At 49.0% G+C, this 142,747-nt stretch overlaps 1 protein-coding gene, 1 long non-coding RNA gene and 1 pseudogene across 7 annotated transcripts; 1 reads left to right on the top strand and 2 right to left on the bottom strand.

Moving 5' to 3' along the window:
- Positions 1-27,120: 27,120 nt before the first annotated feature.
- On the bottom strand, positions 27,121-29,314 carry LOC128929390 (SAP domain-containing ribonucleoprotein pseudogene; annotated as a pseudogene).
- A 27,585-nt stretch (positions 29,315-56,899) lies between these two features.
- On the top strand, positions 56,900-141,105 carry GATA4 (GATA binding protein 4). Of its 6 annotated transcripts, none has more exons than XM_035269852.3 (8): positions 56,900-56,994; positions 80,763-80,983; positions 88,038-89,136; positions 129,984-130,153; positions 131,142-131,267; positions 136,028-136,115; positions 138,157-138,305; positions 139,461-141,105. In XM_035269852.3, the coding sequence occupies exons 3-8, from the start codon at positions 88,521-88,523 to the stop codon at positions 139,641-139,643; spliced, it is 1,332 nt and encodes a 443-aa protein (XP_035125743.1). In that variant the 5' UTR covers positions 56,900-56,994; positions 80,763-80,983; positions 88,038-88,520; the 3' UTR covers positions 139,644-141,105. The 6 variants fall into 6 exon arrangements, with proteins under 6 accessions (XP_035125743.1, XP_035125745.1, XP_035125742.1 ...); XM_035269854.3 differs by having other exon boundaries at positions 80,763-81,033; XM_035269851.3 differs by lacking the exon at positions 80,763-80,983.
- On the bottom strand, positions 86,476-89,786 carry LOC144578913 (uncharacterized). The gene is made up of 2 exons (XR_013525451.1): positions 89,442-89,786; positions 86,476-88,473 (listed from the first exon to the last, which is right to left on the bottom strand). It is a non-coding gene; the product is annotated as an uncharacterized LOC144578913 (long non-coding RNA).
- Positions 141,106-142,747: the final 1,642 nt, after the last annotated feature.

The raw sequence follows: 142,747 nt of genomic DNA, 5'->3' as shown, positions 1-142,747 counted from the left end.
ACATCAATATTATTTACTATGTGTATTTCCCATATTATTTACTAGGTGTCCTGGACAATCAGTAGGTTCTGTCAGTCTGGAAGCTTATCTCCCTCAATTTTAGGAAAAAAAAATCCATTTATTATTTCTTAGCTAATTTCTGCCTTTCCCCATCTCTTCTTTATCCCATTTCTAGCAATTCTATTAATTGGATATTAGATATCCTAAACTGATACTCTAAATGTTTCATCCTTTATTTTCTATAATTTGTCTTCTTGTTCTACTTTTGAAGAGATTTCTTGATCTTCACACTGTCCTGTAAAATCCTTTTTTTCTGCTTTATTTTTATTTCCAAGAGCTCTTTTTTGTTCTCCATTCATAGTTTTTTCATAATTTCCTAGTCTCGTTTTATTAAGGCAATATTTTAGCATTCAAGGTGTATTAATCACAGCTTTTAAAAAGTTTTTCCGCTTCTCCCATTGTTTTTACCTTCTGTCTCTCTGTGTGTCACTTCTATCCCTGCCTCTGTTTCCCCTTCTTCAACCATCGACAGATCCCAATCGGGCAAAGGAACCTCAGGAATTGCATCAATGAGAGCCTTGGATATTTTATTCATGTTTCTTTAAAGTGAAGAAATAGCGGAGAGTTTTTACATAAATAAACCTGTAAATTAAAGCCAGAGGCGCCTCACTGTCACATAGCCTACACCTTCACACCTAGACATTATAAACTCTCTCTCTCTTTTTGTTTTTTTGGTTTTTTCTCTCTCTCTCTCTTTTTTGAGATGGAATCTCACTCTGTCACCCAGGCTGGAGTGCGGTGGCAGGATCTCAGCTCACTGCAACCTCCGCTTCCCAGGTTCAAGCGATTCTCCTGCCTCAGCCTCCCAAGCAGCTGAAACTACAGGCACGCACCACCACATCCAGCTAATTTTTGTATTTTTAGTAGAGATGGGGTTTCACCATGTTAGCTAGGCTGGTCTTGAACTCCTGACCTCAAGTGATCTACCCACCTCGGCCTCCCTAAGTATTGGGATGACAGGTGTGAGCTGCCGTGCCCAGCCATGTGGCATTTCTTGAAATAAATTTTTGAGCTTTTGCGCAGCGGTGCTGCCTGGCTGCCAGCAGCTTCCCTCTGGCCCCGGCTCCCGCTGTCTCTGCCTGTCTATCAGGCTTATTGGCACAATTATTTCTATTACATTAGCACATTTTCTTTCACTATGTTATCCAGCTAAGCAGAAAACAAAAATACAAGTGCTGATACTATTGATGGGAAGGATTAGGTCTCAGAAGCTTAATTCAATAGAGACAAGAAGCCATGAGTGGCTGATCAGCTTCGAGCTGAAGTGTGTGAATCAGCTTGGCTGCTCCATCATGTTCAACTGTGAAGGAAAATCAGAGGACAGGCACTAAATCAGAGACCAGCACGATGAGAGGACAAGTACACAAGGATATCACTGAACATTAAGTGTGAAAGTCAGTTGTCATTGGAGCATTTATAAGATTGATTTTAGTTCTTAGAGAATAGAATCCCTTTATAATTCAGTAATCTATTGCCTGGCTTAGCTCATTTGAAACTTAGTGTGAGTGGTTTTTTTTTAACGTAACGATTTGGAGGGATGTGTGGGTAAGATGAGGAGATTGTCGGTCTCCTTGATGCTTGAAAGTGAGCCAGGATCAGCGTCCTGCCCATGCAGTGGCTGAGCCCATAAAAATCCACAGAGAAAGCCGATGCCATTCTGGCACGTTCTTAGGACCCTTATACGCCTGTGTGCAAAGCTCTGTTCCCTCCTCTCACTTCCTGGATCATCTGCTTCCCCAGAGGATGGCCCCCGGGGCTGCTTCAGGAGGGGGCTTCTCTTGCTGAAACCACTGTCCCGCGAGGGCGCCCACACTCCTGTGCCCAGTCCCGTGTCCCTGTTCCCCATGTGTGCCAGGAAATCGGGGAGTGGTGAGGTCCGACCAGGATAGGCAGGCTGGCTTTTCCTACTCTGCCTGGTCACCGTGCCCTTCCTCTCCTACTTTCTCCTCTCCGGGACTTCCTGAGGCTCGGGAGAAGACAGAGGGCTCGCATGCCTCCAGGGAAGTCAATGAAATGCTCACAACATTCCAACTGTGTAGCCCGAGTCACTGGAGCCGAAAGCCTGGGAGCCGTCCTCACTGCCCCGGATCCTCAGGTCTGACCTCTAGCCACCTCCTGTCCATTTTCCATCCAAGCCTCCCAATAAATCCCCGCAGCTATGCCCGGCTCAGGCCATCACTGCAGCTCCTCCCGGCTATTTCAACAGCCTCCTGCTGTCTCTCAGCCTCAACTTGCCTCTCTCTGCTTCATTCTCCCCACTGCTGCCTAAGGGATCTTTCCAGAATGCCACTCCATCACCTCAAATCCTGATGAAAACACTTCAGGTCCAGCCTCAGCAGGCACAGCCCACCTGCCTCTCTGCCTTACTTTCTCCTCTTCTCCCCACCAAGCCCAAGCAGAAGCCACAAGGGGCCACTGGAGCCTCTGCAAGTTTACCCACAGTGTCTGGAACCCCCTACCCCTTAGGGGTGCTCACTCCCTTACATGTCAGATCTGCCTTGCTGCTATTCCTCATCCCTTTCCCCAGGAGGAGCTAATTCTTCCTTCCTGTGCCTCTGCAACACTCAGAAAATACACATTCTCCTGTTAGCGCGCCCTGTGCTGTAGTCATCTCGCTCGTCTGTCTTCTTCATGGTCATGTCATCTTCTCAAGAAAATAGTTTTCCATCTCCAGCTGCGAGGCCTGGTCCGGCCTTGGCACAGAGTTGGCACTTAGGAAATATCTACGGAATCTGTCTAATTAGACTGAAAATATGTAGCCCCTGATTATGTATGATTTACTATCAAAAAGTGTCACACCTGTAATCCCAGCACTTTGGGAGGCTGAGGCAGGCGGATCACGAGGTCAGGAGTTTGAGATCAGCCTGGCAATTACGGTGAAAGCCTGTCTCTACTACATATACAAAAACTAGCTGTGCCTGGTGGCGCACACCTGTAATCCCAGCTACTGGGGAGGCTGAGGCAGGAGAATGGCTTGAATCCAGGAGGCGGAGGTTGCAGTGAGCTGAGATCGTGCCATTGCACTCCAGCCTGAGCGACAGAGCCAGACTCCATATCAAAGAAGAAAAAGTGGTTACAGAACCGTTTACAGAGAACCAAAGATATGCTTCTAAATACCAAGACAGAGTTTGCTTTTAAAACAATGTATCAGCAGCAAAGCTGGGTGCCACTTGATCAGTGAGTGTTCACCAAACATACGCAGAACCGGAGGGACTCTACCCTCAACAGGGGACCATCTGCTAATCCACGTTCCAGACACCTCAACCTTCTCAATCAGAACAGGAGACGAAATGATTGGCATGCGAAGGAGTGGGAATTAGCGTCCCTTCTCTGTGTAATTCAAAAACTATGGGTAGCAGCAGTAGCTATGGTTCCCCAAGTGTCTTCTGCATGTCAGACACATCTAATAATTCATATCTAATCCAGTATCTAGTAATGGCCACACACTGTGGCTATAGCGACCTCTCCTCACTTCTTTTTTTCCTTTGAGACAGAGTCTCACTCTGTCACCCAGACTGGAGTGCAATGGCGCGATCTCAGCTCACTGCAACCTCCGCCTCCTGGGTTCAAGCAATTCTCCTGCCTCAGCCTCCCGAGTAGCTGGGACTACAGGTGTGCATCACCACCCCCAACTAATTTTTGTATTTTTAGTAGAGACGAGGTTTCACCATGTTGGACAGCCTGTCTCAAACTCTTGACCTCAAGCAATCCACCCTCTTTGGCCTCCCAAAGTGCTGAAATTACAGGTGTGAGCCACCGCGTCTGGCCTCCTCACTTCTTCTTACAGGAGACAGATTAAAACATAGTTCCTACTTTCAAACATTGATACCCACATGACTTTAAATATCACTTCTTCAGCGAAGCCTCACTCAATGCCCTGACTGGGTGAGGTGCCCCTGTTGTCTGTGCCACACTGCCACAAACTTTCTCCGGAATCACTTCTTCAACATCTAACTTCTCTCCTAGACATGAATGGTAGGAGGGCTGGGGCAATGCTTTTGTCTTCAACTATGATAACCTTGGCAGATGGCATAGAGCCTGGCAAACAAAATGGATGGATAGAGGTTGGGGGAAGAGATGGAGAAGATCCTGGCATCCTGCCAGACTTCCCATGCCTGTCAAGGCTGTCTCCCACCCCTTTCAGCCCTCCCATGCTCCGCCATCTCTGCCCTGCCACCCCTCACAGCCAACGGCTGAGGCTGTCTTCACCACTATTCTCCAACCATGTTTTGCTTATGGTTGACTACAAGCTCCTAAGCAATTCTTGGCTTCCCCCAGGTGCTCTGTTTTTTAATTATCCTGAGATTATAGCAGACCACAGGAACTGCATCACACCAAGATTTTCCTGTTCTCCCCAAGATTTGCCAGAGAGTCCCTGTACTGCCAGGTGGGGTTCAAAGTAGGGTGCTCTCACTGATGACCCAAGACTCTTGGGTATGAGGATCAAAAACCTATTTCAAGCCAACCTAAGTGGGAAAAGGGAAACATCCCTGGTCCTGAAACTCGGCAGTCTGGGCTATGAGGACTCTGGGCAAGGCAGAAATGTCCAACAGCATCGAGTGTCGGCTTCCTTCTCCACACCCAGCCCTTGCTTACCTTATGTGACCATCTTGATTCTCATAAAAGGCTCAGGAACATAAGAAATAGGACCATGGCAGCCTCTGGGCCACGTGCCACGTCTTCACAGTTCGAGATCTAAAAGGAAGGCGGGCTTTTCTGAAGTCCATGAGCCAAATCTTGTGGGAGGATTCTGATTGGCTCTGCTCGGGTCACCTGCCCACATCTGAACCAATCAGTATGAGCTGGGGGCAAGGGGGGAGGGATAAGCAACTGGAACTCAACCAGTCCAGGTCGGAGGCCATCCCTGAGGCCTCCGTGCTCAGTGCCCCATTGGAACTACGTGAGGTTGGAATATGTTTCCCCCAGTGAAAGCTTATTGATGGACAAAACATGCCCCCTAGGGTCATGCATGCAACGGACAACTCATGAGCACCTTCTCGGAATAAGGCACTGTCCCAGGCTTAGTGGTGGAAAACAATGAGGAGTCAGACTCATCCCGGCCAAAAGGGGCTTAGAGTCAGCCGGAGATTTAGATGCGAACTCAGATGTCTATAGTAGGATGCAGTGGGCCCTAAAAACATAGTTTCAAAGGAGGGAGGGATTGGAAGGGTCACCCTTGGGACCCAGTGCAGAAGAATAATGGGGTGAACTTGGTGGTTACATGGCTGGAGGTTTGGAGTGAGGCACCAGCCCCGTCTACTCAAGCTAGCTGGATGCATGGACTGACTTTCCAAGGTTCTTCCGGACATCCATGATGCCGTTTGCTCTCAAGTCCATCCTTCCATGCACACCCAGCCCACGTCAGAGCCCTGATTCTTCCCTGTCTGGTCCATCCAGTGCCAGCTACTTCCTGCCTCCATCATCACAGACATTCCTATTAATACCGCCAGTGCCTGAGCCCCATGAGGGACCTGAGTGGTAATGCTCCCACGTCTAATCTGGCCCCAGGCTTTGTTCTCAGGGCCTCCTAACCAAATGCTGCAGCCTTTCAGCCCTGTCCTCCTAACTGTCCTCTGCCAGCCAACAGGCACTTTGTCTGCAGTCCCAGAGGCTCAGTGTCCTGGGACAGCCTCCTTCTCCTCCCACCACACCCCACCCTGTGACCCCAGCAGGAATGTGGCACAGCTGGGTGGAGAAGAGCAATGCTGCTTGGAGACAGGGCTGTATCTGGTTAGGAGGAAATTCTCAGCCAGCTAGACCAGCCTCCGAGGTTCAGCCGGTTCCTAACTTCTATTTACGCAGCACATGTTTTATGACTCTGCTTTGTTGAGAATCAGTTGGCCGTGGGTGTGTGGGTGTGTGCCTGGCTGATCCTGGTTTAGTTCCGTTCCACTGCTCTATATGCTTATCCTTACCCCAGTGCTGCAGTGTTGTTATGACAGCAGGTTTGGACTAGGTTTTAAAACTGGGAAGTGTGAATCCTCCAACTCGATTCTGCTGTTTAAAGATTGTTTTGATGAGTTAATTCAGTTTTTATTGCATGAGCAGCTCTGTCATTGGGGAGATTCACCCTTGCCATCCCAGGAGACAACTTGTTACAGAGCAAGGATCCTTGCGGGAGGAATCTAGAGACCAGGGTTCCAGTGCTGGCTTCACTGCTAACTCCCTAGGTATCTTTTGCAAACCACCTCTTCCTTTTTCTTTTCTTTTCTTTCTTGAGATGAAGTTTCACTCTCGCCCAGGCTGGAGTGCAGTGGCATGATCTTGACTCACTGCAACTTCCACCTCCCAGGTTCAAGTGATTCTCATGCCTCAGCCTTGTGAGTAGCTGGGATTACAGGTGTGTGCCACCACACCTGGCTGATTGTTGTATTTTTAGTAGAGATGGGGTTTCACCATGTTGGCCAGACTGGTCTTCAACTCCTGACCTCAGGTGATCCACCTGCCTTGGCCTCCTAAAGTGCTGGGATTACAGGCTTGGGCCACCACACCTGGCCACCTCTTCTCTGTAAGTCTTGCTTTGCTCGTCTGCAAAATGGAGCCAAGAGGGCTCCAGTTCCATTTCCTGCTTGGAGTGGGACCTGAAGCTTTTTAGTAAGCTCACCCTGAAACTTGGGATGCCCAGATGGAGGGCAAAGGTACCAGTGACATGGCTGTAGACAGCTCTGCTCCCACTGTCCTCATCTCTGCAGCTGCCCAGCTCTGCCCACTCCTTCCTAAGTCATTAGCAAAAGTATTGTTTTTAGCAAGACATAAATTAGCAGAGAGAAAAGATCACGGATTCAGTTCTAGGCAATTGTTTGAGGCATCTTTGTTGCATCCAAACGACATCAGAAAGGAGGTGAATGGAGCATACAGGAGAGCTCAGGGCTGGAGACACGTGGAGGGTGTGATAGAAGTCTGGGCCAAAGAGAAACTTAGAGATCAGGTCACCTTTAGTGCCTCTTCTGATTGTCTTTGAATCATGCTTGATGTGTCGGAGCACTTGACCCATGAGTCCCATATATTTTAGAAGGCACACATTCATCTTATTAAAAATACTTATAGGAAGCTGCTGTGTGCTATGCATTATGCTGGGCACTGTAGGCATTTTACAAATAGATGAGCTGTGTGGCCCCCCCCAACTGGTTATTATCAGCTTCACACTTGAATTGTTTCAGGGGGAATCGCATCATTTTGGAAGGGCCTGCTATTTTCCCCTTGACTTAGGTATGGCTTTTAATATTTTGAATTGCTCCTGCATATGTAAATGGCCTTACAGAAAAACAAAGCTCTGGAGACAAAAGGTCCACTCCTTCCGTGGCTGGATGCCACCTTCTGTACCAAGCAATGTGGTCCAGTCTGTGTCACATGGCTGGGGTAAGGACGCAATCGCTACCACATTTATTTTCTTAACTTGATTCAATTTCATAGGCACTTTCCTGCAGGGATATAGTCCAAATTCTAGATTGGGAGCTAGAAAGTCACCATCTCAGTCGTCAGCCTCCATCTGTTCCTGGTTCCATTTCCACTTTCACTACCTGCTATATCATGTGGTAACACTGGAGCATGGAGGTGATGGCAGCTCGCACAGGACGGGGGACCAGGGGACGGACTGCATCTGGCAGGGGGACAGAGGCAGAAGGAGGCATTGGGAATGACTCTGAGATTTCCAGCCTGCGGCCCTGTTTGGTTGGTCCTATTTGGTGGGTTCAGAAGTACCAAGGGGACCAGGTTTGGGGTAAAGAGCAGGCCCCACTTTGCTCCGTGATGCCCTGTGGAGTTCCGTAACATTGGAGTCTTCAGGAAGATCACGGATTCAGTTCTAGGCAATTGTTTGAGGCATCTTTGTTGCATCCAAACGACATCAGAAAGGAGGTGAATGGAGCATACAGGAGAGCTCAGGGCTGGAGACACGTGGAGGGTGTGATAGAAGCAGTGGGTCAGGACAAGCTTGTAAAGGAAGAAAGCTGAGAATGGGGAGAGAACCCATAGCTGAGCCTGGAGGAGCGCCAGCTTTCAATTGCTGGAAAAAGGACTTACAGCAAAGGAGAACTGGCCTGCATGGTCAGGAAAACAAGGAGGAGGACACACAGAAGCAGAGGGAGAGTGTGTTCCGAGAATCGATGTCCAATGTCTGATGCTGCCAAGAAGGCAAGATGAGGGGAGAGAGTGCCTCCGGGATTTAGGGACACTGTGCTCACCAGCAGCCCGAGTAAGAGCTGTGTCTGCAGCTTGGTGGGGGAGGCAAGGTTGGATGGACCTTGTCCAATGCTGCCAAGAAGGCAAGACAAGGAGACAAAATGTCACAGGATTTAGAGACACTGAGGTCCCCAGTGGCCTAAGAGCTGTGTCTGCAGGGTGGTAGAGGAGGCAAGGTTTGGTGACAACGGGGCAAGTGAGGAGATGGGGAGGGAAAGCTGGGGCAAGTCCTTCAGGCGGTCTGGCTTCCACGGTCTATTTGCAGCCCTTCCCCATCTTGGCAGACACTGTGGAACTTTAGCAAATTCTCTTCACCCCTCTGCATCCCAGTTATTCACCAATAAATAGCGGGGAGGGGACTGTACTCTATTCCAAGCACATTGATGATCAATTGCAAACCCAAATCAGCATTCACAATCTGCAAAAGAAAACTGGGCATGCAGAGGGACAGCGGATCAAGAGGGCTGGTGGGGCTGTTTCTCCAGCGCTTCCCTGTCTCTGAGTTGAGAGGAGGCACAGGGTACTTCAGCCTGGAGGACAGAAGGTACTGGAGCATCTGCAGGGGCAAGGGACATGGGCCTCCCTAAGGAAGACTCTGGAGGAAGCAGAGAGTCAGAGGTCACAGAGGGACAGATAGACTTGTCCCAAGAAGACGCAGAGAGCAACCAGTGCAGCAGGAGGGGAACCTGGTCTTGCTGAAGTGTTCGTTCCAGAAACTGCAGAGGTGAGGGAAGCCAGGCAGGACTGCATGTCTGTACCCAGCAGGCCTGGGGCAAGGCAGGGCTGAGGAAGGCAGAGGGGAGGGGCACAGGAGTAATGACCAGAGCTGGCAGCCAGCCTCAGCTGGAGAATGACCCCTGGGACCCAGGGTAGAAAAGAGCCGAAGGCTCCTTTAACGGCACAGGTGTTGGAGTAGAAAATTGTCCGTGAAAAGGGGGCTGTTCTACATGATTAAAGTAACCACTTGGGCCCTCTTGGCAAGCTCAGGCCCTGTTTTTTTCACACTTTACAGCGTGTCCTTCAACTCCTTTCAGAGGCTGTTCAGAGGATAAACTGCAAAAGAAATTCCTTTTCTTTTCATGCCGGCTAATAAGGAAGGAGTGGGAGAGAGTGGCCCCCCAGGGCAGGCTGGGGAGGCGAGGCAGGGGTAGGGTTTTGCTGAAGATGGTGAGGGAGGCTGGGGGAGGCAGATGAGGTGCGGCTGGCTGGGGTGAGGTGGGAGTTCATTCAGAGACGTCGCTGGGCGGAGGCTGCTTTGCAGGAAAAGTGACCCCAGAACCAACCGAACATAGGTGACCTCGCGCTGGGCACCCCCTGCCATCACATCCAGGCCTAGAGAGTCGTGGGGTGAGCTGAGCAGACCAGTGTGCTGTGAGGAAGCTGGGGGTCTCCTTGGTAGTAAGCAAATAAATCTCTATCCCTTGGGGTGGTTTGGAGGCTATGCCAAGAGGCAGCCTGAGAGCAGATGACACCATTCCTTACTGTCCGGACAGCTGTGGGATGCCTTGAGTGTCTGGCTTCCCACCTGCAGAATGGCGCCACTGTGAGCAAGCAACAGAGCATGCCTGGACAGCATGTGGCATGTGAGCCACAGAAAATGATGATGACATCGATCATTACTGATAATAATGATGATGATGATGATGATGATGGTGAGGCGATGGTCCATCAGTCCTCGTTCAGCCCAAGATCTCCAGGGTTTCCAACTATTCTCATCCCCACTGAAATCCTCATTGCACTGGGTTTTTAAAAATGTTTAATCCTGAACAAGGCATTAGACAAAAGTTCCTTCCTCTTCACCATAGAAAGTCCATTTAGTCCCTAGAAATGCATATGGAAGGGCACCCAATTCCACAGAGGCTAGGTGGGCAGGGCACTTTTTGGCTGTTGCATTTGTGACATCATGGTTACTGAGCAAAAGCTGACCATGGCCTTTTTCTGCTCACCTAGCTTCCTACAGGATGCCCTCCACCCTGGTGGTTGCCCCTCACCACCACAGGAAGACCCTGGAGCCTTTGCCCAGACCCCTACTGACCTGGGTCTCTCTCTCCTCACCCCACCACTCTTTCCCAGGGTTTTCCAGGCCCTGCTAGGGACGTGAGAGTGCCTGGCCTCGACCCTAGGTGGCCTACCCTACTGTCTCGGGTCTCACTGACCCTCTGTCCCTTTGACAACACCCTCCAGACAAGCGTTTTACAAGGTGTGCTCTGTGGATCACCTAAATCAGGCTGCCTTAAAGAACTTGTTGGAAAACTGGATTCCTGAGCTGCTCTCCTGCTCTGAATTAGAATCCCTTGGAAGGGGTCAAGGAATCTGTAATTGTAATAATTTCTAGATGGGAACTTTCATAGATACACTGGCTTGTCATAGTTTGACAAATAGTCATCTGCCATCCCTCGTCATCTGAGCCAGTAGGCAGGATTGAGAACATCGCAGCACCTGCTACAGTGTATTGTGCACAGCAGGGCTCAGTAAGTGATTGCTGCTCACTAGCTAGCTATAGATATAGATATGGATGGATGGATGGATGATGGATAGGTTAATAGATGATGGATGGATGGATAGATGGATTGATAAATGAATGGATGGATAGATGGATGATAGGTAAATGGATAGGTGGATAGATAGATGATGGATGGATGGATAGATGGATGGATAAATGAATGGATGGATAGATGGATGATAGGTAAATGGATAGGTGGATAGATAGATGATGGATGGATGGATAGGTGGATGGATAAATGAATGGATGGATAGATGGATGATAGGTAAATGGATAGGTGGATAGATGATGGATGGATGGATGGATGGATGGATAAATAGATTAGATGAATAGATAGATGGGTGGGTGAATAGATAGATAGACAGACAGACAGGCAAGTAAAACCTTGTCACAGATCTTCTGGTATCTGATGGAACTGAAGTGTGAGACATGGAGAAAGTTCTCATGAGAGACGAAAACCCAGATCTACAAAGCTGCTGGGAGCAAAGGTAGGAGAAAGGTTACACATGGACTCTGTCTCAGCAGGACAGGGTTCAAGTCTGCTTCTTACTGACTGTGTTTCAGTGAATTACTTAACTTCTCTAAGCCTAATTCTCCCCATCTATAAAAGATCTTAACAGTACCTACCTCTCAGGAGGGCAGTGAGGGTTGGCTCAGATGATATATGAAGCAAAAGCATCTGCGAGCTAGTCCGCGAGCTCCTGGTCTCAGCTCCTCTGCGCACCTCTGCCTCCTCCTCCTTCCATCTCACGGTCTGGCTCCCACTGCTCCTGGTGCAGACAGTCAGCCCACAGCTAGTTGCACACACCCAGAGATGGAGATGCATCTCTCTCGGTCCTAAGCCTGTCTCCAGAGAAGAGAATCTGGAGGGCCCTCCAGGGTCCATCCCAATCCAAACCATCTGTAGTCAAGAATAAGGAGCCAGTGGTGCAGACGCAGATGCAGTTCCATCTCTTGGGCCCCGCCAGGGAGAGAAGCAGTTCTCAGAGACTAGAGTAGAGCATGGAGACAGGCGGGGCTGACACCCCCATGCCCCTCAGGGACCTCCTGCAACTCCCCAGAAATAAGCATTTCCCCGGTCCTGACTCCACGGCTGTCTTTCATCTCCCAGAGCCTCCCCTCCACAGCTTACTGGGATTGAGGTCCCCAGGCTCAGAGCTGTTCTGCCTCTACCCCTGAATTTGTCCCCTATTTTTAAAAACCCACCCCTTGCCAATATTATCCTCCCAAAGTTACCAGTGTGACCCCCACTGGGGACCACCCCAAAGTTGCAGCCCTACCCTCAAGGTGCTTACAATGTAGTTAACAATACCGAACCAACACACAGGAACAGACTGAAGAAGTGTCTGGTGCCAAACCATAATCCAGGACTCCGGGGCAGTAGGGATGCAGGGGAGGGAGCGTCCCATCCCGTGGAGGCCAGTCAGGGAAAGCTTTCTGGGGGAGGGAGACTAGGTGAGGAGCCTGACCGCTGCAAAGTTGGGAAGTTGGGAAGCGTATTCTGGGCAGGCACTGGAGAAATAGAGAAGGCCCGATAAGCTGCCCGGTGGGAATGATTGCAGGAAGCAGCGGGAGACACTGCAGGCGCTGCAGTCATGGAGGGCCGAGCTGGCTGAGCTCAGGCCTTCAGACTCTATGCTGGAGGGCGGGTGAGCGTGGCCTCCCTCTGCCCCACTGAGGCAAGCTGGCCAGGCCTCCCAGAGGTCCCAGGGATGCTCATTGATTAGCCTGTGAAAGGCCACTTGGCTAGCTGGTTGCCGAGAGACGGCCCCAGAGGCCAGGGCTGGGATTAGTGAGTGGCCCTGTTTGCTCTTCTTGCCGGGAGGAAAGAGGACTTTGGTCCCAGCTTATCAAACTGCCTGGGTTTGAAAGCCGAGGAATGCAGCCTTGGGCAAATGTGCAGGTTCACAGGACACCCATTAATCAAACAGCTCCCTTCCCTCCACCCCTAATAACCTGACCCCCACTTCACACACACACTCCTATCACAATCATGTGGCCTTTTGGAGGTCCAGAAAAGAGCAGGTCCACCACGCGTCAAGCCAGCTGGCAGCTGCACGGGCCCAGGTGGAGGTGCTTCAGGAGAGCGGGCCAGGCAGCGTCTTTCCCTGAGTTTGCCCAGTGGGCCCCAAGAGGCAGCCCAAGGTCCCCCAGGGGCTTCCAGAAGGTGGCCCCTGTGGACAGAGGTGGCCCCAGCTGCCTCGCTGCTCCACACAGCTGGCAGCATTACCCACTCAAGATGAAATGAAAAATATCCCAGGCAGCAACTTCTAGGGAAAACTTTTGCAAAACGTAAAATCCTTTTTTCACACTTTTTGGAGGGGGAAAGGACATTATTTATTTTTTATATGCACTTGGAGCTCAGGTTGGAAGTCACCAATCAATCCAGAGGCCAAGCCTTAAGGCTTCTAAGCCAGGGCTCATGCTTTCAAGGGGAGAGCGGTGCAGGTGGGAGGCCTGGAGTCTCAGAAAACTGAATCTCATGGGATAATGTAAGTCATAATCGTGAATGTGAGTTCCTGTTAGCAAGCACTAGACACCAACCGCCCACTTCCCCGTGGGGCAGAGGGAGCTGGGCTGGAAACAGTGCAGGCGTCTTTTTGGTAGGATGGTGTATTTTCCTTTGGGCGTATACCTGGTAAGCTTGAGACCCACACATTCTGCACCCCCTGCAGGTCAGGACACGGTGCTCAGCCCAGCCTTTGTGAGTCCTGTCCCTCTGTCTAGAGCACCTTAAGGCCCCAGCTCCCCCGCTGAGTGGCTCCTGCTTGTCCTCCTGCTGGCTTGCTGTCCCCTCCCCCAGGCTCAGCACACTGACCAGGGTCTGCTGTCTGCCTCCTCCACTAGGCCAGGAACTACTTGTGGCAAGCCACGTGTCTGTCCCCAGCTCCCAGCAGCAGGCCTGGCACCAGAACAGCCTTAAACTTTCCCTAACTTGCAAACAGGGGCCAAAGAGAGGGAGCTGGCTGACCGGGGAGGGCTTTGAAGCTAGGTGTGGCTGGATGTATGAATGCACGTATCTGAAAGCCTTTCCCGTATCTGAAAGGCTGGCATGTGGAAGAAAGGTTAGTCTTCATCTGAGTGGCTTGAGAGGTACAATTATGGCTCGCAAGTGGAAGCGACAGTGAGGCAGAAACCTGGAGAGGTGACCCCATCCATAGGCTGCCCTTGCAGAGTGAGCTCCCCGAATGGGTCAGGATGACCTCTCTAAGGCAATGGTAACAGCGGGGATTGTGTTGGATGACATGACCTCCACAGCCCTCTAGCGCCGGGACTCTCAGGGTCAGCTCAACTTGTGGACACACACACACACACACACACACACACACACACCAATCAAGTTGCATCTGGGGCCCCTCCAGCCTGGGATGGGTCTTGGAAAATCTGTCACCATCCTGGAGAAGCTCCTTTGGGCCTGTGGAAAGGCAAGGAGGTTGGAGTGGGCCCCTCTGCCTGCAGCCCCTAGGGCACAGCTGGGCTGTCCTCCCCCTGGCCCTGCAGAGCAGTGCTGCCCCCACCTCCTCCCTGAGAGCTGGGCCTTGTGTTTCCCGCACAAAGAAGGCTGGGAACCCCCGCTGGGACAGGGGGGTCTTTGACATCAGAGCCAACCCAGGTGCAGCAGGGAGGAGAGGCAGCCTCAGCTCCCCCCGGGCAGCTCCCTGGCCTCAGCGGGCCATCCTCCCTCAACAGCAAGGTCACTGCTATCTGCTTTGCAAGTGGCTAGCAGGGCCTGGACGCTCTCCAAATATGCGGCGGGAGTTTTACCCTAACCTAAGACCAAAGGCCTCCCACGCCTGACATTTTCCAAGTGTGTAAACTCCAGGCAAGGACAAGAAAGAAAGGCCCTCAGAGGCCCTTCTACAGCCACAGGCTGTCGATGTTACCTTGTGTGTGTGTGTGTGTGTGTGTCAAGTGTGTATGTCAGAGCCTGTCAATGTATGTGCACACATGTGCATGTGTCTGTGAGTCCCTGTGTATGCATGTGTCACCATGTGTCTATGTACATCTTGTGCTAATGTGTGTGTCTGTGTGTGTCTGTGTGTCTGTGTGTCTGTGTGTGTCTGTGTGTCTGTGTGTCTGTGTGTGTCTGTGTGTCTGTGTGTGTCTGTGTGTGTCTGTGTGTGTCTGTGTGTGTCTGTGTGTCTGTGTGTCTGTGTGTGTCTGTGTGTCTGTGTGTGTCTGTGTGTGTCTGTGTGTAAACATGCAGAGACCTGGAGACTAAATTTATAGAGGTGTTTTCATCAGAACTTCTCTCCAAGGCCGGGAAGACGGCTAAATGGCTCCAAATCTCAAGCTCTAACTGCTTGTCTGATGTGGCCTCCTGAACCCCAGCAGCGCCTTTGATACCTTTAAACATGAGCCATGTCCATCCCCACAGTGGCCACCCTCCCTTTCCTGTTTCTATCAAAGCCACCGTCACTTTTTCGCTCTGAGAGCCTAATCCTTAAAGCCACCTGGAAAGAGTGGCACCTTCATATCGCAGTCCTGGATCCCAGCTGCCCATAACCAGCTGTAAGTTTGCTTCTCTGAGCTTTGGCTTCCTTCGCTGGCAAATCTGCAGATGTTCTGAGTTTGCCTTTTCCGCTGTGGCAGCAAAGCCCAGGCTGTGTGTGTCCGACTCTCCAGCAGCTGAGGCCAAGGCCTAGGCCTGCCCCATCCCTCCTGCCCTCTGATCTTGGTGCTGGGGAGGAGCGCAGAGATGTGCTGAGCTCAGGAGATGGAACTTTGTGTGTGAGGCCTTGGAAAGCAGCCCCAGGGCCTCACTGCCTAACTTTGAGATTTCCCTCCGTGGCCAACGAAGTCCCACCCTGGGACAGAGGCTAGGCAGTTTAAGGACTGCAAAAAAAAAAAAAAAGGAAAATAGAAAATTCAGTATCCGGCGGTAAAGAGGCTGTTCTGACTGAGGAGACACCTCAACTGTGCGGGGAAGGAAAAAGCGGACTGTGCTCGCCAGCACTGAGGGTGCGAGGGGTGAGATGGTTTTTGCTGGAGTCGATGGAGAAGACCTCCCAAAGGAAGCCAAGCAGAGGCTCAGCCTTGAAGGGTACACAGGATTTGAAGGCACAAAGAAGGCTGGGGAGGGGTTCCAGGATGAGGATCAGCAGAAGTATGGAGGCAGGGGAGTGGTCAGTGCTGAGGCCAGTCTGCCGGGATGGAGGCTTATGGGGAAGTAGAGCACCATCTCTCTCCAGAAATTTCCAACTGCAGACTTGGACCAGTTCCTGGGACCACCGCGACCTGGCCTGAGGAGCTTGAGTTTCAGTCCGGGAGGAGTTGGAGCTGGGTCTGAGGCTCACGTGGCTGGGTTTGAGCAGAGGGGATGCGTGAGCAGACCTCACCTATTTGACTCCATTGTTTTCACTCTGTCATTTTTGTCCCGTCTCCCTCCAGCCTCCTGGGGTCCAAATGTCCCACACCCACGTGTGGAAGACGACCCCCACCTCGTTCCTCTCCTCCTCCTACTCCACGAGGCTGCACCGGTAAGGGACACCGTGTCCGGCCTGCCTCTCAGTGCGCAGCACTCCTTCCTGGCCTTGTCTTCTGGACCAGGAGTGTGGAACGCTACACGTTTCTCTTTTGTTCTTTGAACCCTCCTGTGTCATGGTCCACATGCTCCTCGTTTCTCCTCCCCCTTCTCTGACCATTCGGCCACCTCACTACACTTTTCTGTCTATGACCTGGGTGGTGTCATCCATTCTCACCATGGAAGCTGCTGTGGATCTACTGACCCCACATCCACCGCCCACGTGTCTCCCCAGGGCTCAGACGACATGCCAGAGCAGCTGCTTAGCATTGCCGCCTGGGGTGGACCAACTCCTAATGAGCAGACCGTGATCGGGCCCTCCAGACACCTTAGCTCAACACTTCCCAGAATCCTCCAGCACCCGCCGTGTTTCCTCTTTAAACTGCTTCCCCTCCCTCTGTTACTGGGCGGTAACAACCAGGCCAGAAACCTGGCAGGGGCCTTTTCTCCCTCTGCCATCCCACACCTGTCAATCACAGGTGCCCTCAAACCTACCTTTCCATCTCTGCCCCTCCTCTCCCACTGCCCCCACCTGGGCCAAGGCCTGGGCCCTGCTCCCCAACCCTCCACTAGCCCCAACCTGGGTGCCTACCTCCATTCACCACCCTTGCCCTGGGGCACCCCACTTATATGAGCTCCTGACATGCAAACCTGACTGTGCCAGGTCCCTTATCAACACCTCTCAGTGAGCCCCTGTAACCCACAAAGTCAAGTCTCAGTTCCTTAATGGAACATATCTGCTCCTCCATGGCACAGCCCCTTCCCGACCCACACTCTGGGCCTGGGGGAACCCATGCTACTCCTTTCCCCAACACCTGCACCTGGGCTGTCCCCTCCTCCTGAAATGCCCTTCCCTCCCTCCGTTATGGCTGCATGAGTCTCATCTGTCCCTCAAGGCAACCTCAGGCGGCATCTCCTCTGGGAAAGGCTTTGGCCCCAGACTGGACTGAGCGACCATCCTAGGTGTTCTCAATGCACCCCATATGGAGACCCGTACACTGCACTGCGATGGCGTTACCTGATGACAGCCAGACCTTCCCACTAGCCTGTGGGCTGCTGGGCTGGGACCTGGAACTCATTCCTATACAACTTTGCAAGCCTGTCTCCTAGCTCCACGCCTGGCACACTGGGGCACTCAATACAGTTTGTCCAATGGAGCTAAGCAAACTGCAGGATGCTTTGGAAGGCGACCAGCCAGGGAGCAGGGAGGACAGAGTGGAGCCTGGTTCGGAAGCCAAGGTGTAGGTGAGGAAGTCCGGTCGTGAGCACTTTCCTTTTTTCTTCTGAAATCAGGAAGAATCCCTGCTGTAGGCCACTCAGAACTTTGGGGGACAGAGAATTTTCCCTCTGCTCCCTAGGGGGCTCCTTACCAGCATCCAATTGCCCTTCAAGGAGGTGTTGAGCTGTATGTCAGCACAGCCTGGGCCATGGGGAAGGATGGAGGCATCTGGAGGGTTGGGCTGCAGGACCTCCCAGCTATGGAAGAAACAGGGGACACAGCGACAGGCTGGGAGACACTGTCAGGGAAGCCACCAGAAAAACCCAGGGGGGAACAGCGCATAGAGCTCCACTGATTAAAAGTGACAGCCAGGTGCAATGCACAGTCATAGATTGGGTTCCAGTGGGGATGTCAGGAGAAAAGAACACAAAATCGGTGTTAGAGAATACTAATACATTATTATTAGTTTTTTGATATTATACAATTATTCTGACTGTGTGTTAGGTCATTCTTGTATCACTATAAAGAAATACCTGGCCTGGCACTGTAGCTCACCCCTGTAATCCCAACACTTTGGGAGGCTGAGGTTGGTGGATTACCTGAGGTCAGGAGTTCGAGACCAGCCTGACCAATATGGTGAAACCCTGTCTCTACTAAAAATACAAAAAAATTAGTTAGGCATGGTGGCAGACTCCTGTAATCCCAGCTACGCAGGAGGCTGAGGCAGGAGAATCACTTGAAACCAGAAGGCGGATGTTGCATGGAGCAGATATCACACCATTGCACTCTAGCCTGGGCAACAGAGCAAGGCTCTTTCTCAAAAACAAACAAAAAATAAATACCTGAGACTAGGTAATTTATAAAGAAAAGAGATCAAATTGGCACCCAGTTCTACAGGCTTTACAGGAAGCACGATGCAGGCTTCTGCTTACTTCTAGGGAGGGCTCGGGAAGCTGCTGATCATGGTGGAAAATGAAGAAGGAGCAGGCACATCACATGGTACATCACATTCTCCTGCCTCAGCCTCTGAGTAGCTGGGATTATAGGTGCTCCACCACGCCCAGCTAATTTTTGTATTTTTAGTAGAGACAGGGTTTCACCATGTTGGCCAGGCTGGTCTCGAACTCCTGACCTCAGGTGAGGGGGGGAGGGGGGAGGAAGAGGGAGGAGGTACACACAGTTTTAAATAACTGGATCTTGCCAGGCACAGTGGCTCACATGTATAATCCCAGCAGTTTGAGAGGCTGAAGCGGGTGGATCACATGAGGTCAGGAGTTCGAGACCAGCCTAACGGATATGGTGAAACCCAATCTCTCCTAAAATTACAAAAATTAACTGGGCACAGTGACGTGTGCCTGTAGTCCCAGCTACTCAGGAGGCTGAGGCAGGAGAATCTCTTGAACCCATGAGGTGGAGGTTGCAGTGAGCTGAGATTGTACCATTGCACTCCAGCTTGGGCCACAGAGCAAGACTCTGTCTCAAAAAAATAAATACATACATATATACATAACCAGATCTCACAGAACTCACTGTCACGAAGACAGCACCAAATCATGAGGGATTTAAATATCTCCCACTAGGCTCCACCTCCAGCCTTGGGGATGACAAGTCAACAAGAGACTTGGGCGGGGACACGTACCTAAACTCTATCAGACTGTGTAAGAAAATGGCCTAATTTTTAGAGAAACATTTGGAAATACTTAGAGGGGGTTACCTGAAATTCACTTTAAAATATTTCAGCTTAAAATATATAGTCATTTTATAAGGGAAATACAATTGTGAGAAACTGGGAGTTAGAGACACTGAGTTTAAGCAACTGTCTTGTAATTACAACCATTGCGTTCATGCCGACAATAGCCTTGTTTCATGTTATCTGTGTTATATGTAACAGGTCAAATTGTTCATAGCTTTGTCCTACAAAGGGCTGTAGAGGTGTGAGCGAAGTCAGTGTACCCAGTCAAGACGGTGTTCGTGACAAGGGGAGCCCCTTGGATGTCTAAGCCATGCAGGTGCAATTATTGGAGAGTTTGAGACTCATCCGAGGAACACAGGGTTCAAGTGCCTGAGAAGTGACTGTGAGAAGAAATGCAAACAGCAGTTGGCAAAGACCGAGACCATGTGCTGACAAAGCCAGCTTCCATGAAGAGCGACTCAAAGACCAGAACCAGGGTTCAAGCTATGCTAGAAATTTAGACTCCAGAACCAAGGGAAAGTGGGCAAGGCAAGCCCAGAGGGAGGACCCTGCAAAGATAAGGACCCAGAGGGAGGTCTCTAGGACAGGCTCCACACAGAGCCATGCTGCATGCAGGCTGTGGTCCTCCCTTCTCGGGGCCTGCGTGACACCCTTCCAGTTAGGATCACAGTTATAAAAACTGACTAGGCAGCCTAAGGGTGGCCACACTGCAGTGAAGCAGTGAGAGTGTGTGTGTGTGTGAGAGTGTGTGAGTGTGTGTGTGTGTGTGAGTGTGTGTGCTTGTCACAGGCTCTGGCCCACGGCACACTGTAGGGAGACTGTGGAGAGAAAGGAACACTCATATTAGTGAAAAACGAGAGCTGACAACCTAAAGATGAGATAGCAAACGTACCCTACGTGAAGCAAACAAGTATGCGCGTATCGTTTAGTGGTAGACAGCGTTTTACATCTCAGTGGTCATGGAGGCATCACTGTGTTACTCTTTGTCATCAAGAAAATAGGTTATAATAGGCCAGGCACCGTGGCTCATGCCTGTAATCTCTGTACTTTGGGAGGTTGAGGTGGGTAGAATATGGGAGATCAGGAGTTTGAGACCAACGTGGCCAACATGATGCGACCCCCGTCTCTACTGAAAATATAAAAATTAGCCGGCCATGGTGGCATGCACCTGTGATCCCAGCTCGGGAGGCTGAGGTAGGAGAATCACTTGAACCCAGGAGGCAGAAAGTGCAGTGAGCTGAGATTGTGCTACTGTACTCCAGCCTGAATGACAAAGTGAGACTCCATCTCAAAAAAAAAAAAAAAAAAAGAATATATCATAATAGGGAACCAGGGAACTACGTGCCAGTTTTTTGAGCCATCAAACATTAACATTCTTTGAAGTTTGTTTTCAGTGTCACTTATGAGACTATTAATGCTACAAACGTCTCATGTACAAACCAATGCCACATAACTGAAATTAACGATGGACAGATTTATTCCTAACACACACACGTTGGAAACCAGGACTCGCAGTGCGAGGGCTCTTAGAGACCGATTTTTTTCAAACATTCTACTATGATAGGAAGGAAACACGAGAAGCAGATATGGACAAAGATTTGCCATGTACACAAGTTAGATGTAAGATTAAACCAGGGGTGTTCACCGATTCCCTCTCCTCTGGCTCAAATCACATCCATGGGCTCGACTTCTGACAAAACTATGTGAATTTATACAGTCAAGTCGGATGCCTCAAGGTACGGGTCCTGGCTACACCGTCATGGGACAAACAAGCCTCATCTGCAACGTGGGGATAATGACCCTGCTTTCACAGGACAGCTGCAAGTGTAAAGAAAGGGTTTTGTGTTCTCATATGTGCTGTGATCAGTGAATGAATGGCCGTCATCATCACCATCTTTACTATCGCTCTTATATTTGACCAACTCCATAGAGTGGAAGAGTGCAGGGTCACAAGGCGACAGCACCATTCATTTATTCAAAAAGTCCCCGAGGGTGGCAGGGTGCAAATCAGAGACCCTGCCCACCTATTCTTCAGGGACTCCATCATATGTTCTCACAGCTCTGTGATGTTCCGTGTGGGACTTTTATTTTCTGGTCCTTTTCTCTGTGTTTCATTTTGAATCAATCCTTCCTTCCTTCCTTTCCTTCCTCTCTCTTTGTCTCTCTCTCTCTTTCTCTCTTTCTTTTCTTTCCTTTTCCTTCCTTTCTTTCTTCCTTCCTTCATCTCTCTATGTCTTTCTTTCCTTTCCTTTTCCTTCCTTCCTTCCTTCCTTTCCTCGTTCTTTCCTTCCTTCCTTCCTTCCTTCCTTCCTTCCTTCCTTCCTTTCCTCTTTCCTTCCTTCCTTCCTTCCTTCCTTCCTTCCTTCCTTCCTTCCTTCCTTCCTTCCTTCTTTCTTTCTTTCTTTCTTTCTTTCTTTCTTTCTTTCTTTCTTTCTTTCTTTCTTTCTTTCTTTCTTTCTTTCTTTCTTGTCTCACTCTATTGCCCGGGCTGGACAATCATGGTTGACTCTAGCCTTAATCTCCTCGGCTAAAATAATCCTCCTACCTCCAGCCTCCCAGGTAGCTGGGACTACAGGCACATGCCACCACACCCACCTAATTTTTCAACTTTTTATAGAGACAAGGTTTTACCATGTTGCTCAGGCTGGTCTCAAACTCCTGGGATCAAGCAATCCACCTGCCTCAGCTGCCCAAAGTGCTGGGATGACAGGCTTGATCCACCCTACCTGGACTCTCATCTTATTTTGTTCTTTTTTTTTGAGATGGAGTCTCACTCTGCTGCCCAGGCCAGAGTGCAGTGGTGCCATCTCAGCTCACTGCAACCTCTGCCTCCCAGATTCAAGCGATTCTCCTGCCTCAGCCTCCTGAGTAGCTGGGATTACAGGTGTGCTCCACCACGCCCAGCTAATTTTTGTATTTTTAGTAGAGACAGGGTTTCACCATGTTGGTCAGGCTGGGCTCGAACTCCTGACCTCAGGTGATCTGTTCACCTCGGCCTCCCAAAGTGCTGGGATTACAGGCATGAGCCACCACGCCCAGCCTGTCCGGCCTCTCATTTTGAATACTTTCTATTGCTATTAGGTTGCTGCAAAAGTAATTGTGGTTTTGCACCAACCTACTATTTCTTCAAGTTCAGTGGCGCTTTTTTCTACAATGTCAAAACTACTCATCCCGTCCTGTCCAGTTGTTACCTCAGACATCGAGATAACAACTAGGTTTGTTTTTCCATCTCTAGAAGGTATATTTGAGTCCTTTTCTATCTTTCATATCTCTATTTTAAATGTTTGTGTTTTTCTCTCCCTTTTCGAACATATGGAAAATCCTCGTAATCACCGTTTTCGTGTCCTTGTTTACTGACCCTATCCTCGGTATTGCTCCTAGCTCTAGTTCTGTTGGTTGCTAACTCTCCTCATTAAGGGTCGTATTTTCCTGATCCTCTGTGTTCTTGGTAATTTCCACTTGGCTGACAGACATTGTGAATTTTACCTTCTTGGGTGATGGATATTTTTACATGTTCTTCAAATGTTCTTGAGTTTTTATTCTGGGATCTCGTTCAGTCTCTTGGAAACAGTTTAGACCTTTCAAGACTTGCATGAGCTCTGTTACCACCAGAACAGCCTTAAGTCAAGGGCTCATTAGACTAATTGCCACTACTGAGGCGGCAGCTACTGAGGCAGCAGCTTTCTGAGTGCTCTGCCCCATGCCCCGTGTCTTACAAGCTTTCTCCACTCCAGCTGGTGGGAGCTGTTCCTGACGTGTGTGAGCTCTGGGAATTGGCACGCCCGTTCCTTCAAGGAGCTCTTTCCCCAGGATCCAGTAGGTTCCTTGTGTGAATGCAACGGTCTGATCCAATCCATTCTCTGCTGAATGCTCAGCGGGGACCCTCTGTGGGTCTCCAGAGTTCTCTTTGTGCAGCTGTCTCCTGGGACCTGCAGCTGCCTGTCCTCCTCCACTCAGGGAGACCACCAGTCTCCACCTGACCCTCCCGTCCCAGTGCTGCAGCCTAGAAACTCCCCAGGCAGTGAGCAGGGTCAGCGGGGGTCTAACTCATCCCTTTGCTTCTCTCAATGATCTGTGTCCCCCAATAACTGCTATTTCTTGTCTAAAAACTATTGCTTCATATAAAATATTTAAGGTGAGAGTGAATATGGCCTTTCACCCCATCTTTGCTGGAGCTGGAAGTCAATCCGGCTTAGACTTCTTTGTTTTTCTGCTTTTTGTTTTTTGTTTTTTTGTTTGGGGAAGGAGTCTCACTCTGTTGCCAGGCTGGAGTCCAGTGGCGGGATCTCGGCTCACTGTAACCTCCGCTTCCTGGGTTTAAGTGATTCTCCTGCCTCAGCCTCCAGAGTAGCTGGGGTTACAGGCACACGCCACCACAACCAGCTATTTTTTTTTTGTATGTTTAGTAGAGATGGGGTTTCACCATGTTGGCCAGGATAATCTCGATCTCCTGACCTTGTGATCCGCCTGCCTTGGCCTCCCAAAGTGCTGGGATTACAGGCATGAGCCACTGTGCCTGGCTTGGCTTAGACTTTTAGAGCCAAGAGCTCTTCTTCCCTGGGTCTGGACCTCAGAGGATGCCAGGGATTGGAGTGGCTGTTGCCATTTTACCTCAAGTTCAGGGAGGCTGCATCTAAAGCCAGCATAGCAAAAGGCAGACCCAAGAGGTGGAGAGCGACCTGCTGCTGGTGCCAGCCTCACAGCCCTGAAGCGAGCTCATTCACTAGATGCTTAATTACAAGAGACAGAGAGGAAAAATAAAATCCCTTGGCTCAGGGTTTTCTACCATTTTTGTGAGCGAACGTGTCTCCAGTGATTCACTCTACTATTTTAAAATGCATATGAATGAAGGCATGTGTGTACCGAGCTGGGGCAAAGGTTAGAGAAATGTTAAAATGCGTGTAACAGTGTGCGTCTACAGAGCTGAGCAAACGTTAGAGAAAAGCAATCTATGGAAAAGAGCCCAGAGGCCCGTACACAGTAGGTGCTCAGTAAAGGCTCTCCCTGTCCTGTCCTCAAATATCTGCTTCTTGATCTGGGCTTCAAAGCTAATCCCATTCTTTCTTGGCCACCGGTCAAACTCCTTCCTTTCGGTTAAGTAGCAGGTCTGGTCCTCGCTTCTCTCTGAGCAGAACACAGAGCTTTACAGTTAATATCCTGCCGCCCCTGATTGCAGCTTTAAGAGGTGTAGCATTTGATAAGCTCCATTTGGCTTGGCTGAGCTGCATTGTTTAAATTATTTGAAGACAGATTGCTCCCTCCCCCCACCCCAAGGATTTCTGCTCTATTGAGCTTGCCCACAGCAAGTTACCAGGAAATACAGCAGGGAAGTCAGCAGGGCAGTTTCTCACCGTGAGGCTAAAAATCAGTTCCAGGCGCTGTTCTGCACCCATCACACCCCATTATTCCCTGCTAATTGCAAGCCTGGTATGCAGGTTAACTCTTTGAGAACAATGCCAGCTTTGATTGCTAAAGGGGCTCAGTCCCCACTGCACTGCTCATCTCCCCCCGCCCCACCTTGCCCTCCCTTCTCTCTTCTCCCACCGTCCTCAGCTGACTCTGCCTATCTGGGATTCCAAGCATCTCACACTGGGAAAGAAGAGTCTGGGGTGGGAAGGAATCTGAAGTGAAGCCTGTTCCCCAGGCATTCTGACTGGGGGAGGGAAGGAGGGCACTGGGGGAAAGGCTGGGTGGGTCTCAGCCTCCTGAGACTGAGCAGCCTCCATTCTAAATGATGGAGAGCTGGCAACCCAGACACAGCTGCTCTGCAAGTTCATCTGCCACACGTGCTTTCTCTCACCCATGCTGAACCTCAGGCACGCTGACTCCTGGTCCAGACGAGGACAGGGAGCCTTGAGCCCGTGCTCATGGGCACTCTCAGAAGCACCACTGAAAACACGCCGGATACATGTGGATAGCTGTCAGACACTTTTAATGAGGAAATATTACTTCAGAGGCGGTTCTTGTTTAATCTATAGAATCTATTGAGCTAGATTTGCCAGAGATTCATTTAGAAACAATAAACATCATCATAAGGGAGACTGCATGGTCCGCAAAGCCTAAAACATTTCATATCTGGTCTTTTACAGAAAAGTGTGGCTAACCTGCCGCCCCCCAGCCGGCAGCATCTGGATTAAAAGAGAGTAAAGTGATGTGACACTGAGACACAATGTGTGAGCCTGTTTTGAACTGGATCCGAGACCAGAAAAAGGACATTTGAGGAAAAACTGGCAACATTTGAAGGAGACCTGCAGATTGGACAGCAGAGTGTCTCAAGGTCAGTTTCTTGATTTCGCTCGTTTCACTGTGGTTCTGCGAGCTGTTAACCTTTGGGAAATCTGGGGATGTGGTGATTCTTTGTTTTTGCAACTTTTTTGTAAGTTTGAAATTATTTCAGAAAAAAATCTTTAAAAAACGATTGTAAGGAGAGGCGACTCTTACTCCCTAGAATTCTTGGAGCCTGGGAAAGGTGGGTTTGGTGGGAGGGGTCTGGGACAGAAGCACTGAGAGCAGGTGCAGTTACTCCCAGAGAGCTGCAGCATCGAGGGGCATGGGGTGGCGGAGAACCCAGGGCTCCAGGGAACCTGGGATTTTCAAAAGGACGTGGAGTGAGGAGGGAAGTGAGGCAAGGTAGCAGAGGATGTGCCTGACGTGATCCTTGAAGCTGCAGCAAATTCACTAACCCGACGAAACACAAGTGTGGCGAGATTTCTGGTTGAAAAGGTGGACGGTCCAACATCGTGCCAGGTGGCAGGAGGCTGACTGCAGCTGACGGATTTGGATGTAGAGGCCAAGGCAAGGGCCATGAAGGAAGGGAGGCCGGCCCTTCACAGGAGTCCCAGGAGGTCTCGGGGCTCGCCCAGGCTATGCCACGGGATCAGAGCCAGGTGCACCTGAACTGCCAAGGGGCAGAGAGGGTCCGAGTGCAGGGCGAGCCTCTCATGTACTACAGAACACACAACATGCATTATTTCTCACAAGGGCGCTCACCCCTTCTGTTCCCTTGAAAGCACACAGACCAGACCAATATGGGAATTAAGGCGGGCCCCAGCAGTCACTCCATCGGAACTCAATCCACTCCCTGAGCTGTTTGATTTCTGCAGCTGTAGAACCTGCTTACCAAACTCTGGAGGAGGCACATTTGCTGTGCTGTAAGCAGCAAGATCGATCTGTGGATTCCCTATGAACAGTAACTAATAACAAAGCAGAGAAGGCTTGCACACTGCAGAAGTGTCTTTAAGCCAGCGTGGACGTAAACAGGCTAGAAGCTCCTGACAGGCAGGTAGGAAAATGGCCAGATTAGGCCGCGTGGCCTTAAGAGTGTTCCTCACAGACACCCTCCCTCCCCACCTGTCTGCTACAGAGGACCTAAATGACCAGGCCACAGCGCTGCTCTGAAATCCAGGGCAGCGTTTCTAGAAAGGTCTCCCTTCCCACCATGCACAGGCTGCTCCCAGCCCCAACGGAGTACAGCAGGGAGACCCGGCAGGCTCCTCCAGCGGCCAGCGTGGGGGCAAGGACTCCTTGACTGCTTTGCCAGACTTGCCTGTGGGGCATATTGGTGTCGAAACTTCCACCCAACTTTCTCTCCCTTTCTCCTTCTCCCAGTTTAAACTGGCTTTGCAGACAGACAGTTCTCCCAGCTTGCTCCTTCCTCATTTTCTCTCGCACATGCATTTCCCCTAATAAAATCTTTGCGTGTTTAAACTCATCTTAGCATCTGTTTCTGGGAGGATCAAGACCGACCCAGGTGGTTTTAAAGAGACTGCTCTGCCTCATGTGTGCTATTCCCGAGACGCCTCCCTCCTCAAAAGTCACCCTCCGAGATGCAGCAAGGATTTGGGAGGAAGAGACTTTCATAGTGCTTTTTAAATAGTGAAATTCCAGCAATACAACCTTTATAATGATTACGAGAAGAGGCGGTAAAGTGTTCACTCTGGGGAAGGGAGCCATCGTACTGTGGATTTCTGCTTAGACAGCTGCGATGACATCACTTTTGGTTTTTGGTTTTTTTTTCTTTTCTATTTTTTTTTTATTAACAAGCAACATAATCAAAAACAGAAACACAACAACCTTAAAGCCGAAACAGCAATAAGTTGAAGTGCTGCTGCGGTTCCGGGATGGAGCTGGGGCACGTGCTCCCTCATCGCGAGGCAGGACGGAGGCACACGACTGCATTTAGGTATATATGTGACCAGGAAGAAAGAGAGAAATGGAAAACACTGGAGAACAGAACGTAACGAGAACTTATCCTCAGGCAGTCCCAGAGCGCTCCGCTCTTTTCCTCCTCTTTGCCTCTGTACCCTCTGTGGTGCCACTTCCAGCTGAACTTGTGACAGTCCCAAATCGTTCCTTCCTCTTTTTCAGTTTCTCATCGTCTTCAGACTTTCTGGAGATTGAAGAGACGTTCAGACCAAATCTTTGAGCTCTTTCCTCCAGCTTATCCAAGTTAACCGTAGGTTTGTTATCCGATGGCAGACCTTCTGTTGGAACTGGAGAAATCCCCGCAGCTTTCTCCCTCTCCAAGCTCTCGGGCACATTGGCTGGCTCGGCCCTCGCTGCATTCTCAGTCTGCGGTTTTTCAGATGTAATTTTCACCACTTTCTTCTCTGCTGCCACGTCAACTGTTTTTCCGGGGGTTCTTCCTCCGTGACAGGGAGCTCCATGGGCTTTGTTTCCTCTCCCAGTACATCTTCTTCACTTGCCTCCTCCTCAGCATGTTCTTCAAGATATGCCTGGAGTCTGTGGATAAGATCTTGCTTTATTCCCTTGGTTTCCGAACGACGAGCAAGACATTCTTGCTTTAGCTGAGCAACCTTCAGCTTACGGAGTGCCACCTTCTCGGTCGCCATGTTGTTACCCCTCCCACTTTGGTACTGCTTAATGGCTACGTCTTTAAATGTTTCATTGAACAATCGCTGAAGGCAATTTATAAAGAAACAAACGTGATCCTCCATCCCCACCCCCCAAAAAGTGAGAAAGTATTTCAGATGAATAAGCCCCAGAGTTAGGGATAAAGTCGAAAGGCACAGGGGAAGATCATTAGATTGATTTACCCACTACCTCAGCAGGAGTCACGTCACACGTATGTACAATATGCAATTGTCAAAGCCACACAGTCTTTCACTGGCTTTACTTAATTTCTGCAAATGCTTTCTCCAAAATAAAAATATATGTATAGGTGCGTCTGTTTACAAACTCGGAAGCTACATCAGAAGTAGCACAATGTAGAGGGAAAGGGGGAACGATAAAATAAAGGGAAGAGCCAGGGAAGAAACACAGAAGGGAAGAATGAGGGAAGAGTGTCCACCCGTCTGCGAGTTGGCAAAGTCAAGTGACATGCGTTTGCGAAAGGGAACGATCATGAGTTCTGTGGCTAGAGATCCCTTTTGGAGGATGAAGCAGAGAGATGTATGGGTCCAGGAAGGCGTATGGGTTTGCCAATCCTGCTGCCGAAGTCCCAGCCAGAGGTGTCCAAGATGTGCCCACAGCAGCCTGATGGGTAAAAACGTGGAGGGGAAACCATTTCTCGGAGGAGCAGAAAGAAACATTTGGAAAACACTCCTATCTCCACACATGCCAAGGATGTTGGAAACACTCATTGTGTGGGAGCCCCAGGAGAAGGGACTGCAGATCAGTCAGAGCAGGGGTCCTGAGGAGGGAAGGGGAGACAGGCTCGGCACTGGGCTCAGCCCCTCCTCACACTGAGGGAACCAAAGTCAAGGAGGTAAAGAGACCTGGAGGTTAGCACTGAGCAAACCCAGCCCGCTTGCTGAGGGTTAGGAAATGGAGCTTGGAGAGGCTGAAAGCTTCTAAGTGAAGACCTGGGGTTAGACCTGCCTGAGGGCACTGTGTTGATGCCGTGACTCTGCCCTGTGACTCTAATCAAGAAGGCATTCCTGGGGCCGGGCGCGGTGGCTCACACCTGTAATCCCAGCACTTTGGGAGGCCGAGGCGGGTGGATCACGAGGTCAAGACATCGAGACCATCCTGGTCAACATGGTGAAACCCCGTCTCTACTAAAAATACAAAAAATTAGCTGGGCACGGTGGCGCGTGCCTGTAATCCCAGCTACTCGGGAGGCTGAGGCAGGAGAATTGCCTGAACCCAGGAGGTGGAGGTTGTGGTGAGCCGGGATTGTGCCATTGCACTCTAGCCTAGGTAACAAGAGCAAAACTCCGTCTCAAAAAAAAAAAAAAAGAGAAAAGAAAAGAGGGAGTTCAACCTAGGAAAAGAAAAGAAAGAAGGAAGGAAGGAAGGGAAGGAAAATGCTCAACCTAGCAAAATAAGTGACATAATTTTCTTGTTCAACAGAGGGTAAGTTTCTTCTGGTCATCTTATGACAGTTGTTGTCCCTCCAATAGGGGATTCAGCCCAAGTCCGCTCTGCAAAGCACGAGCAAACGCTCAGGGTCTGGAGACAGTGGTTTGCTCCAGGAGAAATATGAAGGAGTCACTGTGCTTCCATCTCTGCTGCGAACTCTGTTAAGCTGCTGAGGTCAGAAGAGATTTGCAAAGCCCTCCAAGAGACTTGACCGAAAGACCTCGTGTGCTGGGGGTTAATGTTTGTCTTAATTAGTTGTGTTTGCAGCTTCTAGAAAATATTGTATATGGACTGGCACCTGCCCCAGCCTCCATTCATCAGCCCAACTGCATCCCAGGGTGGACTCTCGGCTTCAGCTATCACACAAGCCACTGTCTGCAGACGTTCCGGGATTTGTTGTATTTGGGATTGAATGGGGGAGGAGGTAAAATTAACGGGTTTCTATAAATATCACTTCTCTGGTTCTTGTTAAAACTCCGGGGGTCACAGGAAATCTCTGGTTTCAAACAACTGTATGTGGCGTGATCGTGTTTACTTGAAATGTCTAGCTAAGACCTAGCTTTGCCACATTAATACTAAATAAATAATATCAGCAGAAGCTATTTTTTTGGTCCTCTTTGCCAAAAATCTTGAGGAAGGGGTCCAGCACAGAAGCCTTACATGCGTGTTTCATATAAAAGCTACAGGGTCAATGGAAACTAGGCTTCTTTATTTTTTTTAAAAAAAGCCATTTCATGACAGATAAAACTCAGCTGGTAAGTCAATCCATACAAAATGACCCATCAGGGCCACCATACTCGTTACCACCCGAGAGGTAGTTCCATGAGCTTCACATTCATTCTCTTTCTGTCTGAACTCCCTCTCTGAAAAGGATCCAATGGACCTACTTACCTGAGGTATAAATGGTTGGTATGTAGGGTCGCCAGATTTTGCACATAAAGTACAGGCTGCTCAGTTGAATTTGTATTTCAGACAAATGAATAATTTTAAGTGTAATATGTCCCATGCAATATTTGAAACATACGTAAGCTAATTTATTATCTGTTGTTTCTCTGAAATTCAAATTTCATTGGACATCTTGTATTTTATCTGGCAGCCCTACTGGTAAGGCCCAATGTGTTACCCTTAAAGGAATTTGGTGTCTAACAGGGAACGGTAATGGCCAATGTTGTGATTAGGAAGGAGGGCTTATGGGCCTGGGGGAGTTCTCCAGGTAAGAGGAGCTTCCTAACCTTAGAATTTGCTTTGCGTCAGAAGGGGCAGCTTATCTGGCCATCTGGTCCCTGAACAAGCTCTGTGCCTTGGCCTGTGAGGATGGTGGCATTGTCTGGTACCCAATGCTTTACAGTCATGATGAGGGGGGCATGATCATCCGCTTTTACAAAAGGGAAAATGAGCACAGGGCGGTCACCTGAGTGGTCCAGGACCAATGTGGGAGGGAGGGAGCTCTTTCTCAAGCTGCCACCCTGTGCGCGGGAGAGACATGGCTGGATGGCAGGGCTGCGGAGGGATGCTGGTGCCCCCGACACTTGGTGGATGGTCCCAGTGAAAGCAGGTGTGTGCAAAGTGTTTTACAATGCTTACTGCATCCGGGAAGCTTCGGGGACAAAGTGAATTTGGAGAAAATCCGTTAAAGGCTTTTAAAGGGAGATTTAATTGGAGGGAGGCAGAAGAGGTGCCAATGTGATTTCTGGAAATTGTAATTCCAACTGCTATCAGAGCCCCTGCATGGCAAGGAAAGTGTATCTTCTCCCACTGGCTTTGCACACATTTTAATAAGAAATTCAAGTCAATATCTCAGGGGGAACCAAAAGCCTCCTGGCCTTATTACTAGAAAAGACTCCTCCATCCCACCATTTCTAATAGAACCCAATTCAGGACAAGGCCTCCAAAATTGCTGCTTATCTCTTATTTATGCTCTAATAAAATCCGTGTCTGTGTCCTACTAAATGGGATGTACTGACAACGAATTTCCGGAGATTCCGAGCTCTCCGTGGGCCTGCATCAGCGGTTAACCAGGGCATTTTGTCCCCAGGGTACACTTGACAATCTCTGCAGATGTTTTGTGTTGTTACAACTTGGTGATGGGGACAGGAGTGCTACCTTCGTGTAACGGACAGAGGCCAGAGATGCCGCTAAACACCCTAGCACACGCAGGACAGACCCCTTCTCCCCATCAAAGGGTTCTCAGGCCAAAAAGTCTGGCCTAAACTATTCATTTATTTCCTTCATTTGAGAAGCATCTATTGAGCACCAACTATGCCCCCAGATGCTGGGCTGGATGCTTGGGATGTGAGGATAAATCAAGCATGGCCCCTGGTGACATCAGCCCACCCTCTGGCAGGGAGGAAGACACAGACAGGGTGTCGCCGAACGGCGAGCGTGTGGTACAGGCCACTACACAGCGCTGGGAGGAAAGACGGAAGAGCTTCCAGGAGGGAAACTGAAAGAGGCCTGTGAAGGATGAATAGGCATTTGATGGGCAGGAAAGGAAGGAAGGTCTCGGGCAATGGAGCCCATAGGCCCAGAGGCGTGAGGGTAGTATGGCATGTTCTGGAAACCGTGCGGGTCCTGATGCAGCCTGTGGTGGGGGAGAGACACGGCTGGCCATGGAGGGCTGGGTGTCCAGTCCAGCGACCTGGACTCGCCTGGAGACTAATGTATCAGGATTTGAACACAGCCCTGTGGTGTGCTCATGTGCAACGCTGACACACGTCTGTGGGGGCGGGTGGTGTGGAGCAGGCTGTGCTGATGACACAGAAGGAGGCCTGGGAGGCCGAGGGTTACAGTGGAGGAAAGGCTGGGAGCCTTTAGGCCTTGGTGACTGCTGTTCCTTGGGGGATGGGGGAGGGGAGAGATGAAGGATGAGAGTGAGTGCTGTTGTGGCTGATGTGCTCTAGGGCAGAAGCCAGGTTGAGGCGGGGAAGTGTATCTGTCAGTTAGGGCTGCCTAAAGTGCCGAACACGCAGAAGCTTTGACGACAGAGAGGTATTCCTCACGGCCTGGAGGCTGGAAGTCCAAAGTCAAGGTTGGCAGGATTGGTGTCCTTGAGGCCTCTGTCCTCACAGGGTCTTCTCTCTGTGCGTGACTATCTCCCCAGTCTCCTCTTTTTATAAGGACCCTGGCCGTATTGGATTCGGGCCCACCCTGAAGATCTCCTTCAACTTTAATTATCTCTTTAAAGACCCTCCAGATACAATCAGGTTCTGAGCTACAGGGGATCGGAACTGCAACATGTGAATTTTGGGCAGACATAATTCAGCCCCTACGCAGAAGGAAAGGAGTTCAGTCTCTTCCCACCATTCCCAGGAGCCATGGGATTGCCAGTGACTCCCGGCAAGACCGGGGCAGCTTCCCACAGACCAGGCAGCCTGTCAGTTCTCTCAACCAGAGAAAAGGAACGCCTGTTTATTGAGTGACTACTGTGTGACAGTGCTTTGTAGACCTGGTGCCATTTCATCCACACAGTAACACTGCAGGCAGCTGCTTCTATCTTTGTACTCACTGAGATGGAGATTCTGAGAGATTAGAAATCCTGCACAAGTTCTCAAAGCTCAAATGAACAAAATTCAGCGGAAGCTCACCTCCCAGGGCCTCTGCTGCCCACGGACATGCCTGTTGGAAAAGCCCAGTTCCCACTGGAGGGTCCTGGCATGGCATCCCTCAAGGGTACCCTTCCCCTCTGTGTGGCCCCTCCAGAGCCCCAGCCAGACAAATCTATCCCCCTGTGCCAGGGATGTGCCTGTGGTAACCACAGGTAGCTCCTGGGACACTGGAGCCTCTGGTCAATATTTACCCAGTAATTCAAGCAGGTAATAAACAGCTTACAGGTAGCCTCTCTCACACACACACCAGCTTCCTCAGCCCTCGGACTGGGAACAGCCCCTGCAAGTCTGGACTGGAGCCTCCTCTGTCTGGCCCAAGGAGCAGCAGCTCCCAACCTGGCTGCACAGTAAAACCCCAAGGGAGCTGTGCAATCCTGGGCCCAGGCCATCTCCAGATTAAGTAAATCAGGGCCTCCGTGTGGGCCTCAGGCACCCACACTCTTATAAAGTCTTCCAATGTGCAGAAAAGATGAACAAAACACTGTTGCCGACAAATACGGAAAGACTCTTCAATCTTCCTCAAATAAGGACCAGAATGAGGACTGTGACATTCAGCATGGCAGCCCCTCCCTCTGTGAGCACACAGCGAGGACATCCCACCTCCACGCAGATGACACACCCATGTGTGAACATACGTGCACTTAGTCATATATGCTCACATGTGCATACTCACCAGGACCATCAATTGCCAGAGTGAGGCTTCTCCAGTGGGACAGCACAGGTCACCTCTGTCTTTTTTTTTTTTTTAACCGCTTTTTTTACCCCTCCTTATCCAGAGCAGCAGAATAAAATCCGCAGCCCGCGCCCCCAGTAACCTTCGTTCCAGGTCCTGAGAAGGGTGAGGCCAGCATGTAGCCAGTGGAGGCCACCACTGTAGGGAAGGAGAGGGGCCTTGGCCTTGGTCCCACCACATCTGCTCTGTGTGGGGAAACTGAGACCCAGAGAGGTGAAGGGCTGTGTCCAGGGGCTGACCATCCTTGAGCATGGGCCAGCAGAAGGACAGGGAAGATCATCACACTCTTCGGTGGTGTCACTGATTATTGACTTTGGGCTGGATCATTTTCTGAGGGTGTTGGACATGTCACAAATTCAATCCTCGTCACTCTCAGAAGCAGGGGAGGCTTTTTCACCCAGTTTTAGAGATAAGGAAGTTGGAACTTTTTAAAAATCGTTGTAAAATACACAGACCGTTAAGCATTTTAAGTGTGCAGCTAAGTGGCATCACATGCATTCCCATTGTCATGGAACCAATGTTCCCAAACTGAAACTCGTCACCCATTAAACACTGACTCCCATTCCTGCTCCCCACCCCCGCCGGCAGTCCCCATGCTGCTTTCTGTCCCTGTGAACCTGACTCCTCCCGTGCCTCACGGAGTACTCGTCTTTTGTATCTCGCTTACTCCACTCAGCATAACGTCCTAAAGGTTCATCCAGGTTGTAGCATGCGTCAAATTTTCCTCCCTTTTTAAGGCTGAACAATATTCCATTTATGTACATTTTCCTTATCTGTTCACCCATAGATGGACACTTGGGTTGTTTGCACCTTTTGGCCACTGTGAATAATGCAGTTGTGAGCCTGGTATCCAAATACCTCTTCAAGACCCTGCTTTCAATTCTTATTGGTATATACCCAGAAGTGGGATTGCTGGATTATATGGTAATTCTATGTTTAATTTTTGGAGAAAACTCCATGCTGTTTCTCACAGTGGCTGCACCATGCTACACTCCCACCGACTGCATGAGGGCTCTGATTTCTCCACGCCCTCACCAACACATATTTTCTGTTGATAGTAGTCAAAGATGGGCATAAGGTGATACTGAATTGTGGTTTTGATGTACATTTCCCTAATGATTTGTGATTTTGAGCATCTTTTCAGGTGCTTGCTGGAGATTTGTGTATCTTCTTTGGAGAAATGTGAAACTTAGGGATTTTAAGTAAGTTGTCCAAGGCTGTTGAAGCAGCAGTGGCAGGACTAAATTCACACCTAAACATCTACCTGCAGGACTTACTCCTAACAACGCACACTGAGATGACACACGTAGAGCTCTTGAAACAGTGCCATGGATGGATTTCATAGTAAGTGCCCAGTAAATGTGAGCTGTTGATACTGTATTAGTTTGTTCTTGCTCTGCTTAAGAACTACCTGAGACTGTGTAATTTATAAAGAAAAGAGGTTTCATTCAGCTCACAGTTGTGCAAGTTGAATAGGAAGCATGGCTGGGGGCCTCAGGAAACTTACAATTATGGCAGAATGCAAAGGGGAAGCAAGCACATGTTACCGTGGTGGAAAAGGGAACTGTTGCACACTGTTAAACAGCTAGATCTCATGAGAGCTCACTCACTATCGCGAGAACGACAAGGGGAGGATCCGTCCCCACAATCCAGTCACCTCTCACCAGGTTCCACCCCCAACACTGGGGATTACAATTCAACATGAGATTTGGGTGGGAACACGGAGCCAGACAATATCAGCTACCACTAACGTGACTGCTATGGAAGTCCTAGCAGAGCAATCAAACAAGAGAAAGAAGTAAAAGGCATCCAAATTGGAAAGGAAGAAGTCAAATCATCCTTAATTACAGATGATATGATCTTATATTTAGAAAAACCTAAAGACTTCAGCAAAAAACTATTTTAACTGATCAACAAGTACAGTAAAGTTGCAGGATGTTAAAGCAACTTACACAATCAGTAGCATTTCTAGATGCCAACAGCAAACAATCTGAAAAAGACGGCAAGAAAGTAATTCCATTTGCAGTAGCTACAAATAAAATCAAGTACCTGGGAATTAACCGAAGATACCACAGAGACTGACAGTGGTTGAAATAACAACAGCAGCAACAACAAAACTTAACCAAAGAAGTGTAAGATCTCTGCAATGAAACAAAACATTAATGAAAGAAATTGAAGACGACACAAAATGTGGAAAGATATTCTGTTCATGGATTGGAAGGATCAATGTTGTTAAAATGTACATACTACTCGAAGCAATCTACAGATTCAATGCAATCCCTATCAAAACAGCAATGACATTTTTCACAGAAATAGAATCCTAAAATTTGTATGGAACCACAAAAGACCCAGAATAGCCAAAGTCATCCTGAACAAAAAGAACAAAACTGGAAGAATCACGTTATCTGACTTCAAATTATACTACAGAGATATATAACAAAAACAGCATGGTACTGGCATAAAAACAGACACACAGACCGATGAAATAGAATATAGCACCCAGAAGCAAACTCATACATCTACAGTGAACTCACTTTCAACAAAGGTGCCAATAACATACACTGGGGAAAGAAGAGTCTCCTCAATGAATGGTGCTTGGAAAACTCAATATTCATATGCTAAAGAACAAAATTAGACACCTATATCTCTTGCCATATACAAAAATCAAATCAAAATTAATTAAAAACTTAAATCTAAGACCTCAAACTATGAAACTACTAGAAGAAAACGTTGGAAAAACTCTCCAGGACATTGGACTGGGCAAAGACTTCTTGAATAATACCCCACAAGTACGGGCAGCTAAAGCCAAAACAGACAAATGAGGTCACATCAAGTTAAAATGCTTCTGCACAGCAAAGTAAACAATTAGCAAAGTGAAGAGACAACCCACAGAATGGGAGAAAATATTTGCAAACTATTTATCTAGCAAAGGATTAATAACCAGAATATATAAGGAGCTCAAACAACTCTGTAGGAGAAAAATCGAATAATGCAATTTTAAAATGAGCAAAAGATCTGAATAAACACTTCTCGAAAGAAGACATACAAATGGCAAACAGGTATATGAAAAGGTGCTCAACATCACTGATCATCAGAGAAATACAAAGCAAAACTACAAGATACCATTTCACTCCAGTTAAAATAGCTTGTATTCAAAAGATGGGCGATAACAAAGGCTGGCAAGAACGTGAAGAAAAGGGAACCCTTGTACCATCTTGGTGAGAATGTAAATTAGTACAGTCTTTATGGAAAACAGTTTTGAGTTCCTCAAAAAGCTAAAAATGGAACTACCATATGATCCAGCAATCCTACTGCTAGGCATATACTCAAAAAAATGGAAATCAGTATATTGAATAAATATCTGTGCTTCCATGGTTATTGCAGCACTATTCACAATAGCCAAGATCTGGAAACAACCTAATGTTCATCAGCAGACAAATGAACAAACCAAATGTGGTACATATAAACAGTGGAGTACTATTCAGCCATAAAAAAGAATGAGATCCTGTCATTTGCAGCAACTGGCTCAAACGGGAGATCATGATATTAGGTGAAATAAGCCAGGTGCGGAAAGACAAACTTCACATGTTCTTACTTATTTGTGGGAACTAAAAATCAAAACAATTGAACTCATAGAGATAGAGGCAGAATGATGAGATGACATAGAGAGTAGGGGCTGGGGTAGGAGGCGGGCAGTGGGGGGGCAACAATATAATCAGATAGAATGAATAAGATCTCGGGTGACTACAATCAACAACAAGGTAACTACAGTCAACAATAACTTACGTACGTCTAAAAATAACTGAAAGAGCGTAACTGGATTGTTTGTAACATAAAGATTAAATGCTTGAGTTGATGGTATGCCATTTACCCTGATGTGATTATTATGCCTTGGGTGCCTGTGTCAAAATATTGCATGTACCCCATAAATATAGACATTATATACCCCCAAAATTACAAAATTACTGCTCCTAGTACTACCATTAATATGACTACCACCACTACTATTAATAATTCTTTTTGTTGGGCCAGGCACGGTGGCTCAAGCCTGTAATCCCAGCACTTTGGGAGTCCGAGGCGGGTGGATCACGAGATCAAGAGATCGAGACCATCCTGGTCAACATGGTGAAACCCCGTCTCTACTAAGAATACAAAAAATTAGCTGGGCATGGTGGTGTGTGCCTGTAATCCCAGCTACTCAGGAGGCTGAGGCAGGAGAATTGCCTGAACCCAGAAGGCGGAGGTTGTGGTGAGCCAAGATCGCGCCATTGCACTCCAGCCTGGGTAACAAGAGCGAAACTCCTTCTCAATAAATAAATAAATAATTCTTTTTGTTTTTCCTGAGGTGGAATTTCACTCTTATTGCCCAGGCTGGAGTGCATTGGTGCAATATCAGCTCACTGCAACCTCCACCTCCAGGGTTCTAGCGATTCTCCTGCCTTAGCCTCCCTAGTAGCTGGGTTTACAGATACCTACCACCATGCCCAGCTAATTTTTTGTATTTTTCATAGAGATGGGATTTCACTGCTTTGGCCAGGCTGGTCTCGAACTCCTAACCTCAGGTGATCCACTCACCTCAGCCTCCCAAAGTAATGGAATTACAGGCATGAGCCACCATGCCCAGCTTACTATTTATAATTCTGCCAGTACTGCTGCTGTTACTACAAGGCTTCCCAAGACTAGAGTTAGAGAGTTCTATCTCAAGACACAGTGGCAACCCCACATCTGTAAACGGGAATTTTTAGCATGGTTATGGCCAAAGGAAAATACAAGGGATTTGTGATTCATTCCCTATTTCAGAATTTCTCAAAGAGTGGTGTAGACTGGCTGGAACAGAATAACATGAGTCACTGGATTTAAATCAGATTCTGGGTTTCCTTCTCAGACCTGCTGTACTGCAATCCCTGAGTGGGAGCAGCTGGACATTTTGCAGGGGACTCTGCTCAGTTCAATGAAGCGTCTTGGCCCACTGGAGCTGGGACTAGAGGCTTGTTTATCGGTGAGCCCTGAATGTCTTTTGTTATGGTAATAACAGTCCCCCCAACATACAAACAAATGAAATGAGTGATTTGTCTTAATTTTCCTGCTTTTCACAAATGTTCTAAATTTCTCTGATTATCCTGTATTAGTTTTGGGCTTTAAAAACGTACATTTTTTAAAGCAACTAAAAAGTTTAGGCATCTATATATTTTTAATAGCTTTATGGAAGTAAAGCTGACATACAATAAACTGCACCTATTTAAATGTGCAATTTGATAAGTTTTGTCACATGTAGAAACCCATGAAACCATCACCACGATCAAGGGTAAATACATTAACCACCCTAAAAGTTTCAACCTGTCCCTCTGTAGAGATGCTTGTATCTTGTGCCTTGCTGCCGCCTTTACCCATGTGCTCTCCACTCTTCCCCCAGGATCTTCAGTATTTGTGGATTATAAGCCTGTACCTTTTCCCAGTGAGCACTGCCACCAAAACAGCCCTGGTGGCGCTGCCTGGAACAAGACCAGGTGTCCGCCAGAGGGAATAGACTAAACCGGCTCTAGAGAATCGCCGGCTGCAGCAAACGTAGTGCAGTTGTACCGGGAACAGAAAGGACGGGACAGATCACCAAGTTCATGAGCAGGTGCTGGTCTCTGCCCAGAACGCCTTCCTCTGGCATCATCCAACTTTCAAACTCCTATTCATCCTTTAGAACACACTTCTTCCTCTAGGGAGCCTCCCTTTGCCCACATGCCATGAACAGCCTTTTCCAAAGTGGCATCCAATGGTGGCAGCATTTTCTGCCAAGCATTAAACAAAATCAGAGGACTTGGGGCATCCTCCCAGCCACCTCCCAGAAACTGTGATTTCTAAACCCATACTCAAAAGACAGATGTCTCTCTTCCTTTCTTTAAACCTTCCAAGGAAGAGTCATAAATGCCCACGGCAAGGAGCTGCGTAACAGGCTCCTCAGTAATGTCCAGCTCCTTGCCCACTACAGCCAGTCATCTGCTAGAGTCTTTCCAGCTGGTCCCACTTCCCCCCAACTCCTATTAATAGTGCTGCTGGAGCCAGGCCAAGCCAGCACCCTTTCAGCACCCTATATCTACCTCAGCTACCAGCAGGGAGAGGGTACAGGGGAGGGAAGGGAGGCAGGACTGAGGAGAGTGGAGTCAGACCTGTTTTCTGAGTATTCTCAGGATGAGGACAGAAGGACACAGTGAAGACCAACGGGCTCTTCTTTCTTAATGACATTACATATCTAGCTGTGCACTGCCTCTGAGTCCTCCAAGCCAGGGACCATCAGTATAATAGCAGCTAAGTTTTGTTGAGTACTCACTAGATAGCAAATTCATTTGCATAGAGCATCTCATTTAATTGTTGCAGCAAACCCATAAGGTGGGCCATTGTGACTGTTACTCTTTACAGGAGACACAGAGGGGCTAACTCCCCCAGGTCACCCAACTAAGATGAGACAGAGCCAGGAGCCATGTGCTGACATCTTGCCTGCTGGGTCTGGGCCCTGCACCCCAGCAGCATTCTGCCACCGGAACCAGCAGGTAACAAATGGAAAATCAACGTCTGTCTGTGCACTTGGCCTGGGAGCTCTCAGTCCATGGCTTCAGCCCCTGCACTGGGAGCACCGTACCCGAGGCTTTGAGAATGAGTCCAGTTCCTGTCCGGGAGCAGGGCTGAGGACAGACATGAGAATGTCCTGGGACATCTGGTCCCCAAGTCGCAGCTGTCCGGCCACAGCTCCAGGCCCGCGCAGCCCCGGGAGCAGCCCACAGACAGGGAAACATTAGGTGGCTCCCGTGTCCAAGCAGCGCTTGGCACCTTCTAGTCTTCACCGCATGACCTTCTTTCCCTCTCAGAAGATGCCTGCCTGGGTCCTCCAGGAAGAGAAAGGTATATGGTGCCTCCCACCCTCCCCAGATATGGCCTGCAGAGGCCAGGCTGCCGGACTTGGACTCGGAGCTGCCTTGTCATGCGTGATAAAGTGGAAGGAATGCCGGGCTTCCAGGCAGCCCCGACCAGGGAGGAGAGTGAGGAGAGGAGGACGGCCCGGCAGCCAGCGGGGGCCTGAGAGGAAAGGTTCTCTGGGCAAAATCCCCCCAGGAGGCAGCCAAGGAGCCCCAGGACAATCATGTCCAAGATTCCATTTAGATCCATGTGCTGTGTGGTCCTGAGAGGTGAGCTTCCCTCTGTCACCTCCCCAGACCTTAGTAAAGCTGGCCTCACTCAGAGCTGGAATGGCCCTGATGCTCTGCGATGTGAGGGAGAGGAACGGCGTTGGCGAAGGAGAGCAGAAGAGGGTGGCAGCCACACTGGCCGTGCAGGCACCTCATGGTGTGGGCAGGGCAAGGATGAGAGGGCACTTACAGGAAAGGCAGAGAAAACCTGGATCCACTGATGGGAACATAAGTCCCGGAGACCAGGACACATCAACTGCATCCCCCCCAAGTCCCCCTGAAGATTTTCGAGACAGGGGGTAGAGCCACATGCCAAAGGACAGGAAGACAGACGACCTGTGTGATGGGGATCATGGAGAGAACGATGTGCTACAGCCCCCATGCGCCAGGTGAGAAGACAGAGGCTTCTGCCCACTTGCTCCAGCCGCTCGGCTACAGCCCCTCCCATGTCTCCTAAACAAAGAGATGGAACCTGGGTCCTGCCTCCCCTGCTTCACTCCGGCTGCTCCAGTGACCTGTGGCCACCTGCATCACCCTGCTGCCGTGCCCTGGTGGCTGTGGGAGGAGACCCCTGTCTTGGTCATTCCTTGAGGGTAGAGCCATAGTCCCTCTCACACCCCTGGGCTGTCCTGGCTGCACCTTTAGACTGCAAGTGCCACATGGGCAAGGACTCTGCTATTCGCCCGGGCTCCACCTTCTTCACTAATTCCCTGCCGTCCTCATTTACAGCCCCATAAAATGACGGGATTCAAAAGAAATAAATAACCAAGTTGGCACGCCCTTGTCAGGAGAGGATGGGCAGGATCCTGCCTTCCAGTTCAGAAGTGGAAATGCCAACTTTCACCCACATAAGGAGTAGCCTCCAAGATGCCCTGCAGATCTCACCATGCTCTGAGCCCTGTCCTGCCTGCTTCCAGAGGACATCCTCCCAAAGAAAGGCACCTTCAGGGCCCTCTATTACCCCCACTCATCTAGCTCCACCCTCTGACTGCTGGCCTCCTCGTGGCTTGCCCTGTCCAGAGCTGCCCCAGACCCCCGGCTCCCTCCCATCCACTGCCCTCTCTGTTTTCCTTCCCTGGGATCCCAGACTGGTGATCCACCAAAACCCTTTTCCTGCTTTCCCGAGAATGCCCCTCTCTGGAGACCCTCTCACCTTCTTGGTAAGTGAAAGAGAATGAAACTAAGAGGCTTTTTCCGTTTCCCAGAAGCACCCTCCTCATCTCCCCCAAAGCCCCAGCTGGCACCATAGGCTGCCTGCCCTGCTGCTGCCCAGCAGAAAACACAGTGGACTTTCTCCCAGGGTACCTTTGGGGGAGAGGCAGGGTCAGCCTGCTCCTTGGTCCCCTTGGGAGCCTTCCAGACCGGAGGTCCCCACCCAGCTAACTTGGTCTGTTCAAAAAGAACCACGTGACTCCGCCCCACCACCTCTCTTAGAGTGAAATGTACCTTATGGAATGGGAGAAGAGGTTTGCAAACCATGTAACTTATAAGAGGTTACTATTCATAATAGATAAAGAATTCCAACAACTCAGCCACAAAAAAAAAAATTTTTTTTTAATGGGCGAAGAACTTGAATAGACATTTTCCCAAAGATATACAGATGGCCAGCACACTCATGAAAAGACGCTCAACACCACTAATCATTAGGGAAATGCAAATCAAAGCTAAGAAAGGGGAGTTTGGACTACATAACTGGAAGGAAGGCGTGGACAGGCCCGTGCAGTTCTGAAGAAGTTGCCCAGGGAGTGAGGCATCCATTTCATTGTGGGGTTGGGGGCTGAAGCATGAGATGAGACACTCCTCTGGGAGGACAGAGGTCACATGCCAGTTCGCTCAGTGTGTTCCACGGGGTCACTGAAAGACCAGTCCCAGGAGTCTCACTCTGACCAGCTTGTTATTCAACCAACAGCACCTCCGAGAGAGAGAAAAGGCAAACTCAAGGCTGACTAGCACCTTGTGCTCACCCAGGGTGGGTCCCAGGGACGTGCAGCTGCAGCAGGAGCAGAGCAGGAGTGTGTCGCTGCCTTCCTGCACCTCCAGGACCACACTCACAGAAGACCAGCTCTGAAGCCTAGGAGCGGGAAGGGTTTGGTCACGTTCTCTCAGCAGGTTAGGGCAGAGCCTGGCCCAGGTCTCTACTCCACCACGTGGTGTCCCTCATGACCCTCAGCGTGACACCAACTACCTCAGAGATTCTTCAATAAGTGGCCCCCGAATTTCAGCAGCTTCCTCATGTCTCATGTAAACTACGGTCCCTTCTTTGACCTTCGTCACCTGTCGCTTCCATCCCCATCCTCATTTCTTTATTATCCAGCTGAAGACTTCCTGCCCCTCCCCAGGCTCCCCATGTCACGCGCTTGTCACTGGCATTATTTTTTCTGTAGGTGTTGGCACCTGACCTGATGCAGGAACGACCTCCTCTAGGAGTCTGTGCTCTCTCTACACCACGTCCCTCAAACTGCAGGGAACTGGCGGACCAGTTTGTGAGATTCTGTGTCTTCAAGGTTTCTTCCATCCAGAGAGATGGTACCTGTTCTTTTCCCCTGGGGTAGTCTAAAACATCTTAAGAAGAAGACATTTCTTGCCCAAGACAATTGGAGATCAGGGAAGATCATCCGTCTGCCAAAATGGCTTGGGCTGGGCCTGAGCTGTGGCCTTGTCAGAGTGATTTTAGCACAGGCCCTGCTAGACATGAGCCTATTACAAATGCTAGATAAGGCCTTCACTTTCATATAGCTCAGAGGAGGCGAGGGGAGACGGGGAGTTAAGGGATAGTCGCCACTGTAGATAAGGAGAATATATATTTTGTTTAAGCGAAACTGTTGGCTACAGACTCCAATGCACTGGTATCCATCAAATCCTTTTCTGATTTACATGAATACCTGATTCTCCCGATAAGGAAAAGTGTAAGTCAACACTGCTCTGTTGTAACTGGGTGTTACCTGCCCTGATACTGAACGTTCTATCTGCAGCCTTTTGCAGGCCCCCTCCAGCTTTAGCTGCCTCTTAGGTGTGACCAAATTGTCATGTATGTGTGTGTGTGTGCATGTGTGTTGGCTCCAAAGGCTTATTTATGAATAGATCCCAAAGAAATGTCACAGAGAAATAGTGACTTGAAGTCCAAAGAGGAGGAAAAAGGAGCCGGCAGGCGGATGACGAATCTGTGAAATAGTCATACCTACGCCGCTCACGATGTCCACGCCACGAGACCCCATCTGCTATGCATCACCCGTAACACGGCAGCCGCACCCCCGGGCTGCCCTGATAAGAGGCGGAAACTAGTAAATCATCCCACACTTCTGGACTCAGTTTCTCCATCTCTGAAAGGGAAAATTCTGTCCACTGCCAGGTATTCATCATGAGATAAATGAACTGCACTGCGCCAAGTCATCTTGAAACAGGAAAGCTGGTGGATTAAATAAAGGCTTACAAAGAATTATGTTCAAATGATCCTTATTTATGACGTGCTTGGTGAAGGAAATAGATGAGAACTTGAAGAGACCCCTGGGAGAACCCACTTCCAGTGCCTCTTTTTCCAGATGGAAAAAAAAAAAGAAAGAAACAGCGAAATTCAGGCCTAGATAAAGTAACTCCTTCCCACCTCCACCTTCCTTGGCTGGGTAGAGCAGGGCTCGGGAGAGACAGGCTTGTGCTACACGCTATCCTCAAAGCCACCCTTCTAGCCCTGAAAAGCGTGGTCTCAGAAAGAATTTTTAGCAATGCAAATAAAAATTGTAGTAAAACGTCAGGGAACAGAGCAGAATAAAAAAAATAGCTCACAACCTATGAACTGCAGATAAAAGTGCTTCTCTACTCTCACTGCCCGACGCCCAATCTCATTCTCCGGGAGTCACGACTTCTACATCTGCAGGGTCTTTCCAGACCTTTCTTGGATACAAACTTGAACCTAAATGTTAGAATTTCTGTGTTTTCTAATTTAAAGAGGTGATGGTGGAAGTTCCCTGGTACTATTATTCAACAAACAAGGACTAACCGTTCTGTGACCCAAGCCTTCAAGGAAGGTGGACGCACTCGTAGAGCCACCAGGAAAACGTGGCTTGTGAGCTGGGTGAGAGCAGAGTTCATTCACCTCCCTCAGGAGAGACTACTCCCAGAAAGGCACTGACTCAGGCCGGCGGGTGGCCTGGCTCCTGCCCCCTCAAGCCATAAGGCCCCTGAGTTTATTGGCCTCATGGACTCAACTAGTACCATTGTAGTCAGAGGTCAGTTTAATGGGGGGTGGCTCTGAGCCAGCAGTGAATTGGTGACAAAAACGAATAACAAGACAAGAATGCTGAAGATAGTAGGTAGAGCTGGCATCGTGCCCAACACATTGTAATGTGTGTGGATGATATTCCTGGGAAATCCACCGCCCTTCAAACAGCCATCTTGGTAAAGCATTTACTTATTTTCCACCCTGGGTTGTCCTAGTGTGTTAATCCAAGCTTTGGAACAGGACACTTTCATGATCCCAGCAGCCCTGTGTAGGATCCCACCATTGACACAGCATCCCCATCAATATTGACTCCATCCCTTGATCCCAAAACACTTGGAGCAGGCTCTCCAGAGTCATGGTTTCCAACTTTAGCAAATAAAAATGCAGCATATCCAGTCACATGTGAATTTCAGACAAATGCCCAGTCATGTTTCTTAGCTAGTTAGTGTTGGTAGGAAAGTTAATTTTTTCAGATTCTTCTTTTATAAAAAGCTACCATATAGAGCTCGCTTATGAACTGGGGTACAAGCTAGGGACCAGTCAGGAGACAGAAACTACATCCATCTTTTTTAAAGATAATTTAATAAAAGGAATTGTTAACTAGCTATTGAAAAACTGAAAAAGCAGAAAGATAATCCTAACATACCATGAAGGTAGAGACTGCAGAGGCAGATGTTACTTGCAAAGTTGGGCAATCAGAATAAAAAAGTTGAATTATTACCATTTAAACACTTGGAGGAGGGGCCCATGAGGCTGGAAACACATGTCTGAGGAGGGGTTAGTAACCGACAGTACTGGCATCTCTGACAGGGTCTTGATGAGTTTGTTTCTGCAACAGTAACAACTGGCCTGGGCGCGGTGGCTCACGCCTGTAATCCTAGCACTTTGGGAGGCCGAGGTGGGTGGATCACTTGCACTCAGGAGTTCAAGAACAGCCTGGCCAACATGGCAAAACCCTATCTTTACTAAAAATAGAAAATTTAGCTGGGCGTAGTGGTACATGCCTGTAATCCCAACTACTCCGGAGGATGAGGCAGGAGAATCGCTTGAATCCAGGAGGCAGAGGTTGCAGTGAGCTGAGATGAAGCCACTACGCTCCAGCCTGGGCAACAGAGTGAGACTCCATCTCAAAAATTAAAAAAAAACAACTGGATTCAGCTGCTGCTACAAGAATTAACTGTTGCTACCAAGATAGAGAGGCTAGGGAAAGGCATTTATGACTAGGAAGCAAACAGAAGGTGCATTTACTTCACCTCCACAAGCCTCGTAGTCTCCCTCCATTGCTCTCTGTGGGCAGAACCCGACACGGAGCCAGCCAGAAAGGCAGAAAGTTAGTTTACAGAATCTCAACCCCAGGAGCCCAAGACAGAAAATAGAAAGGTGGGTTTGAGGCAGGGACTGTAGCTTAAACTTCCACAGTGTGTGGATCAAAATGATTTTGCTTCCTCCCTTCCAATTCTTATGTCTCGTATTTTTCTTATATTATTGCATTGGCTAGTATTTCCAGAATACTGTTATTGGGCATCTTGCTTTTGTTCCTAACAAGAATGAGAATACCTCTTCTGGTTTTTCACCATCAAATAATGCCAGTGGTTGGCTTGAGTCACATTTCAAACATTTTTTTCTTATTTCAATACCTTTTTGGGTACAAGTGTTTTTTTGGTTACATGGATGCATTATACAGTGCTGAAGTCAGATTTTTACACACCCGTCACCCAAGTAATATACATTGTGCCCAATATGTAATTTTTTATCCTTCACTTCCCTCCCTACCTCCCTCTTTCTTCTGAGTCTCCAAAGTCTATTATACCCCTCTGTCTGCCTTTGCATACCATAGATTAGCTCTCACTCATAAGTGAGAACATACAGTATTTGGTTTTCCACCCTTGAGTTATTTCACTTAGAATAATGGCCTTCAGCTCCATTCAGGTTGCTGCAAAAGACATTATTTCATTTTTCATGACTGAGTAGTATTCCATGGCATATATATTTTCTTTCTCCACTCATTAATCAGTGGGCACTTAGATCAGTTCCATATCTTTGCAATTTCTAATTGTAATAAACACATGCATGCGGGTGCCTTTTTCATATTACTTCTTTTCCTTTGGGTAGTTACCTGGTAGTGAGATTCCTGGATCAAATGATAGATCTACTTTTACTTCTTTGAGAAATCTCCACACTGTTTCCCACAGGGGTTGTACTCGTTTACATTTTCACCAGCAGTGTATCATGTTCCCCTTTCACTACATCCAGCCAACATCTATTGTTTTTTAATTTGTTGAAGAATGGCCATTTTTGCAGGGGTAAGGCGGTATCTCATTGTGATTTTAATTTGCATTTCCCTGATGATTAGCGATGCTGAGTGTTTTTCGTATGTGTGTTCGCCATTTGTATATCTTCTTTCCAGAATGTCTACTCATGTCATTTGCCCACTTTTTGATGGGATTATTTCTTTCTTGCTTGCTGATTTGTTTGAATTCCTCGTAGATTCTGGATATTAGTCCTTTGTAGAATGCATAGTTGCAAATATTTTCTCCTATTCTGTGTGTTGTCTGTTTACTCTGATGATGATGATTATTATTTTTTTTGCTGTACAGAAGCTTTTCCTTTAATAAGGTCCCACTTCTTTATTTTGTTTGAGTCAGATATTTTTATTATGTTATAGGAATGTTCTTCTGTTCTAATTTTTAGTAACTTTTATTTGTTCTAATCGAGAAAGGATGCTGTGTTTGGTTAAATACCTTTCCACTCCTATTGGTATAATTGTGGAGTTTTCCTTCCTTTGACCTAATCCTGTAACAAATTATATTAATTTGTTTCCTAATATTTTGTTTTGTTTTTTAGAGGTGAGGGTCTTACTCTGTCACCCAGGCTAGAGTGCACTTGTAGAATCACAGCTCACTGCAACCTTGAACCCCTGGGCTCAAGAAGTCCTCCTGCCTCAGTCTCCCAAGTAGCTGGGATTACAGGCATGAGCCACAGTGCTTGTCTGTTTCCTAATATTAATGACCTAGCTCCCTAAGGGAAAACCTATTGAGCGTTGGTATTTTCTTTTAATATACTGCTGGATTCAGCTTGCTAATATTTTGTTCATTTAGAATTGCTGCATCAATATTAAGAAGAATAATTTTATTAAAATGACTCCAAATTTATGCCAGTTTTATCCTTCCTTTATTCAGAAAAAAATCAGGCTGGGTGGAATGGCTCATGCCTATAATCCTAGCACTTTGGAGGCAAGGCAGGAGGATCATTTGAAACCAGAAGTTCGAGACCAACCTGGGCCAAATAGTGAGACTCTGTCTCCACAAAAATTTTAAAGAATTAGCCAGGCATGGTGCCACACATCTGTAGCCCCAGCTTCTCAGGAAGGGAAGTTGAGGTGGGAGGATCACTTGAGCCAGGGAAGTTGAGGTTGTAAGCCGTGATCACACCACTGCACTCCAGCCTGGGTGACAGAGTGAGACCCTGTCTCAATTAAAAAAAAAAAAAAAAAAAAAGAGGAAAATTTTCAAATCAGCTATCTAAGCTCTCACCTCAAGAAACTGGAAAAATAAGAGCAAAATAAATCCAAAGCAAATAAAAGGAAGGAAGCAATAAAGACAGGAGCAGATATCAATGAAATAGAAAATAGAAAAATAATAGAAAAAACAGTAAAACAGAAAGCTAAAAAGCCTGGGTGTGGAAGCTCATGCCTGTAATTCGAACACTTTGGGAGACCAAGGCAGGTGGATCACTTAAGGTCAGGAGTTCGAGACCAGCTTGACCAACATGGTGAATGAAATCCCATTTCTGCAAAAAATACCAAATTAGCCTGGAGTGATGGCACGTGCCTGTAATCCCAGCTACTCAGAAGGCTCAGGCAGGAGAATCGCTTGAACCCGGGAGGCAGAAGTTGCAGTGAGCCAAGATTGTGCCATTGCACTCCAGCCTGGGCAACAAGAATGAATCACACATACCCCCCCCCCGACACACACACGGCTAAAAAGATCAGTAAAACTGACAAAATTCTAGCAAAACTGAAAAATAAAAAAGGAGAGAAGATACAAATTACCAAAATTAGAAATAAAGTGAAATATCATTTCAGGCCCTGAAGACATCAGAGGACAATAGGGTAATACTGTGATCAACTCTACACACATAAATTTGGCAACTTAGATGAAATAGATCAATTCTTCAAAAAGTACAAAGTACCCCACTTACTTAATATGAAATAGACCACTTGAATAATATACCTGTATGCAATAATGTGTAATATATATTACATAATATACATTATTCTTCTTCTTCATGTAGTAATCCAATTTTTCCAGCACCACATCTTGAAGAAAATATCCTTTTCCCCATGTGTTTTCTTGGTGCCTTTGTCAAAAATCAGTTGACTACAGATGTGTGAATTCATTTCTGGCTCTCTATTCTGTTCCATCAGTCTATGTGTCTGTTTTTATGCCAGTACCATGCTGTTTTGGTTCCTATGCGTTTGTAGTGTATTTGGAAATCAAGTAGTGTGATGCCTTTACCTTCATTCTTTTTCCTTAAGATTGCATTGATTATTCAGGGTTTTTGTTGTTCTTCCATACAAATTTTAGAATTATTTTTGGACAGATGGCTTTTTCATCATTAGCATTGGCTGAAAAGTCTTAGGAAAATTCTGAGTGGATCTTCAAATTGGCCAAACTTGGGACACCTGTTGCACCTCAGTCACAGGGAGTAGATGTCCCATAGGAAAGAGGATCTGTCCCTTGAAGAAGGGATGAGAAAGGCCATATGATGGGACCAGCCTTCTGGAAAACCCTCTTGGCCCTTAAAAAGGAAATTATTAGGGCTGGGCACAGTGGCTCATGCCTGTAATCCCAGCACTTTGGGAGACTGAAGCAGTCGGATTACCTGAGGTCAAGAGTTCGAGACCAGCCTGACCAACATGGTGAAACCTCGTCTCTATGAAAAATACAAAAATAAGCCAGGGGTGGTGACGGAAGCCTGTAGTCCCAGCTACTTGAGAGGCTGAGGCAGGAGAATCACTTGAACCCAGGAGGCAGAGGTGTGGTGAGCCGAGATTGCACCATTGCACTCCAGTCTGGGCAACAAGAGCAAAACTCCTTCCCAAAAAATAAAAAGGAAGTTACCAGATGACCCTTGCCCCTGCAGACCTTATTTCCTTATGTCCAAAGAGGAGCAACAAGATGAATCCAAATACATAATTAATACATGACCCCAGAGATGGGAGGTTGCAAATATGCACACACTCAACTGAGGAAGCACTGACCTGACGAGGACATGAAAGGGTGAATAATGAATGTGGAGCTGGTCTTCCAAGTGCCTGGAGGGTCTGGGATCAGATGAACCTGGTGCCGAGACACTTCCAGGAGTGGGGTCGAAGGAGGGAAAGTTTGAAAACATTCCCCGCACACACTCAAGGTGGATGGGAGGATCAAGTGAGACAACAGAAGGGAAGGCTTTGTAAACTGTAGGCTGCCACACAGACTGCTGTTGGTATTACTTAGCAAGGAGTGTGAGCTTGAGGGCGAGTATAACAAGCAGGTCGAAATCATCCCGGCACAGCAAGAAGGATACATTTTTTTTTTTTTTTTTTGAGACAAGGTCTCACTCTGTCACCCAGGTTGGAGTGCAGTGGTGCGATTGCAGCTCACTGTAACCCCAAACTCTTGGGCTCAAGTGATCCTCCTGCCTCAGCCTTCTGAGTAGCTAGGTGTGTGACATTATGCCCAGCTAATTTTTCTATTTTTTTGTAGAGACAAGATCTCACTAGGTTGCCCAGGCTGGTCTTGAAGTCCTGGGATCAGGATACCCTTCCACGCTGGCCTCCCAAAGTGCCGGGATTGCAGGCTTGAGTCACAGTGCCCAGCCACAAGAACATGAGAGTAGAAGCCAGAAGACCTCAATTCTAAGCTTTCTTGTAAAATTAGATAATCAGAGATCATGCCCGCAGGGCTTGGCACAGCGCCTGGTATAGGTGAGAACTCAAGAAATGGTTGTCAATGATTAAGACAGTCCCCGTTCACCAATGTTGCCATTCACCAGTGTCAATGTAGAAGCCGGAGGTAGGGAGTGTGGCTCAGTGGCAGAGGTGGACCAGTGAAGCAGGCCGGCCTGGAGCGGGGCTAGCACAACTCCAGGGACCACTCTGACTACAGTCTCTGGGATTTTCCACCAGAAACTTCCGGTAAACATTTAACGAATCTGATCACAATGCAGCCTTGGGGTATGAAAACGTTCAGATTTCGATACCGATGATGATGGTTGCATAGCCTAAGAACCACGGATTTGTACTTTTTTTTTTTTTTTTTTTTTGAGATAGAGTCTTCCTCTGTAGTCCAGGCTGCAGTGCAGTGGCACGATCTTGGCTCACTGCAACCTCCACCTCCCGGGTCCTGGTTCAAGCAATTCTCCTGCCTCAGCCTCCCGAGTAGCTGGGATTACAGGCAAGTGCCACCATGCCCAAGTAATTTTTGTCTATTTAGAGATGGGGCTTCACCACGTTGGCCAGGCAGTCTTGAACTCCTGACCTCATGATCCGCCCACCTCGGCCTCCCGAAGTGCTGGGATTACAGGCGTGAGCCACTGCGCCCGGCCAACTCATATATTTTTAAAGGATAAATGTAGGGTATGCGGTTTCCGTCTCATTTTGTAACGGTGGAAGCCTGACCGGCTGGAACAGAGAACATAGCTCATTGCAGGGTGGAAATGCGGAGTCCAGTCAGAACCTGGTCCATCAGGTCACTTGTTTTCAAACTGTTCCCACTTCTGCCCGTGCTGTGGGGACTTCAGGTAACTCCAGGGTTTCTTAGCTCTTCTGGAGACTCAGGTGCGAATAAAGGGCCACCCACCAGCAGTGCATCGCTTAGGGCTTCCTAGTCCCAAGGGGACACTCTTTCCAGCAGTTCTGTCGCCTCGATGGGAGAAGCTGCCTGCTGAGCACCGCATAGCCCTGAGCTCCTGGGCCTGGAGAGTCACAGCTGGCAAACACTCACCAGGCAGCTGTCCACAGGTTTTCTGCCGTAAATACAGGTGGGTCTGGGTGGCTAGAGAAGTGTCACTGGCTGAATGCAAGACTCCTTTTCCCCACGGCTAATAATAACATTAGCAGCGGTGGTAATAGCTCATTGTTTTCAGTACCAGGCCTCACACAAAGTGATTCTCATGTGGTTATCTCATTTTAACCTTGGCAAGGACCCTATGAGATAAGTATTATCACTGCGCTCACTTTACAGATTTGAAAACTGAGGATTAAAGATGTTCATTCATTTGCTACACTAGAGGAAGAAATGTCACTTCTGGAGACTGTCTCTGAATCCCATGCTTAATGTCAAACAGCTCAGAAAAAGGGCAGTCCTCAGACGGGGAAGTCAGAAGAGCAGAGCTGGCTGGTGAGGGGGAAGGGCAGACGGTCAGAAGACTGTGGCTTTCCACCTTCTACAGGACTTTTGGGCAAGACACAACGGCTCATGCCTATAATCCCAGTGTTTGGGAGGCCAAGTGGGAGGACTGCTTGAGGCCGGGAGTTCAAGGCTTCAGTGAGCTGTGATTGTGCCACTGCACTCCACCCTGGACAACAGAGAGAGACTCTCTAAAAATAAAAAATAAAATACAGGACTTTAAATTTCAGCAATAAATATGTAATGCCCTGATTAAAAAAACTAATGAAAATATTGTGCACGTGCGCTCATGCGCATGTGTGTGTGTGTTTAAAAAACAGGTCCTCGTTAGCATAGTGGTTAGAAATTAAAATTTAAAAAGAAAGAAAGAAGGAAGATAGAACAGAGACAGCAGCCCTCAGAAACACTCAAAGGTGTTTGTTCCCCAGAAAGTGTTTCTCTGACTCTCTCCCAGGTCTGGATTCTGAGTGATTTTTGGAGTTCTGGCTGGTATTATCAGCAGTCACATCATTGTCACCATCTCTGGTGGCCCCTCTGACTCAACAGGACAAGCGTGGGAGTACAGAGGCAAACCAGCCTCTGCCTAGGACAGGGACACTCAGGAGTCACGGCAGGTGGCTTTGCTCATGACGCCTGGGTTCCCTGGGCCCCATTCTCCACTATCCTGGGCAGCAGGGGCCCTTAGGTGTTGTTAGACTTTTCCCAGGGAAAGAGTCAGGGCCTTGGCTGGATCCACAACACCCTGAGATAGGCCTCAGGACAGTGGAGTGTCAGGTTCCCCAAAATTTATAAAACCTCTGGAAAATCTGAAACCATGGGGGACAAAAATGGGCTTCCTTTCACCTCGCAAGAAACAATGCAGAAATGTGCGGAGAAGTAAAATTGCCTGAAGACCCATAACACTCCTGTGATGCCTTTTATGTTGTTGATTTTGGAACATGAAAGTGTGTTCTCTAGGACATGTGTACTTTCCTGGACATTGGTGGCCTCGACAATAATGCTGTGAGACCCCCAGATTCTTGTAGGCACATGTGAAGGACAGAGGCAAGAGGCAAAGGTCAAACACAGGCGCTCGTTACTTCTGTACCACAACGCTGGAAGTTTTGCTTCCAAATTTTTTAATGAAGAAATTTTAAAATGCCAGGCGCAGCGGCTCACATCTGTAATGCCAGCACTTTGGGAGGCTGAGGCGGGTGGATCCCGAGGTCAGGAGTTCAAGACCAGCCTCACCAACATGGTGAAACCCTGTCTCTACTAAAAATATAAAAATTAGCTGGGTGCGGTGGCAGGCACCTGTAATCCCCACTACTTGGGAGGCCGAAGCAGGAGAATTGCTTGAACTCAGGTGGCAGAGGTTACAGTAAGCCAAGATCAAGCCACTGTACTCCAGCCTGGGTGACAGAGTGATACTCTGTCTCAAAAAAAAAAAAAAAAGAAAGAAAGCAGCAACTAAAACAGACATTTGGACACCTATGTTCATGGTAGAATTTTTCACAATAACCAAAAGGTGAAAACCACCCAAATGCCTATCAACAGATGAATGGATGAGCGAAACGCAGTGTTTGTGTGCAGTGGAGGATGCAGTGGAGGATGCAGTGTACTTGGTTTTTGGTTTTTTTTTTTTTTGGGACAGAGTCTTGCTCTATAGTCCTGCCTGGAGTGCAATGGCACAATGTCGGCTCGCTGCAACCTCTGCCTCCCGGGTTCAAGTGATTCTTTTGCCTCAGCCTCCTGATTAGCTGGGACTACAGGGGTACACCACCATGCCCAGCTAATTTTTGTATTTTTAGTAGAGACGGGGTTTTGCCATGTTGGCCAGGGTAGTCTTGAACTCCTGACCTTGTGCCCACCTCAGCCTCCCAAAGTGCTGGGATCACAGGCATGAGCCACCATGCCCAGCTGGTCACTTGGTCTTTAAAAAAAAAAGAGAAATTCTGGGCCATGGTACAACATGGATGAAGCTTGAGGACATTGTGCTCAGTGAAATCAGCCACAAAGGCATAAGTGCAGTACGATTCCACTTACAGGGGTACCTAAGGGACTCACATTCATAGAGACGGGAAAGCAGAACGGGGTTGCCAGAGGTTAAGGGAAAGAGGGGAATGGAGAATTCGGGTCTAATAGGTACAGGTTTCTGTTTGGAAAGGTGAAAATCTTCTGGAGATGGAGGTGGTGTTGTACAACAGTGTGAATGTACCTCATACCATGGAACTGTATACTTAAAAACGGTTAACGTGTCGGGAGGCTGAGGCAGGAGAATTGCTTGAACCGGAGAGGCAGGGGTTGCAGTGAGTGGAGATCCAGCCACTGCACTCCAGCCTGGGCAACAAGAGAGAAACTGTATCTCAAAAAACAAAAACAAAAAAACAGTCCAAGCGGCAAATTTTGTGTTAAGTATATCTTGCCATAATAATAATAATAAGTAATAAAAACTAACTCCATAAGGGAAACCTACATGTGAACAAGGCTCCTCCCTGCTGAAACTGACAGGGCCCCGGAGAGACGAGGCCTGGCCCTGGCCTCTGCATCTGTGCCTTGTACTGCTGGGCTCATGCGTCAGGAATTTTAATGATCCGACGGCACAGGGAGTTTTACACTGAAATCTTCCTGAGGCATAGCTTCTTCCAGTCATTTGGCAGAGGAAGAGTCTAAAGACAGATAACAATAATGGACACTTTATTCATCACTTGCAAAAATATTCATAACCAAAAATTCTTGGAAAGGAAAAACATATTCATGTTTCCTTCATATTTTTCCTGTTTCTTCCCGGCCTGATTCACCTGTCTAGTTCTGTTCCCACCGTATGTCCATATGTTTACTCTTTGATTTCTGGCAGTTCGCTTACCTTTTCTGTTTCAGGTTCCTGGGCTATGTTTGTTTGTTTGTTTGTTTGTTCTGAGATGCGTCTCACTCTGTCACCCAGGCTGGAGAGCACTGACATGATCTCAATCTCCGCTCACTGCAACCTCTGCCTCCCAGGTTTAAGTGGTTCTCCTGCCTCAGCCCCCTGAATAGCTGGGATTACAGGCACCCACCACTACACTCAGCTAATTTTTGTGTTTTTAATTGAGACGAGGTTTCACCACATTGGCCAGGCTGGTCTCGAACTCCTGACCTCAAGTGATCCGCCTGCCTCAGCCTCCCAAAGTGCTGGGATTATAGGCGTGAGCCACCACGCTCAGCTTCTGGCTTACATTTGGAGAATAGTATTAACTTGCCTGGTTTCTCCCTACCTTGCAGAAATTGTAGTAAGGATCCGAGGAGACCTTGAACTGGGAAATATGTTAAAATAGAAAGGTATTGTGTTTCTTCCTTTCCTCCAAACTGCCTTAACTCCCAACAGGGACAATTACCCTAAATCAACCCCGGCCGGCCGGAGAGCAGGGAATTCCACAGCAGACCTGTCAAGGGAGATGTTTGCCTGGCTCCTCAAATCACATGACAGCTGCAGCTCCCTGCACCTTGCTGTGTTCCCAGCCCCCCAGTGCTGGGTCATTTGGGAAGCAGCAAAGTGTGGTGGTCAGCAGAGCTGCGTCCCATGGCACGTGGAGAATGAGCTCCCCATCACCAAGAGTATTCAAGTACAGTATGGATAATCGCCTTGCAGTGGATTCCCGATTTAAGTGGGAGACTGGAATTCTGAGGTCTCTTCCAATTCTAAGAAGCCATGCATTTCTTCCATTTGAAATTCAGTGCCAGTTCCATTGCTTTCTTGCTGTGTGACTTAACCGCAGGCACGTTCCTTACCTCTCTGAGCCGGTTACCTCGTCTGAGTTAACGATAGAGCGTATGCCTGCTTGACCCTATTGCAAGGAGCTCAGAAGTGCTGTAACAGCAGTGCTTGGGGAAAGGCGTTATTTGTCCTTGCCATGCTGGGAGGGTCGCTCTTCGGTTGCTATTATTTCCATGGTCAGAGAGCAATCACACAACCCAAGCCTGTGCCACAAAGCATCCTCCCACCTCAATCTACAGGCAGGAGGCCAGTCTGAGGGCGAGTGTTGGGGTGCAGGAAGCGCACACTGTGAGCTCAGCATTCCTCCCCAGGCTGGACGGTTCCCCGCGTCCTTCTGAGTGACCTTCCAGAAGCATCTCTGGAACCTTGTGAACGTTGACTTTTAAAAAAAATCTCCAGCCAGAATTTCATTCCCTACCAGGGTTTCCTTCCACTTTTACACATACCAAAAAAAAAAAAAAAAAAAAGGCTTGCTGAATTAATGAACCACTTCTCTTATCTATTTTTCCTGTTATCTAATTCTGAGAAGGAAGCTGGGAGCTCAGAGGGAGCTGGGAGACACAGCTCACAGTCTCCCTCCCGCCTGGCTGAGAGCAGCCTGGAATCCCTGGGCCGCAGGGACGCCGCTCCCACTGTGGGTGAGTCCCCTCCTGGCCCTCCTGGTGACCCCACTGCCGGGGGAGGCTGGGATGCTGGGGGGATGGAAAGCTTGGGGCACTCTCTGTGCTCACCATCTCCAGCTGTGGGGAGAGGGAGATGGGGGAGGGGAGGGCAATCTTCCCCAGTGAGGGGCTGAAGCCCAAGGCTGTGGGGAGGCTCCGAGGCCTCTGGGAAGGAAGGAGGAGGCTCTGTGCAGGCCAGGCCGCAGCCCGGCTTCCGTCCCACTTTCCTTCTCTGTTTCTCCTTCTTACAATTAAGTGGCATTTCAGTTTCTCTATTTCCTGATTCCGTTCCCACTCCGACAACTGGAAATGGAGCGGAATGGCTGGTGTGTCAGAAGAAACCTAAATCAATACATACACAGCAGAACTCACATACACAGCAGAGCTCACACGCACAGCAGAGCTCACACAGCAGAGCTCACACGCACAGCAGAGCTCACACGCACAGCAGAGCTCACACACACAGCAGAGCTCACACGCACAGCAGAGCTCACATACAGCTCACATACAGCAGAGCTCAAAGGGCTCGGACCAGGTATCCCAGGCCACCTGGCCTCTGCTTCCTCCAGCACACCCAAGTCCCCGGGGGTCCTTGTGGCCATCAGTGTCTTCTTCAGAACACCCTTGGAAAGGTTAGGGATATCCTTTCTGGCCCCTGTGAGACCCAGCCCAGTTTGGTTTGGGGTCAGAAAGTCTCCATGGTGTTTCCCGTCTGTGAGCTTGGGTAGTTAGTAACTAGGTCTTGAGGCCTCGGGGCCGGACACTTCGCTTTGCCTATTCGCAGATCAAGGGTCAGCCAGGCTTGGTGTGGGGTTTAATTTCCGTTTATTCTGGAGCCAGACCTGTGATGGGAGGGGGTGGGCCTTGCAGGTCCACGGCAGCGATTGTGTTTTTCTCCCCAGGCCCACTGCATGCTTTGCAGAGCCTGGGGGCTTCGTTCTTGGTCGCATAGGCTTTCGCCTACAAGTCCAATTTACCTCTGCTTTCTATGAAGACAAAGTCTGGGCAAATGAGCCTTGAATCTTATTTGTAGCTGAGAAAAAGGCTGAGTCAAAAAAAAGAGTAGCAGTGTTGTTTAAGTATTTGCAGTGCTAGCAAATGTTTTGTTTCTGCTGCTCTTATTTTGATAAATCAGTCTGGAGTAAAGGATACTTGAAAGTCCCACTTTATGAACTTTTTGTTTTTTTACAGAGTTCATTTTTAGTGACATAATCATCACCACAACTTTCCTTTTTCTTCTCAGAATTTGTGTCTGGAAGTGATTTTGCATTCAGGAGTTCAACGGGGTGGGCGGGGGGGGGATCTTTGGAGAGCAGCTCTGAGAAGGAGAGTGGTTTTGAGAAGGCACGGGTCAGTGTCATAATCAAGGCTCTGAGAGTCTGAACGCTACCAGGTTTCTGGGCCTCGTCCACATACTCGCAGGCTGGAAGCAGACAATGGCATTTGTTCACTCTGGAGTCTCAGGAGGACCCAGCAAGTGCTCTTCTGGAACTGGGCAGGATTGAGTGCAAAGCCTCTCAGTCCTGGTGTACCTACTACAAATATTAGCTTTGCCAAGCAGAGAACAGAAAATTGTTCCCTTTGACTATCTTTCCATCTTCAGCAGTCCCGCCGGCTTCTGGAGGGTGAATTGAAAAGCCGTCACAAAACTTACACGCATCTGCATTCCTTATCTTCCCCTGCCCAGCTCTCTGGCTTCCTCACCCTTGCTAATGTTTTCCCAGGGCTGATATTCTGGCTCTTCTGTACGTTGTCCAAATTCAAGGGAAATTGAAAGGGTTTTAGCAGGGAAAATCGGGACGTGCCAATCTGAATTGAGGGATTATGGAAGGTTGCTAGAGTCCTGTGATCCATCATCACAAAAGTGGGTTGGCTTTTTAAGTAGTCATGGCAGCAGCTGTACTATTCGTAGTGCTAGCAAATGTTTTGTTTCTGCTGGTCTTATTTTGATGAATCAGTCTAGGGTAAAGGATACTTGAAAGTCCCACTTTATAAAGTTTTTTTAATAGAGTTTATTTTTAGTGATATAATCATTGCTACAAATTTATTTTTCCTCTAAGCATTTGTCTCTGAAAGTGATTTTGCATTCATGAGTTCGATTAAGGGGGGAGCCTTAAAGACAATTTTGTGTGCTTAGTATTGAGGACATGTTTATAAATTACACTTTATCCCTCTTCTAGTCTCAAGCCTAATAAAATATTACTTTCAAATAGCTTTCGAATGCCTTGCTATATTTGCCAAGTGATTTATAGGACAGAAAATTATAGTTTGCCTGTGTAAAGTTCAGAGATATTTTAGATCTTGGAGCAGAGAAGAGGAGAGGTTTTAGGGTTAAATTCAAGCCATCAATCTCCAATTGTCTAAACACTGCACGAAGTGGAGATTCGAGGCAATTATCCGAATAATTGGGAGGGGGGGCCACTTTCACCTGAATTATCTAGATCAAAGTGCAATACCGGAGAATGTCCGTGGCCCTGAAGGTCCTGCCTCGGATCTCCACGGTCACTCGAATCCGGGCGATTTTTCTGCAGGTTTTCAGACTCGGGGACTGGGGAGGAAGGGGAAGTTTCTAGAAGAAACTTAAAGGGGACTCGCGCCTCAAGACTAGAGGTGGAGGGGCTTGCGCCGCGGGACGCCCCCGCCGGGTCTGATAAAGCCCCGAAGCCGATCTAAGGTCAATAAACCAGGCGGCGTCAGGCTCGGGCCCAGGGCGGGGAGGGGAGGAGAGTGGAGCAGGCTCAGGCCGGCGACGGAATGAAAAGGAACCCGGGAACTGCTGGGGTCCGCACTCAGGCCCAACCGTGGGCCGTTTGCGGGGCGCCCAGCCGGGGAGATGAGCTGGTCCCGCGGCCTGGGCCGCCCCGGCTCCGCCTGCCCGACCGCAGGGCAGCCGAGCAACCGCGGTCTTAAAAGTATCCGGGCGAGCCCAGAGAGGGCCGGGTCCTGGGCAAAGAGTCCTAGCCCTGCGCTGTTTGGAAAAGCGAATGGAAAGTGACGTTTTTATAGCGGCGAGTTTGGGGTGGGGAGGGAGATGGACACCCCGGAATAATGGAAACGCAGTAAGCCTCAGAGACACCCCCAATAGGCAGAGAAGTGTCCCCACGTGGGGAAGATTAGAAAGAGGGTAACAGTACAGTTAACTGGCCTTTAGTTTTAGTCCCTGCTGTGTGTGGCAGAATAGTTTACAGTCTTTCCTGCACTGGGGCTCTGTTTCTTGCACTCCCCGCTTGATGAGAAGAAAGAAAGATTGAGACAAGTTAATCGGCTCAAAGTCACGGCGCCGGGGTCTTCTCCTGCCAGGGTGGCAAAAGACTTCCCGACGGAGAAGGTCTTCCGGAGAGAGACTCCCAATCAATCGGAGCGCGCAGCCCACGGTCAAACAGAAGGAGCCTCTGTAAATAACGCTTGCTCCCGCCTAGGCCGCTCAGGGGCCGCTTAACGTCCCGAATGTCCCGACCACCAGCTGAATCTTTGGTGCAAAGCGAGAGTGGGCAGACGGGGGACAAGGCGGTGCCAGTGGAGGGGGGTCCTTTAGCAGCACGAGGCTCGGAGGATCCCCACCGACAGGCGCCACAACGCGCCCTGGAGTCCCCTGATCTTCGCAAGTAACTAACCTGGGCCCTCGGATTCAATCCCACTTTCCCGCCCTCGGCCCACGAGGCAGACGAGCTCCCTCTCATCGCCTCTCAGTTCCTGGCAAGGCTGAAGCCGGATTGCTTTGGATGCATTTCGACCTATCTGGCGCCACAAGGGCTAGGTCACTTCGGACGGGTGTCACGCCCACGTTCTTCGGGGTCGAAGGCTGGTGGGCCAGGAAGCCCAGGCCACGGCCAGCAGGGTCGGAGCTGCGGTCAGTCGCGTGACTTCTGGCCAGGCCTGACGCTGCTGAGAACTTGTCTCGGGTCGCCCTTTGCTCCTGAGACCCCATTGGGGAGCACAAAGTCCTCCCGCCGCTGTACAAGGATACCTGGGGCGGCCAGGAGAGCCCGGCTTCTGCGCACCCGTCTCGGGGCGAGGCGCTCAACGGCCCCTACCAGCTCGCCCCGACGCCGCTGTCCCCACGCTCTGGGCAGCGAGACACGGAGCAAAGCCCCTGATCCATTTCTTCTCGGTTGCGACCGCCTGTGTGAGGTCCCCAAAGAGGCCAAGGATCACAGTAGGTGTTTCACCGAAATGGTCACTGTGTCCCCCAGGTTAGGCTGCTGGCATCTCAATATGCCCCTGCGGAAAGACCCCCGCACCCTGTACCCCAGACTGCAAAGCACAAATCCAATGCCTTCCTTCTGTGGCCGGGTTTGGACGGACATTGAGGGGCATGGGTGAACCCCAGGCTCGCAGGGTTCGTGACTCCGAAAACCGAGCCCAGGGAATCTCCAGCTCCGTTCCGTGCGAAGAACCTTTGGGTATTGGTCTCAGGCCGTGGGCCGCGCGGGATGCGGAGACAGAGATTTCTCGCCGCTTAGAGACAGGGCTTGTCCGGGAGTGACTGGATTCCCAGGCTTCTGCACGCTGAGGTTCCTCCGGGGAAGACTTCACTTCTCGATCTGCGCCCCGAACCCAACAAATTCCCAGCACTCGTCCCCCTCGGTCTCACAAAAACTCCTGGCAGACCCTTCCAGGACCACGCCGGGCTCAACTTGGGGCCGAATCTGCGATCCCGGCACCGATCCCCAGATCGAGGACCTGGTCCCCGCGCGGGGTGCGACGCTCGCGGTGGTCGAAGGGGTCGGTTCCTGTTGGGAACAGCTGCTGCTGCTCTTTCTGTAGATGCTGATATATAATTTCTCCCTCCTCCACCCCACTCGCTGTTCTTAACGATTTTCTTTATTCGTTTACTATTGTCTTGTTAACGTTTCTCATCTTCCCCTTGCCTTTTTTCTTCCCCCCTTCTCTCTCTCCCTTCTCCTTAATTCTGTTGCGAAGTTTCCCTTTTTTTTTTTTTTTCTTAATTAAAATCTCCTCGCTTACTTGTTCTTTGTCCAGAGCGTCGGTTCTTCTTCCCTCCTTCCCTTCCTGTCTTCTTTCCCGCTGTTCTAGGGCAGACCCGGCTGATTTAGGGACTACGGGTTTTCCCGGACATACTCTACCCTTTCAGATTTGGTCCTCTGCGTCTGGCTGGGTCTTTTCCCACCCTGACCTGAGGTCCTGCCCCTCATAATAAATTCATTTTTATTCATTCTGATGTCCGGCTTGCACACAGAAGTTACTCGATAAGGATGTTTTATTTGATGAATCAGAAAGCTTCTTGTCTGTGAATTATGTTAATTTCTGGATATTAAACTGCACAGAAGAGATTTTATTTGCCTTTAAATTTTTACCTCTAAATAATGACACACTAAAAATAATTTTCCAAGCACTAGGTAGTGTCTGACAAGATTGATTCACTCAAAAACGTGATGCAGAATTTCTTAAATGCAGATTTCTCCTGCCACTTCGTTTATTTGTAGCTTTCCACTAACTAAAGGTTTAACAGGAAACTGATATGGTAGAAATAGATAACTTTTCCTTGTTCACTAAGATTTTATTTGCTTTCTGTTAGATCACAGTAGTTCTATCATAATAATGATAGAACAATTAGCTTTTCTTGTAGATAAATAATGATTTCGAGTGCTTATTATTTGTTTTATGTAGAATTTGTTGTTAGATCATCCATGAGAATTTTATTTCACAGAATAGTGCTCATAGACAGTAGATGCTTTTCATTTCCAACAAAACAGAGACAAGCTTTTGCTCATAAGAAGCTTTCTGCTCTTCAAGAAACTTAAAGAAAATTTTAACTCTTAAAAAAAATTCTGGACCTCGGGGTGGCTCACGCCTGTAATTCTAGCACTTTGGGAGGCTGAAGCAGGCAGATCACCTGAGGTCAGGAGTTCAAGACCAGCCTGGCCAACATGGTGAAAGATCCTAAAAATACAAAAAATTAGCTGGTTGTGGTGGCTCAAGCCTGTAATCCCACCTACTCGGGAGGCTGAGGCAGCAGAATAGCTTGAACATGGGAGGCAGAGGTTGCAGTGAGCCGAGATCGCACCATTGCACCCCAGCTTGGGTGACAGATTGAGACTGTCTCAAAAAAAAAAAATTCTAACAAAATTTTTCTTAAAGAAACAAAATTATTAACAGGTAAAACTTGACCATGAGCAATTCAGAAGGAAGGTGTGAAAGTCAGCTGCGTCTCTTCTGCAATGATTGCAGAAAAAAAAATTAGGAAAGTTACTATCCTACTGGTCAGAAGTAGCAGCCCCCGTTTTTGCAAAAACACCCCTTGGTGGTGGTGATGTGGGGAGGGGGTGTGGTCCTATAGTCCTCACTTCTCAAAGGTTGACACAGAATCTAACAGTTACCCTCTTAGAACTACTCCCGAGAATTAAGTAGGTAGTAGCTAGTTTCCACAACGGGGACCTGTTTTGTTAAATGCTATGGGTGTGGGGACAAGACTTTGGGTTCAGAGAAAGTTCTGGGAGGTGGAAACAGCCTCGGAGCGCCGGCATTTCTCTACAGCTCTCTGGTCTCTCTTACTCTCTAGGTTTCCCCAGCCTTCCCGCTGGGTTGCTTTGGAAAGCTCTTGGTGGTGGCCACTGGGGTTTGCTCCAGCCGAGATAATGGAGGGGCTCGCTATCTAATCTGGACAGCAGCAGGAACAATCCATTAGACCTCGGCATTTATCCGGGGCTGGGGAGGACGCAGTGACTGGGCTGCCGTGCTCCACCCGGCCCTGGGAGGCGCATAGCTGGCCCATAGGTGGCAGGGGGATTAATTAAACAGAGACTTTTGTGTGAAATCAAAACTCACCACTGGTATCATGCTTGCTGATGCCGGTCAATTGTAATTCTACCCATCGTGAGTGTTAGGAAAAAACAGAATCCCTTTACGTTGGGGGGATCTTTTTTTTTTTATCTTTTGGGAAGTTCAACATGCTTTTTACATTGTCTCATTCAAACTCACCCATCAAGGGGCGCGGTTCGATTCCAACTTTCACCTGTATTCCTTGAGACTAGGGAGACGAAATCCGTCCGCCCATTCTTTCATTCATTCATTCAGCAAACATTTACTGAGCTTTCCTCTGCGCCAGGCATTATGCCTTGTACTGACAGGTTAAATTATTTGCCCAAGATGAGGACTAAGCCGGCGACTGGGGCGGGACCCTAAATCAACTATTTCAGTCCCGTGACTGCTCACTTCTTTCCCCCAAGACACACAAATCAGAGACGTTTGGCGTTGGAAAGGCCCCAAGGGTTATCTAGTCCAGCCTTCCATTCAGCGCAGGAATCCCTTCCCACAATGCCCGCGGCCAGGCCCCTACCTGTCTTCTCCACCAGCTCAGGGAACTGCAGCTCCCGGGTGGGTTTCCCATTTGAAAGTGGAGGGTGAACGGGAAATAATTTCCCTAGGAGAAAATGGCCTTAGCCTGCCCACGCCTAGAGTAAGGGTTCCACTGCCCAAGGGCAACCCACGTCCTCAGCCTTCACTGGCCAGCCGCGGCTCCCACCAGCTTTCCCCTGGAGATGGAGCTCCCTGCGTTGCTGGATACTAAACCCCCTGAAACTTTAAGGCGCTGCGGGCCTTAGTCAACCAGACCTTCCTCCGTTGCTATGATGGATATTTGCTGCCAGGTGAGAGAAAACTCTACAGGCAGTAACCAAAGAATTGCCAGAGCTTGGATTCCAGTTCCCACACAATCACCTACAAGCTGGGTGACCTTGAGCCGGTTATGTCACTTCTATTTCTAGCATAGTCTAAAAATAAGATGCGGGAATGTGCTTCTCAAAAGTTGAAGATGACATCTTTTTCAAAGATAAAATTTCTCCCTGTAGTCTCTGCTCACAAAAGCCGTTTTCGGAACCATAAACTCATTACAAAGAATGTTCTGGAACCTTTTGGGGTTTGACGAGATCCTACATGTACATTGTCCTAGGTCCGTGTAAGGGTTTAGACTCCGGCTTTAGAATGATGTGATTTGAATTCCGTCTCTGCTACTCACTGGCTGTGTTTTCTTGGTCCAATTACTTCACATTTCTGTGTTTCAGTTTCTTGTAATTTAAAATCCTTACAAACCTTGGAGGACAGACAGAATGCCCTAACCCCCAGAGGATCGTGTGTTCAGCTGGACGCTAATGTTTCCCTTGTTTTTGTTAGGCTTTGTGTGTTTTGTTTCTTAATCTATTACTTCAAAACTCTTGAGAAGTTAATAAGAGGTAGAAATTTACCTGACACACCGATAAATATATTTTTTATTTCGCTTACCAAAATTGACTGCTGCTGGTGGTGGTTGTGGAAATTATGGGTGCAACCTTTCTGAAAAGCAATTTGGCAATAGACACACAAAATCCACAAAGTCGTCATGTTATTTGACCCCCTTTTTCTGGTAATAGAAATTTACCCTCAGGAAATAATCAGAAGTTTACAAAGAGGGTTTACTTCGAAAAATTTACGTTTTGACAAGGATGCACCAAACATTATTCATTGAGGTAAAAAAATAGAAAATAACCTAAACTCTAAACAAGAAGAGTTTACTTACATGAACTATACTAAATCATTACATGATCATTAAATTATGTTTTCCTAAAATATTCAATGACATGAAAAGTGTCGATGCTTAAAAAATAAGTAGACTGTGAAACACTTCTCCCACAATCGAGAAAGAGAGGACTAACATTTTCAATCATTTCTGCCTAATGTGGCTAAGGATGGATTTGCTTTTCCCTGTTTTACTTTTCTGTATTCCAAATGGACTGTGACAAACTCAGGTTTATTTGAAAGTAGAGAAAAGAAATATTTTGAGAGTGGGGGGAAGACTGGCCAGATCGAAGACGTGCCAGGATCCGTCCAGCTTCCTAAGATGTTTATGACTGCTGCGCGTTCATAGCAAAGCATTTGTTCCAGAGAATTCAGTTTTAGGGTCCCCAACTCAATGGACTCAAAACTCCAAGAACAGGCCTGGACTCCTGATTGGAGGCTAGAGATGTTGACAGTCGGTGGGAGTGATTTTTCCATGAGGAAGAGATTCCTCCTCCCCATTTAGAAAATGTCTTCAGGTCCAAATTGTCTCAGAATTTCACTTGCAACCTTGAGTGTTTCTGAAATTGAAAATAATCGTCTAAGTTCTTGTAACTTTTCTCTCTTCCACGACTCCCTTTTCCGGCAGGAGGCTGTGGTGGGATATGAGGCCAGGTGCAGGGGGCCAGCTGCAAATAGAAGCTGATTATTCAGGCCCCAGGGAGGGAGAAAAGGAGACTTGGGGAGGAAAGTCTAAGACCTTTGGTGATGGCCAAGAAGCCAGGTGTTCAGAAAGGAAGGCTGCAGAGAGCCAAAGCGAAGGACCGGAATGCAGACCAATGGAATAAAAGACAGCTCTTAACAAATGTCAGGTGCCGGGTTTGAAACTGAAATAGTTTGCTCTTGTAGAGAAATACGTAGCTGATCACAGAGGCTACGGTTGCCTTCCTCCTACTTTACAAGCAGGGTGTGGGATGGGGCTAGAGGAGAGTGGTCCCAAAAGGAAGCAGAAATGAAATCCCACTGCACACTAGGAGACCTTCAGAAGATCTCGTGCTGGGTTTTTTTTTTTTTCTTAATGTAGCACATCTCAGTCAACAGAAGATAAAAGTAACATCGAGGTAAAGACCAATTTCACTTTTATTAATTAGCAAATAAACATTTAACAAATAAATTGCATTCTGAACACGGTATGATGTCCAAACTTAAACTACTATTTAATAACGGCATTTTCTCTCTCTAAGTTCTACACTTAAAAAAAAACTTTGAGGTTGGTCTTTATTGGTCGGGTGGCTGGGTGGTTGTTGATAACGGAGTTTGAGTAGAATTTTTGCAAACCACAGAATTTTCTGTAGACTGGAGGCAGCTCTTCCTAAGCTCATGTCTCCCCCTTCATCCACAAGGCAAGCAGGTCCCAGACAGGCACCATAGCCATCTTCATGTCCTTTTCCAGCCCCCACACTGCACAGGCAGAGTGGTAGGAACGTTCTAGAAGATTGATTCTTGCAGGGGTGAGTTCCAGACACCTTTGTTGACTTAATTCCCCACAAACAAAATCCTCAGCTGCAGTTGTCTTATCTGCCCCTTTTCTAGGAAGGGGATCAACTCCAAAGCCTGAGCGGACGCCTTTGTTCTCGCTGTGGGGAGGACAAAGCCAGGGCTGTGAGCAGTGATGAGGATAGAGCCGGGAGGGAACAGATTTCCCTTGTCTTTGAAAAATGCTTCTTTCTCTGCCAGCTAGGAGTTCTGGGGTTGGTGGGTCAGTGTGTCGTTGACAGCTTTTCTTATCACTGCACCATTTAAGAGTCCCAGAAATGGCTCCTCGGGCAGGTGTTTATTAGGCATCCATAGACCACCCTCCATCCCCTGTCCCAGAGAAGTATCCTAGGTGCTTCATCTTTGTACAATTTTGTAATAATTTCCACGGAGAGCAGTCAAGCAATCCTCCTCTCAGCCCTGCTACAAACTTCTTCATCAAGCAGCTCTCTGTGCCCTCATCTGTAAGTTGGGGGCAATAAATAATATTTGTGGTTTAGCAAAGTGCTGTCGCATACGTCACATTTGAACCTTGAAGCAACCCTCTGGGGTAATCGGTGTATTATTAGAGAATTTCCCCAATTTTATAGATGAGAAAATTGAGATACGGTAAAGCCAAAGGTCACAGTACTAATAAGTAACAGAATTAAACTCAAAATGCCTTGCTCTCACTACTGACTGCTGCCTCCGAAGAAATGCCGCGAATACGTGAGATTACCTACATGAACCGATATGTAAAGGCTCTGACAGGGTTACTGTGATTCCGCACTCATCCGAAAACCAAAGAGCAACAGAGCTACAAGGCTCCTAGAGCTAATCAAGCCCCGCCCCCGCGTCATTTTGCAGGTGTGGCCCAACGAGGTTAAGTGACTTGCCTGCCAAAGGTCACTCCATGAGTTCGTGGAAAATGACCAATGCCATTTTAAAAAATTAGTTAAAAGTATCTTCTACCAAGCCCATTTTTATGGCTTATTTTAAGCGGGTTAATAAGTATAGCAGGCACAGCTTAAACCCAGCTGAGTAAATGCTGACACCAGTTTATAGATTTGGCAGATAAGTAGCAATAAGGAATTATTCATCTCTCATTTATCATCCACCTCTTCAAGGTGCAAGTTATAAAGTGAAGCAAATAGCAGTTCAAGAGCCCCCCACACACGTGAGACCAAAACAGTGAAAACAAATTGGTTTTCAAAGCTACACGTTCATAATGCGGCCGCGCCTGAGGCCTCCTGAAATGTGAAAAAGAATAATTTTGGGGGAAATTATTTGCGTTTCACAAATAGGCACATTTCTTATGCAGAGCTCTGTATTTGATCTTCAGACATATTTAATTATTAATTCATTCTTTTGAGTATGTATTGGGTGCCTACTCTGTGAAGATCGCTGTAGGAGATTAAACAATTATTAAGTGATATTCCAGCCATCAAGAAGCTTTTAAACTTAATGAGGTGACAAAATAAACTGCGCGTGTGCGCGCGCACACACACACACACACACACACACACACACTTGAATCTCAACCCCATAAGTCTTTGTGTGGGGACTTTACATAATGCCCAGAGTCAGTGAGTGTCAGGGGAATGCGTGCATGGGGACAGGAGGGAATGGGAAGATTGCCTCGTGTGACTGGAGGAGCCGCATCTAGGAGCACATTGAGGAGGTGGTCTTGCCTCAACCTTCTCCACAGTGACCTATCTTTAGCATGCGAATAGCGTTAGGAAAATTCACAGGCAGAGAATAACACAAAGAATTGATGGCCTCGATTAAGAACCTAATCTCCAAATCCCCTGAAGCACAAACTGGTGGAGAGATGGATGAGGGGCCAATGGAGGCAATAGCAGTTATAATATTTGTAATGTTTGCAGAAAATGAATAAAATCAACAGATGACTTATTTGGGAGGTGAGGGCTAATGAACTCCCATGTGTTCTTCAGAAAGCTCTGTTGACCTCATATTTTTATCGCTCCCAGTCTTCCAGTGGTGGACCTAGACCCAAAGTTCAATGTCAGTAACAAAGCAGCAACAAATCCAATAAGTGACTTTGCTCTCAGCTGCCCAGACAAGAAGCAGTGAGACGCCTTCTGGAGCCTCCCATGGGTCGGTTCACTCCCTCCCCAGGGAGGGGGCCTGTTTCTTCAGACCGGTAACCACTCATTTCTAGGCCCTGCATCCATAAAATTGAAGCATGTTCCAGTGTAAAAAGAAATGGGAAGACATTTACTCAAAATCCTTTACTTGGGATATTGGGAAACGGAGGCTCAGCAAATTCAAGTGACTTATACTAGAATGACCATATAATTCATGTGAAATTGCAGGTAAATGTGTGTATTACTGGTGACTGTGCAAACTGCAGCATGCACAGGGCCTCTTTCAGGCACCCAGGACATTGGATCACCCAAGTAAACAATGAGAATCAGAACAAGGACCCACCCACTTTGCCCCCCCACTCACTTGGCTACCTTCTTTTCTTTATTTTGAAGGCTGAGTCCACAAGACCATTGGGAAGAGATTCAGTCTAGAGAAGTAATGTGGCCCTTGTGCCCATTTTGGCTTGTTTCATCTCCATTCTAAGTAGGACATGGGATGACTGTGGCTTTGAATGTCTGTGACCTCCCTTTACTTCATCCTCAAGCCCCCACTCACCCCCACCCCTGGCTGGGCCAGGGTCACTGTTTCCAGTGCCTGCAAAGGGCGTGGGTAGCAGCTCTAACCCGGTTGCCAGACTTCTAGGCTCTGTCCCAGAGCCCAGGGCTGCCTTATCTCTGATCCTCTCACCCTAGTGATTGCATCAGGGTGAGGGAAGTTTGGCCTTGGGATTCAATGTATAGTGGGGAGATATCAGTTTGTACAGCAGCATGTTGAAATGGAAGAACAGAGTATGACCAGGGTCCCAGGGAACCTTGTCCTGGCTGTGCCGCTACATAGGCATGTGGCTCTGTAGTCCTTTCTGGGTACTAATTGCCTCTTCTGCAAAATGAGTGGCTTGGACCAGAATCCTTGAGGTCCCTTGCAACTCCAGGGCTCCATATCAGCGTCAGAGAAAGGCTGTCTCAGGACTAATAAATGGGCCAAAGGTACCTGGGGCCATAATCACCCACCAATGGAGGACGAAGGTGCTGATGAGGCATCACGTGGCATCTTCCGCATGTGAGCCTCTGTGTTTGCACACAGTGAAAGAGACCACGGCGTCAGCCACAGCCCTGATACCAATCTTCACTCATGAAGGATGGGGATTTACACTGCATTAGGACAAAGTGGACTCTCCACTTTCTAAAATTCAATTCAGCAAACTTAAAAAAATGTCTACTGTAGATTAGAAGCTGGAAATTACAAAGATGTCAAATATGAGATTTCTGCCTTCAAAAAGACTAAAAGTTGGGGAGAGAGGTATATAGACAGGCAGATGTGTAGAGAGATTGAACTAAAATACAATGTGGTACAGGCTATAGAACCAGAAGCGGAAAGAGACTGATTCTGGAATAAGGGTGGAAGTTACATATATATATAAAGGCTGACCAGGTGTGGTGGCTCTGGCTCAGGCCTGTAATCCTAGCACTTCTAGAGGCCAAGGTGGGAGGGTCCCTCCAGCCAGGAGTTCCAGACCAGACTGGTCAATATAGCAAGACCCCGTCTTTACAAAAACAAACAAACAAAATAGCCAGGTGTGATGGTGCACACCTGTACTCCCCCCTACTCCAGAGGCCGAGGTGGGAGGATCACTTGAGCCAGGAATTTGAAGCTCCAGTGAACTATGATTGTACGACTGCACTCCAACCTGCATGAAAGAGAAACACCCTGTCTCTCTCTTAAAAAAAAAAAAAAAAAAAAAAAGTTATGTAAGAAGATACCCTGCACCGGAGCAGTTTTTGAGTTTTAAACTCAGCCTACCTATTTGAATTGAAGTCTGGGCCCCACCGCCCATTAAGCTGGGCAAGTTGCTTAATAGTTTGTGCCTTAGTTTCTTCATCTGTGAAACTGAGGAAACAGAGAGATTGTGTGGATGAGTGAGTGTGTGGATAATCAATCCATGCAGCATACTTGGCACTGTGCCTTGGCATATAGCACTGCCCTGTGTTACTCAGTAAATGTTTGCCTAGTCAATGGATCCCAGTTTTCATCTGCAATCCAAGCCTTTTACTTTGCATATTCAAATGGGCCTCACATTTTGAGTTCCTCACTGAACATAGTCATTATCAATGGCTGAGATTGAGTTCAGACTTGGGGACCTGGTGTTCCCACCTTTTATTGGGGCTAGCGCGTCACTCTGTCGCCCAGGCTGGAGTGCAGTGGTGCCATGGCTCACTGCAGCCTTGACCTCTCAGGCTCAGGTGATCGTCTCACCTCAGTCGCCCTGCTAGCTGGGACTACAGGCACGTGCCATCACACCGGCTATGTTTTTGTATTTTTATTAGAGATGGAGTTTCTCCATGTTGTCTGGATTTGGGGAGCTTAAAGTCGCAAATGTTGGGATAGGAAGGAACCTAGGAGACAGTACCGTCTCTTCATTTTACGGACAGGAAACTAAGGCTTAGAAAGTTAAGTAACTCACCTGTGGGCATGGTGCTCCTCTGGTGGCAGTGGTGGGATTAGAACCCAGGAATCCTGACTCCCAGACCAAGGATCTCCCTCATCCTCAAGGCATAAGCTTCGCTCGACAATGACGCTCAGGTCACAGCAACCTGGGGTCCCTCAGTCCTTTTCCTGTGTCGCCCCAGAGAAGAGACTACCCGTTTCCCAGTTCTTAGGGCACCTCTAAGGAAGAACTTAGGACATTTCCCTGGCCACGGCTAGCTCTGAACTCAAGGAAGGAAGAAAACAAACAACAAACAAACAAACAAATAAAACCCACTCTATACCATAAAATGCTCCATATTGTTTCAGCGTTGACTTTCTCCTCTCTCATTCACCGAGAGTGCTTTGCAGCTGATCTATTCACGATCCTCACCTTGCGTCACCAACAGAGAAGGTGGCCCCGGGGGCTTTCCGTAGAAAGGGCCAGTGACAGGCGGGGCAGGCAGGAGCTCGCTTCTTCCCCAAAGTCGAGGGAAGAAAGATGAGGCAACGACCCGAGAGAGGAAGGTGGAACTGGGGGAAACTGAGCCCAGAGTGGAGAGTGAACCCATCACACCTTTTCAAGCACAGCAACGACAGTGCGTTCACTGTGATAAAATTTTCTCACTCGCACCATGAGAAAATCAGAAATACACAAAAATAGCACGCAAGACCCAGCCTCCCTTACACGCAGGTGTATTTACGTTGATTTTTCTACCTATCTTATCCATCACTATAGAATGCCAATGAACCCTGATAGAATGTTGACGGGGTCCTGAATTTCTCCTCCCGTGCACAGCGTGAATAATTCCCGGGAAACTATGTTCACGCGGATCCGGATTGAATCCGATCCTTCGGCGCGCGGCCCGTGCGCTGGGGCGGGAACCGCCTCCTGGGGGCGCGTGGTTTCTGCGCCTCCCTCCGCCGCGGGTGGGAGCTGGGGGCGTGGGGTGCGGGGCCGCCCGCCCCGCCAGGAGTCCGGGAGGCCAGGAGGGGGAGCCGGCGCCGAGACCCACGCGAGGGCGCGGACGGGCGGGGGGCGGGAAGAGAGGCGGCCGAGGGGAGGAAGCGGGGCCGGCGCAGCGGGCGCCAGGCCGGGCAGAGGCGGGGGTGGCCGGCCGGGGGCTGACCCCGAGCGCCGCCGAGTCTGCGCCGCCCGCCGCCGCGCGCTCGCCTCCCGCCGCCTGGGGTTCCGCTGCGGCGGTCAGCACGCACCTCATCAATAAGGCCTGCCAGGCGCGGGCCCCGCCGCCATCCATCACCCCGGCTGCACCCTGGCCGCGCACCGGGAGCCTGGCCCAACACGCTCGTGCGGATCGCAGGCAGCGTTTCTCCACCCGGCAACAAACGTGGCTTTATTCCGCTCCCAATCCCAGTGACCGTCAACGATGTGGCCTTCATTTGTTCCTAAAGAACTGTAAGGAAGCTCAGAAATGATTCGACGCGCTGGGCGCGGTGGCGCACGTTTGTAATCTCAGCACTTTGTGAGGCCGAGGCAGCAGGATCGCTTGAGCCCAGCAGTTCGAGACCAGCCATGGCAGCATGACGAAACCCCATCTCTACAAAAACAGAAAATTAGCCGGGCGTGGTGGCGCGCGCACCTGTGGTACTGCTGGGGAGGCTGAAGTGGGAGGATCTCCTGAGCCTGTAGAGGTAGAGGCTGCAGTGAGCTGAGATCGCAGCACTGAATTCCGGGAAAGAAAGAGAGGAGAGAGAGAGAAGAAAAGGAAGAAGGAAGGAAGGAGAGGAAAGAGAGGAGAAAGAAGGGGAGAAAGAAGAGAAAGAGAAACCCTTCCCCCACCCCCAGCCCTAGTGCCCTCCACAGCGTCGTCGTTCCGCTCAGCAGGACCAGGATCGATTTGCATCGAATGTATGAAAAGGGCAAAGTCATAGGTTCTGCCTGTGGTGTCAGCGCATCAACGGCACAGAGTCCGCAGGCATTCTGCCCCCAACACAGGCCCCTCATCTTCGCGTGTGTGTGTGTGTGTGAGTTGAGGTCCAGAAAGGGTAGTAGGTAAAAGAGAGGGAGAAACACGGCCACATTAATAGTAATGCGTTCCTTGAATTCTTTTAGGTCCTCTCCCAGCTGCCCTCTCCCCAAGGAGGTGCTGTGGTTCCCCTTCCTGCTGGCGTCTTTGCCAGTGCTCGCTGCTGCTCCTGTCCGCAGGACGCTTTTGCTCCCTGGTTTGCTGGTAGAAGCTGGTGTTCATCCTTGTATCTACGAGTTTGCTTGGTGCCTGGCACATGGTACACATTCGATACATTCTTGCTTTGTGAATTGTAGCTCTTGTGATGGAATTCAGATAATCCTGGATCAGAGGGCATGGAGGCTGAAAGAACTCACGGATCAGGTGTTCAGTCTCATTCATTGCATAAGAGAGAGACTGAGGCTCCCAGCATTGCCCCATTGAACCATTGCCTGGTTCGCTGAGGCCTTCCTCAGTAAGGTCGGAGCTGGCATGGCCCTCAGGGACCCCTTTCCTTTCTCCCCCAGAACACCGCCCTGCCACCAGCTCTCCTAGCCATGGACTGCATCCTCGTCACTTCTTTCCTTTGTCACCTTTTGGTTCCTCTGCAAGCTCTCCCAGGGTGGGGGACAGAGAAGATCCAGGAAGCCAAACTGTCTGCTGTGTTCCTAAGAGGAAACAATGTCTAGTGGGGGGTTGTTTGTTTTAATTCATGGTTGTTTTCTTAGTGTTGGTGGTGTTGGATTTTTAATTTAAATTCAAAGGATGAAATTAAAATCAATGACCAGTGGGTGTCTGCTAATCTCACATCCATTTTTCTTCCATTATCACAGAAGTATGACTGGAGTTAGAAACGATATTATCAAGAACTCTGGGAATAAGTAGAAACAATCTCTCTCTCTCTCTCTCTCTCTGAGACAGAGTTCGCTCTTGTCACCCAGGCTGGAGTGCAATGGTGCGATATCAGCTCACCCCAACCTCCGCCTCCTGGGTTCAGGCAATTCTCCTGCCTCAGCCTCCTGAGTAGCTGGGATTACAGGCACGCGCCACCATGCCCAGCTAATTTTTTGTATTTTTAGTAGAGACAGGGTTTCACCATGTTGACCAGGATGGTCTCGATCTCTTGACCTCGTGATCCACCCGCCTCAGCCTCCCAAAGTGCTGGGATTACAGGCGTGAGCCACCGCACCCGGCCTTCTCTCTCTCTCTCACACACACACACACACACACACCCCTCTCACTCCTATTCCTCTCTCTCACACACACAACTCTCACACCCCTCTCTCTCTCACACATACACACCTCTCTCCTCTCCCTCTCACACACCTCTCTCACACACACACCTCTCTTCTCTCTCTCTCACACACACCTTTCCTCTCTCTCTCACACATACACCTCTCTCTCCTCTCCCTCTCTCACACACACACCTCTCACACACACCTCTCTCTCCTCTCTCTCCCTCTCTCACACACACCTCTCTCACACACACATCTCTCACACACACACACCTCTCTCACACACACCTCTCTCACACACACATCTCTCACACACACACACCTCTCTCACACACACCTCTCTCACACACACACACACATCTCTCTCTCACACACACACACACACACACATCTCTCTCTCTCTCTCTCACATACACACACACACACACAGCCCCCTCACATTTATTGAAGAGCAAAGGTAGCAAAGACATCCTGTGGCCCAGGCAGTCAGTGGCTTTGGGCACTCATGTGATATCCACTAGACTATGATTGCTGTAGGTACAAGCCTGGAGTGTGGTTTCATCTGGTGCAGAGCCCTTTCATCTTGCTGCCCTGCACCCTGATGGTAGCCCATCCACGTGAACATCATGACCTGCACCTGAGCATAATGGCAATTGACTTAAGAATCGGAGCCAGAGCAATGGGTTCTGCAGAACAGTATCATCTTGCACAGAAAAGGCCATGTCTCACTGAATCTTTTCCCTTGGCCCATTCAGAAATACAGTCCTACTCTCAAGGGGCTGAAGCGTTTCTCCTTCAAGGCCAGTTCTTGGCTTTCACTTGCCTCATGGGACCAGCTGGACCAAACCCAGTCTCCAAGGACTCACTGGCTCTCCCTGCTTCCCATCACCCTCTCTGAGGCAGCCATCGGGTGGTTCAAAGGGACTTAGTGATCCCTAAGCTTCTGCTGTTTGACTTCAAGACTCTCAGGATTTGAGAGCAGGATAACCCTCACTCTGACATCATGCTTCCTGCAGTCTGCTGAGGACCTGAGTACATATGTGCTTGTGTGTTTGCAGCCAGTGCTCAAAATAGGCACTGGAGCTGTCCCCAGGGTGGAGCACTGTGGCCATTCCTGTGGACCGAGGATGAGCGATAGGGAGGGCCAACCTTGAAACATGATCCTTTAAAAAGAAATGAAAGGCTATCTTTTGTATACAAATCACGCTTCTAAAGTATTTTAGGTGGGAGTCAAGCATGTACCAGGGATTCTGAGTGGCACTAAAGACAGGATGGGGCTGGAGAGAACAGGAGCTGAAGAGCCTTATCCTGCCCCACCTGTGCTCTTGTTCCCTCTGCCTTTTTAAAAGCCAGATTTCTTGAAGTGCACCTTACATATATAGTAAATTCACTCCTTTTAGTGTAAAGTTTTGTGAGTCTTGACAAACACACAAGTCGTGACCTCACAAGATATGAGAATAATGCCAGCTCCCCTCCGCATTCCTTCCTCCGCCTCTGTCATCAACTCTTCCCCCTCCCCAGCCCCTGGCAGCCCCTGGCCTGTTTTCAGCCCCTGTTGTCCTGTCATCTTCAGAATGTCAGAACATGGATTTTGTAAACAATCTTTTGGGTGTTCTTTCACTTAGCTGAATGTGTTCAAGATTCATTAGGGTTGTTGGGTGTGTTTGATGTTCATTCCTTTTCATCACTGAGTCGTATTCCATTGCATGGATGTACCTCAGTTTACCTATTCCCTGCTTAAGGATCATTTGGGTGGTTTCCCTTTTGGGACAATTATGAATAAAGCTGTAGGTTTTGAAGATACCAACAATATTATTTTATAGTTTAAAACACAACTTATATTTAGCTCTTCCTGTCCTGAAGCTCGTTGCAAATAGTGTATCTGCTGGGCCACGTTCAAAGACTGGGGTCCCTGACGACACGGTCCCTGACAAAAAGCAGTGTTTGGTGGCGGGGGGTGCGTGGAAAGAGAGACACGAATTCAGAGCTTCGGAAGTGCAGTAAAGCAAAGCGCTCCCAGAGTGATTGGGAAACGGGGCTGGCAAGTCAGTCTGTTATTTACTCTACCTGTTCTGAGCTCACCAGCCCCTAAGCCCACCCACTGCTCAGGGAGAGGGTGGGCCTCTGGGACTGCGCATCTGCAGAGTCTTCCCGGGGGAGGGGTAGAGTCTGCCCCTCACTGCGGGAGGCCTCCCCGGGAGACGGTGTGAAACAGGAGGGGGAGGAGACGAGGTCGGGGTAGCCCTGCACCGACCCTGCCAGTGCGGGGAGGGGGTGCTGGGCCAGTCACCTAGCCGCGGAGGGCTCCATTTCACTGAATCCCTTTGCGCCTTGGATTTTCTCTCTTTACTTCCTTGCCCTTTGGCAATTTGCTGTTCATTAGCACCTCTGCCGAAGACCCGGGGGGCAGCACCAGAATTCCCACCTTAACCGGAGAGCCGCCTCGCACAGGACGAACGTGGGAGACGAGTGGAAAGCAGCCACAAAGAAATGGAGTGGGAGGGTCGTCTTTAAAATTCACTCCGTTTTGCCGGGCGCAGTGGCTCACGCCTGTAATCCCAGGATTTTGGGAGGCCGAGGAGGGTGGATTACCGGGTCAGGAGTTCGAGACCAGCCTGGCCAATATGGCGAAACCGTGGGTCTGCTAAAAAAAAAAAAAAAAAAAAAAAAAAAGACTAAAAATAAAAAAAAAATTAGCTGGGCGTGGTAGTGCGCACCGGTAGTTCCAGCGGTTGGGGAGGCTGAGGCAGGAGAATTGCTTGAACCCGGGAGGCGGAGGTTGAGCCAGGATCGCGCTACTGCACTCCAGCCTGGGCCACAAAGCAAGACTCCGTCTCAAAAAATAAAAAATAAAAAAGTAACTCCGTTCAGAATACAGTGAACAGCCTTTTGACAGAAGAAGGGCCATCTAGCTATCCCAAGCCCCTTGCCTCCCTATCCTGTGGCTGCTGTTAGAAGAAACCGATGATTTCTAACAATAGGAGCCTCCTAGCTCGGGAGGGAGGCGGTGTTTGGAGGGAGCGGCGCTCTCGGTGGCCACCCGCTGCGCTTGGGGTGGGAGGGCTGGTCGTGGAGGCCACTTTCCTGTCCACCGACGGGGAAGCTTGGCCTGTCTGAAGGGGTCCTTGCCTGAGCCGAGGACGGCGGGACCTCCGGCCCCAGCACTGCCCCCCTTTCCGAGGACCCCGGGTCCCCGCCTGCGGGCGAGAGGCTGTTTTCGCACTTGGGCTTCGCGCTTCCTTGACACTTTCCTGTCTTTAGCTCGCCGCGCCAGGTCGCGGCGCCTGCCTGGGCGTCTTCTCCAACTCCGGGTCACCTCGGGGAGAGGGCAAGGGTGCCGGCCGGTGGGGCTTTCCAACCACCACGGTGGCGGGGGGAGCTTTGTGGAAACGGGCGGAGCTGGCTCAGGGAACGCCAGATATCTAGGGCACCCACCAGTCCCCTGATGTGCGCGTGGAGGTCTTGGGCCTGGCTGTGCTCCAGCCGCGGGTGTCCCCACCATCAGCACTGACCTCCAGGGGAGCTGGGCGAGGGGAGCCCTGGACTCTGGGTTGACCTCGTCCCTTTCGGGTTCTCTCTCCTCCCACCCAGACCCGGCCCTTTCTGGCCTCCTTCCTCTCCGAGGAGGTCCCGGGCTCTGATTCCTAGGCAAGTCCCAGCTTGCCTTCTTTCTCAGGATCTGTGGTCTCCTTTCTCTGTCTCTGCATCCTCTGCCCATCCATTCCCTGCTTTGGTTTTTCTATAACACTTCATCATTCAACACTACGTATTTGACTTATTTATTGTCCGTTTTTCTCTTATGGCATGTAAGGGCCTTAAGATAGAATTCCTCTCTATTTTGTTCCTTGCCTGTAATGTTCCTGGCACAGAGTAGGTGCTCAGTAAATGTGAAATTAATGAATGACTGGGTGAATGAATGCATGCATGAGTGAATGAATCCCCATCTCCCTCTCCGTTGCTGGCCACTCTTTTCTCTCTGCCCTGGTCTCTGCCTGCCTTCCTCTGTCTCCCTCTTCTTGCTCCTCCTCTCCCCCTTCTTGCTCCTCCTCCTCCACTCCTCACCCTGCATTTTTTTTCTCCATCCTGCTGACTTGGTCCCTCCATCTGAACAGGATTTACAGGTTGGGTTCCGTGTCCCTTGGAAAGGGTGCACCTGGCTCCTGGTCATTCTTCACCCCCAGAGCCCTGTGGCCTCCCTCACCAATCTAACAGCCTGAGCATCTAGCCAGGTTCCCAGCTCAACCTCCCACATCCTTACTGTGCACAGGGAAGTCCCTTCTTCTTGCCGCCCCCAGGACCCGGGGACCCCGGGGTGTCCTTAGGAGCAGCCTAGATTTGGGCTGTTGGTTTGTAGGCGGTAGCAGCTCCACTGGTGGGTGAAGCCACCGGGATTCGTGCCATCCAGGGTGGGCAGTGTTCTACTCTGAGAAAAGGCAATCCTGCACCCTGTGCACCCGGTCCCTTGAGGAGAATGTTTCATTCTTTATCTCCCAGCAACTCTGATGGATGCTATTAGCAGCCTTTTTAAAATTTCAATCAGTCTCCCAACATTTATTGTGCACCTACTGTAATCCTTGTTCTGGGCAGACCAGGATTTTGGTCACTGCCTTCACAGAGCATACCTTTTGGGATGTGTAGAGGGGAGGCGAGTGTGTGTGTGTGTGTGTGTGTGTGTACAGCCAACCCCAGATAAATTACCTCATGGCTTCAGGGGGCACAGACGAATGAATAAAGTGCAAGATCCCTTTCCTAGTCCAAGGATGTTAACCATGATCTTGCTCTGGGCTCAGCACAAACAGCACTGCGACTTCAGAAGTCTAACTGGGGAGTAGCGAGGCCCCACCTGGGAAAGAATTGGGGCCTATGTCACCAAGAGGGATCCCAGAGGAGGCAGTCCCCGAGGAAAGGGCCCCTTACAGACTCAAAGAGGCTGCAGTCTGGGAACAGGACCCCCTGTGGCCTCCGTAAGTGCTGGCCACTCTTTCGGGCTGCTATTGTCCCCAGGTCCTTGGATGAGGAGGGAGAGAGGGAGCCAGGTTGGCAGCAGGAAAAGTAGCATACTTGAAGGGGCCAGCATGGGCACTGTCTCCAACGCTGGTGGCCCTCAACCTGCTGAAGCCCCTGCCTAGACTTGCAGGCACTGGGAGCAGGCTTCAGTCCTGGCCTCAGCTACACTGGACCTGAAGAGGCCCTCCCTATTCAAAAAGGCTCTGGCATCTGTCCTGAACTAAGCAAAAATGTTAAGAGATTTCTTTTCACTTGTTTTCCCCTTCCGGTGCGGAAGATATAAACTTTTTTAAACATTGATTTTATTTTTTAAATGTCAAATATGCTCATTAAAGAAAACTTAGAAAAATTCAAAAGACAGTTTAAAACGAGTTTTTCATGGTAGAAAGCCAATATTAAATAGAATGGGAAAAAAGAACTAAGATTTAGGATTGCCGGTTCTAGAACTGCAGTTTCGCCCTTGCTTTGCCACCTCGGACAAATGCCTTAACCTCTCTGAGCCTCCGTGTGCTGGTTTGTAAGGTGAGGGCGATAACACCTTCTCTACCTCCCTCTTGCTAATAATTTTGTTGTTCCCTAGAGAAAAATGGTATTTGAAAGTGTTCTGTAATCTGGAAATGACTATAAAATATGAGGGGGTGTGTCACAAACTCTGGGCCACGGGGCCAGAAGCGCCGGGAAGCACTTTCGGATGTCTGCGAGGCAGAGCCTGTATTCGCCTTGCAACGCAGAGTAGCAATTTCGAAAGCAAGACCATCAACAAGCGCTGCTCCTTCCTCTCCCGTCATCTGTAGCCGGCTGCGAGCACAGTTCCGGGGAAACAGGGCGGGGGGCGCTACGTCCACCCCGTATCCCCAAGAATTCTGAGTGTCCGAGGAACGGACCTTCGGACGTGAAGGAAGGTAGGTCTACGTGGCCTTGCAGCTGAATTCGTTCACCGTTTTTCCTTCCGCAGGGACGCGTCCTGCTCTGCACCCTAGTTCTCCGCGCCGCGCCCGCGGGGGCTCATTCAGGGCACTGCGGACCGCGAAGATGAGGACCTAGAGTCGCCCAGGAAAGGAGACTCGCAGGCGGGCGCCCAGACCCGGCGCGGGAAGCCAGGGCCGCGTAGGGGCCGACCCGGCATTCGTTCTGTGCGGGTCACCTTGAAGGTCCGTCTGGAACCCTCGCAGACAGGTCCGCAGAGGCGCGTCCATATCTTGGAGGAATTCGTTCCATAGAACGAGGTTTGACTTCTGTAGTCCCCTCTCTGGGGTTTTCTGGTGTTCGATTATAAGACTCTGGGGTCCTTGGTGGCGCCAATTTTTTTCAGATGTTGCTTTTGTTCCGGTGCAGCGGCCAAGATCATGGTCTCAGACGTTGCACTTGGTTTAAAGCAAACTCGGACACGTCCCACCAAAAAGTCGCAGGAACTCGACGTTAGGAAACCCTCAGCGGTTTCACTGCAAGTTCCAGCATCCACCGTTTATTTTTATTTTGGGGGAAAACCAGAGTTTAGATTCCTCTGTACATGATGCACAGCCTACAATTTGCTTCTTCTAGGGTTTGGACCAGCTCAAGTCCACAATCCTTAATGGGACAGGGTAATGTAATTTACTCTTGTCTTGGAGATTTTTTTTAAAAGAGTACAGTACACCTAAGTAATTCTTATTTGTCTAAAATCTGATGACCTGACGCTGGGTCATTAGACCCAGGCTTTTGGGGGCGGAGAGGTGGTCAAAGATGTTTACAGTTAAATTCTCTTCCTAGACTATGGGAAAGGAAAGCCGAGAGAGGACGTGAATAGGGGTTGGGCCACTCTACCCAGGCCAGCGTAGGCATATCTTCCTTAAAAATAGCCCAGAGGCCGGACCTCAGAGCCTCCACCCGCTGCCCCCCTTCCCAGCGGCCTCGGGATTGAGAGAGAAGCCTGGGAACCGAGAGACACAGCCGATAAACCTCCTCCAGCCGGCGGGCCAGCGAGGCCTTGAAATGCTCCCCGCTCCTGGCAACGTGCAGCCAACCTGCCGGCTCCCGCGTGGCCTAAGGGAGGGAGGGGGCGAGCAAAGGAGGAAAGGAGGGAAAAGGAAACGCCCTCAAAAGAGCAGGCTGCTTGCCAACCCCTGGTCTGTCCTTGAGCGGAGGCCTTGGGGAGAAAGTTGGGGCGCTGAACCTACAGGAAGAAGCCTCAGGAAACAAAATTTTCTGTCCCAGGCGCCTTCCAGAGACAGTGAATATTCCTGGGTCAGGGAAGCCCAGGTTTCAGCCCACTAGGAGTGCCGGCGGAAGGTGTGGGTAAAGGGCCGGGGTGGTGGAAGGTGGTAGAGGTGGTGGCCCGGGGCTGGCAGAAGCGGGGGAGCAGGGAATCTGGGGTTCCTCGCCAGCAAGCCCCCAGCAAAAGCAGGCGATTCCACCCAGGGGTGTGGCAGCAGCCACCGACAGCACAGCCTGTTATAGCTCCACTAGTGTACAGAGGAGGGGATTGAAGTTTAGGGAGGGCGAGGAGGACGAGGGTGAAGGCTCGCTGTGGCCCATCTGGCACTGCTCAGAGAAGCCCGTGTCCGAGCGGCCCGTGTCCTTGGGTGTCGGGAGGACGCTCAGATGGTGCCCCGCCAGACACTAAGCCCCAAGTCCCTGGCTTGTTTCTAAGAAAATTCACTGCCTGGTCCCTCAGACTCAGCTGTTTTCGCCCTTTGACGGTCGCGCGTGGGTGGTAGCTCTGGGACTGGGACCTCGAGCAGCGCTGGAGCCAAAGATTTCCTCAAAGGAGAGGCCGGGGCAGCTTCCCACTCTCCCAAGCCCAGACTTCCCACTCTCCAGAAAGGCCTTGCAGGCCCCTGCCGCAGGTCTTGGCTTCGTGCCTCTCTTGCTCACCCCCACGAGGATGAGAGCGGGTTTCAAATCGGGAGCAAGGGTGTGCTTCCTTCTCCGATTGGAGTGTGCTCCGGAGACCACTTTTCCCCAGCGCTGGCCTCCGAGATCCCCAGGACCCCTTCAGCCTTAAGTTCCCACGTCTCGGGTCCGTGACGCCAGTTCTACTAAGGAGCAGGCTAGGAGTTCGGGGAAGTCGGAGAAGAAACCCTAAATGGGCGGCCCCAGCTTCCGGGGCGCAGGCCAGCCGGGGTCTCCAGGGAAGGCTGCAGTGCGTCCAGCCTGCGCGCAGGCCTTTCGCCGCTGGGCGGCCCACGCGGCCTCAGTTTCCTCTCCTCTGTTTGGGCCCCGGTGAACCTCCGCACCTCTCATTCAGGGAAGAGAATTCCCCGCGCAGCTGCGCTGGTTTCTTCCTCTGGGATTTTCCTGAGAATCCCCGGGAGTTGGCCACGATCCCACCGGGAGTTTCCTTCTACCCAGCTTCGAGTCCCGGCCTCGTCTTTAGAGCCCGGGTTGCCTTCACTCAGGCCGGGAATCCACGACCGATTTCCAACTGCGGAAGCGGGTGGCGTCCCTAGTCTGCTTTCGAAGCAACACTGGTTTCGTGCAGGGTGGTATCCCTCCCCCTCCCCCATCCCTCTAATCTGGTTTGAGAAGCCTGTGCTGGAGAGAAAAACGCGGGCCAAAAAAAAAAAAAAGTTTAACCGAAAGCCTGAGAGCCACCCGCCGGCTGTTATCTGGGGCTGAAGGCTGCGGTAATCGATGGGTTATTTTTACGCGGTAATAGGGCTCTGTGATTGCTCTATTAACCTTTAGACCTGTCGGAGGGACTCTCTGGTTGGCAGCCCCGCTGCGCAGGGGCCTCCAGGCCCTGACGCCGACTCTCAACTCAGGCCTGACACATTTCCCTCCCCCATTCCGGAGAGGGGACTGCAGCCCCTGGAGAGCCCCCTCCACGGAGGAGCTCCCCCGGACCGCCGGGCTCCCCGGCCCTTGCTACGTCCCTTGGATTGGTACAGCGGCCGCCGCAGGCTGCAGAAAAAACGGAGAAAGATTAAAAGACAGGAGGCCACAGGATATGAGAAGCGTCCCCAGGAAGGGATGCACACTTTGCGTAAACACATAAAATAGAGGGCTGACCCTCAGCTCCCGACCATCTCCCTGGGCTTTTGGGAAGGCAAAAGGGAGGCTTCGGTCTCTGCGCTCTGATTTAAGGAGGCAGTCTGGGTGTCTCCTGAACCTCCCCGGAGTCCGGTGCTGGGTCGATCCCCACTACCCCTGCCCAGGAACTTGCGTCCAGCCCCGGGTACCCCGGGTGATCCAGTACCCCACACGAGATCGGGAGTTGAGCCCAAGAGGTCATCTTCCCCTCTACTGGCCCCGCCCCTCTCCCACCGCGCGGGATGAGGCCCACGGGAAGGGGGGCGGGGAGGGAGAAAAGGAACTCATTAATAAAGCTGACCCTGGGCATCACAGCGAACCCAATCGACCTCTGGCTGGGCTGCGGGTGAAGCCCCTAGCCCTGGCGGTAACACTGGGCGTTTTCCGCGGAGACCCCAGCGCCTGGACTTTGCCTGGTGGGGGAGCTTTCCGCCCAGTCCCGCAGCCCGGCGCCCAACTGAGGTGCTGCCGGTGCCGCGTACCCCCGCCCCGCCCTTGCACGTGACTCCCACAGGCCAGTCAGCGCCCGCGGGCCGACGCGCTGGGCCGGGGACCCGAGCTGCGAGCTGGGGACTCAGAGGCGGCCGGCGCAGAGGCCGCGAGAGGCTTCGTCGCTGCTGCAGCTCCGGGGGTGCCCAGGGGAGCGCGCGCGGAATCTCCAGGCCGGGCAGGTAGGGCTTTTTTCTTTCTTCGCTCTTTCCCGCGGTCCCCCAAACTCGGAGCTCCTCGGCTCCACCGGTCTGGAGGTAGAGAAGTAGCCAGTGGGAGGAAAAGAGACATCCACTACCCGTTTCCTCGAAATTGGCTTACCCGGCTCTGCTTTTGACTTTGCCTTAGCAACGTCTTTAAGACAAAGTAAGATCTGGGGGCAAAACAGGGAGGAATGTTGGAAGCGCCTTTGGATTCTTTCCTTGTGGACTTGAACGCTTTCAGTCCCTGCCCCGGGTGCACATTCTCCCGCCCTTGTTTGCACTTCGCAGGCCGGGGCCTGGGTGGTGATGGTGGCCGCGTGAAGTTGCCGAGACCGACAGATACGGGAGAGGTCGCACGGCCTCTGGTACGAGGAGGGAAGTAGACGGAGGCGTGTCGCCCACCAGCGACTCCGGGGACGCCGGGCAGCGGTGCCAGGCAGCGCCGCAGGGCCTAGGGGGTCCCGGGAGGTGCTCCGAGGCGCGGGGCGGCTGCTGAGCGGCTGGACTGTTGATGGCCTTCCTGGCCAGCCTCCTCGCCCTCGGGGCTGGGGTCCAGGGACTGAATGCCCTTCTGGAAGCTCACCACCCCACCCACCCGCGTTGCTTCTGCCTGAAACTGGCCGAGGGCCCGAACCTGGACCGGAGTCGCGACTTCCCTCCGCCGGTGACGGCGCTGCCCGTATCTGCGGCGTTTTGTCGCTCGGCTTTGGGCTCAGGACCACCGTGGGCAGAGGGGGATGCCGGGGTGGTGGACTGCCACGAGGTTGAGGAAAGTAGGGGCCTTTTGGTTGGGGAAGAGCGTGGTGAGGAACCCACGGCCAGTGGAAGCCCAGGGGCAGTGCGGCCCGCACCGCAGAGGTCGGGGAAGCGCTTCGGGCAAGTGTTTCCTGGGCTCCCAGAAAAGGAAGGCATCGACAGCAGGTTTCAGGCTTTTAAAGAAGCACCGGGGTGAGGAGGTAACGCTCCGCACGAGTCTGTCTCCTCCCTGGCTGCGGCCCGCTTGGTGGTGCCGGCTAGCTTGTGACCGTCCTCCTTGCTGCAGGCCAAGAACCGAGGCTCCAGCCCAGGTCAGCGAGAAGTGTCCTGGAAAGGGAAGGGGACATTTGGGGGCCTGTAATTCTCCCATTCTCAAAACTAGATCGGAAGAGGGCTGTTGGTTGATCCTTGAAAGGAGAGCACATTTCCTGTGAGCCTGCGAATTTGGGGTGAACTGGGGCAAGTGATCAGAAGAAGAGCGAATACTCCCAGATTCCGGCAGTCTCAGGAGCTGCTGGGCTTTCTCCACCGGCTGCAGGATCCAGGATCAATTTCAGCAACCAGGTGTTTTGCAAAAGTAGCTAATTTCTTGTTTTTCCAGAAAGGTATGGAGGGGTATTTTCTCCACCTTCTACTGTCCTAGTAATCCAACCAAGGCCACGTATCAGCCATTTGAAAAGGCAGCGAATGTGATAAATACAAATATTAGATTTGTAACATTTTTGGTATTTACATTTCAAAGTCTGCAAGTTGCTACCTGTATGTATACTGGAAGTTGGATTACAAAATTCTGAATCTCCTTTCTTTTCCGTAGTTATGAGAGGAAAAAAAATTGTATTATCTTGGAGAACTACAGGAGTTGAGTATTACAGAAAATACATTGAAATAGATCAGCGACTTGATTTAAAAATTAAAATACTGGATCTTTTATTAAGGCAAACCCATAGTTCTCTAACTTTATTTTCAAAAGGAAAAGCTGGTGACCTCAGGTCAGTTTTTTTGTTTTTCCTGACTATTATCTAACCAAACTTGCTGGAATGAACTATTCACCAAACCAATAGTTTATTGCATATTTTGAAAGCAAATAAGCTTTTAGGAGTTACCATGTGACTATGTAACACAATACTATTAATTCCATTATGATTGCCAGTGATGTTGCAAAAATGGTGAAAAGTACTATGTAGTATGTATTAAAGATTCCATTTCCAGTTTTTTACAATAACAAAGATGATCATTTATTATAGTACATACATCTGACATACTTTCTTGTGTTACATTAGAAATCTGTAGTAATAGTCAACTATTATTTAGAACTCTCCTTTTGCCTTTTCTGACACTTTTATAAAAACCTGCTATAAGTGCTTTACAAATATTAATTTATAATCTTCACCCCTAAGCTTCATGATGACTCTACAAAATAGGTACCTTTAATATTTGCATTATGCAGAGGAGGAAACTGAGGCACAGAGAGGCTAAGTAATTTGTCTAAAGGTATTCCTTTTTTAAGTGTCAGAGCCTGGATTCAGTATAGAGTTAATATCCTTGTAAGTCTGTTATTGAAATAAAAAAGAAACCGTTGTCAGGAGTAGTTGCCTCTTCTTCAAGAGAGAAATGGAAGTGCGGTGGACAGCCTCAAGCCCTTGGAGCCCAACTGATCCCATCCCCTTCCCCCACCCCTTCTGATTGTACTTTGATCTTAGACAAGTTTCAAAAGTTTCCAGTGCTTCAGTTCCCTCTTGTAAAATGAAGGGAGACACCTGTACTTAGCAGAGCTGTAGAGAAAAGGACCTAGAGGTAATTCAGACAGCAGGTAATTCAGAAAGTGGAGCTCTTATTTTATCAGAAAAGCTGCCTGATAATATCAAAACGCAGGATCCTAGGAAGCATATAATCAAGTTCCACAAACTGCTCTTTCCCCAAGCGTCCACGTGGGTGTGATGATTCTGCCTGTGGGTAACTTGTGATTCTACATGAAGAACCCCTTCAGTGAACTAGAATGGTCCACTGGATTATTCTGTAAAGCGACATTGTACGTTCCTTTCACTTTTCTGGTTCTGACATACAATTTGGAAAACATCTAAATTATAACTATTTGCAAGAAACCTGTAGCTTATCCAATTTGACGTCCACATTGTGTAGTGTATGGATGAAGTTTCTCAATCCTCCATGAGACTTAGCAGACACCACTGTTGCTTATAAACATTTGGACTCTACTTCTATATATATATTTTAAGATTACAAACAAAACTTTGTTAGGTCACTGTTTGGTAAAAACTTTGTCCTTGTGCCCCCAAGGACAATATAAAGTTCTTTCTAGGCCAAGAATGCCTGGGGAGAGATGGGGAGAACAGAGGAGATGAGAGATTTGTTGGATCCCAGGCACGCTGCATTAACCCCAAACTTTTGGACTTAGATTGTGCCAAAAATATGCTTGCAGAATAAGGTAACATTAAAGACCTCTGGGACAAGCAATACAAAATTAATTGACCAAGATCACAACCAGTAAACTTCATGCCCAAGACCCGGGAAGCCCCTGGGAAGCCCCTGGTCCCCGGGGCTCTCCTCCCCATGCTTGCCTGGGACTCCTGATCCAACGCCTGCACAAAACAAAGGCCGCTTCCCAGCACCGCACTGCGGGGCCTCCCCAGCTGCACCCCCAAACCCCCGTGGTGACTTCGTTTGCAGCGTGGATGAAGCAACCAGGCAGGTGGAGAGTGGGTTCTGAAAGTTCTGGAATGAACCGGTGTCTCTTTTTGTCGTTCCTCCTTTAGGACCCCGGCTGCAGCGAGGAGAAAGGAGCCAGCCCAGCCCTCCGCCTTGGAGCCAGCCCAGCACTTCTGCGCCCGCCCGCCCGTAGCCGCGGGTGTCCTGGAGGCCTCACGGTGGGACGAGTGGGGGACCTGAAGGCCCGTGCGCCACCTCCAGGCCTAGACGCGCCCTCCGTCTTCTGCCCTGCATAGGCGCTCCGGACCTCCAGGCACTGGGTGAAGTCAGCTGCGCCTGCGTCGCCTTCCGGAACCACCAAAAATTCAAATTAGGATTTTCCGGAGTCAACAGGAGCTTGGAGTCTTTTGCTCAATGACGGATTTAATATGTATATATTTTTAAGCGATTTGGTTTTTTCCCTTTGACTTTTGATCTTCGAGACAGCTCCTTTCGCGCACATTATTGTCGCCGTCGTTTTCTCTCCCCGCGTGGCTCCTTGACCTGCGAAGGAGTGGGAGGACCCTGAAAGCCGGGAGTTCGCCGGGGCGATGTACCAGAGCCTGGCCATGGCCGCCAACCACGGGCCGCCCCCCGGGGCCTACGAGGCGGGCGGCCCCGGCGCCTTCATGCACAGCGCGGGTGCCGCGTCCTCGCCGGTCTACGTGCCCACGCCGCGGGTGCCCTCCTCCGTGCTGGGCCTGTCCTACCTCCAGGGCGGAGGCGCTGGCGCAGCGTCCGGAGGCCCCACGGGCGGCGGCTCGGGGGCGGCCCCGTCGGGTGCAGGGCCGGGGACCCAGCAGAGCAGCCCGGGCTGGAGCCAGGCCGGAGCCGACGGAGCCGCCTACACCCCGCCGCCGGTGTCGCCGCGCTTCTCCTTTCCCGGGACCACCGGGTCCCTGGCTGCTGCCGCCGCTGCTGCCGCGGCCCGGGAAGCTGCGGCCTACAGCAGTGGCGGTGCCGCGGCGGGCGCGGGCCTGGCTGGCCGCGAGCAGTATGGGCGCGCCGGCTTCGCGGGCTCCTACTCCAGCCCCTACCCGGCCTACATGGCCGACGTGGGCGCGTCCTGGGCCGCGGCAGCCGCCGCCTCCGCTGGCCCCTTTGACAGCCCTGTCTTGCACAGCCTGCCCGGCCGGGCCAACCCCACCGCCCGACACCCCAATCTTGGTGAGTAGGGGCGCAAGGGCGCGTGGGTGGGTCTTGAGCCCTGGTGGGGACCCCTCGTTTTTCATGAATGCCTGCGTTGAGCTGGGGAAGGTCCTTGAAGGCCTGAAGTTTCCAGGGCAGGCAGAAGCCAGTGCGGGGCTGGGGACACGCAGCCCCTGGAGACTGGCTTCTGTGCTGGGGGCCGGACCTGCCCGTCCGGGCCTCTTCTGAGACCGTGGCGGGGTCCGAGTGCGGCCTCCCGGGAGCCCCGGACGTCAGCCGCGGCCACGCCGTACTGTGGGTGACGTGGGAGGCCAGCGGGCTACCTGGAGAGCCTGGGGCAGTGGCCCGGGATCCCTGCGTGGAAGGCGCTGGAGATCGCTGGGTTTCTGCCTCCATTTCCTCCCCGCCAGCTCTCGGGCCACCGCGGGGAATTGATGACAGTAGTTTGGACCTCAGACCTTCTGGGCCATTTGGCGGCCCAGTTGGAGGATCCCTCAGAGTGGCAGATGATTTTCCTGTCGGGGGTCTCACACCGAGAACAAAGGAGGGATGGAGCAAAGGAGACGCCGGGGAGATGCGCCGAACGGGAGCCGGCACCGTGCGGGTGTCTCCTGCCGGACGCGTGGGCGCATCATGCGGGAGGCAGGGGCGGACCCCCGTCAATGCCCAAGAACACAGAGACCAGAGGGGCTTGTTTATGACGCCCAAGTTAAACGGAGACTGCAGTCGTTTGCACACGTGGAGCCTCCTCGCGCGGGCCAGGGTTGGAAATAACCGTTGTGGTAGGTTCCCTGCAGGGTTTGCCTCCACCGTCGGACAGGGAGGGACGGCAAACAGGTCTCAGCCTCCACTGATTTACAAATAAACGCAGCGGGATCTGAGAAGGGGCCTGGGCACAGGGGCTGGGGGAGAAAGGGAAGTGGCCACACCTAGTTCAAAATGCAAACGACCTCTGGAATGTCGGGAAGGGACGGAGGAGTGAGTTTGGATTGAACCCACCCTGTGGGGGAGGGGAAGCCCGGATTTGAAAAGCAGAGCTCGCGTTTATTGACCACATACTAAGTGCTAAATCCTTCTGCATTTGTTCTCACTTTGGAGAGTAAAGGCTGCCCCGGCCAAGTTTCCAGTATTGGGCTGGCTCCGAGAAGGGCCCTGGCTTTGAAGCGTTTTTAAATTATCCTCTGGCCCTGGGTGGCCAGGGAAGGTCCCTGGGGGTACATCCAAATACACATTGCCGGCAAACTGATTAACCCTGGAAGTGACGCCGAGGCCCCATCTGTGGCTCCTGCGTTCCCCTCCCCCTCACCCCTCTTGGGGGAGCCAGACGGCCACCCCCAGGGGAGGAGGGCCCGCCGAGCCTCTGCGACCTTTGCTCGTTAGCGGCGGCATCTCCACACAATGGCGCCCAAAGGCGGGAGTGCGGGGCAGGGGGTGGGGCCCGCCCTGGTCCTGCGCGCTGAAGGAGGAGTCATCTCTCTCCAGGGCCCTCTGGGGCCTTTGACTTAAAATAGGGAGGACTGGGTCAGGAGATCGAGACTATCCTGGCCAACATGGTGATAGCCCATCTCTACTAAAATAGAAAAAAAAAAAAAAAAAAAAAAGAAAGTTAGCCTGGCATGGTGGTGCGCGCCTGTAGTCCCAGCTACTCGGAAGGCTTAGGAAGGAGAACCACTTGAACCCAGGAGGCCAAGGTTGCAGTGAGCCAAGATCGTGCCACTGCACTCCAGCCTGGATGACAGAGCGAGACTCCGTCTCAAAAAAGAAAAAAAAAGTAAAAGAAGGAAGGAAAGGAGGGAAGGAAAGGAAGGAAAGAGGGAAGGAAGGGAAAGAAGGAAAGGAGGGAAGGAAGGGAAGGAAAGAGGGAAGGAAGGAAGGAAGGAAGGAAGGAAGGAAGGAAGGAAGATCATGTGACTACACGCAGTGTTCAGATTTTAAACGTCAGCCATGCCATGTAGAGGCGGCTGAAACAAGGGATATTTCCCAAATTCCTGTGTCAGCAAAAGGCAGCTGACCCCTCTGAGCATCTCCCTGCCAGAACTGCCACCTGTCTTCTCTGGGCTCTTCTCTGATACCTCATAAAGTCCACAGCCTTTGGGGTTGGGCCTAGAGGGTGGATTTTCCCTTCTGCACACAGCCAAGTGTTTTGGAAGAGGTGCGGGCTGTCCCGAAGAGGGAACACAGGGCACGTTGAACTTGCTGGCTTTCATATCTTCGAGGTGTTCTGCAGGTGGCACTTACATAAAAGCAGCTGAAGTTAAAAGCAGCATATATGACCAGGCACAGGGCCGGGAGTTCAAGGCCAGCCTGAGCAAAATAGTGAGACCCTGTCTTTACAAAACACATTTAAACATTAGCCAGCCGGGCACGGTGGCTCACACCTGTGATCCCAGTACTTTGGAAGGCTTAGGCTGGCGGATCACCTGAGGTCGGGAGTTCAAGACCAACATGGCTGTCTCTACTAAAAAAAAAAAAATTAGCTAGGCCTGGTATTGCGTGCCTGTAGTCCCAGCTTTGGAAGCTGAGATAGGAGGCTCACATGAGCCCAAGACCACTGTACTCCAACCGTGGTGACACAGTGAGACCCTGTCTCAAAAAAAAAAAAAAAAAAAAGGGCAGTGCATGTGAATGTGCTTTTTATATATTCTTCCCAACACTTGGGCCCTCCTACCTGCCTGGCAACTTTAGTGAGGACCAGCACCAGATCCTAGCTGGCCTGGTAATGGAGGGAAGATGAGAACTGACCCCAGCTCTCTGAGCCGTTCCCACTGAGCCCTAAGATGGCCAGACGGTGTGGTGGGAGGAGCACAGGGGTTTAAAGTCAGGCAAACCTAGAGTCAGTTTCAGGAGCCTCGTGTCATCTCGGGCAAGTTACTCCTCTCAGTCTCATGTCTTTTTCTGTAAAAGGGGATCATCATAACTATTTTTAGTGATACCTTAAATTAGAAAAATAAGGTAAGACTTGTGAAGAATTTGGCTTTGGCCCTTTGTAAATGATGGTTATTTTATTGACTAGCGAATCACTGTCATGTAGAGTTACCTATGTTGCTGGTATGCCCAGGACTGAGGGTTTTCCCAGGACTTGGATCATTAGTGCTAAACCTGGGACAGTCCCCAATGACACAGATCGCTGGGCATTCAATGTGAAACAGGGCGTGACCCATCATTGTGGGTTGGTAATGAGCTGAAAGCAAGGAGAAGCAGCAAAGGTGGTTTTTTTCCTCTGTCCGTGAGACTCGAAGTTATCACCTAAGTGCTACCATCTGCCTTTGGTCTTGAAGGGTGAATAGGAGTTTGTCAGGGAAAGAACCAGCAATTTCTTTTAAGAAAGAAATATTGAAGGCCGGGTGCGGTGGCTCACATCTATAATTCCAGCACTCTGGGAGGCTGAGGTGAGTGGATCACGACGTCAAGAGATTGAGACCATCCTGGTCAACATGGTGAAACCCCGTCTCTACTAAAAATACAAAAATTAGCTGGGCATGGTGGTGCACGCCTGTAGTCCCAGCTACTTGGAGGCTAAGGCAGGAGAATTGCCTGAACCCAGGAGGCGGAGGTTGCGGTGAGCCGAGATTGCGCCATTGCACTCCAGCCTGGGTAACGAGCGAAACTCCGTCTCAAAAAAAGAAAAAAAAGAATAAAGAAATATTGACCATTTTATAGGGGGGAAAAAAGAAATAAGAGGCCAGGCACAGTGGCTCACAGCTGTAATCCCACACTTAGAGGCTGAGGTGGGAGGATTGCTTGAGCTCCAGAGTTCAAGACCAGCCTGGACAACATAATAAGTCACCATCTCAAAAAAAAAAAAAAATTAGCTGAGCATGGTAACACATGCCTGTAACTCCAGCACCTGGGGAGGCTGATGTGGGAGGATCGCTTGAGTCAGGGAGGTTGAGGCTGCAGTGAGCTGTGATTGCACCACTGTACTCCTACCTGGAGAACAGAGTGAAGACCCTGGCTCCGAAAAAGAAAAAGAAAGAATATACCCTTGTTTTCTAATATTTCATGGAGTACCCATGAAATAATACAGTGCAGCCTGACCTTTGTTTAAATAATATATTTGTCACTATAGGTAAAAACTATACACACTAATTCACCCTTAACTCAGAAACTTTTTAATTTCAGTAAGGAGAAATAAGAGAACACTTTTATTTTTCTATGTAGCTGCTGTAATTTTAACCATATCTTGCCATAGTTCTTATGTTGGTTATTTGAATAGGGCAAAAATCAAAATAATAAAAGTTAACACCGGCCTCCATAAAGCCCTGAACTTAGTTTGGAAGTAATAAGTGTGGGCTGACTGCAATGTATGTGAACTTTAATTCACTCCAAGTTCCATATGAGCTACGACCCTAAAACAAATGAGAAAATCACTAGTTCGGCTGCTTGAATGGAATTATGTGACCTTACTGAGGGCAGGTACAGAGTCTTACTCATTTAAGTGCCTGGCAAATGTGGGGCACTTAGCAAATATTTGCATAGGGATCTTGGTGGTAATTGCCCCAGGACTCTGCCCTGCCTGGGTCCAACCACACGGAATGGCTGCGTGAGTCCTTTAAGAAGCAAACTTGAAAGCCCTAGGGAAGGGTGGGCAGGATGGAAGAGGGCTCTTGAAACTTACTGGAGGAAAGTAGGGCTTTTAGGCTGGAGAAGTCACTGGGTGGATAAAAGCAAGATATGGAGTATGACTGTCCAGATTTCTAAAACATGCACACAGACAAAATCCTTTTAACTGTGTCTTATTACTCAAGGTGAGCAGATATTAGATGCGAGAAGAACACTCGTAGGTGATTATAGTTGTGTGGAAATGTAATACGGAATATGGGTTGTCTTCATCATAAACTTCCGGGCGCTGGAAGCACTGCGGTGGAGGTGTGCGCGCAGTTCTTGCATTTTAGGGGCTAGGATCTGCCTGTGCCTGTGAAATGGCAGTAGCAGGAGAATGAAGCTGTTTCCTTTAAAAGAACCCAGTCACGGTGGCTACACATGTGTCTCCATATGGCAGCATTGTGGAGCTGTGCTCTTAACATGGGAGTCTTTTATTGCATGTACATTACACCTCAGTGACGCTGATTTTTGTGTCAGTTAATGCTTGTGAGTTGGGAAGGCTGAAAAGGAGACGGAAATGGAAATAGATTGTAAATATACCTTGACAGCTATATGGTGGTAGGTGTTATCGGAAAGGCCAGGAAAATATATTTTACATGGCTATCAATTGTTTTGTGTAATGGAGAAATAAGCAGTTAGGATATTCTCAAAGGATTTTAAAATTTTGAATCATTTTTAGAGTCGATAAAAATAACAATACAGTGAAATACGTGTACAGTATTTCACCATGTTACCCAAACTATTTATTTAAAAGAAGTTAGGCCCCGTTAGGTATAGAGTGAGGGCATTCAGGATGTTCAAAGAGGCTGTTTCTGGTGCAGGTCAGTGAAAAACCCTGAAGTGTTTTCTGGACCTTTTGGGGCCTGCTTATCAAGTACACCAGTGGCTTTGAGAGCCGGCTCGTTTGTGCAAAGAGCTTTGTGAGCCTGGAGAGTGATTTGTTAGCCTTCAGGAAAACCAAGGTTGTTTAACTTTCCGATTACCGCCCTGAGCAGGCCAGTCAGACTTGGGGTTGGTCTGTGGTACGAAGCTGAGAACCAATTAAATAACGAAGGTGTGTTGGGGTGGTCAGGGGCGTGTCACTACCTCTAGTGAGGCCCGTCACTTGCACAATTGTGTCCCATCAAAAGGTCAAGCCACATTTGCTAGACACTTTCTATCCCTCAGGTAGAATGATGCCGGGGAGACAGTTCTAGATAACACCTTATTCTGTATCCCTCCCCATTTCTTTTCTTGCTTAAATGCACTAAGAAAACAAACATACTCTGAGGTGTGGGGAAACAGGAACTCTGATACCTGTAGGTGGGAGTATAAATCGGTCTGACCTTTATGGAGAGTCTTTGGCATAGTTGCTATAAAATTGCAAAGTAGACAGCCTTGACTCCCAAATTTTCACCTCTAGGGATTTATTCCACAAATACACCAGCACATTTTAGTTGCGGCATTGTTCTTAATAACAAAATTGGAAATAATTTAAATGTGCATCATTAGGGACTGTCTTTATGCACCTGGCACATAGAAACCAGAAGCTTTGTAGGCATAAAAATAATGAAGTTCATTCTCTAATGTATGGAATCCTTGAAGACATTTATAAATGTAGGAGGTATATATAGCACTTGACTCTTTGTGTTTAAAAAAGAAAAGGAAGAAAAGGATTATATTCACTGGAAAATAGAGGGTCTCACGAGAAATGTATAGCACAGAGTGCCTGTGGGGAGGAAAGTGGGTAGTCAGCGATAAAGGTAGAAGAGGGACTTTGACTCTGCATGCCTTGGCACTTTTTGAATTTTTTAACCACCTTAACCATTTTTATAGTCATTTCTGTGCTTCATTGATCCATTAAATAACAAGAAAATACATTTAAAATATAGGGAAGTTAAGTTTATCTAAAAATTTCAAATCATTGGCTGGGCACAGTGGCTTATGCCTATAATCCCAGCACTTTGGGAGGCCAAGGCAGGCGGATCACAAGGTCAGGAGTTCGAGACCAGCCTGGCCAACATGGTGAAACCCCATCTCTACTAAAAATACAAAAATTAGCTGGGCATGGTGGCATGTGCCTGTAGTCCCAGCTACTCAGGAGGTTGAGGCAGGAGAATTGCTTGAACCCGGGAGGCAGAGGTTGCAGTGAGCCGAGATCATGCCACTGCATACCAGCCTAGGCGACAGAGCAAGACTTCATCTCGGAAAAAAAAAAAAAAAATTCAAATCATCTTCGCCATTTTAAGTATATAGTTCAGTAGTGCTAAGTATATTCGCATTGCTGCGTGTCACATCTCTAGAACTTAAACTCTACGTATTAAAATACTACTGTCATTCCTCTCCGTACCAGCGCCTGGTAACCTGCATGCTACTTTCCTTTTCTTATGAATTTGACCACTCTAAGGATCTCCTATAAGTAGAATCAGACAGTATTTGTCCTTTCGTGTCTGGCTTATTTCACTTAACATGGTGTCTTCATGATGTTTCCATGTTGTAGTATGTGTCAGAATTTCCTTCCTTTCAAGGCTGAATAATATTCCATTGTACGTGTAGCCCACCTTTCGTTCAGCCGTTCTTCCATAGATGGACACCTGAGTTGCTTCTCCCTCTTGGCTATTGTGGATAATGCTTCTATAAACATGGGTGTGCAAATGGAACCTTTTGAATTTTGAAGGATGTGACTATATTCCCTATTTTTAAACCATATTAAACTAATTAAGTTTTAAATCACAGGCTGGGTGTGGTGGCTCATGCCTATAATCGGAGCACTTTGGGAGGCTGAGGCAGGTGAGTCACGAGGTCAAGAAATGGAGACCATCCTGGTCAACATGGTGAAACCATCTCTACTAAAAATACAAAAATTAGCTGGGCGTGGTGGTGCGCGCCTGTAGTCCCAGCTACTCAGGAAGCTGAGTCAGAAGAATCTGAGTCAGAAGAAACCTGGGAGGTGGAGATTGCAGTGAGCCAAGATTGTGCCATTGCACTCCAGCCTGGGTGACAGGGTAAGACTCTGTCTCAGAAAAAAATAAAAATATAAATAAGTAAATAAATAACAGACATATGGTATTCATGAATCAATTTCCTGAAAGTATCCTCTTTAGCAAAAAATTATATATTTAGCGTTCATGGATGCACAGGAAAACTGCTTTAAGGTATAAGTAGTTTTTTATTAAATTTGTCTTTTACCTATTCTTTTACAAATTCTTTGGGGTTTTTCTTTGTACTCAAGCTTCCTCAAGATTTTTAAAGACAGATCAAAATCATCCTCAGTGGCAATCCTGTATTTGGCTTTTGATTTTGTTTCTCTCATAGGAGGTCGCTTTACTGAGGGAGCGAATCTCTCATCCTAGTCTCAGTATTGGTAGTAGATTTAAGTCAGCGATTGGCAGACACCCCCAACCCCACAGTACTGTGGCTTCCCCCGTTGTGGGCGCTCACTCACACACTAGGCAATGCTGACCTCTCCAGGTAGGCAGTTTTCCCTCAGGTTACATTGGAGTTACCTGCCTGAAAACCACAGACCTACTGCAATGATGGGATTGTGTAAAGAACAAGTTACCTTCCTCCAGGACAAGGTGATTCTTTGAAACCTTTCTTTTAAGCCTATCATTTTAAGACAATTTAGTTGTATTGAATTTTGAGCTGAAGCCAGTTGCAAATGTCGCTGCTTGTGTTTGCATAAGAAGGAGGAAGTATGCTGGTTTTCCTTTCCGTATTCTAGAAGCTGGCAATTCTTGCAGACAGAGCTGCCGCTTTAAGAACTGAAGCAAGTTTTCTGACATCCGAGACTATTTGTCTTTTGGGGACGTCTTTGTCTAGCCTGCCTGTGGAACCAGGTGATAAGGCTGTCTTGGAAGTGAGTATCGCTCTGCTGTATTGACCTCTGATAGGCCATGACATAGCCCATGTAACATACAACATGAACGTTACTAAGACTAATTTGATGGCTATCTCTAGAGCTACTCTTTTGTCACCTTCTAAAGAAGACAGGGAAGATAATATGAATGGGGTTATAATAGGAATAATCTTGAATCTGTTTTAATTTATACAAAATACATTTATAAATGTTGGTACATTCATGTTTGGATACTGGCTAAAACCTTTTTAGGGAGAGTAGCCTGTATCTTGCACAACATTCCATTGTGAACAGTAAGCTGGATCCCCGTCCATGAAGACATCATCTCGTGCCAGGGACTTTGAAGCCTCTTCCTAAGAGGTAGATAGGACGATCTCCGTTTTGCTGGAAAGGAAGCTGATACCCAGAAAGAGGCTGTAATCTCAGGTCCCCATGGGTAGTAAACAGCCCTGGTTTGAAACCCAGGTGAGCCCAACCTGCAGAATTGTACTTTCCCCCTTTCCTCACACTTTGCATTTGTCAAATCTGATATGAGGGCCCTTAGCTCTTCAGAACCAGAAGCTGTGTGTGATTGAAGGGCTCTATTAAACCCTAGGATTTGCGTTGACTCGTCGCTCCCGTCTGCTTCCTCTCCCCAGGGTAGCTTCTGTCTGAGTTTCCGTTTGCTTCCCACCATCACTGCCTATCTAGGTGCAATGTCATCCTAAGGAACCTTCCGTCTCGTTCCTCAGCTGTAAGCTGAATTGAGGAATGCAATGTTAGGAATCCCAGTGTTGCACTGACTTCCTTTTTAGCCCTTGGATTCTGGTTTGCAGAGAATTAAAGAGACTTCCCAGGATTCAGACCCTCCCAGTGAGAGGATTCTCCTGGCTCTGCCGAAACTGCTGGCTGCTTAGGAGCAAAACCATATGGCTCGCTTAAAAATCCCTTTCCTAGAAGAAATCTGTAACTGTGTTCTCTGTCTTCCCTTATCTCTGAAGATTTCAAATGTATTTGTGGTAGAGGCTGAGAAAGAAGAGAAGAGCACAGTAATGAGGATATTAGTGAATGTACGAAGAGAGCCATAGATCCCGACAGTGACTGAAGCCCCAGGCAGGAAAAGCCCCGTGGACCGGGCCTCAACTGAACATAGCAGCCCATCAGTGGAAGCTTTCTTGTTTCTGGCAGGTGGCCTACGGTTTTATCTATTACTGCTCTGTAATCAGAATTGAGCCAGGATATTCAAGCTTCTTATCTGAATGATGGGAATTTGGTTTTCTGGTCTTCCGAATTTTGCAGGAGCCCAAGAATGGACTTGATGTTTTTAATATCGTTTTTCCTCCAAAGGAGGAATATAATCCAGACAGGTGAGCCATTCTGTGTGTTTAAAGTCATTGGAAAACCTCTGCAGTGACTGGTTTGAGGCTGTCTTTAACCCACATTGAGTAGTTACAGATATACTTTATTTTGGAGGATGAAAAATCAAGAAGTTACTATTGCAATTTGGTGGGAAGCTTTGAATTCCAGGGTTTTCCTTTGTACTCAAGCTTCCTCAAGATTCTTCCAGGCAGATCAAAGCCATGGGTTTTGGGATCCCCTAATTGCAAATGCAGTTTTGCGTCTTAAAATCTAATTCAGTCCTTAAGTTTTTTTTCGTATCTTCCTTTCTACTCCCCAGTTTAAATCTCCATTTCTACTTCTAGAAATCCAGTCAAACCTTATCACCTCCATTTAGAATTGATCGATAGCAACTGGTGAGCAGGTTAATTATAATCGCAAAATAAACGCTGAAGTCTCAAAGTTCACCACTTTTGCAATGTTTCCAAACCCCTCGGGACCATGCCAGGAGGCGCTCATTGACCCGTTCGGAGCAGGTGTGGGAGTCTGAACCAGGGGCAGACAATCGGATCTGATTCAAACAACTCAATTCGGTTTCTTATCTAAAGGTTTTCCTATCTTACAATGTCTGTCATTTCAGATTAAAAAAGAGTTCATCAATTGAGCTGGGAAATGGCAAGTTACATTTTGTTCTGATAAAAGTTTTCTAGTTGTGTTTTATCAGCTTGGGTTGAAATTGTATGTGTCTCTGTCAAGGTCTGCAGTGACCTTTTCAGATATTTTTATCAGGTATTAGGTTGGGGAGTCCTTTTTTTTTTTCTTTCTTTGACCTAGAAAAGAATGACTTGACTTCCAAGATCGTAAATCAAACCAGGTAAAGAGAGGCAATAATACAGGTTACCCCTCAAAATTGAGTAGGCGGGGAAAACAAACAACAAATAAAACCTTTCCCTAGCATTTAGGGAGAACTTAACTTGACCCTAAATAAAGAATGTGGTTCCCACAGAGTGCACAGATATAGGAAAATACTGCTTATTTTAAAAAAGAAAATGTTTTCCAGGCCAAAAACGGCTTCAGAAAAACATGTAGTTTTGTTTTTTTTTTTTTTTTCAAATGGTATCAGGGAAACTTCCTTCTTTTATTAAATTCAATGTATATTTATTACAGAAAAATGAGAAACTCAGATCAACCAATGTGAAAATGATTGGTAATCTTACCATCCGAAGATAACCACTGTTGTGCATTAGTCCTTGACTTTCAGTTATCATACATTTACAGGCATGTGTGTAACTACACTATTAAGTAGTCATAAAAGTTACTGTTTAAAGTCCTTTCAGCACCGTTGGCAGTTTCTGCAAAATTAGTGACCCAGACTGGATCCTGAAATACTGCTGCCTTAAACAGAGCTGAAATGAGAAACTGAATGGGAGAGTCGATGTAAAAACATATTTTTCAGTCTTACAGTACATAATTTATAGCCACGTGAAAACTAGAGCGTATTTGTACATTTTAAATTAGGGTCCTTGAAGTGAGGTGACCCCAGGACGTGTGATTTACAAGGCCCCAACTCACTGGGGAATGAGAGTCACAGCTCTAAATCTGCTATTTGAAAATGATCCTAGCAGCGGCAGGGAGGTGAAAGCACATTGGTCTGGCAAGAAACCCTGGGATCCTCTCCCAGACCCCTCTCTTCCTGCCGTGTGACTCAACGTGCCTCTCCATGCTTGCGTGGCCATTTGTAAGGTGAAGAAATCAGGCCAGGTACAGCAATGGTGAGAAGGGCTGCTCCACAGCCCTTTGGAGATGTTTAAAATCCAGTGTCTTCCGGCCATGCCCCATGTGATAGTCGGTCAGGCTGACTTTGTCTTTCCGCATACCACAGAGGTACCTTCAGTGACATAAGCCTTCCTGTGCCTGCGTGGACATCAAACTCGAATTCATGCTTGCCGGTGTCAGGTAGATTTCCATGGCTGCTTGCCTCGTTTTAAGCAACTCTGTGCAATCTTGGGTTTGATGGACTCATTTTTTCTTTTTAACTTTTAATTTACCTTCGGGGTGCATGTGAAGATTTGTTACACAGGTAAACTTGTGTCATGGGGGTTTGTTGTAGAGATTAGCTCATCACCCAGCTATTAAGCCCCAGTACCCAATGGGTACTTTTCTGCCCCTCTCCCTCCTCCTACCCCCCACTCTCAGTTAGACACCAGGGTCTGTTGTTTCCTTCTTTGTGTTCATAAGTTCTCATCATTCAGCTCCCACTTATATGTGAGAACATGCGGTATTGGGTTTTCCATTCCCGCATTAGTTTGCTAAGGAAAATAGCCTCCAGCTCCGTGTGTGTTCCCGCAAGAGACACGGTCTGTTCTTTTTTATGGCTGCATTGTTTTTCTGATACAAGTCGACCTCAGGTGCTCTGAGTTTCCTGCTGCTTGGGCTTTGCTTGTCTGTTAACAAACCCGCTCAGTGTTGTCTGCAGGTCTAGGCAGTGGAGGAGAGTTCATAGACGGTCAGCTCCCTCCACACTCCAGCTCCACGTATGTGATTTGCTTCATCCATCCACCAGCCAAGAAATAACTTTTCCCTGCTCCCTGTGAGCCTGGCACTGATCAGGCTGTGAAGATGTGAAATGAACAGAAGGGTCTCGGAATCTCAGCAGCTTAGAGCTTGCTAGGGAGGGATGTGCACTCTTAGGGAAGGGGATGAAGAGCAAGGAGGCTTAACTGGGTTCTGCGGAGCCCTTGGGATCCCGAAACTGACCTTGGCACCTGAAGGCAAGGCAGACTGTGGAATCCTAAAGGATGAGTAGAAGTTTGCTGCCTATGGGAAGGTCATTCTGAGCCCAGGGCTTAGCTTGAATCAAGCAGTTCTGCAGTCACAAGTGGAGGGCAGGTGGGAGGTAGGAATGCAAGCAGAGGCGTGGCCTTGAGGGACATTTGAAGGCTGGAAGAGTGAGCGGGATTCGAGCAGCACTGCATGTGGAAAGGTGCAAGCTCCTGGTTCGTGGTTTTGTTTTGCACCCATGCAGGGTGATGAGCACCTCCCACCGAGTCACACATTTCCCGTCGGAAAAGGAACTCTGGTTAACATGAAGCCACACGCTTACAGGCCTGTTTTGGAGGAGTTATGCGAAGTGCTTCAGCAGTAGGGCAGGGCGGCTGTATGGTCTGAGTTCAAGCTGAGGGGCAAGAGGGGACAAAACCCAGGCTGATTCTAGTCCCCAAATCTGGATCCCTGCCCTGGGAAGGAAGAGGAGTGTTGGCTAGTCTGACCTAGGAGGCCATGCATCTTGTAATCCTGCCTCTTCTTCTACTTCTCTACAGGTGGTGGGAGTGGCCTCAAGTAGGGGTACAATGTAGATAATCACAGGGAACCATACTATGGTGCAAGGATGGATTGCCAGACCCTATAGAGTAGATTCGCCTGCCTCCCAGGAGGTTTAGTGGTGAAGAGGAAGGGCTCAGGTTATCCGGTGTTTCTCTCTAATTTGAACCTTTCTCACTTTGCTCCATCGCCCTCCCTTTAATTTTAAGTTCAATTTCTACCTTTTAAATAAGTTTAAAACAATTTTTTTTTTGGAGACAGGGTCTCGCTTTGTTGCCCAGGCTGGTCTCTAACTCATGGGCTCAAGCAATCCTCCTGCCTCAGCCTCCCAAAGTGCTAGGGTTACTGGTGTGAACCATCATACCCGCCTAAATAAGTTTTTTCACGTGAAAACTTTCAAACATAATAATAGAGAGTAGAATGTTCATCCCTCAGCTTTGACAGATATGAAGTCATGACCCGCCGTTGATCTCCACATTCCTCTTTCCTCCATTCAGTGTTATTTTGAAGCATTTTCCAGACAGCATGTCATTCCACCCGCAGACACCTTTGTGTGTATCTCTGAAAAATATAAGGACTCTTTTATTTAAAAAAAAATACAGCCCCAGTGCCATGTTATCATCCTGAAACAAACTGTCCCTATTTACTATCATTAAATATCCAGTCACTGTTCAAATTTCCAAGCTCGTCTAATTGTCTTTAATGCCTTGTTCACATCAGGATCTAACTAAGTCTGGTATTGCCATGTTACACCTCTTAAGTGTCTTTTAATCTATGCGTTTCTCTTTCATCTCCTTTTCTTCCCCTTGCATTGTGTTTGCTAAAGAAATGAGGCTCTTCCCAGAGGACGTCTGCAGGCTGGATTTTGTTGACTGCATCCTCTTCGTGACATTGAACATGTTCCTCTGTCCCTGTTGCTCAGATTCAAGTTTGTGACGGTGGCAGCCACGGATGCTTATCGCCTAGAGCCTCTGCTTTGTCAGGCATTGCCAATGGTGGTGTTCTTATGCCATCATTCCTTCCGTATTTGTTAGCTGAAATTCTTCTGTAACAAGCACATTTATAACTTATTGAATATTTGATTTTTTTATTTTTATTTTATTTATTTTTTTTAAGACGGGGTTTCACCATGTTGGTCAAGCTAGTCTTGAACTCCCGACCTCAGGTGATCCGCCCGCCTTGGCCTCCAAAGTGCTTGGATTACAGGCATGAGCCACAACGCCCGGCCCTTATTGAATATTTGGTTACCTTGAGGTACAGTTTGTCTAGGAAAGGCAGGATCCATGCCTACTACTGTCACTTTATTTTTCATTGTTCAGAAGAATGAATTAGTTCTGTAGCATCCTTCATGATTACCAATGAAATTAAATTGTTTTCAGTATGATTAAGAACTCATGGACTTTGGCCGAGTGTGGAGGCTCATGCCTATAATCAGCACTTTGGGAGGCTGAGGCTGGAGGATCACTTGAAGCTAGGAATTTGAAGCCAGCCTGGGCAACATAGTGAGAGCCTGTCTTTACAAAGAAAAAATATTTTTTAATTAATCACGGCTAGCGGCATGTGCCTGTAGTTCCTGATACTTGGGAGGCTGAGGTGGGAGGATTGCTTGAGCCCGGGCGTTTGAGCCCGGGCTGCAGTGAACTATGATCCAACCACTGCAGTCCAGCCTTGGTGACCAAGCAAGAGACTGTCCAAAAAAACCCCTCATGGGTTTAAACGTATATGATGTGTTTCTATCCCTGAAGTCTGATTGATGCTCAGATTGTCCCATCTTTGCTAGAGGGAACTTGCTCAAACTGAGCTCTTTTGACAAAATCTTAGTTTAATAGTTTCATGCTTTCCATCCTATAAAATGTCCTAATCTCTTTTTATGGGTATTCCCTTGCCAGGCCTGGATTTGGCCATTTCCCCCAAGAAACCTGGCTTGTGTCAGTGAGGAACGACGTTGGGAGATCAATCTCAGGGCTGGCTCTGCCAGCTGGGCTTGTTGCTATTGATTGCTATTGGGTTAGTCATTCAATAAGCAGAGTTAGGAAATACGTATCCCTCCTGCTCCAAAGATAAGATAAAACACAGCATATTTTCATACTGATGCTTTCAATTCCACTTTAGGGCTGAAAGGCTTTTACTTGCTTCATTCATCTTTAAAAAGAAACTGTGGTCAGCTATACATAAGATAAAATGTGGCATTTTAGCCATTATGAAGCGTGCAGCTGGGTGGCATTAAGGACACCCACACTGTTGTGCTACCGTCACCACCATCCGTCTCCAGAACTCTTTCATTTTCCCCAGTGAAACTCGGTTCCCATTAAATAACCTCCCAAACCCCCTTCTCCCCAGTCACAGGCAGCCTCCATTCTGCTTTCCGGCTCTGTGAATTTAACTCCTGGCGTTAGTTAAGTGGAATGATACAGTATTCTTTTGTACTAGGCTCTTTTGCGGTGGCAAAGTGTCTTCGAAGTTTATCCATGTTGTCGCATGTCTTTTTACAAAGGCTGAATGATACCACGTTGAATGGATCGACCCCGTATTTTGTTTATCGATTCATCCCTCCACAGACACTTGGGTTGCATCTGCCCTTTGTCAGTTGTGAATAATGCTGCCATTTTTACCCGAGTGAACAAATATCTCTTCAAGTTCCTGCTTTTACTTCTCTTGGGTATATACCCAACCGTGGCATTGCTGGATCATAGGGTATTTCCATGTGGTTTTGAGGAACCACCATCCTGTTTTCCACAGAGACGGCACCATTTTATATCCTTTGTGGCATCTTTACATCTGTACATCTTTTCATCCACACCAAAAATCCGATTCTCAATGACTCCAATGTAATTCTTCGTTTTCTTTATGCCATAACATCTACCTCTCCGAGCAGTGATTGCAAAACTCCCCCCTGCAGTCCGAGCTCCGGGACCGCCCTGTGCGCCGCGCCTGGTCTTGCCTATTGACGCGGGGATCACCCGCAGTGTTTATGGCTCTTGCCTGTGGGTTCCTCATCACCTTCCTGGGCTGGTGGCACATGGGCAGGATGATTAAATAAGTGCATTAGGGACACAGGCACACAGAAGAGAGAGAGAGTGTGTGTGTGTGTGTGTGTGTTTTATCAAATGGATTGCCCATATGGAGGTTGAAGGTAGAGGCTTGAAAGAGGAGGCAAAGGTGATCAGAGACCTAATCCAGCTTTGGGAGTGAATGGGTGATGGCAGAGGCCATGGAAGGAGGGAAAGTCACAGGCCAAATAGGGAAGGAAGGCCATGGGGGGAGCCAGTGGCCATCGCCTTTCTCTTGAGCTCCTGTGGCTGTGGTGTGAAGGGAAGAGCTGTGGGCTGCATGTGTATGGCACCTTCCATGTGCCCCTGACGCCTGCAGTGTGCACAGGCTAGGGGTGGGTCATCCCAATGTTCCCCGCCTGGGGGGGCCTTCGTGTTTGCTTCACCATCTTTCATTCTCTGCTGTCCTTCTCTGTTGTCATGGAAGGATCATGCTGTGTCCTTGGAGCCTCCTGCACAGCCCATGCATTCCCTGTGGGGCTGGGGTGGAGGTGAGGGAGGACGGATACCCTGTAATCAGTGGAGTCTGGTCATGTGGCCCAGGCCGATGTCATCGCACTCCCCACCAGGGATATAGACCTATGTTTTCCTGGGAGCCTCGTTTGCTGGGGTGAGAAGATCTGGAGGAACTTCTGAGTAGGGAGTTGAGGACATTTTGAGTAGGCTATGGAAGTTACAGAAGACTGTCTCACCCCCAGCCCTGCAGAAGCCTCCTGCATCACACAAGGGCTGGGGACTCTGATTCCGCACTGGCCCCCACCCTTGATCTTCTGGCTCAGGACACATGCTGGGAAGTGGATGCCATCGCCAGGGAGGGAATTTGCTTAACCAAAGGCTTCTTTTTGACTGGTGCCCTGCTGGGAGAAGAGCGGATTCTACAGTAGTTCTGGAGAGAGCTCAGGTTTTGCTGTGTAGGCTGGGCTGAGTCTTGGTCCTCATAGGGAAGGCCAAGGTCTGTGGAGCTCCTGCCAGTCGCTCTTGACTCTGGAGGTCAGACTTGCTGCTGCCTGCCTGTCATGGTGGGGAAGAGCTGGACCCAGCAGCCTTGGCTCACAGCGAGTGCTGACCCTGAGCCATTGTTACTTGGCACCTTGGCAAGCCATCTGGAGCGATGGCCTCATTTTTTCTTTCTACCCTCGTAATTCCATAACGGCTTTTATGTGGATGCTTGTCGTTCCTAGGTCTCTCTCACCTGACTGTGGAAGAACTGGAAGGAAAAGAGGGAGAATTAACACAAACAAGGTCCTGCCACCCCAGCAGCACAGAGGGAGGCAGAAGGAGCATCTTGCAAGTGCAGGAGAGCCTGTGGGGCGGTGGGGGGCCTCTGGCCTCTGCATCTCTGTGTGGCTTGTCTCTCGTCAGGCAGCTTTTGACTCATCTCCAGGCACAATTCCTGAGCGTCAGTCCGTGGCCTCTGTTCTCACTGTAGCTTCTGGTGCTGTCCTTTCATTGGATGATAGTTCCATTAGTCTGGAAGTATTTGCAGGGCAAGAATTATGTCACATTTCCTTTTGGGGTCTGGAATACAATCACCAGGTCCGTGCCAGACACATGCTCATGTTCCTACACTGAAGAGATACAGCCCAGATTCACTCTGAAGCATGTGGCAGCTTTGGCTCACATATTCAGACCTCCGCCAGTGGCTCTGCCGAGACATCCTGGGGTGGTGTGGGGAGCGGAGCCAACTTTGTAAAAGGAACCTGAGAAACAGGAGTCCAGGGATGAGCCTGTCTGGATCCCTCGCCAGTTTTACAGGGAGAAGGACCCTGACAGTCGTCCGGGGAGATTGAGGGAGCAGAGCCACCCAAACCCTAGAAGGCCAGGAGGCAAGGGGAGAGTGCAGAAAGTTCTAACATTGTGTTCTCAAAGGTAGTAACATGGGAACAGGGCTAACACTGGGGACCTCCTGAGTCTGAGGCAGGGGAGGAAGGTGCAGGTGGAGATGTCCTGGGTACAGAGGTATAGGTGGTGGTTGCTGGTGTCTGAGGGCCAAGGACTGTGCACATGTAGGATCCTGCAGCCTCTGTTCAAACCCTTGAGAGCAGGAGAGAGCCCCTAGGGGAGTGGAGAGAGGGGTGGAGGAAGAGCTCTGCAGAGCTGGCTTCTGATGCAGTTGGGGGCCTTGGGAGGCCCCGAGCTAGGCAGGGGAGATGAGGTGGACAGGGTCTGCCTGTAAACACCCCTGGCTTCACTTCATCCCTTGGTGCTCTGCTGGGCCCTGATGGCGCCCTCTTGGCTTCCAAAAGCCCCCACAGTCTTCACATTCCACCAGTGTTCTGGACTTGGAGCACATGACTCAGTCTTTTCCTGAGCTCAGATTTCTGGGGTTCATCTACTTTGTCCATTCCCATGTTGGGTGCCGTAGCCCACATTGTTTCCCTCCGCCTCACTCTGAGTAGATTCCCCAGGATCCTTCCCGGAGAGCCCCTGGAGGCACCAGGAGAGCTGTGCGTGCCAGCCTGCCTCTCAGCCCCATCATAACAATGCCACAGGGAAACAAACTCCCATCAGACCCTGTTTAAAGGCCTTTGAAGGCGGTAAGTGCCTGTCAGTCTTGGAGGATACTGACTCCCTGCCTGAAAAGCTTCACAAAGTGACAAGACACTTTTCCTTTGGGGAATGTTGATACTCGGTTTCCTTCCCTGTGTAAACACATCTCCCGGAGTGGCATTAATATTGGGGACCTTTCCCCAGGACAAAGCAGAGGGTGGGGGGAGAAGGAAGAGGAGGATGGACCTGCCCTCCAGAAGGGGAGACCTGGCCATATAAGCAGCTGTTGCTGGTGCAGGGGGAGCCCACTAGCCAGACCCTTTTTCCTTTCTTTTCAGGGCTTTTGCTTATAATCCTTATCGGGACCTCCAGCTTTTTATTTGGCAGTTGATAAGGAGAGGCAGGACTGTAGTAAGCGGTGAAGGAAGCTGGAGTCAGACACCTGATTTAAAAGTCCAGCTAGCCTGGGCACGGTGGCTCACTTTGAGAGGCCAAGGCAGGCAGATTGCTGGAGCTCAGGAGTTTGAGACAAGACTGGACAACATGGTAAAACCCCATCTCTACCAAAAATACAAAAAATTCTCCAGGCATGGTAGTATGTGTCTGTGGCCCCAGCCGGGGAGGCTGAGATGGGAGGATTACTTGAACCTGGGAGGTGGAGGCTGCAGTGAGCCATGATCTAGTCCGGGTGACAGAATGAGACTCCATCTCAAAAAAGAAAAGAAAAAAATTCTAGCTTTACCCCTTACAGTGCCATCCATTTTTCATGCCCATAAAATTGGAATGGAAATTACTCCATAGAGGCTAAAAAAATAATATTCATAAAGCATAGTACTTGGCATGTAGTAGGTATCTATAAATGTTAGTCCATCCTTCTTTCCTTCCTTCTTTTCTTTCCTTCTTTTCCTTTCTCCCTCCCTCCCTCCTTCCCTCCCTCCCTCCCTCCTTCCCTCCCTCCTTCCCTCCCTCCTTCCCTCCCTCCTTCCCTCCCTCCCTGCCTCCTTCCCTCCCTCCCTCCCTCCCTCCTTCCCTCCCTCCCTCCCTCCTTCCCTCCTTCCCTCCTTCCTTCTCTGTCCTTTTATTTCTTTCGTTTGAGATGGAGTCTCACTCTTGTTGCCCAGGCTGGAGTGCAGTGGTGTAATCTTGGCTTACTGCAACCTCTGCCTCCCAGGTTCAAGCAGTTCTCCTACCTCAGCCTCCCAAGAAGCTGGGATTACAGACGTGCGCCACCATGCCTGGCTAATTTTTATTTTTAGTGGAGACAGGATTTCTCCATGTTAGCCAGGCTGGTCTCGAACTCCTTATGTCAGGTGATCCACCCACCTCAGCCACCCAAGGTGTTGGGATTACAGGCGTGAGCCAGTGTACCCAACCAAATGTTAGTCATTAAGCCAACCATTAATAAATTGCTAGCTACTATCATTAAAGGAAATACTTAAAATAGGATCTTTTGGGTTTGACTTTTTTTTATTTTTGAGACAGGGTCTTGCTCTGTTGCCCAGGCTGGAGAGCAGTGCAGTGATTGTAGCTTGAACTTCTGGGCTCAGGCACTCCTCCTTTTGTCGCCTCCTAAGTAGCTGGGACTACAGGTGTGCATCACCATGCCCAGCTTTCTCTTTTCTGTTGTTAATTATTATTTCACTTTCTGTAGAGGTAGGGTCTTGCTCTGTTGCCCAGGCTGGAGTACAGTGGTGTGGTCATGGCTCATAGTAGCCTTCAACTCTTGAGCTCAAATGACCCTCCTTCCTCAGCCTCCAAAAAATGCTGAGACTATGGGTTTGAGTCACTGTGCCCAGCCTTGGATTCAGTCACATAAAGGGTTAGGTTGCACAGGAGGCTGCCTAGTGGAATTAAGTGGGGTTTTATGTTAGTGAGAATTGCCACCTTTCTCAGTATTAATCTACATTTAGGTCACAGACCCTGTATCCAACTTACTGTCTGTCATTTCTCTTGCATAAGGGGGCACATTTAGGTAAGCAGAGGCTGATTGGGGTTATAATCTTAGCTTTAGTATATTTTAAAGATTCAGCTGAGGGCCAGGCATGGTGCTTCATGCCTATAATCCCAGCTCTTTGAGGGGTCAGAGCTTGAGTTCAGAAATTCGAGTCCAGCCTGGCCAACATGGTAAAACCCTGTCTCTACTAAAACTACAAAAATTAGCCATGTGTGGTGGCAGGTGCCTGTAATCCCAACTACTCAGGAGGCTGAAGCAGGAGAATCACTTGAACCCCTTTGCAGTGAGCCACACTCATGCCACTGCACCCCAGCCTGGGCAAAGCAAGAAAAACAAGAAAAGATCCAGCTGAGGGAGTTGGGACCAGATGACTTTCTCCTGTGATGTTGGAACAAAAAGAAACAATGCAGAAGCTACTTAGGTTGAACTGAGAAAGGAAGAAGGACTGTGTAGTTCAGTAGCGTGTGTTCTGAGAAAGGCCTCACGGGGTTGGTCTCTAGTAATGTCTGGGAATACGTGAATCATTCTAGCTTGAATTATCATGGCCTAAAATTGTGTTTGCTGAAAAGCAGGGGTTAAGTCCACTGCCTTGTGAATTTCTGCCTGGAAGTGCATCTGTCCCATGGTGGCCACTCGATTCTGAGCGAGTTTGGAGAAGGAATGAAAACGAGGAGGAGTCACTTAGTAGCTAGTCGTCGTGCATTTCTGCACGACATACTTCCTGGATATTCCTACCACTTACTATTTGTTGGCGGTGGTGTTGTTGCCGTTACTGTTTTTGAAACAAGGTCTTGCTCCGTTGCCCAGGCTGGAGTGCAGTGGCATGACCGTGGCTCACTGCAGCCTCTAGCTCCTGGGCTCAAGGAATCCTCACACCTCAGCCTCCTGAGTAGCTGGAATTACAGATGTGCACTACCATGCCTGGCTAACTTTTATATTTTTTGGAGATAGGGTTTTGCCATGCTGCCCAGGCTGGTCTTGAACTCCTGAGCTCAAGTGATACTCCTGACTCAGCCTCCCAGTGTGCTGAGATGACAGGCATAAGCCACCATGCCTGGCCTCTCCGAGTGGGTTTATGGGCCGGAGTCGGGAACCAAATGGCCTGTGCTTTCGTCTTCACTGCAGGAGTGACGTGGACATGGTGTCCTTCTCAGAGGAGCTAAATGGGCTTGCCTAGGCTTTTGATTCTTTGTGAAGATGAATGAACTGAAACCAGACACCACTTAGATCTATGCGCCCTTCTACCTCTGACAATCTGTGAGATTCAGCGAAGGTGAACACTCACTGTTGGGGATGTTTTAATGGTTTTACTAAACATCGGAATAGAATGTGAAACCTAGGGGAAAGTGAAGGGTGATTATTTGTACTGTTCTGATCAGAAGCCGGGGGCTGTCTCTGGGCTCCATGTGGGAGCATGAGGACAAGAACTGGGCAGAGGTACAGACAGCAAAGAGGAGGATGCAGCCTGGGTCTTCAGGCCACGGCCAGCCAGGTCAGCAGAGCAGTTGTGGGGGAAGGTGTGATATTTGGTGGTGGCTTTGAGGCAAATACCGAGCGCTTATGGCATTCCCTGCTGTCCTGGCATTGTTGTTATTTATTCCCAGTGACTGTCCTGTGGGCAGGAACTGTAATGTCATGGGCAGGAGGAAAAACCCAGGTCACAAGGACCTGCCCAAGGCCACATGGCCTGAGGCTGGCGGGACCCAGGTCAGCCTAACTTTTCTGGCCAGTGTCCTCTCTGTTGACCTCGTGTCATCTGCACCGGGAGCTCCCGTTTCAGGGCATGTGGCCGAGTGCCCACTGAGGCACAGCCTGCGTGCCTGGCAGCTCTGCCGGGGCGGCTTTTCGGGCAGTCTCCTTCTCTCTCCTCTTGTTGCCACAGGACTCTCCTCTGGTCCCGACTTTTCTGGTTTTTCATTTCCTTGCCTGTAATCTTTTCCCTGTTGATCAGCAAGAGAATAATGTTGCAGCTACCACTGCCTCTGAGTTTATTCCTGGAAGACTGAGTCTTACGAAGACCCGGTCCTGAGGAATTTCCTGGCTGGATCAGCAAAGCCACAGTGATGTGCATTTGATTGATGTATTTTGAGGCTACATTGATTCCCAATTTTCATTTTCTTAGAAAGATGAGCACATTATTGATTAAAAGAGAGAAACACAATAGGCAGAAGGTGGAAGCCGCCTACTTGTCCATCTGCAGATGAATGAATAAATAAATGTGGTGTATGTGCACCATGGAGTATTACTCAGCCTTACAAAGGAAGGAAGCCTGGCACTGCCACGACGCAGGTGGAAGGAAGCCTGGCACTGCCACGACGCAGGTGGAAGACATTACGCTAAGTGAAACAAGCTAGTCGCAGAAGGACAAATACTGTATGATTCCACTTCTGTGATGCCCCTGGAGCAGCCAGACTCATGAAGACAGAAAGTAGAATGGGGGTTGCCAGTTGGGGTGGGGGTGGGAAGATGGGGAGTTAGTGTTTAACGGGTACAGAGTTTCAATTTAGCAAGATGAAAACAGCTGTAGGGATTAGAGTCGCAACAGCGCGAACACATTTAATATCACTGCACTGTACACTTAAAGATGGTTAACATTGTTATGTTGTATTATATGTATTTTACCACAGTTAAAAATAAAGAAGAGAAGAATGGAGAGACAGTGTACAGGCTTAGCAAGCAGAGAGTAAACTGAAAACCTGTTTCCCAACACCTCTTTCGATTTCCTTCCTTGGCCAAAGCTGTAGGTAGCATTAATGGAAGATGAGGTAGAACTATTCATCCAGCATTTGTTCTGTGTTGCTTTTCTGGCTCTTCGGTGCTTCTGTTTGCCCAAGTCTCGGTGTCACCCTGCTCTCACGGCAGGGCTGAGCACTAAGGAGAAGGTTATCCTTGGTGAGGAGGTGGAAAATGGTGATTTTAAACTGTTGTGCTACAAGCAGGTAGCCCAATTTTGATCTGCAAGTTTATCGTGTTTATCATTTGCATTAAAATTTTATGTCACATTCATAAAGTATAGCAGTGAATGCACCATCATAATTTCCTTTGGAATGCAAATCAGACTGGATTAAAACGATTACCCACATGCAATAAAAGACTGTAGATTGTGTAGCAGCTTCATGCTGTACCTGAGATGTCTGCCGAGTAAGCGAAAGTCATTTGTAAAAAGTCAGATTCTACTACTCGGCTTTCTGTCATCCAGATACGCTCCAGGAGCGCTGATGTCAGCGCAGGTGCTTTAGATGGGAGGAAGGTGGAGAGCCGGGCCTGTGGGGCCCCTGTTGCAGAGAAGCTCCGTTTCGTCCACTTTATGTTGATGTGTAAATGTTAGCTTGGCTAGAGAATTCTAAGGCTGGAGCAACAAAACAGAACAGAAAGAGAGAGTCGGGGAGAAAAGAGAGAAGAAACAGCGAACAGTCCGCTGCTGCAACACAAGGATGAGATAGGTGCTTCAGGGTAGATGGGAGTGGTCGCTGCGAAGGTTCGTGGACACGCAGGGGAGCCCAAGGCCGAAGGCAGGAGGAGATGACAGTTTGAGGAGGGTGTCTGTTTGCTTTGAAGAACAGGAGACTTCCTGCAAAGGCTGGCAGAGTGAAGGTTTGCTTTCTCCTCTTCCCTGAAGACTACCACGTCAGACAAAAAGAACCCCCAAATCAAGCAAAAGTTTCATCTGCAGTGAAATTAAGAGACAGCTCATACCCCCAACTATAGAAAACTGCCATATATAATATAAATCCAGACCACATTGAGGGAAAGACTTCGAAAGCTGGTCCGTACCTCTCGGTTCTCCAGCCGGGAGCAAATTTCCCTGTTAATAAAATAAATAAGGTAGGAAAGAACACGGCAATGTTTTCATTATTTGCAGACAAAAGACTGGTCAACTTCAGTAAACAAATCTGTAAGTTCCCTGTGGAGAAGCTAGAAAGCTTCACTGAAAGGCAAAGAGGGCATGACTAAATGCGAAAAGATACTGTGTCCTTGAATTGGAAAAAGTTGACAGCATTCTTTATTCCAGATGCCCTCAAGCACGTCTATAAATTTAACACAGTCTCAGGAAACATCGCAACAGCATTTCTGAAATATGACTCGTCCAGCTGATTATAAAATTTATATGAGTTATTGTACAAGAATAGCCAAGGTAATTTTTTAAAAGAAGACTTAAGAAAGGGGAACTTGCCTTATCAGAAATCAAAACAAACTAGAGAGGCGCTGGCACAGAAGCCAAAGCAGTGACGTTCGCTGCAGCGCTCTTGTGTGTGGCAGTGAAAAAGGACTTGCTGAAATGCAGCCAAGGGATTAGGGATGAGAAGCTGTAGTATAAAAAGATCGGCATTAGCATTAGCACGGAATCCTGCCGAATGGCACACACAGCTAAACAGCTGTGGGAATTATGGAGTAGAATGTAAATGTTATGTGCCTTAAATGCAAAACTAATAAATCCTCTCCAAAGAGAGAAGTGGATCTGTGCTGATAGGAAAAAATGTCCAGATACGCTTCCCTGAAGACACAGCTGTACAGGAGTATGCATGTTGCGATCCCACGTGTGTTCCGCACACTGCCCTGCTTTTCCCATCCTGAGGGGCCCCTTTCTGGGGGAGGATTATATCCACCTCCCTGATGACACAGGCTTGGCTATGAGATTTGCTGTAATTAAGAATATGTGACTCAAAGTTACGATGCAACTTCCACACAGAGGCATTAAGAGCCATTACTTGGTTCCGCCTTGACTTTTTGCCCCCTGTCATGACCCTGGCATGAGCCACATAGAGGATTTGCCTTCAGCCTGCATGTCCGAGTGAAGCACACACAGAGAATTTCAGCCAGCTTGCAACTGACGTAATGTGAACAGCAGACAAATGTTGTTTGTACAGCATAACAGCTTAAACAGCACCAAAACAAGCGTGTTTTATGCATATACATTCGAACATGGCTATAACATACCTCCTATATCCCAGATACCCTTTTGTCATGTGTATAAACAGGTATGTACAAGGATGCCTGTTGAAGCATTGCTATTTCAGCAAAAATATTGAAAACAATCAGAATATACATCAATAAGTATGATAGTCAGTTTAGGCTGCTGTAACAGAATACCATCGAATGGGTGGCTTTAACAACACTTATTCTCAAAGTTCTGGAAGCCGGGAAGTCCGAGATCAAGTCACTGGCAGATTGGTGTCTGGTAAGGGTTCCCTTTCCTGCTTTGCAAAAGACCATCATCTTGCTGCATCCACACATGGGGTGGGCATAGGGTGACATCTCTTCTATCTTTTTCCTTTTTTTTTTTGAGATGGAGTTTCCCTCTTGTTGTCCAGGCTGGAACGCAGTGGCACAATCTTGCCCACTGCAACCTCCGCCTCCTGGGTTCAAGCAATTCTCCTGCCTCAGCCTTCAGAGTTGCTGGGATTACAGGCGCGCACCACCACACCAGGCTACTTTTTGTATTTTTAGCAGAGACAGGGTTTCACCTGTTGGTCATGCTGTCTTGAGCTCTTGACCTCAGGTGATTCGCCCCCGCTTGGTATTCCAAAGTGCTGGGATTACAGTCATGTGTCACTATGTCCAGCTAATTTTTGTATTTTTAGTAGAGACAGGGTTTCACCATGTTGGTCAGGCTGGTCTCTAACTCTTAGCCTCAGGTGATCTGCCCACCTCGGCCTCCCAAAGTAGTGGGATTACAGGTGTGCGCCATGGTGCCTGGCCTCTGTCTCTTCTTTGAAGGGCACTAATCCCATTCATGAGGGCTCCATCTCATGGCCTGTTCCCCTCTCCATTGCACAGCCTCCAAATACCGTCACGTGGCGGATTAGGATTGCAGGCCTAACATTGGGGTATTCATAGAAATGTAATCCATAATAATAAAGAAATGAGTAAGTAAAATGTGACGTATTAATATAATGGAAAACTATGAATCAACTCAAGTAAAGTAGCTCCACATGCGTAATTAAAACCGGAAAACATAATAATGGGCAAAAACAAGACTGGAATGGCAGGTTCCACAGGGCCAGCTATTGTATCTGCAATGTTGCATTTCTTCAAAAATAACCGAAGTAAATATGGTAAAATATAAAGATTTGAAAAAGCCGGGGTTTAAGAGTGTTTGCTATATATATTTTTCTCAGTGACCGAAATATTTCATAGTTTTTAAAGAAAGCAGTCATGTAAATCTTTAAAATTGTAAAGCAATGCTAATGTTCTTCCGAGGAACAGTTATACCTGTGGGTAGACATATATATATATGAATTGGAAGGATATACACTAAATTCAGTATAGTGATTGGATAGCAGATGGTAGGGGAATAAACGGAATTGATTTTTAAATTTCTAAAAATAAAAATGTTAATTAATGAAATAGAAGGTATCTGGAAAAATAGAAAAATTGTCAGTCACTTCTGCCCCTGGGGATGGGTAATGGTGCTGGTGGAGACCTTTTGTTTCTATGTGGCATTCTTTTGTACTGTTTGAACTTTTTTTTTTTTTTTTTTTGAGATAGGGTTTTGCTTTGTCACCCAGGTTGGAGTGCACTAGAGCAATTATAACTCACTTGTGGGCATGAAGTCCCAGGTTCAAGTGATCCTCCCACCTCAGCCTCTGGAGTAGCTGAACTAGAGAAGAGCCACCATGCCCAGCTAATAGGTTTTTTTTTTTTTTTTTTTTTGGTAGAGATGGAGTGTTACTGTGTTGCCCAGGCTGGTATCGAACTCCTGAGCTCAAGTCATACTCCAGCCTCACAAAGTGCTGGGATTACAGGTGAGAGCCACCATGCCTGACCTGTTTGAATTTTTGTAGCAATTAAAAATTACATAATATAAGCCAGGCACAGTGGCTCACACCTGTAATCCCAGCACTTTGGGAGGCCGAGGTGGGTGGATCACCTGAGGTCAGGAGTTCGAAACCAGCCTGGCCAACATGGTGAAACTCCGTCTCTACTAAAAATACGAAAAAAAGGCCAGATGTGGTGGCACATGCCTGTAATCCTAGCAACTCAGGAGGCTGAGGTAGGAGGCTTGCTTGAACCCGGGAGGTGGAGGTTACAGTGAGCTGAGATTGCTCCATTGCACTCCAGCCTGGGCAACAAGAATGAAACTCCATCTCAAAAAAAAAAAAAAACCAACACCATAATTTAAACACAAATTCAGAAGGGCAGGGACTGACAACATAAATGAGAGTTAGAATGCAGTGCCACTTGGATGCTTTCACAAAGCGGAGCCTAGAAATCATCTTTTCCAACTACTGTATTTTTGAGTTGGTGGAGACCAGACCAAGAGAGATGAAATGGCTGTTGGCCAAGGCGTCTAACTCTGCTTGCAACTGGAATTGGTGCCCCTGGCCCTGCGTTGAAGTCTGGTCTGTGTGGTTTCTGATAGCGAAGCCAGGGGCAGACCGGGTCATTGCATCAAGTGAGCCCTGGACGGTGCTTGGCGGGAACTCTGCAGCGCAGGTCGCCCTCTAGAGGCTGGAGGACCTTCCTCAAGGCTCTGGGGTGTGTGGGTGTGGACCTGGAGGTGGCAGAAGATGGAGCCATCCTTCCGCTCAGTCAACTGCATTCCTCAGTCTTTAATATTGGGCTTCTTCATATTAGATTTTCTTTGAAGATTGAGTTCTGCAGCTTAAAAAAAAAGTGACAGAAAAATCACTGGTGCAGGGTAACGTACAGCGTTCGCATTTTATGTGATATTATCTGGACCTAAGTCATCTGGTCTAACACCTTCCTTTTGCAAAGATCTGAGGCCTAGATAGGCAAAATGTGGGTTGCCCAGGTCCATGGCTGCTGGGCGCTGTCTCCTGGCCCTGGCAATTTGGTCTGCATTCTTACTGTTTGTTTTGTTTTGTGTTAACGAACTCAGAACTAAACAGATCCCTTGCAACTTGGCTAAGACTCCACGTTTCATGCAAAGAGATTTCAGGGTAGCAGTGTAACTGAGTGGATTAGCAGGAGAAGAAGATGTAAAGTGATGGCGATTGGAGCTTAACCTTGGTTTGATTAAGTAATCCCCCAGAAACCCCCAAGAGGGGAAAACAGTCCCCACATATAAATTTCTACACACTTGCTCACCTCCCCTTCTGAAAGGTGTAAATCTCCCCTGAAATGCCTCCCTAGCATGCCCGGCAATAAAGAGGTCACATTATATCTCCATAAATCTCCTGGCTGCTGCCACTGCCATTCCCGAGGTGAAGGGGAAGTTGCTTCCTTCTGACTGCCGGCGGTGGGCCTGGAAGGAAAAGCCTCTCCCTGCAGACGCATTGTCTCAGTCCCTGAGGGAGCTGCCCTGGCAATTTGTTCAATATTTCCTTTCTGTCCTGCCAGCTCCGAACAGGCTGGACTGGGGTTGCGGAGTCAAACGGCCCAGACTAGCCTGGTTTAAGTCTTCTGGCCAAAGCTCCATTGCAATCTTCCTAATAAATGAAAGGAACAAGGACCATGTGCATGTGAATCACTGAGCGTTAGAAGCCAGGCCACGGCTCCCCAGGGCTGAGGCTGGGGCGCCCTGGGACAGGAGCTAGGGTGCTGTGAGAGATGACAGCGGATCAACAGCTTTAGAAGCGCAGCAAACATGAGGACCCACTTGGGAAATGAGTTCCATTTTCCCATTAGGGAATTAAGATGCTTTTATAGGAAAGTAGGGTGGGAGAAAAGATGCTTTCATGGAAAAATCTGAAAATGGAACCTGCCCAGCTTTAAATTAAAAATGTTACTACATGAAAGAGTGATGATGCTAGCCCATGACATATTTATGTACTTTATGTAGCATACAAAGTATTCGTATGCCAGGTATAGTGGCACATGCCTGTAATCTTATTTGGGATTCTGAAAGAGAATCGCTTGAACCCAGGAGGTTTAGGCCGGGCACAGTGGCTCACACCTGTAATCCCAGCACTTTGGGAGGCCGAGCCTGGTAGATCACCTGAGATCAGGAGTTCAAGACCAGCCTGACCAGCATAGTGAAACCCAGTCTCTGCTAAAAATACAAAAATTAGACAGGCATGGTGGTATATATACCCGTAATCCCAGCTCTTGGGTAGGCTGAGGCAGGAGAATTGCTTGAGCCCGGGAGGTGGAGCTTGCAGTGAGCCAAGATCATGCCACTGCACTCCAGCCTGAGTGAGTGAGTGAAAGGGGCTCTCCCTTTCTTTCTGTAGGATGGGAGGAATAGTTGGTGCCATAGCAATGCCTGAGCCCAGATGGGGCTGCCACTGTGGTGGGGAGACTCTGTCTCAAAAAAAAATCACTATCACAAATATGAAATACGTTAACGTTAACATAGTTCAGTATTTAAAAGGTACACGACAGCATACAATGAGAAGAACCTCCCTGAGCCACCAAGACGCCTCCCTGGGATCAGCCAGTATAATCAGTTTCTTGTCTGTCCTCCTAGAAATGTTCCTTGTGTATATAAACAAATCCATGCGTAGATTCTTCTCCCCTTCTCTTTATAAGAGAATATCAATGTATTGTCCATGCCTTCTAATATTTCACAGCATATGTTGGAAAGAATTCCAGATCAGTACATCAGATCATTCTTTATGGCTACCTAGTATGCCTTAATTGAATTAACCAGTCCCGTATTGATGAACGTATAAGTTGTTTTTCCAGTCCACTGCTACAGCAAAACATGCCATGGTGAATGTCCTTGTATGATAAGGACATTTTACACAAAAGTGCGCCTGGAGGATAAATTCCTGGAAGTGGAGTTTCTGGATCAAGTGACATGCATTTATAGTTTTAATAAGATATTGCCAAATTGCTTTCCCCACTAGCTGTGGAGCCGTCCCATGTCACACCCGCCATCAATGGCCAGACTGTCTGCCTTCCCACGTCCCCCAACCCCAGGGCACGCTAAAAGGACTGGAGAGGGGCATCATCACAACACAGTGACCTGGAGCAGCCAGGACCAGTGCTAGACTTGTCCACAGAGTGACTGGCAAGCTGTTCCTGTACATTCCACCCTGGCTGGGACTGGACCCTGAGGGGAGGGGCTCTCCCTTTCTTTCTGTAGGGTGGGAGGAATAGCTGGTGTCATAGCAAGGCCAGAGCCCAGATGGGGCTGCCACTGTGGTGGGGAGGCAGCTGGGCCCAAGGTGGAAAAAGCATTTTGAATTTTTTTATTTCAGGCCAGGAGGATCCCAGGAAATTATAGAAAATAGACATCTCCAATCCAGCAACACCTAGGCAGAGATGCTTGTTTAATTAACTGCGTATTTACCTAATTCAAGCCATGTCTCAGAAAGAGAAAATCTGAACAACATAGTCCATGCAGTCGTCAGTCAATAAACCAACTCAGATTTCCGCACGGCTTTACTGAAATTTGTTTCTGTGCTCATTCCCTACACTGATCACTTCAGTTGTTTCCAGTATTTGGTAGGAACATCTGAAAAACAGACATTTCCCCTTCAAAAAAGTTTGTTCCAGTAAATTGTTAGAGCCGTTTCATTGCTAGCAAGAGTGGTCTGGCTTTTAATGTAACATGGTATAATTTTCCCATATACCTCCATTATATATGATTTTATGTACACACACACACACACACACACACACACACACACACGGAAACCTCTGGGCCTGCATAGATAATTCTTGCAGCTGAATTATGGTGTGTGTCCAGGAATGTGGCATCTCAGTGGCCAGGCAGCTGAGCTGGCCAGAAGCCCTGGGACTCATGCTGTCCCATTGTCATTGGCGCTGCCTTATGAGACTCTCTAAGGCACTGGGTTTGTTGAAACTTGATGGCCCTGTGTGTGGAGTTTCTGTTGTGTGCAGTTTCTGTCGTGTCTGGAGCTTCTGCTGTGTGTGGAATTTCTGTTGTGTGCAGAGCTTCTGCTGTGTGGAGGGTGTGACAGGTGGCGGGGCCCAGTGTGGTGCCCTAGAAGGCGAGGATTGGGAGCTCAGGTGAGGCGCTCGCCTGTTCTGCACCTTGGTTTCCTCTTCTGAATAGTCACGGAATTGCCCAGACCCAGCTTGCAGATTTTAATACTGTACCACTGGGCCACCTGCCCCTTGCTCCCGGACCCTCACAGCCTCCCCAACAGAAGGACTGGGGATGTGCAGGGCGAGCAACCCCAAGGCCTCAGACAGGGAATAGGGGGGTACCCTTCGCTTGTGGAAAACATTTTCAAGTTCTGATTCCCAGCCAGGGCTCCCCTGGCTGTATCCGAGCCTGAGCCCGGAAGCCCGAGGAGCTGCAGGACCCAGCACCCAGTGCAGTGTTCTGGCCTCTTTCCTGGCATGCTTCGTGTGGCTTGTCTGGGAGGGGGCAAGTCAGCTGTATTACCTGTCAGTGGGGACACTTGGGAGACACGGAGAGAGGGGGTCAGTATGTCAGGGCTGCAGGTCTCCCAGTGAGGTCTGCAGAGGTGGCCACATAGCCTGGTGTTAAGACTGTGTTTCCAGAATAATTAGCAATGTGCCCCCTCCCCGCAGAAGTGTCCCATTTTGTATGGTGAGTCACAGAGCTCCCGAATTAACCCAGGGAGTGGGACAGCACAAAGAGGATGACCTTGTCCCAGGTTTCAGGGTGGGGACTGCCAGGCAGGGTTCCTACAGACGCAGCAGCTGGGAGACCCAGGCCTTTCCACTCTGAGACTGGTCATAGCTTCTGGCACAGAGTCCCCCAGGAAAACTCCACAGCTCTTTCACTTGAGGGGTGACACCTGCAAGACAGTCTGTAAAACCTGTATTGGCATAGAGACAAAGTGTCGGCATTGGGAGGGTTTTAAAGTAGAAGCGTAAAGCTCACTGCAGTCTTTCAGTATTCCCTTCTTTGTCTCTTTTCCTTTTTTTTCTTTGTTTGTTTTTGGAGACAGGGTCTTACTCTTTCACCCTGGCTGGAGTGCAGTGAGAAGATCTTGGCTTCCTGCAACCTCTGCCTCCCAGGTTCAAGCAATTCTCCTCCCTCAGTCTCCCAAGTAGCTGGAATTACAGGCATACACCAACATGCCCAGCTAATTTTTATAGTTTTAGGAGAGACTGGGTTACACCCTGTTGGCCAGGCTGGTCTCGAACTCCCGATCTCAAGTGATCTGCCCACCTTGGCCTCCCAAAGTGCTGGGTTTACAGGCATGAGCCACCACACCCGGCCCTTTGCCTGTTTGTAAAATGCTATGCAGCCAGTGGTTCTCTGGTGGGAAGGGCTGTGGAGACCATCTTCTGGACATCTGCATGTCCGGTCTCCAGATGCAGCAAATGACGCTGTGTTCCTGGTCCATGGTGCCACAGTACTTTTGTTTCATTTGTTTCAAAAAAGTGCTTGTAGCCAGAAGTGGTGGCTCATGCCTGTATTCCCAGTACTTTGGGAGGCTGAGGTAGGAGGATTGCTTGAGCTCAGGAGTTCAAGACCAGCCTGGGCAACATGGTGAGACACCATCTCTACAGAAAACTAGAAAAATTAGCTGGGTGTGGTGGTGTGTACCTGTAGTCCCAGCTACTCAGGAGGCTCAGGCGGGGGATTGCTTGAGCCCAGGAGGTTGAGGCTGCAATTAGCTATGACTGAGCCACTGGACTCCAGCCTGGGTAACAGAGCAAGACCCCACTGCAAAAAAAAAAAAGGAAGAAAATCCCTGGAGGAGTAATCTAACAGTCCACAGGTTCATGGGCTTAGCTGTATGGCATTGTCATTGCAGAGGCTCAGACTCGAATTCAGAAGCATCTAAGTTTCTTCTGGAGCCAGCAACTGATCCTGCATTTCATGGGGAAATCTTTATGCTGTAATTACAGGCCCACATGTAGGGGTTTTCGGAGGTCTCAGAATCGAATCTTGACAATGATGATGGCCGGCAAGCATTTCTAAGCGGGTGAGCTGAGAAGCATTGAAGCAGATGTGCTGGGAAGTTTCTGGGACCAGACAAGCTGGGAAAACAGAGCAGAGGGCCATGGCCTTCTACAGTCCTTGCTGCTCATGACAAATCGAGACTGATTTTCTATCTGCTGCCAGCTACTGCTGCTGGGGAAGGGGTCAGGGTGGCCAAGGCATTGGCAGGCAGCGCTGCTGGGACACTGGCCTGTGGTTAAGAGACTGACCGGCCAGCCTGGGTTTGATCCTAGCTCTGCTGTGGATTAGCTCTGTGGCCCTGGGCAGGATGTGTTTTCTAACGTGCGTGAACATTCCTCCATGGCCATCCATCTCCTAGACCAGCCTCCCACACTGACCCTACTATGAGCACAGACCAGGCAGGTGCGGAGGTGCTGGGAGTTCTGAGACCTCCCGGGAGGAGCCGCTGGTGCCTAGGTGTGTCAGGTGCCTGGGTCTTCCCACAGTTCCACTGGTGACAAGGTGCGGTTGCTTACTGCAGCCTTCAAGCTCGTCTTTCTCTTTCTAATTTGTATGTAAAACCGGCGTGTATTTTCCTCCGTCATTCCTCTTCCTCTGTCTGTATGCTCTCCCCTCCCTCCTCCATTCTGGTTTTTAGTGTGTGTTTTTTTCTTTCCTTTCACAATGTCCAGAGAAAAAAAAAACAAAAAATCTGAGTCCCATTCCATTACTCCAGCCAGCCGGCGTCCTGGGGTCTTGTCCTTTAAGGGTCAGAAGCAGAGGCCTTGGACTTGTGGGCGACTCCACAAGGCGGGAGGTAACTGGTGACCGCCTCTGTTCAGCAGCCACGGGAGCTTCCAAAATAGGTGATTTCATCCCCGGCCGGAGCGCCCCAGAGCTGTATGGGCCTCCCCGTGACAGCCTCCTGTCACAGGCATCTGCCGAGCCTGACGAAGCCCAGAAGACGCAGGGCTCAAGAGCTGCCAGGAAAACCTCAGGCTTTGTTTGGGCCTCGTGCCCCACACCCAGGCGCCAGTCGCAGGGACTGATCTGCGCCTGTCGGGAAATCTAGGCTCCATCTCTGGTGAACTCTGGATGGGACGTGGGCCTTGGGGTTCAGCAAGGGAGATTTGGGTGGGGCTGGGACCTTGTCGCTGAAGCCCCTTTGGTTCCTAGGGGACGGTCGCTGGGCAGGTCCTTCCCCTCCCGCTGCCCAGTCTGGACTGGGGTCTGGCCTTTTTCAAGAAGCATTCTGAGTTGCGTCTCCTTGGCCTCCTCTGGCCCCTCTTGGGTAGCACTGCCCAGCTGCCCTGGGCATGAGCCCTTGCCACTGTTGGTGTGTCTCTCTGAATGTCCAGGATGCTGAGGATCTGAAGCTGGGGGTGGTGGGCTGGGCACCAGCGTGAGGCCCAGGCCCCCTGCAGTCCGTCGCCTCTCAAGTAGTGGTTAGTTTTGAGTCATGCATCCCCAGCTAGACCAAAACAACTTTGGGCAGAGTTAGCCTGGATTTTCCCAACATGTTGGTTATGTCCCGAACTTGTACAGGGGTGCGTATTCAGAAACATGGAACGTGTTTGAGCTTCAGACATGGCAGCGAAGGGCCTGAGACTCATCGACTCTGCCTCCAGGCACAAGGGTGAGGGTCTCTCCAACGCAGGCCAGGGCTCAACACTAGCCCTCTCCAGCAGGTGGAGGTCTGAGGGGCGGATCTGCAGGAGAGCAGACCAGGCTCTGTGGCGCCCATGGGGTGGCAGCAGCAGTCTGAGCTGCCTCCCCAGCAGCCATCAGTGCCCAGGAGAGGGAGTGGAGAACGGAACCCTGACCCCGGCCCCTGATTCCTCTTCCTTTCTTCCGCCTGTGCCTTTCCTCTCATGGCTGATTGGCCTCCCCTTCTTGTGGTGGGTGGATTCCCCAAGATGGATGGAGCAGGTCAGAGGAGAGGAGAGGTCGGAGTCTTTGTGCCTCTGGCTGCGTCAGTTCTCTGTAGGGAAGTTGGGCGGGACATGTCAACCTCCTGGCCTCCATTCTTCTTTCAGGCACCAGAGTGGGAGTGGTTTGCCTTAATTCATAGGAATCTACATATTGTACTGGATGTCTGAGAAATCAGACTATCAGACTTCCTTTCCTCTTTAAAAAAGATTTTTTTTAGCAGGATATGGATGGAAGTGAGGCATGAGAGCCCCATCCTTGCAGTTAGGACATAATTTATATGTGCTTCTTATTGGTAAACTCATCATTAATTAATACTTCCCATGAGCAGCAACTGGGAGACTGAGCGAGTGTACACAGTCAGCCTCCTATCAGTTGGTTCCTGGCTTGCAGTCTCAAACCTGACCGCCTCTGAAAGCCACAGACAATCCTGAGCATAGCCCAGTGGTTTAAGAAAGGTCAGATTCCCCAAACTCATAGCTCTTTTATCTGTCCTCCCTCCTCCAGTAACCAGCGCCAAGGCTGGTCCTGGTCTTCCCCACTCCCTCCTGACCCCTGCGACTCCAGCCTCCGAATGATAATCCATCACTGTTATCTCATTTGATGTTTGCAAAGCACTTTACAGCCATGGTCGTCAGCTTTTCCTCTCATTCGCAAAGTACTTTACAACTATTATTACAAGTCTTTCCTCCAAACGTGGGTGATGCTTCCCAGTGGCTGGAGCAGTTCCCAGGATGCCAGCACTGGGCGGGTGGGGCTGCATCTGAGGCCACAGCTGTGCCCCCTGCCTTCTGAATCACTCTTGCCCCCTGGGAAGTTTGTCTGAGTGCCTTTCCTAGGAAGGGATGAGAAAGGGTTCTTCCCAAGGCTCATAGGAGATGTTTGTGCTAGTTTGGGACTTGTTACAGCCTGTCACCCCAATTTCCCGTAGAGTAGATGCTCAGCCCCAAAGCTGGAACCTCTTTGTTTCCATTCTTCAGTCCAAGGACGGAACAATTAGTATGTGTCAGATGGAAGAGGGCAAAACGGTACCTTCCTTAGTGTGGAATCGCAGCTGCTGGGGGTGATCAGATATTTGTTTTTATTTTTTTATCAGATTTTTAAAAATAGGCAATGATGACATTACAGAATGGTGTTTTATCATAATGAGCGTAAGAAAAGCTGCTTTGGTGGTCACAGTGTATCTGGCTTTAGCTGCTGTGTTTGTTATTTAACCTTATAGGGTCACTGTTTTCCTCCATGGTTACCTTGTTTTGTAATAATTATTTAAAATGGGTGTAACATTTCATTGAGCAGGGTGGATGGCAAGATTTTGTGGTCAGAAACAGGGAGACATCTGCAGATTTGGAGGGGTAGTGGGTTGTCAGCGGGTGTCTTTAGGAAGCACAGCCTTTGCTTCGGCTGTTTTGGTAACCCCTGACCCTTCTATCGCAATGGGACTTTGAGGCTGGTGGGAATTCCACACTTTCTGCCATAGACAGTTAGGGTCTGCCACAAGTCCCCTCCTCTGCTGAGGGTATGTTCTAAAAATGAACCGAGTAATATTGTTACTCATTATTGATATTCAAATCCAATTTGTCCGACTAGATCAATAGCATTCTGAGACCTGGGTTCCCTCCGAGCTTCTGTGGCATCTATCAGTGTGATTAAATAGCAGATGCTCAGTAAATATTTGCTGGTGACACATACATATTTGCCAGCCTCCGGTGACTTTACCTGGACAGGAAAATAGTTGCTCGAATGCATAACCCATCTTCGAGGTGAACCTGCAGGAGCTTCTGAGGCACACCTGTGTGGGGATCTCAAGGCAGCCAGAGGTGAGTTAGCAGCTGAGAGGACGCTCCAGGGATTCCTGGGTCCTTTAATAAGATTCTGGGATGGGTACAGTGGCTCACACCCATAATCCCAGCACTTCGGGAGGCTGAGGTGGGAGGTTCACTTGAGCTCAGGAGATCAAGACCAGCCTGGACAACATAGTGAGACCCTCTCTCTACCAAAAATACAAAAAAAATAGCAAAGTATGGTAGCATGCACATGTAGCCACAGCAACTTAAGAAGCTGAGGTGGGAGGATCGCTTGAGCTCAGGAGGTCAAGGCTGCAGTGAGCCAAGATCGCACCACTGTACTCAGCCTGGAGGACCGAGTGAGACTGTGTCTGAAAAAAATTTTTTCAGTGTGGGAAAAAGAAAAAAAGACTCCATTCCTGCATATAAAGCAATAATTGTGAGGAGAAAATAAAATCTCACCTCCAAAGAACAGCAACAGATTATGAGATTTTTCGATCATGGAATTGATCGAATAAACCTGAATGTAGGAGAGAAGTCAGTTTGTTTATCTTTAAGAGTGTGAGGCCTGTAATCCCAGCACTTTGGGAGGCCTAGGCGGGTGGATCACGAGGTCAAGAGATCGAGACCATCCTGGTCAACATGGTGAAACCCCGTCTCTACTAAAAATACAAAAAATTAGCTGGGCACAGTGGCGCGTGCCTGTAATCCCAGATACTCGGGAGGCTGAGGTAGGAGAATTGCCTGAACCCAGGAGGAGGAGGTTGCGATGAGCCGAGATTGCGCCATTGCACTCCAGCCTGGGTAACAAGAGCGAAACTCCGTCTCAAAAAAAAAGAGTGTGAGTGTTTATCTGTTAGAGCAACAAACTGAGATATCTGTGAATACAGTAACAGAATGTCTGGGATTTTCTTCAGCAATACAATATGGGGAAAGTGGGCAGAGGTGTAGATAAGGCAAGATTGACCACAAATGATTGGAAGCTGGGTGATGGCTAAGCGTTCATTTAAATATTCTGTCCACTTCTGAATATGTTTAAAGTTTTTCATAATAAAGAAAAATAGGGCTGGGTGCAGTGGCTCATGCCTGTAATCCTAGCATTTTGGGAGGCCGAGGCAGGAGGATCACTTGAGCCCAGGAATTTGAGACCAGCCTGGGCAACATGGTGAAACCTCATTTCTACAAAAATTAGCTGGGCATGGTGGTGTGTGCCGCATGCCTGTAGTCCCAGGTGCTAAGGAGGCTTGAGGTCGCAGTGCCCACTGCACTCCTGCCTGGGTGACAGAGTGAGACCCTGTCTCAAAAAAAAAAAGATAAGAAAAAGAAAAGTAGGCTGAGGCAGGAGAATCTCTTGAGGCCGGGAGGTAGAGGCTGCAGGGAGCTGTGATCGCACCACTGCACTCCAGCCTGGGCGACAGAGTGAGCCCAGTCTCTGAAGAACACAATAAAATAAAAAAGCAAAACAGAAAGAGAGGGTTGCAGTAGGTTTGGACTGGAAAGTTGATCTTACAAGGCCTTCGTGTCCACGTGTGGTTGAGGCTAGACTGCACGTCTTGGTTCAGTTTTGAGATGGTAGTGCCATCTAGTGTTTATTGCAAACACAATAAAATGACGACTTTGCGTGCGCTCCCCTCCTGCTGTGGAGTTGGCTTGGCCCAGGATCCTTCTGTGAATTCCTGGCCTCTCTAATCCCCTCATGGGCAGGCCTGGGTGGAGGAAGTGGTGCTAACAGGCCATGGGCCCGGACTGCAGAGGTGGCCCCAGTAGTACTGACTGCGATGGTCCAGCTGGGGGCGAGCGTGGGTGGGAGTCGCCAATCATGTGTAGCTCCGAGGGCAGGTGACCTTGGTGGAGGCTGTCAGTGTGACCCAGGTGTAAAAATAGCCTCTGCCATGACGCCTGTGCTCCGCCCCCTGGCCTGAGCAAACAGCCCCTCACACCTGCACACTGTTTACTTGGTGTGGACATACAGCTACCTGTTTGCAGGTGCAAATGACTGTTTGTGTCCCCAGAGTTGGGGGGAGGCCCCCCACCATCCTCTTCTCTAGCCCACGTTCCCTTAGAGCAAGTAGCTGGGCCACAGAACTAGCAAAATGCGCAGACTTAACCCCTCCTGGGCTGGGTCCTGTTGGAAAGGGAGCTCTTCACCACGTGTCCTCCTCCCAACTCCAAGAAAGCTCCCCTTTTCACTAGAGAAGAGTCTGCCCTTGCCTCTGGCAGCAGCACAGGAGTGATCTGGAGACCAAGGTAGACGTGTTTAGGGACAGAAAGTTAGGATAACATGAAGTCAGAGAGACTTCTGGAAGTTGTGAGCCCGGCTTTATACAGATGACAGGGAATAAGAGAACTGGCCCTGCCCGTCTCACCAGGGCAAGGAGAATGGACGCAAATGGAATCTGTCAATGGTGACATTCTGTAGACACGGATGATAAAGGTGATGGTGGCGAGCGACGAGTGAGTGAAGGGAAGCAGCCGATCCTGGCAGCCTTCTGGTCGGGGGGCCGCTCGGCTCATGTGAGCAGCTGTAAGGTGCCATTACTTATAATATGCACCTTTAGTTACATACCAATAAGCAAGAGAAGTGTCAAACTATGATACAGCAGCCCATACAGGTAAATTCAAACAGAGAAAAATGAATGAATGAAGTCCCTTTTTGCAGGACAGTTAGAGAATTCTAAGAACTGGCTGGGCATGGTGGCTCATGCCTGTAATCCCATTACTCGGGAGGCTGAGGCAGGAGAATCATTTGAACCTGGGAGGTGGAGGTTGCAGTGAGCCGAGATCATGCCATTGTACTCCAGCCTGGGCGACAGAACGAGACTCCATCCCAGAAAGAGAGAGAGAGAGGGAGGGAGGGAGGGAAAGAAGGAAGGATATTCCAAGAACTTACAAAGAAATCTAGTCTCTTTGACTCAGAAATTCTACTTCCCAGTATCCTAAGGAATAACTAGAAATGCACAGATTTATGTGAAAACCAAGCAGTGTTTATAAAACAAGAATCCAAAACTGGATAAAGATGAATTGTTGAATGGTACTAGTTAAATGATGTCACATTTATATGATAAAATAATGACATAGGAGTTTATAAAGAATTTTATAAAATGAGTTTATAAAGAATTTTTTATTGGGAAAATGCTTTGGTATTAAGCAAAAACCCCCAGACTAAGAATTATATAGCTTGGCAAAAATATGTATCAACATACAAAAGTCTCACAAGGCTGGGTGTGATGGCTCATGCCAGTAATCTCAGTACTTTGGGAGGTCAAGGTGGGTGGATCACCTGAGGTCAGGAGTTCGTGATCAGCCTGACCAACATGGTGAAACCCTGTCTGTACTAAAAATGGTGCATGCCTGTAATCCCAGCTACTTGGGAGGCTGAGGCAGGTGAATCCCTTGAACCTGAGAGGCGGAGGTTGAAATGAGCCAAGATGGCGCTATTGCACTGCAGCCTGGGCAACAAGAGTGAAACTCCGTCTCAAGAAAAGAAAAGAAGAGAAGAGGGGAGAGTAGGGGAGGGGAGCCCAGGGCTCCCTCAGTGTGAGGTGAGGGCCCTGGGCTGGAGGCTCTGAATGTGATACCTGGACTGAAATCCAGGTGTCCACCTCCCAGCCCAGGGTGCAGGTGATTGCTGCGACTTTTCTCTTCTCGTGCTCAGGGGAGCTCTGCTATGTCCGAGATTAGGGAGCAGGGGCTGAGGTTGGAGTGGGGAAGAGCAAGGGCAGCCCAAGGTGGTCTTCTCCCTCCAAGGAAAGGCATTGTTTCTGCGCCATCTAGATTCTCGTATGTAAAAGAATTAATCCTCTGTATCTTTTCTTGTCTGTTCCCCCCAACTCAGTAGATATGTTTGACGACTTCTCAGAAGGCAGAGAGTGTGTCAACTGTGGGGCTATGTCCACCCCGCTCTGGAGGCGAGACGGGACGGGTCACTATCTGTGCAACGCCTGCGGCCTTTACCACAAGATGAACGGCATCAACCGGCCGCTCATCAAGCCCCAGCGCCGGCTGGTAAGCGCACCCCTCGCGGCCTCCCCCTCGTGGCCTCCCCTCGGCACTGGCTACAGGGCTCCTGCCTTGGTGGGACGTCCTCTGGTTTTGAATTTTGGGACTTGAGACTGTGGATCTAGGGATTAGACGGGTGAGAGCCACGTAAACATTCCCACAGCTTTAGAGTTAGCAGGAGCTACTGGCATGACCCAGGCTATGTCAACCTTCTCGGCACACGGAAACTGAAAGTGAGGCTCAGAAAAGCTAGTGGCCTTGCCCACAGCCACTCGGGTACTGAGTCTCCCATCTGGGGCCAGAATCCAGGTTTCCGGGTTCCCAGTCCGGGGTTGACTGGAGTGTCTCCTCCATCCGTGCCCATCCTGCGAGGAGGCTCACCTCACAGTCTGGCCTCCACCCCGACTTCAGTTATCAGTTGATAAGTTGCAAAGCCCAGAAGTGCAAACAGCTGGTGTGGGGCCTGTGGCTGGGGAAGAGTTTGCGCCTGGGGCTTGGCTCCTGGCTCCACACTCCTGTTTAATATCATTTGATTCTGATCAACACCCACCAGCTTGCACTATATTAAGGAGGGAGGAAGAGAGGGGATCAACCCTGGTGCATGCCTTTCTTGAGGTCCCAGGGCCACTCAGACTCTGATACCAGTTGGACGCCGTGACTCCTCACTCTCCCTGCCCTGGCACCTGCAGCCCTCGTCAGTTGCACTCACAGCAGAAGCTTTGCTGCCTGCAGTGCCCGGCGCTCACTGGATTATTTGCCTGGCGGTAAATGATGGCTAGGACTGGAAGCCAGGTCTTCAGTGCCCATGTTCACTCTTCTCGTGCAGCAGAAACCCTGATCCCAGCAGTGGCTCAGGAGATGGGAGAGTTAGGTATTGTCGCGGGTCAGAGATCTCACACGGGGCCATTAGGCAGAGCCCCGCAGTCACATGTGAGGTGGCAGGGCAGTGCATGCCTTTTCCTCGGACGTGAAGGGTTTGCTTCCCGTCTTGCAGTCTGCCTCCCGCCGAGTGGGCCTCTCCTGCGCCAACTGCCAGACCACCACCACCACGCTGTGGCGCCGCAATGCGGAGGGTGAGCCTGTGTGCAATGCCTGCGGCCTCTACATGAAGCTCCACGGGGTACGTGCCTTCCAGTGCCCATCCCTCAGTCCTCACTGGGCCTCTTCCTTTGGACTAGCATTCATTTTTCCTTCTTAACAAGGATACTTAGATTTGGAAGGGACTCTCAACTTTGCTTGTCTCTTCTGTCCTTTGCATTGTATAAGTTAATTTTCCATTTTACAGATGAGCAGGGTACATTTATATATAGCAGTTTGATATGTAACAAAGGTGACATTTCAATTCAGCAGAAAAAAAACTTAAGAATAACTGCATTGACAAAATTGGCTGTTCATTTGGAAAACAAAAGGAAAGCATGACCTCCACCTCCTACTTTAAACAAAAATAAATGTAGGTGAATTAAAGATATTAAATGTAAAACTACATTAAATAAACTAAAAATAAGTCCAGGCATGATGGCTCATACCTGTAATCCCAGTACTTTGGGAGGCTGAGGTAGGAGGATTGCATGAGGTCAGGAGTTCAAGACCAGCCTGGACAACATGGTGAAACTTTGTCTCTACAAAAACACACACACACGCACAACTAGCTGGGCATGGTGGTGCATGCCTCTAGTCCCAACCACTCAGGAGGCTGAGGCAGGAGGATGGTTTGAGCCCGGGAGTTTGCCGTGAGCTATGACTGTGCTCCTGCACTCCAGCCTGACTGACGAAATGAGACCCTGTCTCCAAAAAATAAAAATATTAGACAATAAAGTACTACAAAAAAATCAGACAATAAAAGCACCAGAAGAAAATGTAAGGGGAAGTATTTCTATAACTTTGGAGATGGGAGAACTTCTTAAACAAAATTAAAAAATGTTTAGCCATGTAAAAAGAGTTAGATATATTTGATTTTGTAAATATTTACTGTTAGTGTCTGGAAATGATACCTAGGGAAAGTAAAGACCAACACACAGCATCAGAAACAGGGTTAAGATTTCCAGAATTACAAGGAGCTTCTACAAAGCTCTTTACATCTGACGGTGACATCCTCTATACACAGTGTTAACAGAAAGGCAGGGTGCAGAACACGACCTCGTATGGCACTCTTTCCATAAGTATGAGGAAGAACGTAATTTACAGGTGGCTGCCTGCACTTGCGCAGAACGCCTCTGGAAGGATGTGTAGAAGTTGGTCACGTGGTTGCATGTGTGCGTTGTACATGTACATGTACATGGGGTGCCTCCAGGAGAAAAACTGGGGTCTTGGGGAGAAGGGATTGAAGAACACTCTTTTTGCTGTGACCCGCTTTGTACCTTAGATGCTACATATGCAAGTCTTCATTGTTTAAATACAAGTTAAATTAAAATGAAGTCAAAGCAGAAACAGATAGATCTTATAGCCCAATAAGAAAATAACAATTGATCTTGCCCCACTTCCCCCGAAGCAGCAAAAGATATAGACCGACATCTCACATGAAGCATGTGCAGACGTGCTGAATCTCACTGAAAATCAGGGATGTGTACACGAAAACAATTGTGAGAGTCCCCATTTTGCCCATAGATTGGGCAAAAAGTAAAATGTGGGCTGCTATGGATTTGGGGAATTTGATACTCTCATGTATTATTGATTTGTATTTGAATTACTGCATCTATTAGCTTAGTGGAATTTTTTAAGATTAAAACCGTGAATACCTTTATATCTGGCAGGTCTCCTATTGGGAAACTAGCCTATGAAAAATACCCAGTGCATGATGACCTTTGGACCACTTGTTTTTGCATTGAGGTGGCAAAAACTAGAAACAATCTTAAAACCCCATAAGGGAATGCTTGAATAAATTCTGGTATATCCCAAAATGCAGAATATTGAGGAGAAATTTTAAAATAATAACCTAGAGCCACGTATCTTGACCTAGAAAATGAAAAAGCACATTGCAAAAAAATATATATAGCATGACCCCATACTATGAGTATTGAAGGTGTATTAAACACATACATACAGATGGTGGACAGACCAGTGGATGGGTGAATATATATATGCAAATGTACATCTATAGGTGTATTAGTCTGTTTTTATACTGCTAATTGCTGCTGAAAAAGACATACCCAAAAGAAAAAAGAGGTTTAATGGACTCACAGTTTCACGTGGCTGTGGAGGCTTCACAATCATGGTAGAAGGTGAAAGGCACATCTTACATGGTGGCAGGCAAGAGAGAATGAGAGCCAAGTGAAAGGGGTTTCTCCTTATAAAACCATCAGCTCTCATGAGGCTTACTCACTACAGTGAGAACAGTATAGGAGAAACCACCCCCAGGATTCAATTATCTCCCACCAGGGCCCTCCCACAACACGTGGGAATTATAGGAGCTACAATTCAAGATGAGATTTTGATGGGGACACAGCCAAACCATATCAGTAGATATATATGTGTACATGTGTTTGAGAATTTTTTAAATTTAAGCATATGTAACAGGTTGTTAAATCCAGTTGTCTCATTGGGATAGGATTGATGGTAGTGGAGTAAGAGGGCTGTTATGAACTTAATCTCAATGTGTCTTTTCATGATTTCTTGTTATAATGAACAAACAAATGGTTAAAGTTATAAACATTCATAAGAAAACACATGTCTTTCTGCAAAGAAGTATATACAAGGATGTTTGCTAATCACTGTAATAGGAAAAACGGAGAAAAAAAACCTTTGGAAGGAAAATGGTTAAATTTTGTTCTTCAATATGGGAATGGTACAAGAAACTTATTGGAAAATATTATATAGGTGTTAAAAAGATTATATTGTCAGAAAATAAAAAACAGAATTACCATATGATCCAGCATCCCATTTCTGGATATATACCCAAAGGAATTAAAGGCAGGGTCTCAAAGAGCTATTTATCCACTCCTGTTCATAGCAGCATGATTCACAATTGCAGAAAGACGTAAACAACCCAAGTGTACATGGAGAAATGAATGGATAAACAAATGTGATATATACATACAGTGGGATATTATTCAGCCTTCAAAAGGAAGGGAATTCTGGCCCCTGACACCACATGTCAAATCCATAGAGACAGAAAGTAGAATGGGTGTTATCTGGGGCTGGGGAAAAGGGGAATGAGGAGTGGATGTCTAATGGGTATGGAGTTTCAGTTTAGCAAGATGAGAAGAGTTCTGGGGATGGATGGTGGTGAGGGTGCAGAACCGTGTGAATGCACTTAACACTGTAAAATGGTATACTTAAAAATGGTTAAGATGGGAAATTTTAAGTTACATGTATTTTATTTTACTGCAGCTGAAAAAAAAAAGCATACCTAAGTGAATGGAGATTAACATAAGGGCAAGATTCTTCTGAGACCACCATGGGCTTGAAATTTTGTGGTATAGCTGGGGGGGATGGGGCGGGAGAGGGCACCCTCCCACAAGGTGGGAAAGTATGGGTCTGGGTGTAGAGTCACAGACGGATGGGCAGGTGGTGGGGGCAGGGCTGCAAATGCTGCCGCATCCACCCACAGTTAAACAAGAGGCAAGTTCAAGTTCACATGCGCTGGTGCATTTCTCGCTTAACCATTCCATGTTCATGTCTCTGAAGCAGGAATTGCTTTTCTTTCTGTATCTGCAGGTGTGGCCTTGATCAACCCCACATGGTGTACAAGCATAGCATAGAACAGGGGCTAAGAGACTTGGCTCAGACTAAGAGAAACCACATGTGGGGAAGGCACAAACCTAAACATACCTGAAAGATACCCTGCGGCCCTGCTCCCCAGGACGGGCAGACGCGTCTGTGAATGGCTCTGGGGCCCGGCTCCCAGCAGAACTGTGCTCAAAGTGCTGTCCAGGGACGTTCTGTCTCAGGACCTCGCCATAGTCAGTCTCTCTAGCATAGGCTCTTGCACCACTGGCTGCAGCCAGACCCCATGCAGTACAGAGCTGCTGTAAGTAGAGTGATGCTGCATCTCAACTCACTGGGACGGTCGCTGTTGAGGCCAATTTCCCAGCACAATTACTGACAACACCCATGCACCCTCACCCCTTTTGAGACAGGGCCTTGCTCTGTCACCCAAGCTGGAGTGCAGTGGCACGATCACGGCTCACTGCAGCCTCAGCTTCCTGGGCTCAAGCGATCCTCCTACCTCAGCCTCCTGAGTAGCTGGGACTACAGGCATGCACCACCATGCCCAGCTAATTTTAAAACTTATTTGTAGAGATGGATCTCACTGTGTTGCCAAGGCTGGTCTTGAACTCTTGGGCTCAAGCAATCCTCCCGCCTCAGCCACTCAAAGTTCTGGGATTACAGGCATGAGCGGGATTACTGTGACTGGCCTAGCACGTACTTGTGTTTTCAGGGTCCTGTGTGGATGATAAAGGCTTTTGAACATTCTCTCTCTGCTGCCTGAAATGCCTCCCTCTGTCTGCTCAAAACCTTTTACAACTCGAGTGTCACCTCCACAATGAAGCCTTCCTTGATGTCCTCATGTGCCCCTCCTTCCCACTCCTCACCCCAGGACAGAGTTTTGTGTTTCTCGGTCTTTCTCCATCACCTACCAAAGTCTGCTTCTTTCTACTTGTCTGTGGATTTCTGAGGGCAGGAACTGTTTGTCTTTAGTTCTCTTTCTCCAGCCTCTAGTAAAGTACCCATCACATCACATAGGTGCTTGATATGTTTTCAAAAACAGAACTGATTTCTTTCTCACAGAGTTCCAGGGGCCTGTGCACCCCGTCTCAGCCCCAGGCTTTGTGGAGACATTGCTTGGGTGTTGCCTTCTCGCAGCAGGTGTGTGTGTGTTTCAATGCTGTCGCAGATTATGGAGAAAAGGAAAACCATATATATTGACTTGTGACCCTCCAGGTCCCCAGGCCTCTTGCAATGCGGAAAGAGGGGATTCAAACCAGAAAACGGAAGCCAAAGAACCTGAACAAATCTAAGACACCAGCAGGTGAGCAGAAGATCTGTGAGTGATTATACGAATATGTCCGAAGCCCTCAGAGTGGATAAGAATCATGCCTTCTGGGTTGGGCAGGCCAGCCCAGGCCGCCAGGGTGTGAGGACAACATTGTGCATCCCCAGCAGCAAAAATGTAACAACTGCCGTGGAACATTCTGGGAGCTTTCTAAGCAGGCTCAACTAAAGTTGGGGCCTGATCATTGCCAGCTGTAAAGACGCCAGTGGGCTGGCTAGACCAATCGAAGGCCAGCAGGAAAGAGGAACTTCACTCAGTCCCTTCGTCTTTGGTGCTGCAGCCACCCAAAAGCTCAGTTCGTTTCAATTCTCTGTGGGCTGAGATGCAAGAGGACAGGGTCTGATTAATCCTGTTCCTACAAGATTGATCTAAGCCAATGTGTAATTTACATCATGCAGAGCTTTGTGCTTTAGAAAGCCCCGTCAGAAATGTTACCTCAGTGAACTTAAGACTCCATGAAAACCAGTTTATTACCCCATTTTACTAACAAGCAAACTGAGGCTCACAGAGGACAGTGATTTAGTGAGGGTCATACAGATGGTAATGGGTCGATCGAGAATGCAAACTCAAGTTTTTGTGCTTCCGGGTCAGTGTTCTCTTCAGTGTACCACCCTGCCTTCTAAACTTGTAGATTAAGAATCACCGCTGCTCCCAGTTTGAGGCTGCAGTGACCTATGATGTGCCTCTGCACTCCAGCCTGGACAGCCGAGCAAGACCCTGTCTCTAATAAATAAATTTTAAAAAGAATAAGGGCTGTTCTTTTTAAAATTTATTACTTATTAATTAAATTATGTCTATTTATATTTAACTATTAAATTATATTTAACTGTTAAATATGAATTTATGAAAGAATGAGGGCTGTTCTTTAATACATTTATGTTCCCTACCAAAACATTCCCACTCAGTACTGCTAACCCCGTTAACGATCTGACTGGTCAGTGCTGCAGTCACGGAGAATAAATTGGCTGATCTGATGGAAAATGTATCTTCTAACCTAAGGCATGACAGAGTCAGATAAATTGTCCCTTTCCACTACCAGGAACGTCATAAAAGTTCAACCCTGCCTTGCCCCTTCGGGCGGGCATATTTCCTACCGGAGTTTTCAGTGTCTCACACCTGTGGTCCTCCGCCTTTCCTCCTGCTTCCCTGCTGCTGATGAGGAGCCTGTGTGCCCTGGGTGGCCTCATTTCCTCCCATGTAGCAATCACAGGTAGAAAAGACATTCAGTTCAGGCCTACAATCTCCGGTACAAAATTCCAAATCCAGGAAGGTAGATTTGGCAGCAAAACCTATGTGAACAGATACAAGGCTGTTGATAGTTTGTTTATCCTATTCATTATGATATTTACGTGTTTTGCTGTGGGGATACTGATGTGTTTAGTTACAGAGTATTATCCCAGGTCCAGCTGGAGATATTCTATAATACAGAGTATTTGTTTTTTTTGTTTTTTTTTTTTGTTTTTGAGACAGTCTCACTGTGTCCCCCAGGCTGGAGTGCAGTGGCACGATCTTGCCCCACTGCAACCTCTGCCTCCTGGGTATAAGTGATTCTCCTGCCTCATCCTCCCACGTAGTTGGGACTACAGGTGAACGCCACCACACCTGGCTAATTTTTGTATTTTTACTAGAGATGGGGTTTCACCATGGTGGCCAGGCTGGTCTTGAACTCCTGACCTCAGGTGATCCACCCGCCTCGGCCTCCCAAAGTGCTGGGATTACAGGCGTGCGCCACCGCACCTGGCCTAGGACTTGCATTTTAAAAAATTTGATTCTTCAAGTTGAATGAGCAATTTGTGTTTAAGTTTTGAATACTGAAACACATGTGGCCTCCAGGGTTTGAGATGGGCTTGGGGAAGAACCCATCACAGTGAGAACTGTAGCTCCGCACTGATAAGGCCCCTGCTGCACTCCCAGCAAATGGAGATAAAGCCTTTAGCACGGACCCGTCGAGGCTGTCTCTTTGTCCCTGGCCCCTATTAGGGTCTGTGATTGGGGTGTGCTGACTGCTTCCTTCCAGGTCCTTCCGGCAGTGAGAGCCTTCCTCCCACCAGTGGCGCTTCCAGCAACTCCAGCAGTGCCACCACCAGCAGCAGCGAGGAGATGCGTCCCATCAAGACAGAGCCCGGCCTGTCCTCTCACTACGGGCACAGCAGCTCCGTGTCCCAGGTACACACCACGGGTGGGGAGGTCGACCAGAGTCCCAGGGGCCAGCCTAGTAGGGGGTGGGACCTGCAGCCAGGCCCCACAGGTGCCAGCAGTGAGCTACCCCCTGGGCTCGCCTTGGAGCTCCCTGGCGCCCTTAGGGCTGCCTGAGGCTGGCGCGTCTGCATTGGGCTGTATTTCAGCACATCTTACCAAGCTATGGTGATGTGGACACGACTGTGACTCACAATTTTTTAACAGCTCCTCAATGCCACCATCTTTGGAAACAGAGACAGGGCAGTCAGGGCTGGCATACAGCATGGGTGGTGGGGGAGGAAAACAACACACAGCCACAACCTGAGTCAGCCTGTGCTGGGCGAGGGGAGGTGTGCTCCCTCTGGGAGGCAGAGCAGGGTTCTCTAGGCAAGCCTGTCTCCTACTGCAGGGAGGTTCGACTTCAACAGGGGAGGGTGGGGAAGGAGGCGGAAGCCCGCATGGGGAAAGCCTGGACCCTGCAGAGGGCAGGGGGGGCAGGCTGGCAGGGATGTCACAGGCAGGATGCCATTTTCATGGGGCCCAGCTCCGTACGCCTAGCCTATCGGGACGCCTGGGGGCAGCCCCGCTTTTCCTCTTGCGGAGGCGATGGTGTCTCGGCTTTCCTGCCTCTTCCCCTCTGCACTTCCCTCTCTCGGGATCAGGATGCGCCAAGCTTGATCACGGTCTCCTTTGATCAGCTCCTGCTATGAGTTGATCTCTGCTCTTAAGTGAGAGAGGCCGTGTCCTAATGAGCTTCTTATTGTCTGGGAGAACCTGATCCCATAGAACCAAGGGCACCAGGAGCTCCTCCTGGGCAGGGCGGACGGCTTCTCTGTTGGCAAGTGGATGTGGTGGTGATAGGAGGAAGCATCTCCCATAACCATCAGAGCCTTCTGAGCAAGCCCAGCATCTACAGGCCCAGCAGGTCACAGCCCTGGTTGTACGCTGTGCTCAGAAGCAGCTGATGCATCGCCCACATCCTTCATGTCCAGATCACTGGGATCAGAGAAGTGCTCCTTGGTCCCTTCCTTCGGGTTGGAGCCATCCTGGGGACATCTGCATAGTAGGGCCCCTCGCCAGCCCAGGCCTCCTGAACCCTCAGGACATCTCCCTTGGCCTCACTGTGTGCCTTCTGCTTTTCAGACGTTCTCCGTCAGCGCGATGTCTGGCCACGGGCCCTCCATCCACCCGGTTCTGTCGGCCCTGAAGCTCTCTCCACAAGGCTATGCGTCTCCCGTCAGCCAGTCTCCGCAGACCAGCTCCAAGCAGGACTCTTGGAACAGCCTGGTCTTGGCCGACAGTCACGGGGACATAATCACTGCATAATCTCCCCTCTTCCCTCCTCAAATCCTGCTCGGACCTGGGACCTGGAGGACAGTGGAGATGGAGGTCCTGGGCTCCCAGGGGCCGGCCTCCTCGCCTGGGGACGACTCCAGAACAACTGGGAAGAAACTTGAAGTTGACCATCTGGTTGGAGAAGCAGGTGTTGGGTTTTCTCAGATGCCTTTTCATGGTGGGGGAACTGGAGGAGCCGAGCCTCAGCACGAGCACACTGCATCTCTCCTATGAGTTGGAGACTTCTTTCCTGAGATGTCCTTGTGCCCTGCGTTCACCGCTGTGGCCTAGACGGTGGGTTTTCCATTGTGTTCCCAGCACAAGGATTTGAGAACGGGTGGAGGCCGGGCCCTGGGACCCCTGCCCCAGCCTGAATGGTGGCATCTGCTTGCCCAATACCTGGATGCGACAGGCCCCTGGGGAGACGCCCTTGCTCCATCCTGCCTCCCCAATGCCAGATCTGACTCCGAAACTGTGGGGTGTGACACAGAAGTGACTGAACACTTCCTGGGGAGCTCGAGGGGCACTTCACCCACCCAGAGCGCAGCCTCGTCACATGCAGCTGGCAGCTCTCCCAGGTGCCTGCCCGTGCTGCGGGCCTTTGTGCCTTTACTTCCAGCATCTCTCAAAAACCCCTCCTCTTGCTCTGAGTGATTTGGCTCCGCCTGCAGCTTGGACGCGTCTCTTCCCTGGCAAAACAAGAGCTGGGTAGTTTAGCCAAGCGGCACCCCCTCGAGTTCACTGCAGACCCTGCATTCACCCTGTCACACACAGAGGCTCTGAGTAAGAGCAAATATTCTGCTGTTCAAGCCAGTCTGACAAACACTCAGCCAAGCCTGGAGAGCCTTCCGGGGAGAGTGTAGGTGGACAGCGTCCTTCTGGGGGGCAAGGTGTCTCAAGGGCTGGCCCACCTGCTGTCTGCTCCTCCTGGCCCCTGGTCAGATGGCAGCCGGAATCCCCGGGACCTGCAGCCTCACCCCCGGCAGAAGTCTTTTGTCCAGGAGGCAAAAAGCCAGAGATTCTGCAGCACAAATTGAAAGCAAACCAACAAAACCCAACACAACAAAACTCATGGGAAGAAGACGACTGCTAAGACGTGGCAGCGGGCCCTGGAGACAGCCTCTGGTTCTTGCCGCCTTCTCTGCACGTGGCTCAGTTTCCGCCCCTGACGCTGGAGCTCACGGACTCTGTCCTCGTCCTCTTTCTCAGCAGAGCTGTAGCTGACCGTGGCATGACCACGCCTCCCCACACACCAAGCCCCTAACTCCAAAATCCTACTGGCTGTCGCAGAGAATACCTTTGAGCCAAGATTCTGCTTTAATCATTTACATTGTTTTCTTCCCGAAGGCCCCTCATAGACCCTCCCTGACCCACAAACCTGTTAACATTGTCTTAAGGTGAAATGGCTGTAAAATCAGTATTTAACTAATAAATTTATCTGTATTCCTCTTTCCCTCCTCCTCCCACAGTGGTCTTCACTGGGAGGTTCAGCGCCGCTGTCCTCTCCCGGGGAATCTGGAGGCCCCAGACCCACTGACCCACTCACCGCTGCGTCCTTTAGTTTGGGCTATTGGCCAAGGCTCCCTCTTTAGGTAGCAGTGGCTCCTGAAAAGAACACTCACATCCCAGCCCTGCTAATTTGAGACCTTAGATGGGGGTCACCCAGGCTTGAATTTCCTAGAAGAGGGTTGGACCTATCCATAAACAAAATTCCTTGTGGCCCAACAAAAGTTGCTCAGTGTATTTCTTTTTTACTGAGACAGGGTCTTGCTCTGCTGCTCAGGCTGGAGTGCTGAGGGGCCACCATGGACCTGCCTGGCTCAAGCAATCCACCTGCCTGTCTCTTGAGTAGCTGGGACCACAGGTCACACCACCATGCTCAGCTAGTTTTTTATTTTGTAGAGATGGGACATCACTTTGTTGCTGGCCTTCAATTCCTGGGTTCGAGCAGTTCTCCCTCCTCGGCCTCCTGAAGTGCTAGGATTACAGGGATGGCCACTCCCCACCCCCACCACCATCTGGGGGCATTTTTAGAGCTGTCCTCCAGACATCAGGGTCTGGAGCACAAGACTTCATCCACCTGGAAGAAAATGTTCTCTCCGGCCCCATCTGACTTAAAGTGTATCCTGGAGGGTGGCCCAGAGGAGCTCTTGCCATTTACTGTTGATCCAAACAGGCTCCTAAAGGGGCAAATGATGCCCCAAACTGAGGAAGAATCCTGGCACTTCCTCTCCTTTGTCCATCTGTCTTCAACTCCTCAGGCCACAGGGTTGCTCAACCACTTCTTACAAGTATGTGGAGTGGGACCGGGCACGGTGGCTCACCTCTGTAATCCCAGCATTTTGGGAGGCCAAGGCAGGAGGATTACTTGAGCCTGGGAGGTCGAGACAAGCCCTGGCAACATAGGGAGACCCCATCTCTACAAAAATAGAAAATTAGCCAGGTATGCGCCTGTGATCCCAGCTACTCAGAAGGCTGTGGGAGGATCGCTTGAGCCCAGGAAGTGAAGACTGCAGTGAACTGCGCTCATGCCACTTACACTTCAGCTTGGATCGCAGAGCAAGACTTTCAAACAACAAAACAACAAACAAAACCTTTGGAAGCCCACATCAAGTCATTTAACCATTAAGGAGCGCATCTATCTTTAAAATTTGACTATTTTTTTTTTTTTTGAGACGGAGTTTCACTCTTGTTACCCAGGCTGGAGTGCAATGGCGCGATCTCGGCTCACCGCAACCTCCGCCTCCTGGGTTCAGGCAATTCTCCTGCCTCAGCCTCCTGAGTAGCTGGGACTACAGGGACACGCCACCATGCCCAGCTAATTTTTTGTATTTTTAGTAGAGACGGGTTTTCACCATGTTGACCAGGATGGTCTCGATCTTTTGACCTCGTGATCCACCCGCCTCGGCCTCCCAAAGTGCTGGGATTACACTTTAGGCCACCACGCCCAGTCTAAAATTGGACTTTTAAATGCCTCAAAGAAAGGTGAGCAGTAACAAAATTAACTTGAGCTGTGATTACTCTGTGATCATGTTTGCCTTAACAATAATGAAAATAAGTTTCTAGTCTCTGAATATGCACCAAATGAGCCAGGG

This window comes from Callithrix jacchus, chromosome 13 (assembly GCF_049354715.1).
Source record: "Callithrix jacchus isolate 240 chromosome 13, calJac240_pri, whole genome shotgun sequence".
NCBI classification, from domain to species: Eukaryota; Metazoa; Chordata; class Mammalia; order Primates; family Cebidae; genus Callithrix; species Callithrix jacchus.
This window is presented reverse-complemented; position numbering and strand designations above follow the sequence as displayed.

Bases quoted from the DNA above. Each gene is read 5' to 3' on its own strand.
- GATA4 (XM_035269851.3), top strand. From the start codon at position 88,521: ATGTACCAGAGCCTGGCCATGGCCGCCAACCACGGGCCGCCCCCCGGG. The intron at 131,268-136,027 runs GTACGTGCCTTC...GTGACCCTCCAG, and splicing joins TCTACATGAAGCTCCACGGG to GTCCCCAGGCCTCTTGCAAT. The intron at 136,116-138,156 runs GTGAGCAGAAGA...GCTTCCTTCCAG, and splicing joins CAAATCTAAGACACCAGCAG to GTCCTTCCGGCAGTGAGAGC.